The sequence below is a fragment of the Mastacembelus armatus genome, chromosome 6 (genome assembly GCF_900324485.2).
Source record: "Mastacembelus armatus chromosome 6, fMasArm1.2, whole genome shotgun sequence".
Lineage (NCBI taxonomy): Eukaryota > Metazoa > Chordata > Actinopteri > Synbranchiformes > Mastacembelidae > Mastacembelus > Mastacembelus armatus.
In genome coordinates, this window is record NC_046638.1 from 2,509,264 (window position 1) to 2,636,525 (window position 127,262).

Consider the following 127,262-nt stretch of genomic DNA (forward strand, 5'->3'; position numbering starts at 1 on the left):
AAATACATGTCCTTGTCTTGGAATCTAATGACATTAAACTTCTGATATTTGGCTTTTCCCCTGTGAAAACACTACAATACTTACTGACACATAAAATGTTCTCTTATGCCCTTGCAATTATGAACAGGAAGTTTCATCACTCTCCAAAGAAATAATTTCCTATGAGGTGGAAGAAACACACAACAGTTTGGATTCACACTGTGTGTCTGTGTGTTGATTCAGAGAGCCTAGAGTTTGTTGAAGGTTATGGAGAAGTTAAACGTTTGGTATGTAGTTCTGATGGCTGAAGTTAAGGTTTAGGTAAAGGCTCAGGGAATAAAATTGTATAGGGTAGTTTTGTGTGTGGCACAGGCAGGAGTTTGAGAAGAGAAAGAGAAAAAAGCAGGAGAAGAGGAGGAGATCCTAGACAGGACTGTAAATATCACACCCTTCTTACCACCCGGTCTGTGGAAACAAACATACTACACATACTCCAGCTTTACAGGGTTTAGCCTCAGACCAGATGCAGCTACTCACTGATCTTTGGAAGGTTGGATGAGGTCTATGATGACTTTTGTTATAGGGAACAATACAGAATACAGATGTCCGCTCATTTTCTTATCAGAGATTCACTGTCACTCATCCCTCTACTCCATCTGCTCTGCTTTCATACACCTTTTTATTACTTTTTCCACTAATTATGTGTTTGCTTCTTCACCCTACCTTTTGAAGTGCAGGTGTTTAATACTGTTGCCAGGAAAGGATTGTGGTGTATATTCTTTGAAATGCACACCAAACAGCCGACGACAGGCAGGCAGAGCCAGGTGAGCATGACTGAAAGAAGTAATACTGTCGGTACAGACTGCAAAGATGTAAATAATAATAATAGCCAACTATCTTCCACTGCTCTCACTGGAAAAAAATATGATGTCAAATGTTATTCTCTGCTCATACATCTGTGAGGCATTTTGATATGATATTGTGATATTGTTATGGCCTAAACACGTGATGATCTTTATTCCTGTGGGTTGGAACTGGTTCTGATTGCACACAAAAAAATGCCACAGTTCAACAGCAGCTGATCTTGGATCAGCCTGTATAAAGGTGCTCTGCTCATTTCATTTAGCACAATGCAAAACCTCTTTACTGCTGTATTTACAAATACACAGCAATAATGAAACATTTTCAGTGTTTAATATATTTTGTCAATAACCTTCTGCAGCAGCGTTATCACATCATGTTCCTGTGGCTTTTACAGTGTTTTAATAAACAGAGAAGTTTATTTGCATATTTGTGCAAAAGCTCTGACGTCATGTAGGATTAGAGCTAATTTCATTGACATGCTCACTAGCTTGTAAACGCTGACATCACCTATCTGGCTTACTATCTTTCATAAAACTGCATTATTAAGTTAACAAGCTTGACTGAAAACCAGAATATAAAGTCATAGTACAAACAAAGTCAACGTTATTTGTGTCACTGATTCTATGTTGAAGCCATATTATCCCTGTTAAAACCCCACAGCCCGTCCCAGGGCCGGAAAATGTATTTCCAAAGATCACTGACCTAATCTGAACAAAGTCTGACAAACTATATATTATTTGAAAGTAGAAAAACCTCATGATTCAGGATTAAATGATCACAGCGGCAACAGCTCCTTGATGTTTAACAAGAGGTTTTACAAACACAACAATTAATTCTTACCTTTGCTGACAGGCACAGGATCCACACATGGACTGATGTTGACGTGTTGTACATCAGTTTTTTCGTAAGTGTCCAGGGAACAAGATGCCTCCAAATTTTTAGTCCAAAAAAGTGTATTATCCTTGAGAAAAAAACCCCATCATCCTTCACTTTTTAGTCCTCATTAAAAGGTTTTAATTCCGTTTGTTCTCCGGTTGTTTTCGCTGTTTATTTACCACAAACAGACAAACACATTCTGCAGACTAAAATAATATCACAACCAAACTGTCCATCAGGGTTCAGGCCTTCATCAATACCAAAACCAATGGCAGTCACCACTCACAGGTAAAACCCACCCACTGTCTAATGACAGTAAAACCAGCCAGTCATATTGTTTATCAATAATGATTGACACATGTTGTAGCCAATGAAATAACGTTTCCAACGCTACACTTTGCTAAAGGGTAAATCCCCCGCGTTCTGAACGAACCGTTGCCTTGACAGCGCGGCGCAGCGTGCTGGTGACGGAGGAGTCATATTTCACTTGCAAACGGCATGACGTCACCCATAGAAACGTCAGTTTTTTTACAGAAAACAATGCAGAAAGTTCAATTTTAGCTCCTTTGTGACAGAATTTGGACCCGTATCGGTCCACAACTGTGACTCTCAGTCCATTTGTCCATTTGTCCATTTGTTTCTACTCAAAAACACCAAAAAATGAGGCGAGGTTAAAGTCAAAATGTTTATTATGTCTACAGTTTGTACAGTATGTTAGTACAATAAACTAGAAGGTGTTTCCAATGACACCAAGCTCATCAATTTAACCCTTAAAATGTAAGTACGACAGCTCCTTTAATCTGGACATGCATGTTTCAGGCTATAGCTCACAGGATATCAGGGTGGTCAGTAGACCCCCTTTACTGTCAATGTCTCCACCACCTCTCTGGCTCTATACCCTCCTTGTGTACCCCTCTATGTCAAGCCAGCCTAAACCCTTACAGAGAAAAAAAGACATGAGTATAAAAAAAGAACCAGCAGTGAACTTTTATGACCATACAAGGCAGCCTCACATTCCTGCCTCAGACATTTACAGGCTCTTAAACTCTGTTCCTGGTGCTTGCCAAAACTCTAGAGAGGAATTCTTATCTTGGCTCTTTGGTGGGAGCTATGGGAGCATGATGAGTGGTGGAATTAAGGACAAGTGTACGTAAAAGGTTAATGAGAAAAAAAATAAAGGTGAAGATAAAATGATGTGAAATATACGTAGGGGAGCGTAAGTCTGGAATATTGAGCTTCCTCCTAAAGGACTACTGATGGTTTGGATTCAGTGGAACCATGCTGTGTGTCAATGAATAAACAGGAGAACATGGTTTCTGATTCCAACCTGTTCTGGATGAATTAACAGTGTTATAAATACAACTTTGAGCATTTACTGAGTGGTGCTTATCATCCAGACAAGACTGATAAACACCTCGCAACTCAAAACTCCCACACTTAGAATCGAACTGCATGTTTTTGTGACTTGCCTATGAAAAATTACGTTTATTTCAGATGGAACAGATGCTTGTAATGCCACAGTGGGTATGGGGCGATAGTGTTCTGTGAGAAACATCATTTTATCCAGAAAATTGTACCTTTTCCACAGATCCATCAAAGGGTCTAGGTTTCTTATACGAGGTCAGTAGTTAGAGAGAGAGATTGAGCTGTCGTCTTAAACTCCTGCACACCTTTACACACATACACGTACTATTCAGCACCAAAGTGCTGTTCCACGTCAGGAGTTCAGTCTGTGTGTGTGTGTGTGTGTGTGTGTGGATGATTTTTCCACTGCTCTGCTCCACAGCAGTGGAATCCCCTCATTGAAACCAGATGTAAAAAAAAAAAAAGACAAATCCAGTGGGGTTTTGTGTGTGAGACACACACATAGGAAAGCATTTGTGTTCGATTGACATTCATGTACACACAAATCTTTGATGAAACACATGGACATCAGTTTGCATACACTTTAACTGACTATAAGGTTATGATGTTATTTAAGGTTGAATTTGACACAGAGCAGATTTTTACGTCTTCCTACCAGTGGTGCATTCACACAGGTGTTTTAGACAGCTTCTCAGGACTGTGTGTGTGTGTGTGTGTGCAGATTGTGTTTAATTGACATCTCTTCCACTCTCCTGTTGCACCTGTTAAGGCAGGACAGTTTACACCACTGTCGTTTGTTCAGTTCTTTGAGCTCATGTATTTGACAGCGCAGGGCTGCAGAGTCTAACTAGCTGGGATAACTGAAAACACCTGTGTGGCCATGCAGAGCTTTTCAGTGCAACAGTCAGAGGTATCATCCTGCCTGGTATCTATCCGCCTTCCAGAGAATTTAACTGTTTCTTTCCCCGACAAGTCGTCACTCAGTAAAAACACAGAGCTATGCAGACCCGATGAGTTTTAAAACCTTTTAGCACATTGTTTTGTGTCTGTTAAACTAATAATAGAGGAGGCTTGTGTATGTTTTTCCTGTAAAATCATACAAAGTAGAGCCTCAGAGCCAAACTAGTGTGTTTATTGTTATAGTAGACAGTTAAATCTTTCACATGAGAACCTTGACTGAAACTAAATGATTGTTCAGGGAAAAGAAAATAACATCATGGAAATAAAGGAAGCACAGAATTCCAACCTGATGCGATGACCACATAATGGTCAGCCATGGCCGGATTCACTCAGCTGACGAGGTTGTTGACCATTAATGCAGTGGCTGTTTAGCTCTGTGGGAAATGAATGAACTTCTAATGACATGACTTCAACTAGGCAGGATGCTCAACTATAACAAAAATACATTTATTTTAAGAGTATATGCAATTTTTCTCTCGCACAGTCAGAACTGTGAGCACAAGGCAAACTTAGGTACTAACGGAAGGAACTTGCAGTTACCGTCCAACTTGGATGTGTCGAGCACATGTGACTTTAATTTTAGTTTACTAAAGTCCTTGTCCCAGAAAGTCACTGCTGCATCATAGTAGGTGCATTTTGTGCATATGCTTGTTGTTATTTACAGTCACCGAGTCATATTTGTTTTTGGTTTGCAGGATGTCTCCGTTCTTCCTGCCAGTCACTTCTCACTTTACTTCTGGTATGAACATAATATGCACTTGTGATGTTGCTGGATACTTGGTTTATTCTGAGCAAACTTTGAACTGAGACCAAGAAGTATGTGTACTCCATGTGGTTGGAATGAATCATGCACATGAAGCAATGACTCATTCAGGAGACGGTACTACTCAACAGTAAAATTAAAAACTCTACAGTGACATTTAGCATTTACTCTTAACAAAATGGCTACACATATGAAAGTCAAGCTGATGTGGATATATAAAATATATCTAGTCCTCTACGATGAAGCATGTCATCTAATCCAGATAGCATATGACCCTCATCTCGTCATGCTGTGACCTTGAGTGCTGATCAGTGAGAATTTTTCCAGCTTCCAGCATAGAAAAGAGGAAGAGTGTGGTTAACAATGGCAGGAAAAGGAAACTTGTAACGTGAAGTAGTGTCTACGTCAGTGACAGTGTGGTGTTGCTAGGGGAATTATGTGCACACACAGGCAATGCAGTCTTATTTTTGACAGCATAAAACATGTGGATGTTGTGCAGGTTAGTTTTACCATTATGATGATGTGTTGTTGCAATAGTAACCTGTAGTAACCCTGTAAAGGTATTCTTTTAGACATGTACTACAGTACTCGTAATACTTTTTGTAATACTGCGACTATTATTAAATTTAATTGAAACATTTTTTTTCTCATTTGAAAAGGATAATACTGTTCTGAAAAAGTATTTGACGACAGCTGTAAACACGGCCTGCAGCTGTGCCAGGATATCCACCTGAAACAAATAACACCAGCTGTAAAACAAAGTCATCAGCTGTTACATTTAACATGAAATGCAAACAGTAACCAGGAAGCAAAGAGCAATATGAAGCAGGCTTAGGTCAATAAAAGACTCCCATGACTCCACACAGAGCTCGCTTAGGAATATTGACGAGAATCAGTCATCACTTCTGTCTCAAAGTTCTTTCAGAGATGCTATGGAGATCAGAGACATCTGTGACGTTCTCAAACCCTGTAGGACTGTCCTCTTCTTAAAGAAATACAAAGGTCCTGGTGCACATGTGCATTAATGTATCTGGACCTGGCTAAAGACAAAAATAGTGTCCGACCATTTGAACTGTCAACTTTTCCCAAAGGTTGAGTTCAGGTTACTGTTACTGTCTATCCTTGCACTGAGTTCTAAAATCTACTGTGTCATCTGCTCATATACTAAACTTTAGCCTGGCATGTTCAGGATGTTAACACGGCATGTTAGCATCTCATGTACATATTGATTCCTACGTGCACTGCTGAGGCTGACAGGAACTTTAATAATAATAATAAAGTAATAATAAAATAATAATTGCAGCATTATCCTGTCGTGTGTCCTGTCACAAATCGAAGTGTTTCCTTGTAGAGTCTGTTCTGCTGTAGAGCCCAGAGAGACAGTGATTATAAATAAAAGTGAGTTGACATTAGCTGCTGCAGGGCTGAATAGAAAAACTGGCAGTGACTGAGTGATCTCCAACCACCGATCTGCTCTTCCAGAAGTAAACACAATCAAGATGTCTGGGCCCGTTTGAGTTGCTGTGACATCGGCTTCCTGGCGACTGGTACAGTTTGGATTCCTCAGTAATGGTGGCTGACTAATTAATGAATGCTAACAAATACCGTCCATTGTTTCCAGTGAAGTATTTCATGAACTGGGACATCATTATGCAGCTCAGGTTGCTAGTTACCCTTTGTGAGTTTTTGAAATGTGAGCTATAAGCTGCGTATTTATGTTGTTCTGAAAATACATCTACACAATTGAACCCCCTCAATCAGGAGGAAATGTTTTGATGGGATTATGGTCTGAAGAGACTCAACAATCCTCCAGCTTCCTGACTTCTTTCTCAAACCCTCTGGTGAACAAGCAGGTTTCTATAATTTTCTAGCAGCAGCTCCACCTATCAGTTCTGGTTGTTGAACAATGCTGTGCAGTAAATTACACACTGCTACAAGAGCTGATGTAAACAAAGGGCTGTGGCTGCATTAGTGTATAAGAGACCAGAGGAAGGTTGTGTCCAGTACACCTGCTGCTACTATTTGTTGTATCAGTGGGAGGACTGGTTTTTTAGTGATCTGACCATCAGATGATTGAAGAGCATTGTCAAGCGTCCTGCACTGTACTGGGAAAGACTCGAGCCACACATGCACACAGCTGAACATGATTGCTCCTGCTGACTAAATCTTTAATGCCAGGCCTCCTCTGTAAAGTCACTGCATAAAAATGAATCGCTCCCGCTCACTGCCTTCTCCCGTTCTGGACAAACGTGGGTGGTGAGTTATCTCAGTTACAGAGAACTGGCACTTATACCAGCTGTGGTCCATAGATCAGCTTCTGTGACACTTCATTGTTAGTATGAAGCTTGCACCTCAACCTGCTGTCTGTGGAATCTGAAAACCTGTTTGTGTTTTAAAATCCAAGGCTAAGAAGACTGTTTCATCTTGTATTAGTCTCACCCCTCCTGCATCATTCCCTGTGTTCCTCTGTATGTCTGGTCAGTTCTTATCATAGTGATAAAAAATAATCCACTTTGCCCGTTGCATGCCTGAACTGCTTGCTCACACTGTTTCTGTTGCTAGAGGAATGTTACCAGGGTGCTCTGACTCTTTGTTTGCTTCTCCAGGCAGCTGAAGCATATTCATAAGTTAAATATATAAACTTGCTTTGATTTTGCAAGAACTGAAGGATGTTAGAGCAGATGGTCTTCAGGTGGTCCACTCCTGGAGAACAACTCCACCACAGGATGATCTTTGTGATGGAGTGGAGGCTCTGTTCAAGTCAACTTTTGATGAAAAGTCCAGAGACAAATGAAACACAATGTAAATTCTTGTAATAAACTGCACCACAATGCAAATTCACATGTGAAACAAATTACATGCAAATTCCAACAGGCATACACAGGAAGAAGACCCCACCCCGCTCTCCAATGCTTTCTCATGTATCCTACTCTTTACTCAGGTAGGATAGTAGGGACGTTCTCGTATCAACCCAAATTTAAAGCCAAGCATGTCCCGTGACTGATGAACTGGAAAATACAAGAATTTTGGCCATAAGATTAGAAAAAGGACACAGGGCCATGTTGCAGAGGGCTTACAGCTGGGTGATCCTGGAGCTGGCCAGGCAAATTGGTCATATCAGATCTGGTGGGCTTGTGGCTGAAAGAGGGGAAATAGCAGCCCAGCTTTGGGCTAACTGCCATTTAGGACAATGGAGGCCCTCGGAGATAGCGCTTCCTTGAATTGTGCACAGTTTCCACTTAGTGAATGAAAACACGAACCCCTCAGAGTTGGTTTTTCCATCATGGCTGGCCGGCTACAGAGTTCCCATCAGAGTGTAGCAGCTTATACGTAAGAGAGCGACATGAGACCTCTGGGATTTAGTGATACCGGTAATTAAAGGTAGAACCTGTGTGTTGGAGTTCAAGTAAAGGCTAGGAGTCATTAATAAGGGTCACTTTCAAATGATCGTTAAATGGAAAGGAGGCTTCATTAATCTTCCTATTTACAGTCAAACTCTCTGTTGTGGAAAAGCTCCACAAAAGAAGGTCTCAGACCAGTGACCTGCAGCAGGTACATAGGAGCTAACAGGAGACTGAGAGATGCCAGTCAAGCTGTCTCTACACACTGTTCTGAGAAAAGCTCTATTTAAGCACAAGTAGAAAACAGCTGTAGCTGTGTGTGTGTGTGTGTGTGTGTGTGGACCATGGCTGCATAGGGCTGTAAATGGCTATAACAAACCTTACTACACTATAGTGTAGAACAATTTATAGCTCAGTTAAATGTATATGAAGAAATGCAAATGACAAAAATAAAACTAGTGACAACAAACTTTAATGATTTACAGTGTTTACTCTCATCAGGGACCCAGTGATTCAAGCAAACATCTTATATAATGAAGCATTTGTGATTGGTTTGTGTAGATTCTTTTCCTTTCATTTATGGTAACTATAGTTTTATTTTGATTGTAATCATTTTTAAATATGTAAAGTGGACCCGGGCTAACAGGGATCAAATCCAAAATACGGAAAGAAACCCCTGTAGGATCAAATGCAATCTAATACAGCAGCCAAATATCATGTTAGAGTGCACTGGACAGGCGTTTACAGTGTTACTGAACTGGATTAAACTGCATAACAGTATTAATGCAATCTCACAGCCCTACAACTATGTGCATTGTTTATACACATTAACATCCACAAGGTGGATTATATTAGAGCACATCACATGCTTGTCCATACACCACCACCTAATTGCAGGGCTGTCTGGGTAGTCGTGGTCTGATAAGTGACTGTGGATGGTGCAGAAACATTTTCACATTAATTTGTTCCCTTAAAATTCTGGGAAAATACTGTTATATTCCACTGAACAATGCATCAACTACACAGGGCTGCTTGTATCCAAATGTATCACGATTCTTTCAGTCAAAGCACTTAGAATATGCTGGTTGATTTCAGGTTAATCTGGAGCAAAGTGCACTGGAAGCAAATCAACCCAAAACCTGCAAATACTGCCCATCATCTTGCTACGTAGAAGAAAAACACATTTTAATATGAGGGAAGCATGAAACAAAAAAAACAGCACATTCAATTAGACACCAGCAGTGCTGACACCATTAACAGACACGTTTAACCAAACTAATCTCATTGCTTAGAAAAAGTAGAGTAAGAAAAGCAAAAAAAAAAAAAAAAAAATGTTAAGGCAGAGGACAAACTGGTTGGTGGAACTTTGGGCGTCACTGAGACAGATTTATCAATAGATCAATAGCAGCAGATCAATAGATATCTTTCTTAGATGGGAAAAAGGGCCCAGTGTGAATGGACTCACTATTAGAAACTGTACATCTCTATATTAGTGGTTTCAGGCACCCTGTTCTATATAAAGACACCTGCAGCTGTGCCAGTGTTAGTTTTCCCTGCTCAGGTTCTGTTATTTACTGAACCTGTCCCGGTTTCACAGGTGGTTGTGGAGAAGATGGAGGGTCGTGCTTTGGCCCTCTAGGCCATGGTTTTCTTCTTGCACTCCACGGAGCAGAAGAGGAAGCCCTGCACCGCCATGAATCTCTGGCCAATCAGGCACTTGGAACAGCCGGAGCACTTGAAGCACTGCGGCTCGGCGTGCCAGTGGTACTCGCCGTATGAAACCCTCTGGGCCTCGGGGTCCACCACATTCTGGCAGGCTGAGCATTTCTGGGAGGAGGGAGGATGCAATGACGTCAGGTTAAACAGCCGTCTTTTTACTTTACAAAAATAATATTCACTACATGAGAAAAGTATGAACTTTGCTTGGTATCGGTGGAATCCCTACCTTTTAAACACTTAATGGAAACAAACAGGTGTTAGCATTTACAGTGAACACAGGCTTTGCAGCAGATTATGTTGGATAAAGCATGTAAGCCCTTGCTTTTATCAACATTCCTTCTCCTATCAGTTTTATATCATTCTGTTGGAACACCCTGTGTCAGAAACTTGTACCACCACACCTGATGAGCTGCAACAGCCCTAAGAATAAGTCAAGGGAGACCCAGGAGGAGGGTGAGATAAGGATTCGAATACAAATTCTGGTTAGGATATCATACTATTTTATTAACACTGATGACTTTAGTTCTGGCAGGCCCAACACTGTACATTTGTGCACAGGCATCACTGAACAACAATATACTAATTTGCATTGCTGTAGTTTCGGATATTACTATTAGTTCGGGTTTCCAGAGTCTCATTTCAAATCCTGTTTTTATTAAAGACAAAATGTAAACACGGTCAGATCAGGACTGTATTTCTCTACGACTAGGGCTTTGACCTTCATTCATTCAAATGTCTGCACTCACTGATCTTAATTGTGGTTTGGACAACAGCTTCCAAAACACAAATAAAACAATTTCAACTATTTAAACAAACAGAGGCTCAGACAAAGAAAGTCTGTCTCACCGCAGCGTAGTTCTTCATGTAGCACGGCTTGCAGATAGGCTTTTCATTCTCCATGACATACGTCTCTCCGGCCAGGATGCAGTCGCAGTCGAAACAGCAGAAGTGCTTCAGATGCCAGTTCTGGCCCTCGGCCTGAGTGTACTCATTACTGAAGATCAGCTGTGGAAACACAAGCATTAAAACATGAGACTCGATGGTGACAGCAAATGTACAGCTATGGAGAAGAACTACCATAAGTCACACCGATGAACGTGAAAAGATTTTTTTTTTTTTAACGTTAAGAAAATGATATCGGTTCCCACCTCATCACAGCCTGCACAGCGTGGCTTCTCACTGTCTCCATAGTGGCGTCCGCAGTACATCTTGCCTTTCTTACAGAAGTAGATCATGTCCACCAGCAGTTCGTTACAGGTGCAGCACACAAAGCACGCTGGGTGCCACATTTTGTCGTAGCCAGCCCGCTCAGCGTAGATGGCCGGCTCGCCCACACGCATAGGCTGCTGGCAGTGATGGCATGACTTGGAAGAAGACAAGAAATAAAAAAAGGGTCACTATGGTGGTGGATTTTGTGATTTGTTCAAAAAAAAAAACTGACATATAATAATGTTTGCAATTAATTGTATAGGTGTCAAAAAGTGAAAATAGCCATTGTAAGATCCCAGTGCTCAGGGACAATGTGCACCAATAATTACAGATATACAGCGAACGATTATTACTTTACTTCCACTATTTTTCAGTAGGTTTACACAAGACATAATATCCTTTGAGCCCATTTCAGTGAGGCACTGTGGGTTTTGATCAGACTAAAGGGTCATTATATAAGGAAACATTTAAACCTTTCACTTTAGAGCTCAGTTTTAGCAGAGAACAGTAGAGAATGACATGTTTTACTGCTAAAAATGAGTGGAATTCCCCTTTAAGGCCCAGAGGCAGAGCCACTGTGACCTGACCCTGGTGTTTCTAAGAACAATGAGATGCCTGGGTGAAGGTAGAGATAAGTACATTTAAAAACAAGTTGTGAAGGATAAGGCTGAGAGAGTCAAGAAAAAGAACAAAGAACAACAAATTAAGAACATGAAAAAGAGACAGAGTTTGTAACAGAGCAGAAGAAAAGATGGAAAAACGAAATAATTCAAACTTCAGAATGACCGCTCTTACAAAAAACATTCATGCGTCATGAAACCAGGAACAGATATTAAGAGTTTTTACAGCAGGAAGTAACTAACTGCACATGGTAATGATGAGTCACGGCCCACAGTGCATTATAATTAAATCACTGCTAATGATCCTGAACAGGGACGACTGAGTCAGAGTTGGTCTTATGGCTCCATCTAGTGTCCTGTGAAGGAACCTCCCTGTCCCCTGTTTATTGTCTCTGTCTGAGCATTAGAAACATCCCACAGTGGCTGTTGCTCAAGGACACTCCAGCAGACTGACTCATCCTGTTACCTACTACACTGTAGCTCTGCACCATATTTTCATGGTTAATAGTACACACTTGCACTTGATACTACAGTAGTAGTACAAGTATAAGTAAATGTCCTTTTTAATATTTTGATAAGAATTACAAAAGGCTGGTCTGGTCTGGATGCCAACAGCATGTAGGTACAGGAAGGACAGACTGAGAAATAGACAGAAACCAGAATATAGACGTCTTACAAAGTTCTGTTGTGGTGTTCCAGTTTGCTGAGTTCCAGGGACGCCCATGGCTCCAGCTGTGGCAGCAGTACCCATGGCTCCTCCAGAAGGCCCAAATCCAGCTGATGGTCCAGTCCCAGACCCCAAAGTTGCTCCACTTTCCCCTGCTCCAGGTCCAAAGCCAGCACTGACTCTAGCCCCAGCCAGAGGCCCAGCACCAGGGCCTCTAGCACCTGGCCCTGAACCACCTCCAGCACCAGTTCCAGCCCCAGCCACCCCAACTCCTGGTCTAAACTCAGCCCCTCCAGCTCCCCCACCAGACCCAGCTCCACCACTAGCCCCTGGTGCAACTCCAGCCCCAACACCGCCAGTTCCACCCTGCCCTCCTGCCCGAACCAGGGCCATCTCTTCAGGCAGCATAACGTCTCCGACCCCCAGGGCTTCATCCTTGTACTTGCGGACGTACTGCTGCATTTGCTTGACCTCAGCAGGGCTCAGATCATGGCACTTGGACGGGTCCTGGTCATGCTCGGGCAGCTGGCGAGCCATCTGCTGCCGTCGGTACGCAGCTCCCTCTGTACCGGCCACTGGACGCTTCTCTGGTGGGAGCAGCTCGATATAACGCACTGCCTGGAAGTCGAAACAGACGAAACAGTTTAGTTCAGACGCAGACGATGAGAGGAGCACAGAGGGGGAGGGCAAAACATGGCTCCCACTGATACAGTACTAGACTAAACAATGATACATGCTGGAGGTTTTAAGCAGTGACAACTTCCCATCACCTTGTTTTGTCAGACCAAGACTCCAAAACTAACACAGTCAGTGGCATCAGACAGTAAAAAGCCATAAATCACCTCAGTTAAGTGATGTGTTTTAGCTTTTTAGATTGTGGAAATAATTAATCAATGACTAAAAGTAGCTATGGGCTTTGACGGTCACTCTAGTACGAGTTTAAGCACTTACCAGATACTTATTGGCTACGGGTGGTGCCCACTCATACGTGACAGACTTCTTTGGCACATCTTTGGGGACAGGCACCACAGTGGCCGATGTGGCGCTGGCAGTGATCGGCACTTTGTTCGCATTAAAAGGGGGGGCAGTGGCCGGTACAGGCTGAGGATGAGCCTGAGGCTGAGCGCTGCTCTGTGCTGAACCCGCAGAGGCCGCAGCAGGCTGTACGGACCCAGCTGTGGCCGGGGGGGGGGTGACCGTGGAGGAGGCGCTGGGTGGTATTACGGAAGCGGTGGTAGGGCTGGGCAGAGTGATGGTCACCATGTTGCCCTGGTAGCTGGGGATGCCGTCAGTCTTCAGCTTGGCGATGAGGCCTGTGTATTTAGTGTCCTCAAACAGCTTCCCCACCTTCTTGTTCTCCTCCGAGTTCATGGACACATTGTGTTCTGTGAGGCCACATTTGCAGTTCCGGCAGATCTTTCTGCAGACAAGGACAGGAAAACATTTAGGACTCACATTGTTCTAGTCTCAACACCTTTTAAATCAGAAAGAGGGAAATATTATATATATAATTATTATTATATATTAACATCACATTATGATTTATTGATGGTACATGTCATAAAGACGATGCAAAAGAGTGTGAGAACTGATTTAAGGAAACTTATTACATGTCATGTTGCTTTGGAAATATATTTCATTGCTTTCCTTCTGAAACGTTTCATTTTAAAACAATCAGCTGTAACAACACTAACAACTATCTGCTCTGTTCTCATGTCTCAACACAACTTGCTTCATATTTGCAGAATAACTACGACATGATTTATGACAGATATGCTTGAGCATGCCCACAGACTCAAAGCATGATGGGAATAGCAAGCTCTGGAATACCTGTTTAATATGTACAGCAGTGATAACAGCCTTTACACTCTGTAAAAGGTTTTGGGTTAAGCTGCTCCAGGAAAGGCACTTTCCTATTTCTGAAGTATGGATCACCTGAAAACTAATCAAGTCTCACCTCAAAATCCTTACTTTTTATTCCTAACTGCTAGAGTTAGGAAAAGCTTTGGTGGAAATCGATGCATTTAGAGCCAAGTACTGTAGATCCCTACAGGTCCAGCAGGCCACAGTACGTAAGGCTGCTGTCTGTAACAACACAACATTCCTGGCGTGTTGTGGAGACATAGTTTGGAGGGAAAGGTGGCACGGTGGGGCAGTGGTTAGCACTGTGGCCTCACAGCAAGAAGGTTGTGGCAATGGATGGATGGGTGGATGGTTTGGAGGGCCAGTCTCAGCCTCCAGTTACCGTTATTTTGTTGGATTAGGGCGAGAAGCGCCGCTGGAAGCTCCAGCTCCCACTAGCAGCACTAATCAGATCTGAAGTCATGACTGCTCTGATATTTTCACCATTGGCATCACCTTTGTTCCCACTAAGCCAAAGGGACATGACCACGGAGAGGAGCTGTGCTCAGGAACAGCATTAGGCCGTGACCCCCGCTGCTATTACACTATTTTCAATTAAACACAGAGGAAAGTGATGTTATTGACCAACCTGGGTCCATGAACACACATTTCTTCTTTGATTATTAAGAATAATAAGACTAAGAATAAGAAGGCAGCTCCCCAGTAGAACCAGTGATTTTACTGTTAGTAAAATATCTTCACCTCAGGCCTCAGTGCTTTGTTAGAGTCTCTCTTTAAATAACCAGTGAAACAATATTTTCCCTGTCAGTTTTACTATACAAACCTCCAGAAATGCAGTTCGAAGCCTTCGCACTTGTCCTTGCATTTCAGACATGCCGCTCCAGCACCAAACTCGTGGCCGAGGGTCATCTGTAAACAGAGCACAAGGCAGAGATTACAAGTGCTATCAGAGTTTATTTTGATTGCTTAGCCAGTGAAAGGAAATGCTGAGCTTCCTTAGGGATGTACCGCACGGCTGGGGGGAAGAATACGATTAAACCGTGATACTAAACTTTGCAGGATGAATTCAGATTTTTAAGGGCTTTGACTTTGGTGGAATTTGAGCGAAATGTTCTCATGCTGTGCAACAGAGTTCAAGAACAGACTGGGAACTCTGCAGGACTCAAGGGACCAGCCCAGACTCTTTGATAAGGATTCCCAGAAGCAATTACTCTGTAACTCTGTAAGATGAAACTGGCTCAGAAGTAAAAGTGATGGTATTTACGAGGAACTAGACCGGCATCACCAAGAGTCAAACATCTGAGGCAGGAAGGAAGAACAAACAGCAGCGTCATTCTCACGTCATCCTCTCAGTGAAGAAACACTTTTAAAACCATTATCATGTCACATTTTCTTTTTGCCTGGTGGTAGCAGGATCATGCTGTGGGGGAGACTGTTCAGACTTTAGGGAGGGGTGAAAACCTGCTCTAAAGGGCACATGCAGCTCACATGCAGCTCACATGCAGCTCCTCTTTCTAGCTGCTTCAGTTAAATCCCAAACAGAATTTCATTCTCTCAGCTGCTTTGGCTCAGGACTCGGCTGCTCTTCTCTCCTTAACATCTGCATCCTTTTCTCTGGCTTCAGTGTCAAACAACGTTCACGTCCACCTTCTGCCATTGCCACGGTTTATGACCATATATGGTCAACCATTCAGTGAAGCTGTAAGCCTCATGGTAACCAGCAGGCACCCCTGTTGTCAGAGACGATTTGAACCCAAAAGACACTCAGCACTGAAGAACGTAGTGAGTGACTGCTGTTCTTAACGACGGGGCCAATAATTCAGCTTTCATTAAAACTTGGAGAGTCTTTAGGTTTTTCTCCCGTGGGAGCCACTGCAGAGCACAAGGCTGAAGTTCAACTACATGATTTCATCAGGGAGGCTGCACATACAACTCAAAACATGTATTTTACTTTTCTAGGCAGCATAAACATCATTGTAGGAGTAAATGTTTAGCTCGGTTTACTTGATTAGTGCACTGGATCTCGCTTGTAAACTCGATGACTCTTCAACTTCAGATCACACAGAACGGTCATTTTAAAGCGCTCTGGGTGAGGGCATTGGGATTTAGGGTGAACCATGCTAGGTGTTGATTATTTTAGGATGTTTAAATATTCGAGATAGTGTGGACGAGAGGACAACTGCTTTAGGTCACTCAGTGTGTGAGTGTGTGTGTGTGTGTGTGTGTGTCTTTCCTATGAACATAATTTCACCATCTGGACTAGCAGCTGGAGTTGACTAAGCCTGCAGGGTGATTCATTGTGGCGACAGCAGTCCACAAAGAGGCTTCTCAGACACAAAGTATACGGCTCAGAGTCCAGTGAGACACATTCATGAGTCACTTTGCAGCAGCAGAGCTGAGAGGTAGGTCACCACGTATGAAGCCATTTTAATTCCAGCTGGCCACCTGCGCTCAGACCACAACATGACAGCACTTCAACCACCCGAGACACAAGTTTCTAATTTAAAAAAAAAAAAAAAGTTAATTATTAAATGAGTTTTCTTTGTATCTGTGGAATGTCTGAAGTATTAGATTTTATTAATGTGGTGCAGTAAAATGTCTGTGTGCAATAATTTAGTTTATTTCAGTCCACTTCTTTTTCTCCTCTTAAGAAGCACTTTCCTGATTCACACTGCTGCTCAACTTTAGTTTCATTTCACCACATTATCATAAAATACACTTCCTCTTCTAAAGTATCTGGGTGGAGTGACGATTGCAGAATATAATCAAAAACAACGTTTTGGTTCAACCTCCTTGCTGTTGTTTTGGAGGAGCTTGGTATTTTAACATTTGTCTAATGTGTCAGTGACTTGTCTAATTTGGAACAACAGATATTTTGCCTTTGGCGGCTTCAAACACCATTCAGCTGTTTAGAGAAGAAACCAACACCCAGTGAATTTGGAGCCTCAGAGAAAGATCAGCAGAAACAACTGCAGCCATCATGACAAATGAATACCTCAGCTGTCTGTTCAGAGGGATGGATGAGCTTAATTGATCATAATAACACCTAAAAACAAAGACTATTTTTGCAGACTGCTGGTGCTACAGCAGCCTCTGACTGACTGATCTGCTGCAGCAGTCACCAAAGACTTATCCCCTCCAGGGATTTACAGCAGATGTCAGACTGGGTCTGTCTGGGTCATCCAGCTGCTCAGACCTATTTTCCAGCAGCAACTTATTCTCTACATAAAGAGGTTTCCTGTGCATTAATCCCTGCAAGTGAATTTGTTGACTTCCTGCCAGCATACATTTCTCACTGACCAGCAACCAGCAGCACAGTGAGGATAGGACAATGCCCCCGGCCACAGGATACCTTTCACTGGCCGGTAAGTTCCTTCACTTGGGCAGACAACAAGCTCTTCTGTTGAAGATCCTGCTCCATTCAAAGTGTCTAAGTGCCAAAAAAAACAATAACACACATTTGCACACAGGCTCCATCCTGTGCTTCACCTCACAGACATTTGAGGCAGAAATCCCTGTTTGGTATGAATTACGTTGCAAACAGGCTGACGGTTGGAGCACACGTCTACTGAGGGACAAGATTTGACATGAATTAGTTATTTTAAACACATTTATGGTTGAGTTAGTGATACCAATCATCAGTATTTATTATCGCAGGTCTACGCAAGGACCCAATGCCTCAACAACACCTACAGGTCAAATGACCCCCCAGCTAAAAGGCCCCAGGCCAACAAAAAGCAACCTCTTACCACTATAGTCTGCAGTTTCACTCCAGGTCACTCTTCTTTTGAGATGAATTTTACTTTGAGCTGCACCGAAGTCTGCGTTAAAACTGTTTCAACAATGTGCAACTGTCTATTTGCAGGAAAGTTTAGGAGTTTAAAATTTAACAGAGAGCAAATTAAAGCAATTTTCAAAATAAAATGAGTTATATGGATTTACTATGTCACAGGAAGACAAAGCAGACACGTAGGCAGGAAACCTGAACATCTATCTAAACTAAATATCTGTAAATGTCATCTGAGTCAGTGAAAATCACAAAGCACTGTATAACGTCTGACCAAATCCCATTAGAAGCTCTTAATTTGAAAGCCTCTTTCTTTGCACATGAAGAGAATATACAGTTTAGGCCTAATCTCTAATTAAGAGCAGCTCTGTAATTCGGCAGCTGTGTAATTTCAGCAGTTATTTTGGGGTAAATTAACTTTCACAACTGGAATTTAAAACCATTTTATTGTCAAGGTGGTTTCTGAGCTCCCAAATAAAACTTCTGCCAAAACACAGCCCACTGATAGAAAAACACGAGTATTGTCTAAACCAGGACTCTTCGTTTGCTGTTTTTCTAAACAGCTGATAAAAAAAAGTTTAGGTCTTATGGGTCTGTGAGGACAAACTGTGGTTTTATTTACCAAACAGCTTCTTATTTATAAAACTGTGATTCTGATGTAACTAATAGAAACACAAAGAAAGTGAGTCTGAAACACTTTGGAAATAAAACAAGAAAATAAAAGCAAAAAAATAAATAAATAAAATCCTGTGTCTGACTTCACCTGCCCCGGCTCGACGCACCTTTCCAGGGCGTTCCCGGTCAGTCCGACGCACGGAGCTTACCTTCTTCACTTCCTTCTCTATCTCCATTTCTGTGTCTGTCGGCGCCAAATGTCGATGAGGCGAAGAGAAGAGCTTCTCCTGGAACAGCTGTCAAAAACACAAGCGAACAGAAAAGGGAACAAACAGACGAAACTGTCCGATTCACTCCCTGCTTTCTCTTCGGAGGTCCTGCGCCGCACACGCGTCAAGTGCCGCAGAATCAATGCGCGGTTTCCGGTCAGAGATTTAAAAATAAAAGCACGGTGCACAGTTAGCTTGATTGTCTATTCTTGGCCATAGAAACGAATCTAAAAGATCTATCAATCATGTCAGGCAAGATTCAAAATGTAAAAACTAAAAGGTTTGAGCCACAAAATGCTGACATTGAAATAAAACACACCTTTCTTATCGTGCCAGAAAGAGATGAAAACACTTTTATATTTGTTGTCGGCTAATATACATATCAAACTGTTGCAAAACAACTGAAAACCACATAATAGATGCCACATTTACAGAATACACGTTATGATTCTTATTTGGATTTGCATTTTCTGGTATTATTGTGAAAATAAGATTGCCTGACTTCCGGAGAAATCCCCGTTTCTTCTTTCCAGCTTGATGCGGCTTTTACTTTGGAGGTTCCCTACACTTTTCAATGATGGTCGTGGGAGGCTTCCGGGTTGATTGAACTTCAGGTCAACCAATAGGAAGAGAACAGGGGGGCACTAGAGCACGGGACGACCAATCAGAGAGCGGGAGGGGCGTGTCTCGTGGTAACAAAGGACACTATAGTGTTATGACAAATTCAACCTGCTGTAGACTGATAGATTTGTATTGTATTTGTAATGTATTGATTAGTTTTGAAAGGCTGGTAGTAGAAATGTGTAGTTGTTTTTGTGTGTAACCCAAACCACACACCACAGCTGGTTTGTTTTGAGAGCTGCTGTTTCTGTCACAGTGACAGGAAACTGGTGGTTAGGAGCTTCCTCCTTTCAAAACAAACAGCTCTGTCACAACCTGTCCAATACTGTTACCTCTCCAAGAACTGGGGTGTTGAGTGTGTGTACTGGTTTTCAGCACTATTGCTTCCCCCCCTGATGTCTGATCCATTCTCTCTGGTATGAACATCTGTAACACAGCATTTTCTTTTAGAGTCTATAAACTCGCAGACAGCTGTTTCCACCCATTTCCAGAGATGCTGTCATTTCTTACACAATATCCTCATTAAATTCAGCCTCATTGTGTGAGTTTAAAGAAACGCCGCCCTCACCTCGTTTGACTCTGAGCAGGACTACGTGGGCCGAGAAAATGGACGAGTCAGGAGGTATTTTAAAGCTAGAAAACCATGCAGTCATTGACAACAGTGACATTGTGGCTGAATATAACCCACTTTATCAGCTTAAACCATAAAATGTGACTGCAACAGCAGGAGTGCACAGACTGCAGACACTTTGGGTTTACATCAGACGCCTGTACAGGTAGTTCAAAACTTAAATGTTAAGTTTTTAAAGAAAAGTCAGGTCTCTGGCTGTAATCCTGTTTATACAAATCACAGAATCACAAGCTCCTCTAAAGGAAAAAACAGAACAAACGGTGCCTTTGTCTCCGTGCACTGATGTAGAAATGATGATTGGGGTTTTAACTTGTCAGTGCTGGCTCTAGACTTTAGGTGGCAGCCTAGGCCTAATCTAAAGATAAACCTCACACAACCCACATCAGAAGAAAATAAAAGCAGGCATCACTCATTGAAACAACTTAAACCACTATAAAACAACCTAAATATACAGGTTTATACCTGAACAATAAATTGTGCTTCTTCTCTGACAGACAATGGGGCAACAAAATGCCCCCATGGGTCATTTTTGCTGTGCACCCACTCAGCTCTGACAGACTGTGCTCTCATTATTAGTAGTAGCTGGTTATTGTAAGCTGGAACATTTATTCAGACATTTTCACTGCGTATCAGCAGCGACACAAAGACCTTTACCCCTGCATGGTCATATTATATCCACCATCATTTTTGCAGTTGCTTTAATAATTTTTCACCACATTAACTACACTAGTTGAGTTGTTATATAATATGATCATTAGGATAATCACATTTTCCTTCTGTCACAACCACATTTCACATATTACCTAGAAAACAGTGTCTAATTTATTCAGTGCATATCACATGATGTATAAATAGAACTAACGTCAATCCCGCCCATCCCATGCAACAGTCGAGCTGTGACTAAGTTTTAGCAGAGAATTATTCGTCACACTAAGGAAGTTAAACATTCACAAATGCTGTTTCACTGTGACACAAACAGAATTTAGAGAAGATGCCTGTTTTAGGAGCCCAAGTGACGCCTTCAGAGATGCGTAAACTGAGCAGGTAGGAGCCTTGTGCCTTGTTCAGGGGACATTTCAGGAGGACACATGGAAGTGGACCAATATTCTGTTTGCTTTACTATAAGTCCCTGTGAATCAGAAACCCTCCAGCAGGTGTTTTCCACACACCGGCCTCTGCTTTGGCTTCTTTCTTTACTTTACCTGAGCAATATCCTTATCAGCTGGGTTGCATAAGACAGACCTGCAGGTTCTGGGAGAGAGGTGGTCTCGGTGAGTAATGTCAAGGATCTTTACTGTTATGTGAACTGGTTTAAGTGATTACATGTGCAAATGTGTGGTGAACAGGTTGAGACTGTGAGTTAAAGGGTTTCAGACATCACATTTGTCGGTAGTTTTTACATTGTGACATCTCAGGTTGTTCAACATCTGGGACCTGTAGCGTTGTCAGTGCACGTATCCCAGCTGCAGGATGGAGGCTGCTTCCTGGTGAGCAGTGAGACTGAAAATAGAATCAATGCTACTGGAATAAAATGCAGTGTTTCAACATGAAGTGTGATAAACTGAAAGTAAAAATGAAACAATGTGGAGAGAGCAAATAAAAGCAGCATTGACTACTGAGAACATTTCTACAGATAATGTTTGAGATCATTTCTTAGCTAAGAGCAGTGACTTCATGGAGCCTCCCTCACAGCAACAAGACTCTGAAGCTCCAGTCTTCATGCTATGCTAAGCTAACCCGCTGCTGGCTGTAACTTCAGCCGGCAGCAGTCTTCAGCTGAAGAAGTGAAATCAGTCAAGTTCCCAAAAACATTGCAATTTTCCTTTAATAGGAAATATCACTGCACCAAGAAGTGCCTGTATTAGACATGTACAATGTGCAGAAGCCTCTTTGGTGCTATGGAGTGAAATTTTATAAAGGAATGAAGGATCAGTTTCTACCACTGAAAGGACATTAATTAATGAAATTAAACACTTTCTGTTCCCAGCTAGTCAGATCATTTCTGTTCACCTAGTTATAAACTGCACATGTTTGAGGACCTCATCCTCCTGCCTGTGAGGCTGAGAAGATTTGATAGAACAAATGATTAAAGAATTAAGAAAAAAATGTAGGTTAATTCAACGTGAGGTCCAGCTGGTGCATTGCAGAACCTATTACCAATGGACACTTTGCCTATGGAAATGAAGAGATAAACCTTCCTTTACCACCTTCTTTGTAAACTGAACACAACTTCAGTATGTCAAAACATGTAAGTGCATGGTGCAATGTTCGGTGTGATAGTCCCAGGCCGCTCTGGGAAAAGGACCAGCTGCTGACGTACACTCACCTTAAGCAAGGTTGTGGTTTGGACACGTGACCTGAGCCATAAATGCCTGTGTTCACCTCCCAGGTTCAGACTGCTGGTCATGATGAGGGGCCTGCTCGCATTCGCCGCGTTGTTTGTGGCCGTTCTTGGCAAGGAGACGTTTGAGGGGTAAGTGCTCTGGCCGAGGCCTCTCACTGCTGCTGATCTGTTCATGGTTCATAAGAGCGAAATAGTAATGATTCAATATGGAGAGCCTATAACGCTTCTCTGTTTGATGGCCCTTATTTAACTGAATGCATGAACTTGGTCTTTCCAATATGAACTGGTTCAGATGGCTGACGGGTTAATATCACCTTAAACGTCTACTGAAGAAGCTTTAAGGGGATTAATATTTATTATTATTTGCTGCAAGTGATGCACTGACATGTATATTTTGTCATTCACAGGAAGTTTATCTATAACTACACTTTTGCATCATTGCATCATAATATTCTAGTCATTAGTTATTATTTTAGGTGGTTACACCTAAAATAAGTCTACACCCCCATCAGACACGTCTGATTCACTTTAGTCATATCTTATCTAAATAATGAATCATTTTGCACATATAGAACTTTATTTCTGGTTTAAAGATAAAAATCAAAATGCTTTGTTCTGACAACTACAACATAAACTCTTAATGAGATCAAGACTATAAATAACCGTCTGCATAGGTGCAACCACAGTATGTTGCTTCAACAGATGTGTGCCAACTTCTCTTTTGGTTTGAGAGCCTGAGTTGAGCAAAAAAAGTTGTAAAATATGATGGTTCTCTTTTTTGCAGGCATCAGGTTCTCCGCATTATTCCTAAGGATGATGTCCAGTTGTCTCTGGTCAAGGATCTGGAGGACATAATCGAGTTTGAGGTCATAAATTTAATAAAAAAATATTTTTTGTAATAATTTAAAAGACAATTGAAAATGTGTTGAATGAACTGAAATGTACATATACTGTATATGCATGTAAATGTGTGTGTATGTGGTTTTTAGTTGGACTTCTGGAGAGGCGTGACCCATGTGTCTGTTCCTGTGGATGTCAGAGTTCCTTTCCACAGTCTGCAGTCTGTCAAAATTTACCTGGAGGTTCAGGACATCGAGTACTCCATCATGGTCGAAGATCTGCAGGTATGAGTCCTGCAAACAGCCTGAAACAGTGAATAAATAAATTTACTTCTGTCGGTCTTTGGGCTGATTTTACACCTGATTGGTTCTTTGTGACGTCATTGGTGTTCAGGTGATGCTGGATGAGGAGGAGCTGGAGTCTGCCGCTCGTGTTGCCGAGCCCAGAAACACTGACAGCTTTGACTACGCCAAGTACCACCCCATCAATGAGGTCAGTGCTAACACTCACACGGTGATTATTTGCCTTTATCAAATAGAATCGACATGATGTTAGTATTAATCTTAGGACTCTGGTTTAGATCTACAGCTTCCAGGACATGCTGGTGGCTGAGAATCCCAACCTGGTCAGCAAGATAGTGATCGGTCAGAGCTACGAGGGCCGTCCCCTCAACGTGCTCAAGGTAAATCAAAACATAAAGAACTAAAGAACTGAATGGCCCTAAACCAACCACATGAATGTGTTTGACATTCAGCTGAAACAGACTTTTGATAGGATGAAGAGATCTTCCTGCTCTAACTCATCTCTCAGATTGGGGAAACCTATATGAAGTGATATATTATCTTCAGTCATTTATTCTTTATTTACGTGTTCCTTTTCTTTCCCTTGTCTTAGTTCAGCACTGGTGGAACCAACCGTCCTGCCATCTGGATCGACACTGGAATCCACTCCAGAGAGTGGGTCACTCAGGCCAGCGGCACCTGGTTCGCCAAGAAGGTGACAATTATTACAGTTTTCTGTCTCTGCAGCTTCTGCCCACTGACCTGCTGCACTGAATCCTGTGTCCCCTTTCATTTCTGTCCTCAGATTGTGACTGATTACGGCCGTGACCCCGCACTGACTGCCATCCTCAACAACATGGACATCTACCTGGAGATTGTGACCAACCCTGACGGCTACTATTTCACCCACAACAGTGTAGGGGTCCCACAGCAGAACATTTTCAGCTAAATGCAAAAATAATTTTGCCATGCCACATTCAGTTTTCAATCGGTTGATATTAATTCATATCAGTTTCTAGACTCTCTTATAGTGACACTTTTTAGGATCTCAACATTTCCATGAACCTCTGTCTTTAGGTACTGCAAATATTTTATGATGTATGTTCAAGTAGATCAAATATGGTGGCATGTTAGAAGCACCCACTCTACACAGAAAGGACAAATATTAAGATGCACAATCAAATCTTAAGAACCAACTTTTAGGAGTTACTCTGATGTTTTCAGAACCGTATGTGGCGTAAGACCAGGAAGCCCAATCCTGGCTCTTCCTGCATTGGAGTCGATCCCAACAGGAACTGGGATGCTGGTTTTGGCGGTAACATCTTTCCAAACCTACTATAAAATATAATCATCTTTTTGCTGTTTTGGCTATTACTGTATTCTTATTTTAATGCTTTCAATACGTTTGGTGATCTCAATCATTTTAATTAGGAACCTGTTTAAATGCAATGATGTTTTCTTGTGTAGGACCTGGTGCCAGCAATAACCCCTGCACAGAGACCTACCATGGACCCCGTGCTCACTCTGAGCCTGAGGTCAAGGCCATTGTAGACTTTGTGAAGTCCCATGGAAACATTAAGGCCTTCATCTCCATCCATTCCTACTCCCAGATGCTCCTGTACCCTTATGGCTACACCACAACTGCAGTCAAGGACCAGCCCGAGCTGGTAAGAGACACTTGACATTGACTTTTTTTTGATGTCTTCATTCAGAACTATAATTATTCAAGATCAAACTGGGGGTGGAACTGTTCTCTGGGCTCTACTGGTTTTGTCCCTCAACAGATTTGCTTTTGATGCAAGAAAATGCAACAGAAATATGAGAAATGAATCAAAATTCATGTGAAACTATAAAAATGTCTCTCTACAGCACAGTCTGGCTAAGAAGGCTATCACTGACCTGGCTTCACTCTATGGTACTCGCTACAGATATGGCAGCATCATCAGCACCATCTGTAAGTTTCAGATATTAAGTATTAATCATAATTTAACAGCCACATGAAAACCTGCAGTAGCTGAACAACATCTGCTTCAATTATAGACCAGGCCAGTGGCGGCACCATTGACTGGACCTACAACCAGGGCATCAAGTACTCCTACACCTTCGAGCTGAGGGACACCGGCCGCTACGGCTTCATCCTGCCGGCCAATCAGATCCTCCCCACCGCCAGGGAGACCTGGCTGGCTCTGATGGCCATCATGGATCACACATTCAAGAACCCATATTAAAAAAAAATGTATGAATAAAAAGTGTTGACTGGCTATTATTGGCAAATGTGACCTTTAAGATCATCTTTAGACACACACACACCCCTGTCTGCATTATCTTTACATCTTACAAGAGTGTAATTATAGAAGCACATGAAGTTTAACCTTGTTATTATAGTCCTAAGATTTTCATTACTGTTTTTTCCACTTTTATCTGTTTGTGACCAGCACAAATTAAAATGTGGCAACAGGGTTCTGTCGTATTAGCAGAGCCCCTCTCTATAAGACAAGGTTAACATTAACTAGAAGTTATAGAAAATAAAAATCTACATAAAATGTTTTTTTAATTCCATCAGTTTTTACTGTTTCTCTTTCTGTCTTAGACAACAAACAATCATACACTTTATTTATACATATTCATTTACAAACAAAACCATACGCTCAATGAAAACCACATAAGCCTGACGGTGACAACACAAGGCTGCAGAGATGTTAAAATGTTAAATGCACTTCATAGACTGTGAGTGTATCAAGGAAAAATTGAGCAAGCACAATGAAAGTCACTAAAGAGCGAAAGCAATACTGTTTTTTCACCTTTACAAATGCATCATGGGACCTGGCCTGAACTGAAATGTGTTGAGAGTTTTGACGACATGCTCGCTTCCTTCCTTTAATGACACTGTTTTGTGTTGTGCACATCTATACTGTCTGTACTTGTGTGAAGGCCTCGACTAATCACTTAGTGTGATCAAACTGTTCTGCACAACACCCAGCTCAAAAAGGTCACATTCACATTAGTGTATAAGAGGAGGCAAAAGTTGCAAGGAAGTCAAGGAAACAATAATCAGACATCAGAACAATATGAAGCACATGACAAAAATACAGCACAAGTTTTTTCTTAACTCAACAAAATGGATCAAACTCTGTAATATAACTTGTACCTATATTACACCTCAGGTAATACCGATATTCCCAGCATGTCCTTCCTGTCAAATCAGCATTAAGTGATTCTGTATGCAGCCATAAAATGGCAATTCTTAGGAGTGCCTTTATTTTGGTGGCTGCCATACTGATGTACTGAACATGATCTTTCTCATAATGATAAATTACAACTTTGACAAATCCCCCGTACGTGCATTTCTGAAAAACAGAGAAGTGTGTATGAAATAGTAACTTGAGTGCAAAGAAACAGTTCAGGTTCACGGGTGAGGCACTGTGCAAACATTCAAAAGTACACCATTTATTAAATATTTAAAGAATGCAGTAGAGTTAAAATACTACAGTCTGACATAAATCTTCTGTGGTGACAATGCACGTGCAGTATTTAACTATTCACTAAAATGTCTCTGCTGAGTTCCTTCATATTTTTTCTTTTTCAAGTTTTATGTTGGCTGTTGTCCAGATATCACAGACTTAAGAGTTTAATCATTCATTTGCTGCTGTTATGTTCCTGCTTATTACTTTCCAAAGGTGAGTGTAGTTTCCAAACCTGGTAAACACATAGCTTAAGAGTAATTAGTATTCAACATCTGTGCCAGAGTTTGAGTAAAACCAAGCTCCATTTTGAATAGAGCAACCAATTCTTAAACAGTGTTAGTCAGGTAGACAAAATTAGGACTTCTGGAAAACAAGGTGGTTGTGGGTGCCAGAAACACACGAGAGAAAAAAACAAAACAAAAAAAAACTGTGTGTACACAAGCTCCTGTAATTAGGTCCCTGTCCACCTCTGACTTTACAGCAGCAGAATGTACAGTAATGGAGTGGGGGTCATAGGACTGGACTGGAAACAGTGGACTCATATCGGAGGCATGTATGTCTGTGTGTATCTGTGTGCTTGAGGAGAGTGGGGTTATTTCCAGGGTCTACTGCTCTGCACCCTGGCGCTGTCCCTCCCACCTATAGAGGAACTCTGTCGACTCCGAGCGCTGGACGCTTTAGACTGGGAGCTGACAGTTGACATGCGGCTGGACATGAGGCCTGCAGTGAACACATGTGAACAATACTGAGGTTTACTGCAGTGATGAGACAGAAAAAAATCATTTGTCAGAGTAGCTTTCTTTAGGTTTGGATTCCTGATTTTGATAACAGAATTTTACATTCATTTATTAGCAAATGACAAGGCATTGGTTTCTGAGTTTCTGAGAGGGCAGTCTTACTGTTCGTGTTGTTTGGGATAAGAATCTGCTCAAGCTGTTCCTGGATCTTGGTCAGTTCATCTGATGTAAACCGCCACCTCTTCTCTGCTGCCTGCAATGGCTGCTGCTGCACAGAGCTCCTCTTTGCTTTCAGCGATGTGGGAGAGGACAGGCAAGAGGTCGGGATGGAGCCTGTCGTCATCCCTTCTGGAAATTTCTGAGCGATTACTCTAAGACCTGGGAGAGGACAGCACACTGGGGCATGGCTCTTTTCAGTCACTGAATCTGCACCAGTTCTAGTTTCAACATTGTCATATATGTGAGTGGCTTAGACAGCTCCAGTAATACCAGTGTTTACCTCCAGAGAGCATGAACAGATTCTCAAATCCTCGTTCACACATAACGGTCGCTGTCTGGCTGGCTATTCTTTCATCCTCATCATACACAATGATGATCTTCCCTGCTGCATTTTTCTACACAGAGTGTGAGTTAAGTTCAGGCAAGTCAACAGTCAGTTGTAACTGCATTTAAAAAAAATCTTCGATAGTGTTTTTGTTACATGCAATGCAATGTTAATGCTTTAGGTGGAGGGGCATATAGTTTGTTAAGGATACATATTCCAGAACTTCTTTGGTGTAGGGGTTCATTGTTCGAGACAGCATGGCAATGGGGAAACTGTGTGCTGTGGGAAGGAAAGTGGAGAAAAACAAAAACAAGGATGATAAAGATATTCTGTAAGCCATGAAAAGTTTGGTGATCCAGCTTCATATTGTCACTACCTACCACTGATGATGTGACAGTGGTCGTACTGGTCGCGGTCTCGAACGTCCAGCAGCAGGTAGGGGCAGTCAGGGTAAGGCCTGTCATCTGGTCCAGGGTTGGACACCGACACTTTGTCCTCCTTCTGATTGTTCCGTTCGAGGTTCAGCTCTCCCACACCACTGATAACACTGGTAAAGGACAGAGGCTTAGATTACTTAGTTTGATGTCTTTCCTTTCCTTGTTTTTTTATACAAATAAGCTGTAATGCAATTTCTATTTTGTCCAGGTTTGCCAACAATAAACCATTTGTTACAGTCCTTAATGTTGTGTTTTTATTAGACAATATTTCCTCAAGATGTATGTTTTTTAAAAGATGCCTACCAGCCACTGACACACCTGGCATTGATGGTGGAAACACGATATTTACGTCTATATATTTTTTTTTTATTCACACTCTTTGAGCATGAGCACTGATTCAGTACTGATTATGTTTCATAAAGCAGAGAGGGGCTAATCTGGAAGGTTTCAGATGAGCTAATGTTTAACAAGATTCATTGCAGAAGTGTCACTGGAGAAAATGTGACTGTGGTAATGAGCTAAACTAAGCTGTATGGGAGAAAGACAACATTTTTCCCTTGCGTAGGTAAGTTTGCCCCAGTGACCTAAAAGCTGTCATTAGAGAGGCCCAGTCTCTGGCCCCCCAGAGAAGCACCAGATAAAATTACACTTTTGAGCTTCCCGTTCAAGCTGGAGGGTGGAGGGGACGCTAACAACAGATTGAGGGAGGTTATTGTGCACTATACAAAAGGGTGGTGTACACACGCAGATGTCTCAAAGGACAAAAAGTGGATGTGCAGTATGCTGGGTACAAGCACAGATATGGTGAGTGTAGGGTTACAGGTGTTTGTGTGATTAGGGATTCTGACTTTGGATCCTAGGTGTGACTGAAGCTGAGTGTGAGACTCTGTGTGTGAGTCACACTATGCAGGTGTTTATATTATATACAGAATGCTGATAAAAAATAAATAAATAAATATGAACCTGCTGGCTCACTGGGGCCTTCCTGTGTCAGCCCTGAGAGACCAGGGTGTACCTCACCTCTTACCCAGTGTCAGATGGGAATGGCTCAAGTCCTCCTCTAATCTTCTATAGTATAAAGGTTAGAACTAATGCAGCTAATGTATGGACAGATGGATGACCCTTTAACACGTATCAATGATTTCACTAAGTCACTAATTATATGCAGCTACAGTACCTTAAGAGTGTGGACCTGGCAGAGTTGCAGATTTCCCTGGTGTCACCTGCGTCATGGCGATCTGAAAGAGGTAACGCCTGTGGGGAGCCGTTGGTGTGATCAGACAGACCCTCTAGGTCTCCAATAGACACCACCGACAAATTGTCTACAAATGAATAGGAGTGGGAAATCAACAGGCAACCACCCACTATTAAAGACTTAAATCCATTTAAAACCTTACATGCATTTTCCAGCACAAGCAATGTTAGTGACCTTGATTAAATTTGTTTTAAAATGTTGGAGTCATTTGATTTAAAGGTGGAGATAAAGTTTCACAGCGTTAAATGAAGAAATAATTCTGCCAGCTGTTACCTTCCAAGCCGTGTGATTCATCATCATTCTCACTTTCATTTAGATCTGACACGGAAGCTACCTGAAGTATCTGGTGTGAAAAACAAGTTCAGAAATTAAAGATGGTTGTACTAAGAAGAAAAGAAAATGCTTTGGAAAGAGAATGGTATCACTGGAGTCGGTAATGAAGATAAAGCAAACTCAGTGACTTCAGAGCTGCCTGTCCAATACTATTTGTAAAAAGGATTCTTTTAATTATTAAGCATTGTGAACAGATCAGGTTTTCTCAATTAATTCATTCCATTACCTCCAAATATCGACCATGCAAAACCTTCTGGCTGGACTTTCCATTAACTCCAACATAAATCTAACAGGATGTTACTGTATTGAAAAGAAATAAACACTGACACTTACCAACTGTGCAAATGTTGTCACTTTTAATCGCTTGAATATTTCGTCTTTTCGATACTTGTAATCTAAAATAGTAGGGGGAAAAAACAAATATAAGAACTGCTATAACTTTAGATAATAACTTTGTACCTTGAATCAAAAGGTCTAACCACTTGTCTAACAAATCAATTAGTTCATGTGAAAATTACTGAATTACCTGGGTCTTTCAGGTCTGCTTTTTCATCATCTCCTTCTAAGGCTTCATTATAAACCTCAACTCTCCCTGTGTGTTCCATGCTTCCTCCCAAACACAACTCCATTACTACACAGCTCAGACTCAGTTTTAAAATATCAGTGGGACCTTATTAGCTCACAGACGAAGAGGAATCTCTCATTAACAAATGTTAATGTGGGAAAACATTTTGATGATATATTAAAATGACTGTCTTTATCCACATGCTTCAGTGAAGTATCATAAACAGCACCTTTTGCCTACTGAACCTTATTTATGGATTTCCATCCCGTCTATCCATAAATAATCTACTGCTCATAATTTCAGGATCATAGAAAATGTTTGCAATTATGACAATTTCACAATGTTTAGCCCATTAAAATTAAATTTGTGCTTAGAAAGTGCTTAAAGTAAAAATCACAAAAGACATAACAACATAAAGAAATGAACAGATTTACAGATTCAATTCCTTTTTTAACCCAAGTTACTCACTTCTTTTAATGTCCTCCAGTCTTTCCAGATATTTTGTAAGGCTGCACCCTATCAATTAAAATATAACAGGAACACAATGAAAAAAACAAACATCTATAAACATCATTACGGTAAACAAGGATAATGTAACGTTACATAAACAAAATACCTGTGTCCAAACGCGTTTTGACATGTTGATACTTTGCGTTTTTCGGTATCTTCTTCTTCATATACTAGCAGGCAAAGACAGAAAGGTCATTAGGTTGTTTAGGAAAACAGGTAACTCACTCAGGTAAGGTCGCAGGTGTACTGTTGACATGGTAACTCAATGGTCACAGCTAACTAGCTAGCTAGCTACAATAGCCACGCCTGGTATTGTTGAACCACAATTTATGAACAACGCGGGATATAGCCTGTAACACAACATTAGCAGTTAGTAAGTAAATAAAATAAGTAAAGCTGTTATTTAACTAACATTACCTCGACATTGCCAATGCCCCGAGTGAGCGACATCTTTTCAAACCGAAATGCCAAACAGTAATTTCCAAGTTGAACAACGTCGCTGCTAATTCGTCCGTGCCTTCACACGGACCAATCAGAGACGCCGATACTGCGCCGCTTCTCTCCCCGAGCAGTCACCAATGAAATGTCTCGCCGTTGCTAAGCAGCAGAGGACGCTCCGCCTTAACGATATGTCGCATTCACGTCCGAGAGAAATAATCTAATATTTTGTTTACAAAGTTTGCTATTTTGGGTATAGTGCTGCTAATATTCCTGCTTCGTCGGTAGCACCACAGAGGTGTTCATCTTTAATCATTCTCCGTAACCAAGCACTGTTACTAAATATCCTTCTTTTGTTTTCTTTTTCTTGTTTTTATTTGAATATGCCTCGTGCTCTTTGTAAATGAATGTCGAGTTCTCCTTCTTAGGTTGGTATGCAAACCTATGATTAATTTGACGTATCGCAAAACTTTATCGATAGGTTACTATTTTATTTACAAGTTAAACACTTGCGATTTTCCCCCCTTAGTTCCCCCCTTAGGTAATTTTCTCTTACCGTGACGTTCGTGAACGCGGCACCAAACTCTTCGTCAAGACAAAACACAGGTGGTTTGATGTTTGTTTGATATTTAGCAGTAAACAGGAGAAAAACGCAAAACTCTGACCTGTTTATTCAGAACTCAAAGTTGTTAAAACACTGACAGCGAACAGAACCCCGCATCATCTGGGCTCGACAGGTCGGGTCTGAGACGGATGAGGAAGGCGGACTGTTTGACAGTCATGGACGGACAGAGGAGCGGGTCGGTTCGGGTTTCCCTCAGACCACATTAGCGCTGGAAGACCACAGATGTGTGCGATGGCCTCTGTCATGGTGAGTGTATCTGTTTTAACGCTAATGAACTAACGTGTGTTAGTGCAGCTGAGTCGAGTTTGATAGCTCTGCTAAGAGGATTTGCTGACTGGGACTGTCACACACCCTTGGGTGCTCGATGTCAACTCGTCTCAGTAAAGTTTTCTGGCTTGTTGCTGAATGGTTCTTCAGCCTAAAGAGATTTTTCATCACAGTTTCCATATTGTTACTGTTATTGCTGCTGTTTTTTTTTATCACTTGTGGTTTTTATGCCATTTGCACATCTGTTACTTTTGCACATAAGCCAATATTGCACACTTTCTTTGCACATACAGGGAAACATGTTCTTCTTACTGTGCATATGACAATAAACGCTTTGAGCATCATGTCTCTCTAAAGCTCCAAGGAGCTCCTGCCTCGCCCTCCACAATCAGCAGCACACCTGCCTACACCTGGGTCTGCAGAGATCTTTCAGTGACACCAGCTGTCTTTGCAGGGTCCCCTAACGATGCATAGAAGCACCCTCTGACAGGAAAAGGGAAATGTGGGGTTTCCTGACTGTGAGCTCTGTGTTGCAGGAGGATCCTACCTTAGAGAGACACTTCAAAGGACACAAAGATGCCGTGACCTGTGCAGACTTCAGTCCAAACCGCAAACAGCTGGGTAACTTCTGCATCACTACAAACTTGACAAACTCACAGATGCATTTTCAGACTGTAGACAGTTTGCTGAAGTTTCACTTAATCATGCTTATATCTAAGATGCATGTACATGTGTGTGTTTATAGCAAGCACAAACCTTACTCACATCCAGCCTTTTATTCTACAGTACCAGTAGTAAATCTTTGCAGTTCTCCAGTTGTTCTTTAGATTTTAATGTTCAAAGTTTATTATACAATTCTGGACCGAACTTCATCTGTCCATCTTTTGTCTCCCTCTAGCCTCAGGGTCAGTGGATAAGAGCCTTATGATATGGAATCTGGCTCCCAAGGCGAGGGCTTTCCGCTTTATTGGCCACCAAGACGTCATCACTGGTGTGCAGTTTTCCCCCTTTGGCAAACTGGTGGCCACTTCCTCGAAGGACAGAACGGTCCGACTGTGGACACCTTCCATGTAAGGCTCCATGTTTACTTTTGGCACTTTATTCAGGGGCTTTATTCAGTAAATATACATTTATCCATCCATCCATTATCTGTACCTGCATGGTACATATACATGCAGATTGGATTTTATTTATGTTTAATTTGTTGTTGTGTGTCCGTCACAGGAAAGGAGAATCGACAGTGTTCAAAGCCCACACAGCCGCCGTACGCAGCGTCGCCTTCTCCCATGATGGCCAGAGACTGGTGACAGCGTCTGATGACAAGTCAGTCAAAGTATGGAGTGTTCACCGGCAGTGCTTCGTCTACTCCCTCAGCCAGCACACGAACTGGGTGCGCTGTGCCAGGTACTGTTACACTGTCAGGACCCTTCAGTGTTGATGTGTGTGTATATGTTTTATATAGATGAAAATAAACGATTTGTCTTGTCTGCTGAAGGACAGACACTATTTTTATGTGAATAATTCTACTAACATAGAGAATGAATGTGCACCTTTTCCTATAACATAGCTGGTAAGTAACTGTTTGCACTAAGCTGCGTTTTTCTTTCTTTTTTGTTTTTTTTTTTTTTTTGCAGGTTTTCTCCAGATGGGCGCCTCATAGCTTCCTGTGGGGACGACCGTTCAGTCCGCCTTTGGGACACGTCCACTAAACACTGCATCAACTGTTTCACTGATTATGGAGAGTACGTCCCAAAGACAACCTGCTTGAGATCCATCAGTTTGGATTTTGTTTTAATTATGTCAAAAACCAGTTCAGGGAATGTGACGAGAAGGGGGTCCCCCACAAAGGTTATAGTTAAACTAGTAGAATTATTAAAACTCAAGTGAACCCTAAGCTAAAGAAGAAGATGCAGAGTGAATTTTAGTTGTTAACTGGGGAAACCAAGCGACTGCACGGCCCAATGATTATAGTCTGGAGGTTCCAGGTGAACCACATTAACTGATGACCCTCCCAAGTCAGTCCCAGGGCAAAGGGAGGCCAATCACAATGGCTTTACATATGCACTGCTGTCTGTTTATGTAATTTTATCAAATTATCCTTTGCATCATCTCTGAATATTATGTTTTCTATTTTGTTGTGCAAGAAACTCTTTCTCCTACAGATGGCACTGCTGTTTATTGTTTCCATACTTGATTGGTAATTTGCTGCAGGTCAATATCTTTGTTTTTGTTTTGTTTTTTTTCTTCCAGGTCAGCAACATTTGTTGATTTCAATTCAAGTGGCACCTGTATTGCATCCTCAGGAGCTGACAGTACCCTGAAAATTTGGGATCTACGGACCAACAAGCTGATCCAGCATTATCAAGGTACATCAGAAAGAGTTAAAATAATCCTGTTTAAAAAGCAAGTAACTGATGTAAAATATAGAAAATTATGATGGTAAGAAATTTATTTACCCACTTTTCTGTAGAGCACCAGGGTTTAAAATTGCTGTTAATTTTTTTATTTGTGTGTGTGCTTTATTTTTATATGTGTTTTTTTTTGTTTTATTCAGTCCACAGTGCAAGAATCAATAGCTTTTCCTTCCACCCGTCCAACAACTACCTGATCAGTGGCTCCAGTGACAGCACTGTTAAGATCCTGGACCTGCTGGAGGGACGCCTCATCTACACCCTCCATGGGCACAAGGTGATGCTGCAGCACTGCTCAGGTTACCCACAGACATGGGACACTATGAGACACTCTAGACAGTCTCAGAACCATTATTCCAGTTCTAGTATTTATCTCTATATATATATGTTAGTAACAATATGTATATAATATTAGCCCTTGTTGGTGTTTGTCATGCCATGTTTCTGCTTTTGCTTTGTTAATTCAGGGTGCTGTAATCACGGTAGCTTTTTCCAGGGGTGGGGATCTCTTTGCCTCAGGTGGAGCTGACAGTCAGGTTAGTGTTTCATGACAACGTAATGACCCTGGTCCTCATATCCTCAGATTCCCAGTAGATTGTAACTTGAAAATGTTAGAAAGGTGGGTCACAGGAGTTCTGCTGCTGCCATGGTCTCCTAGGTGCTGATGTGGAGGACAAACTTTGATACCAAACCTTACCAGGATGTCCTACAACAGCACAGCCGGAGGGCCACCCCTGATCCCCCACCCCACCTGGCCGACATCCATCCCAGAGGACCACACCTTCATCACTCCCAGCCCACAACCGTTCAGGTCAGTTCAGTTTTACTTCATATGCAAAGCGTTTTATAATAGTGTCATAATCTAACATCTGTATGTTTAGTAAATTCTAAACGAGATGAATGAAGAGGTGTGTTGAAAAGCTAAAATGGGAGCAGGTATTTGACTTTGGTCCTCTCCACAGATCAGTCCATCGGTGGCAGACACTCAGTCCAGTGACCCACGTGTCATAGAGCTGGGCCAAGCTGTTCATAGCACCATGGTAAGCTGACATCCTAAACCAGCCTTCACATCTGAATGCTCCAAATATAAACATCAAAATATTTACTACATTGGTCTGAATGGTTAAAGGATGAGGTCACAACATATAACCAGTGGCAAAACTGGAATGAAAAGTTTGTGCCTGTACAAATTCGTCTGTTATTTAGGTTTATGGGACACAACAGATTCGAGGTTGTTCTTCCAGTATGGGGGGGGGGGGGGGAATACCTTTGTCACCATCAGGTGGCAGTGCAGGCCATTGTTTATTTTTGCCACAGTGCTGCAGCACACAAACCTGGTTTGGACAGCAGTCCATTCAGTAGCTAGAGGTGCTGCCCAGCAGAAAGAAACGTGATAAAATATTGGATTTATTCATCTTAAGACGTGGTTGTGGCTTAAAAATGATGTTTCCCTGTAGCTGCAGTTCAGTGTGAAATTCTTGATCCAAGTTGAAATGTTGAAAATTTAGGTATTTAGTCTGAAATACTCCTAAAAATGTTGATGTTTTTGTAATATAACAAATTCAAAGTATAGTTTATTAGACTTCTTATGTTAGGTGTGATTTTGTGAGTACTGTCAGATAAACTTACAGTTGGCCTTTGTCAGAGCAGTACTTATTCCTTCAGGATACTTTCCATTACAAGCCTGTTCCAGCTGCCCTCTGGAGTTTTGTTTTGATCCCACAACCTTGTAAACACAAGTATCTTATTCTGGTCTGTAGTTTTTATTTGCTCAGGGCCCGTCTACAATGGCAAACCATTGACCTGACCTTGAACTTGAGTAGGAAGTTCACATTTTTGTTACAAGGTAAAATCCTGTGTTTGAATTATTGTCGTCTGCTTACTACACAAATGCTGATCCTGGATAAACTGGGTAGAAACATGGCTTTGCTGTAGGTGGGGTCGTATTAGAAACACATCATGCTTTAAGAGAGGTGAGGATAACTGGTTTAGATATAAGGTGTGTGGTGAAATATCCACTGCTGTGTTAAAGACCAGAGAGTTTCACATCAATCATTTGCTCTTGGTTGCTGTAAACTACATTGTTGTGTTTGTTTCTACTAAAACATGTCAGGCTTGACGTTTTGTGTCTAGCCTGAATCTTAGATCCATTAAAATGCATTGATTTAAACCATCACCTGTGCATCACATGCAACAGGCCTTTAGTCTGGTCTGTGAGTAGCGGCAGTAGGATCCACAGCTCGTCCCACTTTACAGCAGCCCAGAAAGGTAAATAAATAATACGGTGCTTTATCCTTTCTTCCATCACAGCTTAGTGAATGTGAACTGAGTTTCAAACAAAAAGCTTTAAACCTCTGTTCACTTAAACAGTGAATTATAAAACAATTATTACCATGAATCACAATGAAAGTGATTATGCATGCTTATGAGCATGTCCTCATGTTCACTCATGTCTTTTCATAAGCAGGTGAATATTTCATTTGGAGAGATTTGGAGATGGTTTCATTTAGGGCTGAGTGACTAAAATGAGAAGATGTTTCTGTAAACTGTGGCGTGATGTTTGAAGAAAAGGGGACTTGATACACTTGAGCTATAAAAGGTGCTTTTTAATGATCATCTGTCTTTTGATTGTCGAAAAAGTAGCATGTTGAAAAACTGAGCCTGTGTGTGTAACAGCTCTTACAGCAGCAGTATTACATTTTCTTTAGCATGCTGTCCTAGTTTTCTTAGTGTCTCTTTTCCTGCTGTTGGTTTCTGTGTGGAAAGAAAGCCATGAATGGACCAAGCCAAGTGGAAGTCATTTAGACTAAGGATGGCCAAGTCAGATAAGTGGTTTTGGTTCAAGAGTCGGGTAAACACACAACTGAACAGCCATTCATGACTTACAATGTTCTGACGTTAATAAATAACTGTGAATGGTGAATGGGTAAAGTACAGCACTCGGTTTAACCTGCCTGGAGTATCAGACTTATGGTAAACTGTTACATTTAGAAAAGTCATTGAAATGATAGTTTAACGTAAATATCGACAAAGTATGTTTGCCTGCTCCTAGATGCCAGTCGAAATAGCTAATGTGCTGTACATGTTTTTTTTCTTAAGAAGAGCTGTCTGGCATTCAGGAAGTGACACATTTTGCATGTCTAGCAGTCTCGTCTTACTAATAAGAGATTAAAGATCTACTTTACATGTTGATACCTGCTGTGGCTAAACAGACTTAAAATAGTGACACCCACAGAAACTAGAACTTCCTTTAACAGAACAACCAAGGAGATGTTTCGCTTTGCTTCAGTCACAAGAGATACCAGGGACTTTGCAGTGTTAAATAACAAAGATGGGCATAAAATAGACGCTGAGCAGTCTGCAGGGGAAGTGTTATTCCATGTGTTTTCTGGTGCTCGTGTTGCTGTCCCCTGTATGCATGTCCTCCTCATCTATCATCTAAAACATAGTTTCTTGTTGACCTGATTTGGCCTTGGACTGCGGTGGGGTCTCTCTCGGATTTGGCGCCTGCTCCCTCTCGTCCCCTCACCCTTCTTCTTCCTCCTCCTCCTGTTTCTCCTCTTCTTCCTTCTCAATGTTGCTAACAGAGCCCGTCTGTGCTGCCTGCGTGAATTGCCCGGGCATGCCTGAATGGAAATGCCTGTGAGAGATCAGAGTGAAGAACGATGGAAAGGGATAGAAATCAGAGAGATGGGGAAAGAGCAGAAATCCACGTGCCGGTGCTGCGGTCTCCTGGGGGCCCTGAACAGGGAGCTGAAGCCCCATCTCTAATAATAGAACAACTGGAGTTTTGCGTTCCTGCTTAACTCGCTGCACCCTGGTGTCACACGCATTTCAATACATATACATCAGTGCTATCCTAGCAAGATAACTGCTGGTCCTTTACTGGTTATTTACTGTTATTGCGTCTGATAAATGCATTGAAATTAAATGTGTTAAATTTAAAACATAAACACACACATTTCCTGACTCATTCGTGCACGTCCATCTTTCTTCTTCCTCGCCTCCTCTACCTTGTCGTAGCCAGCGCGTCTATGTAGGTGTGTCAGTGTCCATGTGAGTGACTGGCCGAGCCTGATATGTGTTTACATGTCAGTGGATATCCGAATTTGCCAAATTATGTGTGTCCGTACATGAGTCAATGGATATTGTGTGTGAGTGTGTGAGTGTGTGAGTGTGTGAGTGTGTGAGTGTGTGAGTGTGTGAGTGTGTGAGTGTGTGAGTGTGTGAGTGTGTGAGTGTGTGTGTGTGGGTCTTTCCTGTTTAGATCTGTTCGGAGCAGGGAGCCCCCAGTGCTGCTCCTCCTGTCAGCTCTCATCAACTGATTTCCATCACTGAGAAACTCTCCTTCCCTCTTGTCTTCCCCTCTGGTCATTCCCTCCTCCTTCCACAGTTGTTGATGTTCTCAGAGTGCTTTCCCTTCCGCCCAGCGCCTGTGTTTCCCCTCCATTGCCCTAATGGACCCAAGTGTAGGAGGAAACACAGCAGCAGAGAGAAGGGGTGAGAGGGAAGGGACAGGAGATGCTAATAGCCTCAGGTGGGTACGTGGGTGGCTGGATGAGGAGGTTCCTGCTGCCATCAGTGACCTTCATGTCCTTAATTCAGGGTCATCTCTGCTTATGATTTATGCATTATATGTCTTTTTCTTTTGACTTCAGTGGTACTAAGCTTTGGTCCCTTCATTATAATTATGGTTCTGTAGCCAGGTTTAAAAATAATCTGCTGTGAAAGTAGAAAGTGTTTTTTCCCTTATTTAAGCCAATTTTTGCCAAAGATGGCAGCACCATGAAACACATCAGCTGATGATAATCGAATCTTTAGTTTTTGAATGACAAATGTACAATACAAACAGGTTACTGTAAATAAAATACTCTGCATGATGCCTGTAGCTGTTCTCATGGCGTTGCCATGGGGAGTTGTTTATAAGCATTTTACACGTGAGCACAGAAATGAAGACTTTCATTCAGGATGTTTGTGTGAACAGGGAGCTGACGTCAGTAACAACATGATGACACTGATGTGGCATCAGCTGTGGTTTTCCTCCCCTTTCTCTCCTTCTCTTTCTTTTTGCCTTAGACATTAGGCTCATTAAGCCAGAGGCCCTAGCAGAGCCCAGTGCTCCTGAATGGAGCGTTATCACCAAACACTATGTCATTTCAGAGCAGAGAGGCCTGGGGTGGTGCCCTCGTTCTCCGTTGACATCCCAGAGCTTTGATAGACACCAGTAGCTATGAAGTGACGTATCTCCTCTACGCGAACAGTGTCCATCAGTGTTCTAGACCACTGACCCCTGTTGTGCTTTCCCCTTGTCCTCTACCTTGGACAACAGAGCGAGCATAAATACAAATTTTCTTAAATTTGTAATGCTAGCAATGTGACACGTACTAGACGTTGTTCTGCTCTTTGTGTTAGATTTCAGGGAGCCAGAGAGATCATTGAGGGTCCTTTAGATTGGGTCTGAGCAAAAATGATGAGGTTTATTTAGCCACAATTCTCCAGCACCTGGTTAATTAGGGGTAGGGTTAAAGGGTGAAGTGGGGTTAAAATTGTGTTTTTAGTAATACTGAGAACTAAACAGTCCTCACAGCTTTAGCAGTGTGTGTGTGTGTGTGTGTGTGTGTGTGTGTGTGTGTGTGTTTAAAAGGTAGCAGAAGGTTAGATTTGGTTACTTGTGCCATCTCCCATGTCCCTGCAGACGATAGCTGTGACGCCAGTTTTACCAGACAAGGTGTCCTCTACCGGGAATCCTTCTGTGACAGACCTCTATGTTCCTTTTACATAGAACACACACACACACACTCATCCTGTGTGAGTGTGTGTGTGTGTTGCAAATGTATTAGCTCTGCCCTTCGTTTTTTAATGGCGTAAATCAGGTGCACCTATCAACTGTGAATAAGGCAATGCAGGTTTGAGATGTGTGTGTGTATGTGTGTGTGTGTGTGTGTGCGTGTGTGTGTGTGTGTCTACATTTACACAGTTTACCCTGCCCTCAACCCTCTCTAGCTCCATGTGGACGGGAAGTCCAGGATATTGGATGGCCTGGAGGTTTAGATACCAGATTTTAGTGCTGTAGAGGAGAACACGAGTGACAAGCCACGACGGAAACGAGCTAAAGATAGTAACAGCTCGGGGGGTGGGGGGTTCAACTTCCAGCAGGACACGGGCTCCCACAGGCTGCATAACACCCTCACACACACACACACACACACACACTTTTAACCCGCTTGTGTATATGTGTCCAAAGCACAGTGGAGCACATTCATTCATAACGTATCCTCTCATACGCCATTGAGAATCGCACTGGCACTCTCTTTCATACCTAAATCCACATACTGCAGACCTAAACTGATACCTATGCAGACATACAAATGACTTCATATCCATCTACCTTTGCAGGCCTGTGCAGCCTTTTACACCTTGTTGTCCTGGTAGGAAGACCTAAACTCAGAAATGTTCACCTTGAATAATATGTTCAAAGTTTTTTGGGTATTTAAACACTGCACAGTGACTTATTTATAGATTAGGGGGACGTTGTCACTCTGACAGCTATTACACCCTTTGCCTTGGCTTCTTGTTTGGTTCACAATTATGTTTATAGGTAATGTGCCTGGCTCTGAAATGTGAGCTCGTTGCTTTCCTCCATGTTTTTTGATGCTGAATGACGACGAGGGAGGACTGAGATGTTAAATAAACCACATGAATTCTGATCCGACTATTCTGACCGTGGTCTCACAGTCACACATCAGATAGGAATTGGGTTTTGGCTCCCACTGTGCATCTGGGGAAAGATGATATGATAAATTGTTTAGGTCACGTGTTTAGTGGATTTATGTATTTGATTAAATGTATAAATAATGAAAGGAATCAATAGCTTGACTGCAAAGGAAACCTATTACTGAATGTTGGAGTGTTCAAGGACATCCCTGAATTCCTCTTGTTTTGTTCTGAATGAATGTGTAGCAGGGACACATGGAGACATGTGACAGGATGGCTGATATTTATTTATTTTTTTTTGGGTACAGCTTTTGAGCATGATATAAAGAACAAATTTAGGTCAGTGACTTCAAGCAGTATTGAGCTGTTTACTTCTGCTCCTGTCACTCCTTGCATGTCACCTCCGCTATCCTTCCACATTGGACTAACCCAGCTCTCTGAATATGTTCTGTCAAGGATACAGCTTGTATCCCCGGGACCTCTTTTGGGAATGTGCTGACAGTTGGTCCATGCAAGAGGCTAAAAATAGCCAGGCAGGTCTATTACAGGTACCAGGGACACCTGAAAGGCAAATGATGACGCGTTCGCTTCCCTGCCCACTGTTATCTCTGCACAGAGTAGTGGGGGATGCTTGGTTAAGAGATGAAAATAGAGTTTGGATGAGACTAGGAGGCACATACACGGGATCTGATTATGTTGTAGTCATCTCGCCTATAGGATCCTGGCAAGAAGAGAGAAAGAGAAAAGACGCCCACTCTTCCTGCCCCCCCCCCGTGGTCGACTCATGTTTTTCTATGATTCTCAACATACTCAGAGAATCTGTGTTCTCCTCATGCAAAGATTGTCTGGATTGGTTTACTTGCTTCTTCCTTCTCCTCCAGTGAAGGTTGTTTAAGCTGATGAACGGATGTAAGGTTAATGTGCAGGTTGATATATGACATGAATCCCACATAATTCTCACCATAGCACCCCAGGTTACTACATCTTTAATTGTGTTTCCCAGTATTTTGTCCTCACATGAACGTCCAAGTTGATGGTCAAGTTATGGCTGTTTTTCACTGTATGTTTGCATGATCATTTCAGTCACAGTTTCATTAGATGCTTTAGGTTGTTTATTTGGATTGGTAAAAACTAAAAGTCAGTTGTAGATATGAATATGTTGAAAAATGAACCAGCACTGGCTAATGTATTAAAACCAGATAACTGCATGCAATGTATTTAAATTTGTCTAACTGTGGTGGACAACTGCAGCAAAGGGAAACTAGTGTGTGTGTGTGTGTGTGTGTGTGTGTGTGTGTGTGTGTGTGTGTGTGTGTGTGTGTGTGTGTGTCTGTGTGTGTGTGCAAATAACAGTCTCGCTTAATATCTGGCAGTGTTGCTCATTGATGCTATTTTCTCCCCAAGTGGAGGCAGAGAGGACGCAGCCCGGTGAACTGCGTAGGCAGATCAGACGCCTCATGGCTCAGCTGCCGCTTGGGCTTATTTCTGTACAGCTCATCTGGGCTCTCAGAAAAACAAATTATTGATTTTTTTTCTGAGCTTTTTTTTTTTTTTTTTTTTTTTTTTTTTTTTGTGCTTTCTTTATTTCTCCCATTGAGAAGCATCTACCTGCAGACCTTGAGTGATTGCGGTAAAGGTTAGCTAAGACAGGACTATAATTTCAGTGGACTTGCAGCACATTTAGAAATGGACGTTTTTAGCTGTGTAGTGGGTTGTTTGCTATAGGCAGTAGCACAGGTTCATTTTTCTGTGTTTGCGTTGTTTGTGGAATTGTTCATCTATGGATTTTACTGCCAGGGCTAGTTATATGAAACCTCCAAATCCATATTTTATGCTGAAGAACAATGTCCTTGAGCAAGTTGTCTTTTGTGTGTCTCTAAAAGGATCAGTACGTTTGTTTTCTTGGCAGACATGGTATGTGTGAGTCCTTGTACTTGTGTCTGCGTACTCATACGTATGTCTGTGAAGGGAGGATTACTTGGAAAAGGTTAGGAAAGAGATCCATATCATGTGAGTTGCAAAAGCAACAGGGTCATGGTTTCTCTCCGGAGCTGCTTGTGTAACTCAACGCTGCTTCAGTCCCAGGTTAAACCCCCCTCTGTTTCTGGTGAGCTCATACTCCACCTGTTAGGAAGTCATTCATCCCCCCTTTTCCCCCAGAGAGGCATAACTGGATCCCGTATTTCTAGCCACAGCCACACTGATGGATGCCTTTAATGGGCTTTTATTGTTTGATGTATCCACTCTCTTTCTTTCCTAAATATGATCTGCTCTCTTTAATCTCTATCTGGTCATCTCTTGCATTTCTACATCATTTTCTCAATCTGGCTAAAGAATGGTCTGGTCTCTGACCTATAGTTGCATAAGCAAGCTTACCTTCCACTCCTGTTACTGTTTAATGACTGGCTAGACAAAATCCACATTAAAAATAGTAAACAACTTGTTCTACAAGTTCCAGACTTCATTGAAAGCCCGACATTACCACTGTCACACTGCATCTTAATCAGTACTTGATGAATCATTTACAAAAACTGATTATGACTGCCTACTAAAGCCTGCAGAACACCAGACCACATTCTAATGGGCTTCTATGGTCTAGGGTCTCATTAGAGCCTCGCATATTTTGCTTGATCTATATTCTTTACATAGGCACCAGTGGGCTGCTGCTACATTGTGGGGTTGAGTCCTGTCCAGCAACATCCTCCTACACTCTCTATTGTTCATGCAAGGTACACATTACATGCTATGCACATAAGTACACATCATCAGTCATGAACACAGTATTATATTAACCAGCTGCTTGCTGGAATTTACATGAACTTGAAGTTGAGGATTATAGTAAGATTGCGGCCGCACACAGAGCTTAACACTGTTTGGCTGTTTGGTTTTGGATATTACTGATACCTTTTGGATCTTTTGAGAAGGTCTTAATCAGATATGGGCTTAACCAGCCAAAAAATGCAGATTTAAATCCAAAAGATGTGATTACGGTCTCTATAAGGCAGATCCAGAGAACTAAAGCTTTCTGTTTCATTGTTGTTGTTGTTTTTTGTTTGATTGTTCGTCAAGGTTTGGGTCTAAGGTTCTTGCTTAAAGATGCTTAAGGGTTTTGCAGTGGCTGTAAATCTTGAATGTGTGGGAACATGGGTAAGGTTAGGTCACTAACATGGTCTCAGAGGGAGATCAGCACTGGCCTAGAGCTCCCATTGTCTTACAATGGGACAATTAGCAATAAGCAGTGGGGCTATTCTGAATGGCCAGTGAGTTTCCCACAGGTGCTTTGCAGTCCTCTTGGTATTAGCGTAAGTGCTGAAGCTGATTAGCAGGCATTTGTGTGGCAATGCAGTGCAATCCAGTTTCCTCTTGTGGACACCCATCTGTTTTGGCAGTTTCCTGTGAGAGCCACTGCCTTTGAAATGTTGTAATATTTATGTGACGATGTTTCTAGCGTTTTGCATCTTGTGCTTAATAATTTCTCCTGTGACAGCACAGCTTCAGAGCCATTCAGGTGTTTTTGTACTTTCCACCTCTCTGCAGGTCGGCTTTCTCCGAGGTAGATGAATGTGATTCATTCTTATGTTTGGATACTTATAATTAAACAGAAGTCTATTTTAAATACATAAAACACAGTGTAAGCAAAGTGTGGCTTCTTTTTTGTCGTGAGTTGTTTCTCTTTTATGTACCTTCCATTCAGAAGAATCATTTAACTCGTCAATGGTGGTGTTGCAGTTGGCTGCTTATTCAATTCAGTTCAATTCAATTTATTTTTCTAGCTCCAAATCACAATACAGTCCTGTCAAGGCACTTTACATAGATGTTTCATACGTTACTGTAAGAACCTTAAATTAAGTTTCTAAAAATGCTTTTAATTTTTCTCTAACATTCGTATCACATTGAAGAATCTGTACCAGGAGTCCATTAAAAACACAGTTGGTGAGGACAATAGATTTGAAGCTAAAGTTCTATCAAAGAGAACGATTTCCAACATGACGTCTAAGACTACATAATCATTTGCATAATCTTTATAGCAAGAATATAAAGATGCGGATTAACAAGGGTTCTTGAAGTGTATCTGTGATGTTGTCACGTTTATTAAAGAGAGACGGTTGTGTAGACATAAGTCTGAACATCCTCCCTGTGACCCACTATGGTTCTCTGCATGAACAAGTCCATATCAGGTCCCCTTGTGACCGGCTATATTTGAACACTTGTGAGCGTAATGAAAGGAAGTCACCCATTTATTTCCCTCTATACAGTTAGTTATTCTTAGGAATTCCCTTTGTTTCTCTGATGAATCAGTCTTCAAACTTCAAAAAGCCTTGGTCTGAACTGACAGCCATAGTCCTTGTCAAGAAGCATCCAGTAATCTTGTACCCACAACATAAGCCGTGTTTGGAAAAGCTCATATGAGTCTGGTCAACAACGAGCGAAGCTCCTGCATCTGGCATGGATCATCTGCATTTTCTTTTTATTCCTGTGGTTTCATGCTGTGTGTTCTTATCAAAACTGTTGAAATATTGACTCCTTCAGCAGATTGTCTGTGAAGAGCATCTGATATTTGGTTCCTATACTGTACCTACAGACAGCGACACTAGAATGCTGCTTTATGCACTTTTTAATTGGCCTAGTAGGTTTTTGGTCTTTTAACACTTTTTAACAAAATTTAATGACTGAATCCAGGAGAAAATTCAGGTCACACTAAGTTTAAATGCACATTTTGAGAACTTGAGTTGGGAATGGTTGGAGATTTGGGTCTGTAAAGTTTAGTGAGACACTTTACTTATACGCCATTTATCAAAAAGTCTGCACCCAGAACGAATCAACGGACAGGAAACTCCTTGTCTTCGAACGCCTCACTCCTCCTGTCTATGGTCTGAAACAGTAGGACTCTGCTGCCTCCATGAGTGACCAGCACAATAGCCTTGGTGTTCGGTAGTGCTCAGGAGGAAACACTTGATAATCTGTTGATCCACCTGTTTCAGAACAGAGTAGGCTTGAAGGCTTGTTTGACGTTAACCTCTGACCCTTGTGGAGGTGGTACAATGAAAATGAGAAGGGCTCTACTGTTTGAAATGTTTTCCTTGTCTCTCACATGTTTCCTCTGGTTCTCAGAAGTTTTCCCAGTTGGACCTCTCCTACCTCTGGAGTCTTTCAACTCCTCTGGAAAGTCTTCTCTAAGTCTGTATTATGCATTTGTCCCTCCTTAATATAACAGTAGAATACAATATATTATAGATTTCCAGTCGGTAAATTAGCTTTTGTGTAAATACAAAGACAACAGTGTGCCTGAGTACAGCTGAAATAGCTTTTTTAGGCCTCATTGGACCTTCTTGAGGGAGTAGATGCAATGTGATTCTTAAACATCCCCACAAACCCAGATTGTTTGGTGGTAAGTGGGTTGATTGTATAACATGTGTAAACAATCAGATTTATTGTCGTTAAATGCAGCAAAGCATAGTCTGAATTTCTTAATTTGTGTATGGGGCTAATGAGGAAAGTGCATGTGAAGGATTGCTCTCCAGCAGTAAGTTATACTGAAGCTACTTCAGAAGTTAAGGGCCAAGCTAATCAGGATAACTTGATCCTATGTGCAATGTGAGTTGTGCATTAGGTAAAAGTAAAGGCCTGGCATAGTCTTATGATTTGTTATATGTTTTAACTGGGCCATGGCTGAAACTGGCACAAAAAAAGGCAAACCCTGAGAGGTCGGATGTCCTTTTGTTCTAAACTTGAAAGCAGAAAGGGACGAGGTATTTTAGCAGTATACACAGAATCTGATTCAACAATCCCTTGAAGAAGTGGGTGAGTGTAGAAATGTCACAGGGGTTACCCAATAACCACCTATTTTCTCAACACCAGTCTGAATGGTGGCAGTGTTTCACCACTAAAGGCCCGGGATGAACATGGCTTATGCCTTTTGGATTGATCAGATGTGGATTGATCCCTTCACACTATATTTTTAATCTTTGATTAAAATTAAATCTGAGCTGTAAATAAACCCAGTGCACTTTGCAAGGTATATTAACATAACTTCCAATATATAGACCCCAAAATAGTATTATGTTTATATTTTCACTGTGCCTTATTTTTTCATGAGTAATAGGTTTCACACTCACTCACTCTCCACATGGTACCTCCTGTTCTCAGGAAATCTATCATGGTCCTCATACATCCCATTGTTTGATGTCTAAGGTCTTAGCTGCAGATGTCAGCCTCATTTAGCTCTTCCAGCTGTGGTTTACTCTGACCCCTTAATGCTCAGTGACCAGATTAGGACGTTCAATATCAGTCCCCCCCCCTCTCAAACGCTGTAATTGTAATGTTCTGCCATTTTTTTACGATGGCATAATGTGTGAAAAAGTCCCCCACTTTATATTTGCAGAGTTGCCCTTGGTAATGTTTCATTTTCATGTGGAAGATGTCAAAAATCAGTTGAGCATTGCTTCTCCATCCGTGTTAAGACATCATTGAACTGGGACTTTGAAAGCCAAAAAGCTATTCAAACAGGTAGATGAGCACAAGGATTGAATTTACATGTCTGAGTAGACCGAGAGTTGTAGAAAAGAGTGGACGGCTCAGATGTGCAGCACATGTACAGTTTTGCTGTCATGACTTTCCACCGCTCTGATGCACAGTCATTATATCGAGCAGCTTCACAAAAACAAAAGCTAAATCTAACATCAATAGGTGGTTCACAGCTGTGAAGATGCACACAGGCCTAAACACTGAAATATATGGACAGGAAAACCTGCTTGCTGTTTGTCTCTCTGATAAAGAGCTGAGAGACAGCTCGGCGCTATAGGACCCATGATGACAGACCACAAAGCCCACCTGTGGCTCCCTGTGCCTGGAGCAGCTCACTCTGCTCCCTCCTGCCTGTACTGTGAAGGGCAGAGGCACAGCGTGATCTCCAACTTCCCACCTCTCCAACTGCCAATCACACAGCCCAACAACGCTCTACCCCCCCACTCCACCACACCCCTCCACCCTTGCGGTGCTCTGTTCCTGTGATGCTGCTCAGTGGTGCCCGTGCTCAGTGCTTCCTGTCTGAGGGCCTCTCTATCCCATTTAGTTTGCCTTTCATGCCATTCATTTTGCCACCTAATATCCATGTTTCCCACAGGTTGGCATTGATTGTTATTGTTTTTTTTTTGTTTTTTGTTTTTTTGGATGATTCAGGTCATTTCAGTTAGGAAGTCTGATATGTAATTTGTAGATATACAGTATGAAGATAGCTTTCACTTAACTGTACCGCAGCATGAACTATTACACTGTAATCTAATGCTGCTTGAGTGCTAGTGAAGTAGAACACACTAATTGCTAACAGTGCTAATTAAATCAGGGTACTTCCTCAACATAATGTTTACACAAGTGCTTGTGGGCAAGATGGCAAGACTTGTTTATCAAAATGATTGCAGAGCCTCATTTAGCTCTGCCCAGTGCTGAGTCATGTGACTGGCTGGGTATTTTATGTTTACTATACTGCTTTCATTATACCTTTAACTGTATTAAACCTTCCCGGCCACTCCTGCTCTAACCTATAATCTTCTCCATCTGCTGTAGACAAACAAACACACCTAGGCCTCTAAATTCCTCAGTCTGAACACACGAGCAATCGCTAATGCAAACGTGTGACAACATCTTAGCTTCCAGTGGCGCAATGTGCACGAAAGAAAAGCACGTTAAAAAGAATGAGGAAAGCTCATTGTTGGAGGAAGGAGTCACAGTCGGCGATGTTATCCAAACTACAAACTACTGATGGACTGGGAGGCCGCATCACATACAGTAGTCATGATATATTTCCTTTACATCTGAAGTTTGATTATACTGAAGTGAACCATCTGTCTTAATAGGGAATATGTATGTGCAGAGGCTAAGTTAAATGTTCCAGACCATCACCATGAGCATGTTGAGCTGTGGCCGTGCACCTGGCGCGCTCTCTCTCTCTCTCTCTCTCTCTCTCTCTCTCTCTCTCTCTCTCTCTCTCTTGTTCAATGCCTCTTTTTCACTGATTGTAATACTGTCATTGTATCAACACAACATTTAGACTTAAGTGTGGTCTATGAGCCATGATATTTCTTCCCTATGCGTTAAGCCTCTTTTTCATTGCTATGGTTTTTGATTGCAGTCAGCATGTGTATGTGTGGGTTGGAATGTCCACTAAAATGTGAATAATGTGGGTAAATCTTACTAAGGGGCTTTAAAATGGGCTAATCCCATGCAAAGCCACAATGACGCTTATTCACTTCCTCACTGTGAAAGGATTCGCCTCCACTTGAGACTTTGGTGGGAAAGAGACTGAAGAAAAACCTCTGGTTGGGATATAAGTTGTTGAACTTCTCAGCAAAAGCCTACTTTCCTCTCTACAAAGAGGTTTTTCTCAGGAAGCTCAATGCATTTCAGTAATTTATAAGAATACTATACCAAAGCTACAGGTGCAAATCAACACTGACGCTGTTCAGATTGGTTTAATGTAATGTGAGTTTCCTGTCTGTCCTTTACTTTTAGCTAATGCCTCACGTAATATCCGAATAATCCTCGGTCCTTTTCACTCGATCCTGAAACCACTCCGACTTTGTTTTATGATTTTATGAACATAACCTTTAAGTAGTGCTGCCTTTAAAAACATGGGCTGACCAGTTGTGAAAATGCCAAGAAGCTGACGGTGGAAATCGAAACTTAAAAGTGCAGGGTAGTGAATCACACACAGGCATTTTGCAACTTTCTAAAAATTGTTTTGCTTTGTTGCTATGACAGTAACCAACAGACACTGATTATCTGCATTGTCTTCCCCTTTTTGTGTCTGCGCTGTTCGGTCGGGGGCGTCGTATGTGGGTGATTACCAACTGGGGACTGTGGGACGTTTTCTGGGGAACACACAAAATCAGATAACCATTTGCCACGTAACAGAAAAAAGTGGAAGTACAAAGGGGACGTAAAGTACCAGAGAGAGGGAGCTATGAAACAAGAGGAACCATAGTTGCTGACTGACTCATAGGATGTACAAGAGCCAAAGAAAGAACGAAAGAAAGGAACCGAAAGTTACAGGAAGGGGTGGAAGAAAATGTTTTCTGGTGTCTGGCTTGATGATCTAAGTTGTTAGGCTTCATTTAGTTTTGTTAAATGTGCGTGCGCCTTAAGTCGTCCTGTTACCTCCTGTTTTGCTCTGTATGAGGTTGTTTTGGCAGAAAGGTCATTCTTAAATCTTATCCATATGTACAACATTGATTCAATCTGTCCACTAACAAGTGAACTTGCAGAGCCAAGTTCCATGTTAAAGTCCCCATGACAGTAAACATCCTGAAGAAGTGTCCTTGAGCAAAAAACTGATTATTTCAGGGGCAGTGCTCTGCTTATGACCCTAACCTCTGATCCCTCTGAGGGGCAGTTATAAGAGAGGATCTCCTGTTTCAAAATGACTATGTAGGTGCAGAACATTTCATCAGTAAGGAAGAGCTAAGGAGAACTAGCAATTGTTTTTTTACTTAATGACAGAAATGCACAAAAGAATTTTAGTTCCTGAGTTTCGTCGTTGTGGCTCCTGGAGCTGTGTTTTTAACATCCTATTGACAGCAGTGCAAAGCAAAGAATATACTACATATGCAATAAGACTGCAATAGCATTACAATTATAGATTTATTTTTGTGTGTGATATGGTCCTTCAGGTTTAAATTCATTTCATGTCATTCAAGCACACAACAGTGTATTTAACATGTACTTTTCACCTGGATGCCTGAAGTCCTTGGACTGTGTTCATGTATAACTTTTAAATGAAGGCTGGATGTGACAAAACATTTGGATTTGTCAGCCTGGGTAGATTTTGAGGCCAGTATTTTATGTCAAGGTCCTATTATCCTGAGTTATAATTTGTAGTGTATTTGAGGTAGTGTGGTGCTAAATTCACAGCCAACAATCTGACATTAAATGAGGTGGTGTCCCACTACCAGACCTAAATGAAATCAGATTTTGAAATACAGGTGTATTAGAGCCAGAATCAATTCCTCAGGGTCATGGCAATAGCTCAATGTAACAGGTGAATGGGAGTATGTAAATAAAAAAAAAAAAAACCAACAAACTGGTTTAGGTTAAACACATTACACAGTGGCTCTATAGCTCACATCATAGTAAACCTCAATTAATGGGCAAAGACTGGACATGTTTATGTCCCGAGTGTGAATGTGTATGATTGTGTGTTATGTGTGCATCCAGTTTATTTGCTATTTAAGCATTTGCAGAGGGAAAAGGTAACTAAGAATCTTTGAATTTAATAACCGGTCTAATCTCCTTTGGTAGCAATAACCCCAAACAATGCAGATCACCTCAGATCAGACCTGCACAATGTTCAGGAAGAATTTTGCACCAGTGTTCATTGCAGAGCTGCTTCAGCTCAGCCGTATTCTGGTGTGAGCGGCTTACTTGAGGTAATTCCACAGCATCTCGGTTGGGTTCAGGCCTGGGCTCTGACTGGGTCACTTTAAAAGATAGATTTTCTTTGTTTGAAGTTGTTCTGCAGTGGATTTACTTCACTGTTTTGGGTCATTGTCCTGCTGCATCACTCTGAATTCAGCTGAGCCTCAGCTGGCAGACAGCTACCCTGACCATATCCTCTATTCTTCTTTTCCTTTCTGTGCTGTGCTCCAGTGATAAACTTAGGGATTTATTTTCCTCTTGATAATGACAAGGCCCAGAGGCATAAAGGCAACCCCTAAACGTAGAAGAAGAAAAGTAACATAAATAAATAAATAAATAAATGAGCTGGCGCAAAGATGGTTTTCATTCTAGAAGGAAATTATGATGTGGGTTCACCCCCCAAAGCTCTTAGCAAATAAGTAGGTGAGAACCCAAAATCTTTGGGTTCTATCAAGGTGTAAAACAAGTCTGTCACAAAACCAAAAGCTGAAGTATCTGAAGTAGATGGTTACTGGTTAGCTTAGCATATGGTTAGCATGCTAATTAGCACCCATGAAATATTGGAACCATGAAATGTGGAAGGAATATATGAACACAGAGCTGTGTAAAGCTGTAATAATCATTTAGGCACCATGCGGGAGGGACATAACCCTCTCAGAGGAAGTCAAATTTAATTTCCTGCCCCTGGCTGGTCTGGCAATGCCATGTTAATAGCTTCCTGCTCTCGTGCATTATAACCACACTCCCCCACATGCTTGTTTATTTCTGCCATAGCCTGCCTGACTAACCTGCATGGCTGACCTTTTCTGAGTGCTCAGTTACGTGCAAACACACGTTCACACAAACTCATAATTTATAACTATTTATGTTGCAATTAAAGACCAGATACTAAAAACTCTTGAACTGTTCATAGTTTTTCTTTCTTTTGGGTGAATGTGCAGTTTAAATGAAGGCGAACATGAAGTTATTAACCATACCAAGCACTTTCCAGATCTGCTTTGTAGTACAGGTTTGAATTTCTGTAGTTATTGTCATTGTGGACTTGCATTTTTATAGCGGATCAAATAATTTTATAGAAATAGAGACATTCATCTTTGTTGTGGTGTACAAAATTAAATGGTTTACAGTTAAACTGGAAATTTTTAAAACCAGTTGCAACACCAAAAAGGCATCCTGTGTAGGCATGATGGCTAACAATAACAATGATGAATGTTTTTTTTTCTTCTGTCACATAAAGGAAATTTTTAAATATGCTTTGCTTCATCATCTCTGCATGTCACTGCTTTTCTTGACCTGTCACCACCACCATCACTAACTGGATTAATATGTTCCTGAACTAAACAAGCCCTGTGACCGGTCCAGGGTGTACGCCACCTCTCACTCAATGTCAGCTGCAATTGCCTCCCATTTCAACCCAAGGCTTTCCATTTTCAAAGCACTGAAGTGTGATACCAAGATGTCATTATAGACGTCCTTTTATGATAAACATGGTGACGTCCTTAACATCCATCTGTATTTCCCGTGACATAACTAACACGGCAACATTGCTGATTTTTATGGGAGCTGCTGGAAGTTTACCTTTTGCGACCCATGCCGATGACTCATCTTTGGCACGATTTGTTTATGTAAGTGGATGGAGTGTCCTTTTAGGAACGGACACAGGGACACCAGGTCATGGGGAGACACTTTTTCTCAAAGGCAAGTGGGCTGAACTAATTGCATTTACACCTGGCTGACTGTAACTGACATCTGATTACAGATTAACTAGACCGCCTGCACATATGCTCTGTCAGGTTTGATCTCAATTCATTTGCACTCTGTACTTTGGACAGTTCAGTTGTTTAACTTTACATTGGTTTGACTGTTACATAGTGTATGGTGTTACCATAGGGCTGCATCTGTCAGTGAACCAGTTTCATACGTGTGCACTCCTTGTTTGGACATTTGCAGCCAAAGCTCACCTTGAGGGGATGAATTGAATATGTCCTCAGACCAGAAGCTGGAAATGAAGAGAGGCTGGAATAGTTGTTGAGGTCTGGTGGTCCCAAAACAATTCACTTCATGGTCAACAAAGCCTGGTTCCTGATTGTTCCGCTGCAACTGCATGACCAGATTTAATGATCACCGCATCATTTTTTCCTTTGGATGTTTTCATCCAAAGCATTCTACTGTCAACATGGCATGAGTGGAACCTGTAACCGAGTGTTTTACTTAAGCCACACAGACTGAAAGCACAGACCCACTTCACTTACAACAACTGATACATGACCTACAACATCTACATAACACCAGGTCAGCAATATAATTAGTATTATAGTTTGGGCTTTTAAGCAGCTTCTTTGACCACTGTCTGAATTATCTACCACTATCACTTTCTGGTCTTTGTCTGTATGTATAGACTCTTATGCATGTTCTCTCCTCCTGCTGCATCACTTCATAGAGGGTAGCTCATAGCAGAACACCACGATGGGTCAGAGCAGCTTTAAAGACCTGAGAACTTTGTTATAAAGTAAATATGTGATTAAAACCCAGCACTGTGTCTGCTCCAAACGTTCTGGGCTCATATAGTCTGGTGTTGAGTCATGAATGAGATGTGTGTGTGTGGTTGGGATAGAAGTGCAATTTCATGGGGATGTATTTCTTTGTCTGTACTAGAGCTGTTTGTTGCTGATTAGCGTTTTCAGATGGTCCCATCTGTCCACACGTTCAACATTTCCCTGAATGAAATGGGAAAGTTCTTGCTCTTGGGTATGTGCGATAAGATTGATTGGAGGGATGATGTTGGACCTCACTCTCTCTCTCTCTACCTCTTCCTCTCTGTGAGCCGAGCAGTGCCAGGTGATGAGTCATCTTCAGTCTTGGTGAAATTCAGCGACAGACACTTATTCTTCTTGCACAAATGGGTCAGAGGGTTGAGATCACCTTCACACTAATATTCTTTGTTTCTCCTCTTTGTCTTTTCTCTTTCAATTGCCCACCCAAACTGTCTGCTGCCTCACTCAGATCCTTTATTGTTTCTCTGTCTCTCTCTGTAGCTTTCACTTTCTAAACTGCATTACAGTTCAGCCCTACACCTCCAGTCGCACACATTAACTCTGGCTCATACATCATGTTTACTTTGAACAAAGACACAATACGGCATTAGCTTGTATTAGCCAAGACACATCGTGTGCTACTGCAAAACCATGACTCTACACCTACTTTCCACAGGTCAGAGTCGGTTAGTTGAACATTAGGAACATACCTGCTAAACATGTTCTAGTGTGAATAGAAATGGATTGATATCTGTTGCTGGGTATGTGGTTTCAAATACCAAAAATACTACATAATTAATGTCATGCATAATAATAATAATAATAATAATATAGATTATTTTATGTTAGGATATTGCACATAATTCTCCATCCATTATAAAATAAAACTGCCTCCCTTCCTCAGCCTCGCCACTTCTGGCTGCAGCTGTCAGTGTTCACACATTTTCAGGAATACTTCTTGTCTGCCATCAGAATTGAATTCACACCTTCCTCCCAGAAGTGTAATTCATACTGCAGATACTGGCCTCTTGTTAAATCAAACCTCAAAGCGAGGAGCATTTGTTAGGACTGAATGACTGCGGCACTGCATTCATTCAAAAGATTTTTATTTATTTACACACTGTGTGTGTCTCTTTTGGCTTGGACATGGAATATTTCTCATATGTGGGAATGAATACACAGTATACAGGTTCCTCTAGATGACATACATTTTCTTCTGCAGGTGCATGGCTATATATTAGTGTATTTCTTTGCACAACTGCATGCTTCTATGTGTGATTGTGAGTGCGATAGTGTTATTTTGAGAGAAACATGCTCGTTTTTGTGTGTGTGTGTGTGTCCTTTCAGGTGTTTGTGTGACTGTGAGCCTCGGTATGTGCTTCTGTTTACTTATGTGCAATGTGTGTTCTTGTACTTTTTTTAAGTTATTCGCCGTGTATGTTGTAATGTTCTTTCAAATTGCTTAAACAGCATTTTGCTTGTTTGTGTGCATGCATGAGTGTAAACCAGAGCTAGAGATGTCAGGCTCGGCTGCTGTTGAGCCAAGGCCGAATGGTGCTGCTGTTTTAATTGGCCTATGGTCAGAGTGTTTATAGTCCCCCTTTGTGTGTCTGGTGCGGTCACAAAACACACTGTATTTAATGGCAATCCGCCACCGAGCAGGATATTTTCGTCTGAGTGTGTGGGTGGCTGCTGTGCGGATGTTGGAGACAGACAGATAGAGGAGAGACAAGGAGTGTGAGAGAAAAAAAAAAAGAGGATGTATCTACTTCCTCAAAACCACATGAGCCTCCTCTCAGCTTCCTGCTTGTCTTTCAGCTCAGGCTTAAAAAAAAAAAACAACAACAACAAAAAAAACAAACATCAGTGCTGCCGCACCACTGACAAAGATCCTGTTAGATCAGATTGGTGGTTCCAGCTAAATTATACTTACATTGTGTCTGTCTGTAGTGTGTGAGCATGTGCTTGCCTGTTTTGGTGTGTCAGTGTGTGTGTGGGTGTGAACATCCTTAACTGTGTTTTGCTTGAAGAGTTACAATGCCAGGGTGCGGGTGTGGACACAGCACCTGGGCACATGGCAATTAGGTGTGACAGGGATGAATGGAAAATGAATCCTCTGATGTGGTGTCTTGGCAGGACCTACAGAGAACAGAGGCTTCAGATCTCTTGCCAGTTCCACCTGTAAACTGACTTCCCGTTGAAGGTTAAAGTTCAGAGGCGGGGGAGGAGGATCATGTGTGTTCTCATTAACCCTCAGGAAGCAGGTTTTTTTTTTTTTTTTTTTTTTTAAAGACAGTTAAATATAATTGGACTGCAGGTAGCTTTCAGTGTTCAGCCTGTTCAGTCGGTGGTAGTTTCACCTAATGGATGTTTTTGAAGATTACGCAAACATCAAGAGATTTTAATTGGAACAAATTGGTGTTGTGGAGAGGTGTGGTGCATATTTTGTACTGTTATGTATATTTTGATTTTCTGTGCTCTGTAGCCACAATGTGCATCCTACCGCCCTCAAGGTCAGAACCCTGGCAAAGTTTACGTGAGGTAGAATCTCACTTCTCTTCTTGAGGAGCTGGATCAAGTGCAGGAGCCAGAGGGAAACCTAGTAGATATAGTTGGGTTCACCTGCACAATCCCTAGTGGATGTTTTGAAAGAGCTGAGTGTGGCATCTGATTGACTTTATAAAGAATTAGTCAAATGCCCCCCCCCCCCCCCCCCCCCCCCCCCCACACACACACACACACATCGATGGCGGTACAGCCAATTGTATTTTTTTTTGATGCAGTGCCACCTTTGGCCTTAACACCAGCTCGGACTGTCTGACTTTCGAGGGGGCTGCCTCTGTGGGGCTGTGCTGAGTAGGTCTGTGCCTGCTGTTAATAATCAAGGAAAGAATGAAAGAATTCTGGAGACTGACTCCAGCTGTGTGAGTTGTTTGGGTGTGTGGTGGGAGTTGCTCAGTGAGTAAGTGTGTGTGTGTGTGTGTGTGTCCGTCTTTTGGTACATATGGCAGCCAGTAGTACGCGTGTGTACGTGCCACCGCTAATGTTTGCTTGACGTGCATGTGCGTTAGTGTCCAGGGGGCAACAGTGTGCTTGCGTGTACATGTGTGTCTGTCCGCAAAAATAGGAAAGTGAAACCAGGGCGGAGGGTCAGGGCCAGCTAATGCCTGCTTTGATTTTTAACAAGGATTTCCTCCTTTCCTGCAGCCTGCTTTATTAACAGCATTACATGGCATCCTGTGACCAGGAAACGCTGCCTTTTCATCACAGGACCATATCAGTACCACACCAACCCTCTAATACAGGAAAGGAGTGGAGAAGTTACATGACTGGGACATTTGCTTTTGTTATTCTGTGTTGTTTTCTTTTTTTAACTGTAGTGTTATAATGAGTTGATGTTTCGAGCTTATGCAATTAAGGTCAAAGGTAGATGACAACAGTTAACAGTGCCCACACACTGCACCTACTCACCAATGTCCTGATTGATTGATTGATTCGCTCACACATAGTGTATAAGATGATTTTGGTTTTTTTCGTTCCAGTTCATTCTCATTCCTCCCATGTCCTCACAGATAAAGCCATACGCTGCTGTGTCGCCGTGACATACTGGGTAAAGGGCACAGGAGGAAGTTGAGCAGTGGTTTATTTACCATGCTCTTCACAGATGGAGCTTGGCGGTTGCTAATAGTCTGTTTCCTCTGTGCACCACAGTGTAGGACTAAGTGAACCACCCACAGACCTGTTTAGACTGGCTGACTGAAGAGCACACCCCACTCTGCTGAGGAGAACTCACTGAAACTGCTAGTTGGAATCTGTTTTTGTGTGGAATACACCTTTTAATGTCCAAACATTGCTCAGCTTGTTTCCTGCTGATGATAACAAGTATCACCAACAAACACCTGTGAGTTGCTGCAGTAGTTTCCACTGCTATCACTCAGCGCTGGATGCGTCTTTGTTGTAAGAGGCTGTTACATTCATCATTTTTATTTGAACACATCCATTAACCCCATATCACATAGATTATTATATGTGTCATTTTTTTTTATTGGATTTGTGTGGTCACGTTCTTAAGTGGTGCTTTTAATATTTGTCATATTATGGTCGACATGTAAACACAGCCAGTGCTTGGCATCCTGAGGGCCGGCAGCTCAGTGTGAACACTAAGCATCACGAAGCTTGAGAGCCCATCTGGCCTCTCCAGTGAGCAGCCTGTTCTGACCACTTTATCAGGCAATGCACCCCCTCCTGGTTTACGTTTTACTTCAATATTTTGATTTTTTTTTTTTTTGTTTTATTAAAATTTGAATTCTAAACATTTTGTCAGAATCGGTTGAAAAGTTGTCTATGCAGTTTTTCTTTACTATGTACGCAGCTGAAACAAGTGAAGTACAGGTTTAAACAGACATTTGCTCAGATCATAAGGAGGATGTTCAGTGTTAACTAATAAACATTGGGCTTTTTTTTTTTTTTTTTTTCTGAGGATGAGTCTTCAGGTGGAGCAGACAGGGAGCGATGGGAGGTGCACCATCAGAGAGGCCCTTCAATTAAGATCAAACAAGTGAGGGTCACAGCTAATTCTGGTGCTCATGTTAATCATGTTTTTGATCAACCAGCTGTGATTTGATTTAGAAATGAAGGAGGGAGGCTATTTTTGATCTCTTGTGTGCACATCACAGCCACTGTTAACATTTTAACATGGGTTTCTGTTTTGATGACATTGCCAACTTAGGTAAATCTGCTGCAGTTGTGAAATCTCAACATGCTATCAACAGTATTACTGAAGAATAATCACGGTTACTTGAAATACTCTAGTTTTTCATCAGTACTGCAGTTTTCCTTCCACCAGTAGCCCTTATGACCAGGCAGCCTTTCACCATTCATCGTGCACTGAGGCTCCGTGTCCAGCAGAACACAATGATATGCAACAGTGCTCCATTCTCGATAGCACATCGAAACAACATGGACATTGTTACTTCACTATCAGCTCTGGCGGCACCGTCACGTCACTCCCACCGTCCTCTTATTATCAGAGCAGCTAGTTTCTGCGCCGCTCTGCTCTGCCACCCACTCATCTCCCGTCAGACAGAAAACCTCGGCATCGCCACATTTCTGCCACAGCTGCCTACGTCTACAGTGATCCATGACCCCTGATGTTATACAGAGCTTAGTAAAAATGGTTTTATCTCACAAATGGCCATGATAATTATGAGGTACTCGTTCTAGATGTGATGCTTTAGCTCCTTGAAAGTATTCTAATTAATGCTTTCTTTGCAGTGCTGGAACAGTGTCTGCACAGAGCTTCGGTGTAATTTGCTGGAAGTAATGGGGGGTTAGTCAGTACGTTTGATTAGGTGAAATATCATCATTGTAGATCTGAGTGTCCTTATGATTTAACTAGCATCTGTAAATAGCTATCAGTTAACCCGCCACTTTTATGTGCTTATGTTTTGAATATTATCCAAGAGGATTTTACATTTATTGCATAATCCTCAATATTTGTCCTGTAATCACATGGTATACTTCCTGTGAATCCTCCTCTCTGCTGCAGGGATCATGAGTTTCTTCTTAAAATCTTGTGTGTGTGTGTGTGTGTGTGTGTGTGTGTGTGTGTGTGTGTGTGTGTGTGTGTGTGTGTGTGTGTGTGTGTGTGTGTATTCATTGACACTCAGGCCAACCTTGGTACCCTGTCAACTTCCTAGTAAGTGTGTGGGGGGGGGGGGGGGGGGGGAGGAATGGAGGCCTGGATTTGCTGAGCCTGAATGAGCTGAGCAGATGCTGGCCAGATGTGGTGAAACATGACGGTGGGTGCAGGGATAAAAAGAGAAGAAAATGAAAAGAGAAACAAGCAAAGATAGCAGAGGAGACTCCTGCTGTACACTCCTCCTCCCCTCCTGCCTCCCTCCATGCTCTCTTTGAAGTGAGGACAGTGCTCAGGAAGCCAGCCGGAATCGATTGCTCCATGCATTAGGCCAGGAATGTGTGACACCCTCCTCCTCTTCCTTCCTCCTCCATCCTCCTGACACATCCTTCATTCCCCACCCCAACACTCTTCTGCTCATCTTCATAAACTCCATGCACCCCCCTACCTGCTTCCAGCTTTCACACAAGACACTGCTATTGTTTTGGCCCAACTTTACTTCACTTGCTGTGGATTATCAGCATAGACGGAGGACAGTTGTTCCATGTGGCACTGTTTGCAGTGTGCAGTGTAAGTGCAGATGGCTTGGGTGGTGCTGAAATGCTCAATTGATCATTTATTCTAAAGAACTGATTAATGTGATGCAACAAAAATTACACATATTTACACATTTCAGCTTCTCGTGTGGATTTTCTCTGTTTAGCATCATTTTAAATGAAATATTCTTGTACTTTGGACTGTTGGCTAAAGCAAACAATCTGGGAATTTATTATTCCTATAATATATTTATTATTATTATTTGGGTTGCTTTGCACTCAGTTACTTATTTCATTTTATCAATAGATCTGTGCATTTCCAGTCAGTGAAACTTCTGAATTTGATTATTTACAGTTTTCCTTGAAGACATTTACAGCTCGAAGTGACTGTTGTGCATGTGTGAAACCGTTTAAATGTGAAGTCATGCTTCGTCTTCTCTCCCCAGATAAATGATGAATGAAAAAAATGTGTCCCTGGCAACACTGAACATAATGTTCCCTCTTTTTTTTTTTTTTTTTGTGTCAGTCTCTCTTACCATTTTTCTTTGCTTGTGAAATGGAAAATCATTTCATTGAGACCACTCTCAATGACAGTAACTGTCAAACGAATGTGAAGTGAATGTAGGTTTTCTCTGTTACAGTGCAAATAACCTTGTGAACTTGTCTTTAAGCAGAAAGTTAGTCGGTCACAGAGTCTTACATTAAGTCCATAATCCAGCAGTGAGTCATCCACCTCCCTCAGTCTGCCAAGTCACAACAGGCTCAAGGCCTGCTCCACTGACAGAACAATGAGATGGGAAGGATGTTGGCTAACCTGCACAGCAATATGTATTATGTTTCGCTACTACATGTTAGTCAAGCTAATTAATACTCCTGTTCTTTTTTTCTCTCTCCTGCTCTTATTCCTCAGGCAGGGCGGTGAAGCCGTGTAGTGTTGGGGATCCATTTATGTACATTTGTATGTATCATAATTTTTGGCAATTGAAACTTTAAACTCGAAACTTCAACTTTTAACACATTAAACTATTTGCAGCTAAAGTGCACATACTCGACCTTTCTTCAAAAACAGCCTCCCTGTTCTGATTTTCCCTCAGTCTTTGCTTCCTGTACGTTTTCAGTAGGTCGTTGAAGCAGGCGCCTTTAATGGGGTGTTATTTTCAGAGCCCATTGTTGTCAGTGACATGCCCTCAATTAAATGTCAGGTGTCACAATGCTGATTTGATTTAATGTGGGTTTCATGTACGATACAATGCATTTGATGAGGGCGAAACTCATAGCAGACCTCAAGTCAAAGACGTAACACCCACACTGACATCAGTCAGCTGAGGACCAGTCTGTCTTTCTCTGGCTTTCATCTCCAGCTCTTAAAGGGTCAGACGCGCTCGACACCCACGCAGGCCGCCGCCAACAGTCACCTCTCCAACGGTTTGCCGGCGTGTCAGATCGCCAGTTCAAGAGTGGAAGAATGGACCGGTGTTGATAGTGCTGGTAGGACGGGTTCAACTGCTGAGGCTGGCGGGGGGAGGAGAGGAAGGAGAGAGGATGAGGAAGAGGAGCGAGGGCAGACGCACCCCCTGGAAGTTCTCTCAGGTCACCCGTCGAGCGTGGACTCCATCCTGAGGCACATTGTTCAACAGCTGGATATTCTCACACAGGTCAGTTGACAGTAAAGGTCCAAACTGTCAAATCGCCAGATTGGTAATGTGTGAAGCCCCTGAACAAACAACATGAAAATGAATATGAAAGTGTGTAATGCAGGTAAACACATTAGATGAATAGTCCTACAGAGTTGAATCCCAGTATCAAATTACTTCCACAGATCAAAAAATGGCATCTCATGAATTTATCAGCAGCACACAAATGTGTGCAAATGAAAGTCCCACTGTGAATCATGTTCACAGTTCGAGTTTTCATTGTTACCAAAAATTAGGCTCCAGAAAACACATTTCCTGTTGTTTGTCTGTCCAGAAGAAATATTTGGTGCATTTTCTGCTCCCAGCCTTTAAAACGGTGACAAAAGGTGAAATGGGAGATCATGTTAATTAATTTAGCTCTTAAATTATTTTCCCATGATGGCGACAGGATTGATTTGAAGGCGCTCAGAGTGATCTTTGCTGATCTCTGCTTCTGTGGTTACTCTGTGACTGATTTGTTGTTACTGCGCTCTCCCAACAAACAAACCTCCTCGCTTCACGTAGACGGTTTCTGTGCTGGAGGAGCGTCTCACCCTGACCGAGGACAAGCTGAAGGAGTGTCTCGTCCACCAATCCCAGATTCTTAAGGATGTGAGATCGTCAGGAGAGAGGAGGAGGAGGACGGACAGCGACGAGGCAGATGGATCACCTGTCCATTTCACTGGAGGACAACCTCACCCTCAGCTGTAGGGCTTCCAAGATTTCTGGACATGGGTGTGTGTGTGTGTGTGTGTGTGTGTGTGTACGTATGTGATACTAGATGTCCACCCTGGTGGTCTTTCTCAGGGGTCGTGGGTTAATCAGACTTTACATGGGTATTGAAGGGTTTTTTTTTTTTTTTTGCATGGCTGCATGTGTGTGTGTGTGTGTGTGTGTAATACAAATATGTTTTCTGTTCATCTTTCTTCACCTCCTAAGGATATCCAGCTGCACAGCCAAGCACACATTCCGTGTGTGTGTGTGTGTGTGTGTGTGTGTGTGTGTGTGTGTTGATGCGGGAAGTTGCATCCAATCCAGACAGCTGCAGCTATGAAAACAGACAGTGCTTGTCTGCTGTTTTGTGTGCGTGTGTGTGTGTGTTTGTGTGTGTGTGTGTGCGTGTGTTCATTCATGTTTACATGTGTAAATGTGTGTGCGTTTTAGCAGTTGATTCTTTCTGCAGTAACATTTTCAGTGTAATCTGTATCTTTGCATAATGCCATATCATTTTAAAACCCATTTCCTCAAATGCATCTTCTTATGTGAGTTTAATTTATGTTAATGAACGATATACTATGTTACACAGTGTTTTTGATGTTGTCTGTAGTTCTCTGTGGACAACGGATGATATTTGCTATGATTTGTCTGCAAAACTGAAATGTCTATTATCTGAATTTGGACCCTGATTAATTTTTTTTTTTAATCAAAGTGAAATTACAGACTTGATTCGTCATTTTAAGTCCACTACATAGGACTCTGAATCTCTCAAGACCTTTAAGTGCCCGATTATGTCACCTTAAGATGTACCTAAACATATTTAAATTGATCTGGTCAACCCATTGAATTCCAATACTGGGATTTTTTTTTAAATAATGTGAAAAGCTGAGGAGGATAAACATTAAAAAATTGTGGAAAGTGTGGAAAGTGTCTATATTTGAACTCTTTGGATGCATTTTTTTGTACTTCGAGCTGTGTGTTTCCACACTTAATGCTAACAAGCAAAACTGTTTTTGTTTTTTCTTGTAATTGTGCTCATATGATACATGTCTCAGCAGCTCCTGTCCCCACCAGTGACTGTGAGATGTTTTGGCAAGCTCTCGCCCAGTTTGGACACTTTAGCTGTTTGTGCTTTAGTTGGGTTTTCCAGCGGTGGAGAGGTGCTGAGCGATGCGGCCAGTTTGGGAGGAAGCAGTAAAAAAGCCACAGAAAGGGGGAGCTCTCCGCTGGCTGCTGTTAGTCTCCCACATCCTCTGCTTCCCCTCTGGTTTTACTGCTTTCCCTCGTCATGCATCGTTCCTGTCGCCCACAGCGGAGGGGACATGGCTGCAGTGGTGGAAGACCTGGTGTTTCATGTGACATTACAAAGACAAAATGCAACTGTAGACATGAAGTTACAAAAGCAAACACTAAGCTGGAAAGAAAAGTTTAAAGCACCTGTTTCCACTTATGTTGTAATTTGCACGGCCCTTCCTGTACTTGAATCAATGTGATTGAATATCATCAAACAAGAGTCTGTTAAAATCTTTAATTTTGGTTTGAAAGTTGCAGACCTTTAAGCCAGAGATTAAAGGCTTTATTACTGACAGTGGGGAGTTGACAGGAAATGGTTGAGAGAAAGAGATGAAGCAAAGATCCATGTCTGGATTCGACCCCGGGCCTGTTGCTGCTCAGAGTTGGTGCATTACCCCTAAACCACAGAAACACCCAGACTGGAGTTTTTACACCAGGTCATTACAGCTATTGGTGAAATATTTATATATTTAGGTTAGTTCTTGTCTTTGTTTTCTGAAGGCACTGAATCCCAAGTTCCCCCGTCAGTTGAGTGTGTGTGTGTGTGTGTGTGTTTAAGGGTGAATGAACAAATAGTGTAAAAGCGCTTTGAGTGCACTTGAGTGTAGAAATGTGCTCTACAAGCATTAGACCATTTTCCACGTAAATTCTTCTTCACCTGTTGAATTGTGAATTTTCACTAACTAGTTTGTTGTAGAACATTTGAACTCTGCAACTCACAAACCAGTTCCCATTGTTTCCATATTGCGTAATGTCAAAAGCTCTGCAACGAACGAGTGTCACTGTAAAACTGAGATTGTTTTGGCAACTGCTGTTTCCAAGTCCAGGAAATGACTTGTCATCTCAACCGCTGAGCCAACACAGATGAGAAGACACTTAATGAAATAAAAACTAAAGGACATTTAAACATTTATGGTTCCACGACAACTGAGCAAACTTGATTTGCTGATGCAGACAGTGTGATATGCTCAAGAGCTCCTGGATAAGCCAGTGGAGATTCTTGCACCATGAATTGATGAGTTGTGTTTGCTTTGTTCCTGTAAATCCTAACATCATCCTTAACCCCAAAGCAACTCCTTAATATGCGACAAACCGGCCAAGATGATCTCACTTTGCAGAAATGTCCCCTGAAGGCCTTAAACTCTTATCACTGTGGAAACACAGAAACACACAAACAAACCCAGATGCAAAATCTTCTGTGTAGAAAAGCAGCAGAGAGTCAGATGCAAACGGTTAACGACCACTTTCCACCGTCATGTCCACTTAAGTGGATGCAGGCCATCATTTTTTTTTTTTTTTTTTTTTAACAATGCACACACCAGTCCATTGTAAACCCTTTTGTGTGTGTGTGTGTGTGTTGTGAACATGATCCCATAACCTGATCATGGCCTCTGGAGGAGGGGCTTCCTGTTGATACCGGGGAAGAAGCTCCTGCAGCTTATTGACTTGCCACTGGGCAAACTCATGGTCACAGCTGTGTTTGTATTTATGTGTTTGTCCTTGACTTTATTGCCTGTGGACGTATTTGTGGAGGCCATGTTCTGTTGTCTGATATTGTTAGATGATCAGATATCAGTTATCTGCTGGTCTTTGTCCACGGCTGCTGTGATGGATGCTCATAAAAGACATTTGAATTTCTTTAGATGTTTTTTGTTTATTTAACTTACACAAGAATATTATCTCTTCTTTGTTTTGTTTATTTGAGAGTGTAGTTTAGTAGGTCAGAGAAGTCACCTCCTTGTTAAGACTTGGTAAGTCAAGAACATTTTATCAGTCTGTGTTTCAAGAGGAAAATGTCCCACAGGGGTCTAGATGTTTTGAGATTTTTCCACTTTGACCTTGAGTAGAAAATGAATCGGACTTAATCTCAACCAAAATCTGTCTTTCTGCTTTTAGCAAGCTGATGACTGGCCACAAAGTTCTGTGCTATAATCCTACCCCACAAGGTGCAGTTGCTGCCTCATATAAGGCGAAAGGTAAACATTATCTTTAGCTCCCAACTGAAGAGGCAGACCCTCTTCTTCTCCTCCTCTTCCTTCTCTTCTCTTTCCTGCTGCTTCCTGCCTATCTCTGAAAAACAGGAGGATTATCTTTTTTTGGAAATTCCCTCTTAAACCCCTTCAGGGGATGAGGCACTAAATGGGGGCCAGGGACAAAGGAGGATGAAGTGAGAAGAGAAAGAAGAAGAGGAAGACGACAGGCAGGAGGACGGGAGAACCCTTCACCCACGCCTATTGAGTTTCAGTTGAGTATCGCTGTGAACTCAGGATATGGCCTTAACAATAATTGATTGTAGTTTATCTAATGTGCCTATTCAAACACAGTGACACCTGTTCAAATAGGTGGAGAAGGGGGCAGGTAAACAGTGAAATATGCTCACTGTTAAACTAGTAGCTCCTCTGCTTTTTATCTGTCTGTTCCGACTTTTCCTTTGCCAGAAAGTTGCCACCTGTTTGCCAGAAGGGTTTAACAACCTGCGTCAGTTGTTTTGCTCATAAAAGAAACAGGTTTTCATTTTTACAAGACTGGCAGTTTAAGTTCTCACTGCTGCTGATCTTGTAACAAAAGCTCTGTTTTCCCACCATGGGACAAGTGGTGGGACATTAATATGTCTCTCAATGCAAATTGGAACAGTTGAAGCAGTATTTTAAGACTGAAACTGACTTAATGTGCAAAGAGAAACAGAGAAATGTCTGCTTCACATTTCCCACTGCGACCTGTGTGCAACATCCGCGCACTTTGCCGCTAATTTAAAGTTTACCTTCACATATTCAGTTAGACTTTAGCTTGTGTTAAGTCTTCTTCACTGCTGTGGTCCCCTCTTGGAAGAGCTGAGAGCTGATATTTTGGGCCCGTGACCTCCCATCACCTCCTAAAACAAAGCTATTCCTAAAATCCTGTTGTCACTTTGTCACTGTGTGGCACTGAGTGTAGATGAATGAAAACAGGTTTTAAACAACTGTATCAGGCTGCAACATAACAAAAGTGAAAAAAGTGAAGGTTGGTCTTAACACTGTATGTCTACGTGTTTCCTTGTCACTTCCCACTGCTGCCTCCTGTCTGTGGCCAGTTCAGTGCCCATGTTTTGAACATTTTGGAGGCGTAAAGCGATAACGTAGTATATGTAAGAGTACATCATTTTGCAGTTTTGGGAATAGTGACCTGTATTAGCAACATGTCAGGATTATGCAGTATACGCTCTACATCTTCCCCACAATAACTGCTGAAATAACAATGCACAGTGAAGCCAGGCAGAGCACACACAAGTAGAGGAAACCGTTTAAATACAGTCCTGAGCAGCAAGAGCTTGCTGCAGCACAGCATGCTGGGACATCTTTGCAGACTGGTCTTAGCTTAAACACTCGTGGTTTGTTTTTACAGGGCTTAGCGTGTTGAAAGCTATCTCCGGTGGAAAGGGGGGAGGTGGCAGTGGATTAAAAAAAAGTGAGGGGAAAGAGAGAGCAGGCACAGGAGAAAAAAAAAGCTGACTTCCGCACAGGGAAGGTTCAAAGGGACCTCCGCTTCTACATGATCTGTTTGTTGTCATTTGATCCCCGAGTTGATTTTCTCCCCCTCTCTCTCTCTCTTTCAGGCTTCCTGTTCATCTCTCTCACTTGCAGGAAACAGAGGGATGCTTGTACACAAGGCCTCCGACAACAGGTTCACCCGTATCCCTTCCTTTGTGGGCCAATAAAAGGTTAATTGTTTCTCCTCAAGCTTCCTGTATTCAGGACACAGTGTACTGAACCATAAATACTTTCATTTCCATGACATATAAGCAGCTAATGTTCATACAGTCCAGTAAGCCCCGACAGCAGAGGGTGTTTGGCAGGTTTGGCCATTATCTGGGAGAAACTATTTACCTGTGTCTGCACTGATTGGCTCTTCTGCATCGTTTTGGTTAAGATTTCAACATGACTGCACTGACCATGAAAGGTTTTCTATGTCAGCAAACACCTTGTACCACAAACACAGCAAACAGTAACTACTTGATAAGCCTTGATTTGCATAAGCTAAAGATGAGACCCAGCAAGCTCTGATGTGGCGTTTTGCAGGTCAAACGACATGTAATTTACATGTTCTCACAAAGCAAATGAGCACAGACTGGAATATACTGTGTCCTCAGTACAGCTGTAAGTCAGCAGAAATCATCAGAAGGGGGGCGTCTAATGTGGATTCACCTTTTTGTGGTATGATGGACACAGTTTTCTTAGAGTTGGTGAAAACAGAAGATGAAGGTGCACCCATCTATTTTATTTAAAGTTGAAAATACAACCACAGTTACAGTTGGATTTGTTTAGTGAAGAGCTGGGGGACATTTGGATGTTATAGCAGACATGACTGCCCTATAAATCATTCTGAGTCTGTGCTGTGTAAAAATGCTGCCTGGATAATGTGAGCTAAGTGAACAGTGAGTGGAGGTATTATTGAAGATACAACAATCAGTTCAGTGTTGAGTTTTGAAAATTTAAAACTAAGATAAACTTTATTAATCCCTGAGGGGAAATTCAGGCAGCAAATTAAACTGAGTTAACTCTAGAGACTTTATTTGAGACTGGACTGTCCAACAACTTGACTTGATACATTCAAGCAGAGTTATTAGATTCTCAAGTTTTTTTTTCTTTCAGTAAACTACAACTGTAAGACAGTAAATAGATCAGAGGCTGACAGGACCACGTGTATTTTAAGGACTGGGTCTTAGTTATGGAAAAAACAGTATCAGACATTGTGATGTTCAGCAGGCAGATCTGAAACACTTGCAGATCAACTTGAATTCTGCCTACAAAGACTTACAGTTTGACTGAGCTTCTTCCCACAAAACTAAAACAAAACTTTTTAAAAAAAACGACGCACAAATGCCTGCGACTCCTTTCCCAGAAATAAATGCTGCCAGGCTCCTGACATGGATCAGTTTTCATTTGTTTTAGCTGGTTCCCTTTTCCTCTGAAATAAGGGACAAAACGTGGGAACAGGCTGTCTCCGTTCCTCAGATAAGGAAGCGGTGCACTTCCTGGCATCCTGGCGGTGTTATTGGTGCATGGCCACATGGGTCAAAGGTCACTCTGGTGGATCACACATCCTTCCTGCCTGGCCGTCCAAAACCTGTTTGGTGAGTAGGCCTGCTGCTGCCTCCGGTCTGCACTTTATGAGCTCCCCATTGTTAAGGCTGCCACCTATTCATAATTAAAACCTTTAACTTAAAGATTATAAAAACACTGTGTCTGTTCGTTGAAGCAGCATCCAGTGACCGATAGTGGACTGACAATAGTGACTTTGGACCAGCTCATACCGGCCGACTTTTGTGTGGGAGAGACCGTGTCTGTGTTTTGGCCTCAGTACATGAGGAGCACAGATTTATGGGAAGTGTTATCTGCATTGTGGGTGGTAGCTCTGACTGACACATCCTATTCACCCTTCACACACACACACACACACACACACACACACACACACACACAGACTGTACCTGATTTAACATTTACCAAATCTTCCATTTCAGTGCACATATAATGACCAAACTAATGTACATTACAATGCAAACTAAACTAAAAGCACCTCTGTGCTTTTCTTCTGTATTGTTTGCTGCAGTTTTTGTGTTTTTATAATGTCTGCCAGTGTTTTCTGCAGCAGCCTGTACCTGTCACTTTACCTCCAACATGCCCACTAACGTCAGTGAGTGGCTGAGGTAAGTTTCATTTTCTCCCCCATCTCCTCACTCTACAGTGTAGGAATGGAAATGAACAGGAAGTGAATCGGTTTTTCGTAAAGGACGTGTTTGAAATGGACGGACTGTACTGCAGGATGACTCTTCACAGGCCTAACTGAACATCGGGTAAGGGGTAAGCACTGGAAACTGAACTTTATAGGTGACAAGTGGCCAACTTTTAACAAACAAACCTAAGGATTTTAATTTCAAAGAGCAATATAAAGACTTCTGGTCATCTTCACTGGCTTACTTTACTTTGTATGCTTTTACTTTGACTTGAAAATTAGACCTACAGAAATATTACAGTCTGATTAAACTTGTGAATTTAGAACAAAAATGAACTGTAGATGCAGCCACATAATTACTGGGGTACTTTCTCCCAGTTGGCAGAAGTGATAAGAAGCTTATCCGATCAGGTAAAGATCCTCACAGGCTTGATAATCTCATGTAGGCCTTTAGTCAGACGTTTGAGTTTTAGTCTGAAAAAGACCCTGATTTAACTATACAGACCTAAATTTCACACCTGGCTGGTGATACGATGAGACTAGTTCAGTCTAAAACTATAATATATAATCGTACCATCAAAAACAGACCACTTACACATTGTCTTCAGCTGTGATTGACAGATGGCACAACAGGTCCTGGAAGTGTGACTCTCTCGGTCTGAGTAACTGGGTCACTTGATCATCTCTGTCCCTCTGTCTCTTTGCTTTCTCATGTCCCTTCCTCTCGCCAAGCCTCCATGTGGCTGTTCTGTCATGTGTTTGGCTCCAGATTCCAGGATCCTCTCCTGGTTAATAGTTTTTCTCTAAGCCTGCTTTCACAGCCGGTCCCTGAGGAGGGCACGGGATCGCACACCCTTAACCTGTGTGTGGGGGAATCAGAAGTTCAATCATTAAGTGTGAGACATCTGCAGAAAATGAGATGTGTTTGCAACTTCTCCTACATTTGCAAACAAGTGCTGGCAGATTAGTGGGAAAACAAAAACAGGGAGCAGGAGAAGAGGGAAGTAGTTGTGAATTCAGTACCACACAGTGCCTGTGATGGGCTTTTATTGTGGAGGTCCACCAAAGGCAGACCTCTGTTATTAACCTGATAATGTTTCAGCCATTTGGATATTGAATTTAAGTATCTTATAGGGCACAGCAAACATGTCAGTAATGTTATAATGTGCCTTATGTGCAGATTTCAAGATCATTACACAGTGATGAACATGATATATACTGTGTAGGCCGGTCGTCTGAAGTTGGTGGAGTTTCTGAATGGCTGCTGCACTTTAGTTTTTCTGCTCTAGTACTTTCAGTAGTACATTAAGCCACAGTCCTCTACTCAGCATTTTTGGGCTTCTGGGTCAACTCCCATAATGCACCTCTGATATAGCATGCTTACCAGAACATGAACCGTCCTCACCGCTCGTTTTCTGCCTTCTCTCATCCCTCCATCCTCCTTAACTTCACTGATTGGATTGACAGGACACCTGCTGCCTTTCACTCTGCTGTTTGTCAACTGCTTTTACCTACCGTCCTTCCCTGCTGTTCTCTAAAGCTGCTCTACTCGCTTTGGCCTCCTATCACACTCTTGTTCTAACTCCAGTGACGTGGTATCATGAATACAAGGTTGAATTGTAATTTAATTTGTACATTCTGGGCTCTTTCTATGTGGAGTCTTCATGTTGTCCCCGTGTCTGTGTGGGTTTCCTCCTTCCACAGTCCAAACACATGCAGGTTAGATTGACTGAGGACCCTAAATTACCTGTAGGTGTGAATGTTTGTCTGTGTCAGACCTGTGATAGACTGCTGATCCGTCCGTGGTGTACCCCACCTCTCCCCAGTGCGCTTGTGGAAAGGTTTATGTGGGTGTGGATTCCACAATTAAAATGACAAAAGGAGCCCAAACCATGGGTGCACCATCTGTAATGTGCACGCTGAGTGTGGACAGTGTGAAATGCATTTAATCTTGATTCTAAAACTGCAATCTTCTGCTGGATTGTTAGTGATACCGTGTCCTATTTGGCCTTTTTTCACACTTCAGTATAGAAAATCACCAAAATCTAAAAAAAAAACAAAACACAAATCATCTACACGAAAACAGAGCTGTAAATCTCAGATTTACCATTTCCCCAAATCTTTCTGCTCCTTCTGCTTTAACATGATTTAGGATGGCAGTTGTGTGATCAAGAACATTTTAATAAGCAGTGCTTTGGTGTCACAGACACAGCTAACCTCTTCTTGTCTCCTCTGTGCTTTGTTGACCTTTCATGGAAAGTCTCCGTTCCCTCCTAAACAACATCACCTTCACCCCACATCAATCTCCTGTCTGGGTCAGTCATTTTGAATGACCTGGTGGATCATTTGCTCCTTGTTTATAGGTAACTGCACCTTGTCTTTTCTTTTTTTTAATAAATCTAAAACTGTGCCTGGATTGTCTGTGGATACAGAGCCTGACATATCTTATCGTGCTGTACTGTCCAAAAACTATTAGAAACCTACCTGGCAGACATAGTTTATTTTCACTCCAGAAATATTCATATATATATTCATATATTTATATTTATTCATGTATATTTATTCACCACTGAAAATAGTCCTTAACTAATGCACTACAAACATTTGTTAAAAACTACAGTACCCAATGACCCAAAAATGTCTTCAAACACAACAAGAGTCCCCCAAGTCCCATCGGTTCTCTTTTGCATAATCCCCACCAGGTGTTGGTGAACTCAGGCCCCACATTTCCCTGCCCCACGTTCTTGGCGTTCTCCTCCTTCATCCCCTTCATCATCCCTCCAGTCCCAGAATCTGACGTCGCCTGTTCACCAGAAAGGACAAACACTTTGTATCTGGCAACCGCTGTTGTTGTTCCCTCTCTTCTGGCTCCCTGCCCTCCAGGTCCACCCTGCTTACCCTCCCTTCTTCACTCCTTCCACCCTCCCCACTCTTGAGTCCGGATGTCCTCGGTCCATCTGTCAGCGTGTCTATCGCCCAGACTGGAGAAAGGGAGGGGAGGGAAAGAGAGGAAGGAGCTGACAGACAAGAGAAAGTGAGACGAGCAACCAGAGGCCTCAGATGCAATAGCCTGTGCTGTCAAAAGTGCTCCTATCTGCTTCCTGTATAGATTAGCAGGAATTTATATTCACTCAAGATGTGACACCCTATGTCAGGTGACTTAAATACAGGAAACGGCACAGCCGGCTCGGTCATGGCTTCGTCTGCCGCATAAGACCCTGAACTTTGAAGTTGACTTTCATCTGGTGGTTCTCTGCACTTTGTAGACCTGAATACTTTTGCAAAGAGCTTTTGCATAACGCCATGTTTTAGTGAAATACTGATCTTCAGCGGGGAAGATGAGTGTCTTCCACTGTTTTTCCCTTCTGAGCCCTTGATTTCACGGATCATCAATCCTGACCTGTGTAACTCAATAGGAACCCTTTGTTCTTTACATCAAAGAGGTCCCGCTGGACCAGAGATCAATCAACAACTGGTAGCGCAAAGCGAATTCCATCCATTTGGAAAGCCTTCGCACCATGACTAAAGGAGTGGTATCTCTCTTTGGTGGAGTGATTGATTTGATTAGGTCTCTTCCTAAGTATTTCCTCTTAATAAGTCATCCATATAGACTATATCCTTCATGACCTGACTAACGTTTCCACATTGGTCTGGTTTTCCAGAAACATATTTAGTCTTTGATAATGTTTTGCGTAACATCAACACAACTGATTTCCTTCATCACAAAACTGCTTCAGTTCAAACTCAAAAATGGCGTCAAAGCAGAAGCAGAAACATTCATAACTACGTATTTGAAGCAAAACCAGGGTTGTGCCTAGAAGAGACACACTGAGGAGTAAATAGGAGAACCAAGTGTGTGGGGCCAGTTCCTCCCTGTGTTTGATCTAATGAAAGCCTTTTTGTTGCGTTGAATCGTGAACCTCCGGTCCTGTCATACCTACAGCGCCTCGCCACGTCTCACCAAGGTCTGTCCCTCTTTGCTAAACAGACTGTGACCTCCAAGACCTTGCGGGCGGTCTTCCTGAACAGAGGAGGGAAATGGAAAAGAAGCCTGTGTTGTGGCTAAGTCATGATCAGGCGCCAGGAAGGCAGGAAGTCAATTTTTCACATAAACACTAAAGATTCAGCACTTTTGAAGCAAGTCACAGAACTGTTTGTTCACATGAAGCACGTAAACAGACAGCACGGTGATAAGCATGTAGCAGTGACTACACAGCAGTTCCTATGGGCTGTACGCACTGCGAGTACCCAGCCAAGCCCACGACTCGTACACACACAAACAAAAAATTGAACATTTTAATATTATATCGTGATATTTTCGGCACTTTTAACTGGATTGGACCTTGCTGCCACATTCTGATAGCCTTAGAGAGAAACTATTTATCCTCATTAATGGTACAGACTCATTTTTGCTTTTTATTGTGCCCAGTTAAGGCTGAACCGACGCAGCTTTTATAGTGGCTGAGGAGAATAGGCCCAAGTGCTCCAAGTAGCAGTGAATGAACATTAGGCAGCATCGTCCATCCTTAACCAGGGTCACGGGGATCTGCTGGAGCCTAATGCAGCAGCATCATCCAGGTAAATAAAAACACAGCCAGCTGCATCTCTGAGCGCCTCACTATGACATCCCATCAGCCCTCACTCCGCCTTACTTTGCTCTCTCTGCCCGTGGCAGCGTCACATAGTCCATACAGTCATCTCTGGCTGTGGTACGGTAGCCCCCACCCGTCCTGCCCCAGCAGCTTACTGTAAGTATGCTGAGCAGTCAAAGGGCCAGCCAGCGATCAGCCAGCGATCAGCCAGCGATCAGCCAGCCGTGGGACGGTGTTGTTTGATCTTCAGGGAGGCACCGACAGTGCTGAGCCTTCCTCGGCTGAATTGCTTTCTGCTTAAGTGGCATTAGCAGCACAGGGGATTGTTTAAGACAGCACAACCATGCACGAGACCTGTGGGCAGCTGGCCTTATGCAGGGCTGATGGGATTGAAGGAGCCAGGGAGTGCTGGCTACGATGGGAGTCAGGTTGGCTGGCAAGTTGTGGTTTTCCACCATTGCCAACTATGGCTGGGTTCAAATGCCACATATCACCAGTGAAGGGGGGGGGGGTGCTGAAGAGGTGTTTAGCTTTTCAGCCACAGTGGGAACAGAAATGTGTGTGTGTATTGGAAGACGTATGAAGTTAAGGCCACTTGTGTCCTTGGATTGCTGAATACTGACGTACGAATGACTATAAAGGGGCTGTTTATGGAGTGGAAGGAATGCTCTGGAGCACTATGAGCTAAATATACATAATGGCAATGATGGCTGGTTTGTTTTATAGGACTGCGCTTCTATTAGTGTGTTTGCTTCCACGTGCCGACCTGTCTGATGTGTGACGCAGCTCAGTGCGGCGACAGTTGGTGGTCCAGGTTGCAGAGCAGTGACAGTGGTAATCGCTGCATCTCGGGCAGTTGGCTAACGGCTCTGGACTCTTAGCGTAAGGTGGCCATCTGCTCACCGTCGTCGTGTGTCACTGTCACAGCTGCTGGAGTAAGAAAATCTGCTGTCAGTTCACCACAGCTTCTCTGCTCTCTGCTTATGACAAAGACACTGAGCTTATGTGTCGGTCATTTGACCAAAGTAAGTAGGTACCTGAATGCACCTTGTTGCAGTTTGTTAGTGCGGCATAGATTCATTTCGTACCTGTTGACCACATGCTGCAAAAAAAAAAAAAGATTATGTCTAAACCTTATTGATGGGTTTTATTATCCCAGTGCAAAATGCAGACAGGCTTAAACTTTTACTTTAAATCTGGGATCTTAAATGTTCTGTTGGAGTAAGATGTGGCTGACAACTACACTTCAACAATCATGTTTTTAGAATAAATAAAACAACATATTAACTGTCTCATATCTACAGTATATTGACCTGTGTGACCAAAATTCATTTACATTCACATTGAAAATGTTCTAGCTTAGTGAGGACATGTGTATTAAGAAGAGTACAAAACATCAGTCAACTGGAAAATATAGTGAAACTTCCCACATGGCATGTCAGAGGACTTCACATCTTTTGTACCGGGACGTCCTTCAGCAGGTTGTTCCAAAGGGAAAATGTTGGATTAGCTTTTGTCTTTGATCTCACCTTTGGAGCAGTTAAAGGGGGACCACAGAGCAAGTTAAACACTCTCTCCACTCTCTTCAAAACCCAACTTATTGTTTGTATTCACAAGTGTGTAAGACTCCTTGCTTTGTGTCCTCCAGAGTTCCTCGAAGCCCATTTCTTCCCCACCGCCCACTGGGTCAAAGGTCTTCCCTCGTGCTAATTGTTCCATAGGGGATGGAGTGGAGAGGCCTGTTCCCCTGGACCCACTCCAGACATCTGAACAATAGTGAACCACTGCCTGTGTGTGTGTGTGTGTGATTGCATGACAGCTTGGGTGGTCCATTGCTACACTACACTGGGGGGTAGTGGGTTCAAGTGAAGCAGAGTCAGTTCTTGTTTTGTGCTATAGAACAGACCCCCTACCTTTTTCTAACATTTGCAGAGCACCCAAACCCTCCAGAGACCCATGTCAAGGACACTCTGTATGTAAATGGACCTTGGAGTTTGCTGAATACGACCAGAACCAACACATCTATATAACAATCATGAATATGATTGTCAGGAAGTCGGAAAGTTAAATCTGTCTTTGATTTAAAGTTTGACACGTCTGAGGTTTGCATGATGGATAAAACATTTAGCTACAGTTTACTGCCAGAACTACACACAGATAAACATCAGCCTGTTTTTATACTGAATCTTCTGTAGCTTTTCTTTTTTATTCCACCCGAAACATCAAACATGTCAACTTTAGCAGGATGCAGGTGGTGATTGTGTTAATGGAAAACTCAACAGGAACAGAGGTGAGACATTCTTGTTAGCAGTTTTCTGTGAAGGACGTTGTTACTGTATGTTGTTTATGCTAAAACAACGTCCCGGTTAAAAAAGCAATAGTCTCTCATATGGGACAATAATTAACACGATAGAGTTTCCACCATGGAGTCAGACCTAAGATGGACACTAGAACATACAGCTCACACAGTTAGATCAGGACTATATCTCTATTTAATGTAATAATGCAGTCTTCACTGGGCCACAGTTGTTAGATTTCTCATAAAAGGGTAAGGATATCGAAGAGTAATTAAACTGCTGACCAAACTTATTGTGCATGTGATAACTGGCCAACCAGCAAATCTAGGATTCCCTGGTTCCTGAGTTCATTAGCATGTGTCTGCTTATGCTGCATGATAACCTCTGCTCTTAGAAGTAAAGAGCTGATCTAGAACAGTAATTAATCAGAAAGATAAGTTGTTTCTCACACTGAATAAACAGGCTCCAGAGAAACACCAGACCTAAATTTGCTGATAATACCCAACCAATAAATCTACCAGAGGAGGACCTTTGACCTTTTAATCTTTTTATTAAGAAAATATTTTAATGAGGACAATTTGAATACGTCTGACAGCACAGCAATTGTGACATTCACCCAAGACTGTTTGTTTGTTTGTTGGAGCAATTGTAAACTCTGACTTCTTGTCAAATTTACATATGAACACATCCAAACCCGTTCATCCCTCACGCAGGGTTTCCTCCCCTGATTTGTCCCACCAACCACATGCTCATAGTAATAACTGCAACAGCAGCGTAAATACAGGGGCCTCCTTGCTTATGGTCACACAACAACCAGCAAATCAACAACAAACAACCATATAATGGCCTTCATCCTGCTCACCATCCCATCATACCCGGCTCTGGGGAGTCATTACCCACACTGCTTCAGGGCCTCCTTCCTTTCCCAGTGTTTACCACATTCCTCCCATACTTTAGCTCTGCTTGCATGGGAAGCTCCAGACCATGCAAAGATATCTGTGTGTCTGTGTGTGGGTCTGAAACAGCTGGAGCGAGGGCTCTTGCCTGAACTTGTAGATCTCAGCTCATTTCCTGATCTGTGGTTGGTGTCCTTTGGTGGCTGAGGGGAGGCCACGCGGCGCCAGAACGCAGCAAAGCTCCGGCCTCGTTATCTGCCGTCACACAGTTTGTTGTCTTCTGTTCTGACTCAGTAGGCACCTATTTGTCCTAATGGACAGCTACTCATAGATCATCAGTGTAGACTAGAGGTGGGCCGTGTACATAAGTTGCTGTTTGCATGAGCGGGCTAAACGGTAGCTCTCCTAAAACATCATGTGAGTGTAAATGTTATTTAAAATGTGAAATCATCAGTTTAAGCAGAGCCCCACCTCCAGATGACCTCCTCCTTCAACACATTATTTTGTCTTGATGATTTTCTATAAGGCGTGACGTTTCTTTGGGGTGTTGTGTTTATATTAAAAACTAAACTTGCTGCTTTACTGGACAGTAAACATCAGGCGCCTCATCATTTGAGCAAAGATGAAAGAACAGTTATATTGCATACTGCAGCCTCCCATAATGCTTTAACAGTGGTTATGTGATAAAATACAAGGATTACCGACCTCAAAATAGCGTAAGGACTCAGCAATTCCATTACAATGATGAGTGTTGTTGGATTAATTTTCTTGCCTCAAAAACACAAACAGGAAGTTATAAAAACACTAAACTGCACTGATGTTGAATAATACAGAAACCATTTGGATGATGCGTTGGTGCCTGCGGGGGATTGGGCAATGTGCCGTTTAACTCCGCTGTTCCTGTGTTGAATCTTTTTCCTGGGTGTTTTTCAGGAAAGGATGAGACAAATTCAATTACTTCACATGGTGGTTAAGGTCAGATGATGCTAAGTGCCGCGGCTTCTGCCTTGTTTATACTGCAGTTTGGATTACAGTGACACAGTGACCCTTTGTGTAGTGGAGGGCTTGAGAGTGGACACACCCCGTCGTCTGGCTGTAATGCATCTTGTTGTCTCAGTAGCAGCTGCTAGACAGTATTTGTTGATTATGCACAGGAGGTGCTACCTGTGAAAAGTCCAGTATTCTGGTGGATAAAGCTTGTTTGTATTGAGAGAAAGCTTTGTCTTGCTAACATTATCACAGAAAGCAAAGGATCCATTTCAGATAAAGACTAGTAGAAGCCAGATAGTGTCAGTACAAGCTGAACTCTGTAAAATATGGATTTTGTGTTTCCAGTGCTTCTTTATGAATGGCTGCCTCTTCTGTCCAGTGCTCGTGCTGTTACATTTACCATGTATTCTCAGGTAAAAGTTGATATAAAATACCTGAGTCCAGATCTGACAGAGAACTCTGAAACTGAGCACTTTCTGCAGATGTTTCACATTAAAAGCCTCCCAGGAAATGGACAGAGGATGCTCTTTAAGGAGATCTGTGATCAGGGTGTGATGTTGTTGGACTGATGCAAATGAAGCAGTGGGAATGTAAATTATCCTGAACATGTCAAGACAGGAAGATGTGTCCCAGTTTGAATTAACAGCAAATCAAAGTGAAACCACATCAAAAAACAAGGGGCTTCTTACAAAAATCACAGTCTGTCTCTAATATAATCCTGTTTTACATGGTTCACACTGGTTCACTCTGTAGTTCAGGTAAAGACTTTAGGCTGAAATAAGTCACTGATGACACATAAATCACACTGTATTGAAATCCATGTTTTTGCATACAAAATAAAAGCATAATCAGAGAGAAAGGCCAGGGCAGGTCTGGGCAGTAGGTCTGTTTCACCGATCCACTGATGTCTATATATGTCTGTACAGCTGTTTAGAAATTGAAACGTGTCCTCTTTTTTTCCGAGTGGCCATGGAATGTGTGTGACGCTTTTCTAAGAGAAACAAAGTGGATCCATTCAGGAGACATGGCCTTTTTTAGGCAACAGATTCTCTGCTGTCCTGTCCCTTGTTTTCTGCTTCTTTCTTTCTCGGTTTTGCTTCCTCTTGAAACGGGATCACAAAAAATGGATAGAAATCCAACCAAAAGCACAAACACTGCTACTACACACGTACAGGACAAGACCCACTTGTCTCAGCTCAGCATTGTGAAACCCTCTCCATCCCCTCCCCATCAGTGTTTCCTGTTTTCCTCATGCTTGTACTCGTCTGTTTCCAGCGGGTCTGTTTGTTTGTGGACCTGCTCTCGAAGTACGCCCTTCAGTCTGACACTTCCTGTTTCCATTAGACTACAGAAGTTGAAAGTGCGGGTCAGCAGGGCTTTCTGTTCACTTGAGCCAGCAGCAAAACACCTTAACTTTTCCATCACCTGCTCACGGAAAACACAGACGTGCATGTAGAGTGGTGGTGGCAATGCTACATACGATACTTAAACACTGTGGAAATGACTTGGAAATTTCACTCCACAGATGCTACAAACATACAGTGCTAATAATGTTCTGTTTATTAAAAAGATCATCATTCATATTATAAACATCCATCTCTTTTACGACAACTGAAATATGAGGTTAAAATGTGTGTTGGAAAACTGTTCCTGTTGCGTTTGAGTCTAATTTCTGATAAAAACAGTTAATGCTGTAATGTGTAACCAACAATTGCTGCAGTTTTGAATTGGTATCTCTAAAATCTAATATCTGAAATCTAGAAAATCCAGTTTCACCATAATAACATGCTGTTTGTTTTAGAGAGCACTAATCTGCTGCAGTGTGAGCTATCAGTGGTTTTTGTGTCTGTTTTTTCTAGAAGCAGAATTACAGATGTGTGAGAGAAATGCATCCTTTAACGCTGAATGTTAAACTGGCCTGAAAGCAGCAGAAAAACCTCTGGAATATATCTAATTAATTTGTTTCTAAAATGCTTTTGGTGTGTAAATGACAGTCAGAACTGAAGTCAGATATCATTATATATGCAGACGATGTGGATGTATCTATTTTCTTTCAAGAACTCAGATTTTTGTTTCTGTCTATTTTCTTTTAGAACTTCCTGCAGCAAACAGAGCTGAAGACGGACCTGATGGGAAAGTTTAATTACAGTGCAAAACCAGCTGCAGCTGAGGTAAAGATATGTCAAGGCAGCGTCCTCTACAACACATGAACCTGCTGACATGCTGATTAATTTTATATTAGGCTTAACTTCAAAAGCGAAGTGACAGAGACATGAGCCAAAGGCAGAAAGAGGTGGGCACCCAGGGGAGGGGAAATCCCCTCTGTGGGTCTTTCTCTCACACACTCACATACAGATACATACACAGCATGTGAGTGTGACACTTAATTGAAGCTGAGCAAACCATCTACATAATCCTCAGTCCCCTCATGTCTGTTTTAACACACAAAGATACTGAAGCAGGACAACAGCGAGTGGATGCAAAGCAGAGACGCAGTGATGGAGCTGTTGATAACACTGGAGCCACCATTGTCTTCCCAGAGCACAGACCAGGGTGTGTGTCTGTGTGTGTCTGGAGCTGTCACGAAACAGCTGCCAGGGAACCTCCCTGGAAATCAAAGTGTGTGTCCTTCTTAGTTTCTATATCGCTCTGACAGTGCAGGTAACAAACATCATCCACACAGGCGGAATAAAAATCATATCAAGTTTTTTTTAAAAACTTGCAATAAACCAACATTAAGAAATGTAGAACACAGATCAATATGAGCTGACATTATGAGCTATATTATAAATTTACTCTAAATGTAACAGGCAGAAAAAACATAGAGACGTGCGACTGGTTGGTTTTCTGCATCTCGTGTCTACAGGTGCATGTCTTTGTATGTGGACCCCCCCACCCCAAGGTGATGTAGGTGTAAATGTAAAGCTCGTTGACTGTGAACGGGCTGTGGAGGCAGCATCTGTCTGAGCAGCAGAGACAAGATCTCACTGAGGGGCTGAAATCTCTAAATGTGTAGAAACAGATGCAAGGTTTCGGTGTGGAGAGCTTTCTTTATCATTTCCACATCAGTTTCTAAAATTTTGTCATTCATACTGAAACTGCACATTTGTTTTTCCTCTTCTTCACTGGCAGTTGGCAGCGAAACAACACATCCGTAACTACTGCAGCAGGAGTGAGGTTGTATAGATGGTTGTTGTGTTTCCCTTAAGTCTGCTGGCATTAGAAACATACTCTTTTTTTTTTTTTTTTTTTTTTTTTTGCAACCAATTTTACATGAACCTCTTTGGTAGAAAAGCCAAATAGTTCCTGTGGTAAACTTTTTATTAGAGCGAGTTCATTATTGTGGCTATTCAATCGGCTTTAAAAGTAAAAAAGGAAGATTTGGGGTCATTCTCTAAAAGATTTTGGTAGATGGTATTTATCACCAGAACAAAGTCAATCATTACCAGCTCCAGTCCACAGTTTTGTGAAGCTGCATCACCCTCACAAAACCCACAGCAGTCAGTTCTGTAGTGCTAAAAGCCTGAGGACAGCGTTGTCAAGAGAACAGTGTGTACCGAATGAGTTGTTGTTATCATTGCGTGCTGTTTAGCTGTCGGTTTGTTTATGTGTTGCTCCGGTGCCCTGCTCCTCTGCAGATTGAATCAGAGTGATAAGGGAAGGAAGCATGTGGTTGTTATCTGTGAACTGGAGCCTGTCAGCTGCTAATCTCAACCTGTGCTGCAGCTGAAGTCCTTCATCATCACTAACGTCTTCCTGGCTTCATGTCTTTTGGCTTTCACTTTATGGTAGTACAGTATACGCTGACGACGGTGTCTTTAAAAAATCAGCCAATAATAGTTTCCATTCCAGTGTATCAGTAAGGATCTAATCTGGTTGTATTATCTGAAGAGTGATATAACCTGCCAATCATGTCCCTCCCACGTTGCGATCTGTGCTCAATTAGATCTGCAGAATTGGCTTTTTGAGTTTGAAAAAACCTGCTGCGTCTGTGTATTGTATGGGCTCTGTTTTTCTGTTGTCAAGGAAGAAGTCCTCTGCAGCTTAGATTGATCTGTCCCCATTCTCATCACAGCGATCTCTGCATGAATTTACACCTGCACTGACGAGTTGTTTCCATCTAGACTGGACCCAAAAGAATTTCCAAACAACTTCGTTGGCTGTTATGTTGTCAAAACGTGACTCCAGGTTTTTAAGATTCGATTGTTTGTTTTGCTGGTGTGTATGGTCACCTCTGTATCACTGCTCAGACTAAATGTCCAATTCCTCTTTCAAGCACAGACATAAGCAGACTTCCTGTGCATCATGTGCTAACTTTAGTATATTGCAACAGACACTCTGTTATTGTGTCTATTGCCCTGTCGTTCTCACACAATAAATGCCATGATAAGCCATGCTCACTTCCTGAGTATGTGTCATGTGCATATATCATCACACACACACACATGCACACACACACAGACAGGTCTAGCTCCAGACCTGATTAGTGCATGTGGTGCTTCTTTGTTTGAGGACAAAGGATTTCCCCGTCTAAGACGAGCAGCCGGTGGCAAAGAAACAAGGAGGGGGACAAGATTAGCTGCTGAATGAGAAGAGGGTGGGGATGGAGGTGTGGGTGGGTGGCAGCAAAAGATGGAGGTAGAGAAAAAAAAGAAAACGGCTCCAACCTGACTTTGGGATCTTCAAGTCGGACACTGCTTACAAGCATTTTTCCTAGAATCAGAAATTCTGATTAGTTTTGCTGACCATTGAAGGTCCAGACACTTAGAGACTCTATTAATCAGCAGGTATTAACCAGAGGTAAAATGAAACTATCACTGACCTCTAAACTGCTTTTGGTCATCTGCTAATTGCACCTCATTGTACCTGCTCATCTTCGATCATTTAATGTGGAAATGTGAACTGATTGAAATGTAAATGTAGAGAGGATGGGGAAAGGGGAAGGATGGGATGTGACAATGAAAAGGTGAAACTTCCAAGAAATGGGGCCCTCAAGGGAAAAAAAACAGAGTAAACAGCAAAGAAAAGCCAAAACAGATCAACAACAAACTGGACATGCACAACAACACAGTCAGGAGAACAGGAAGTAAACAGAGAGAAGCAGAGACAGAGGGAAAGTCTGGGGATTTCCAGGACAAGATTACTGAGAAATTGGGTCCAAACGAAACAGCAGTGAGTGTGTGAACAGATGATGGATGGTCTGACATTAATATATTATTTAGTGACCTGAAACCTGACATGGACCCTCCTCACGATCTGAATGTCAGTGCTGTGATCAATGACGTATTTCTGCACCAGGGCAAAGTGCAAACTTTATTAATGAACTTAGTTTAAGAGTTTTGGTAATGTGTATGACCGCTGATCTGATCCATGGGGTAAAAAGTGATCCATCCACACTGAACCTGCTAAATCTGAAAATACACAGTTTCCATTGTGGCCTTTATGAAGTTAGCACATTTCCCCCTCAAAACTGTGGAAAGTCTGAGAATTAGCAAAGAATCCGTGTGTATGTGATTTCTCATTTCGACCAGTCGCACATGTGCTTATGCACATTTTTCACCCAATGTCTTAGCAACAGAACTTCGATCAGGCTCATCAGAGCAAGTCTCAAAATGTTCCAGCAAAGCAGTGACGAGAAGCGTTTCCACCACAAGTTCAGCCGAACTGCAGGTTGCCGACATAGTTACCATGTACATGCACGGAGACTGACTGCAGAGACAAAGAGAGAGGTGAAATCGAAACAGAACGGGTGAGAGAAGAAGGAAAAGAGGGGCCCAGTGGCAAAGCAGAAGAATAGGGTGAGCAGCAGGGAGGAGGCAGTGGACGTGCGGTGGGGGTGAGGGGTGGGGGGTGCTTGGTGGTGAAAGAGAGCAGAATTAATTTAAAAGTGAATAGAAACAGCTTGGCTCCTTTTAGAGGGACTTCTGTCATGCTAGAGGGAGGTGGGAGTGATGTTAACGCCACACTCTGCACACTTCATACGCTAACACAATGCAGAGATGCAACACACGCACAGACTTGCACGTACTGAGAAAAGAAAAAAAAAAGACGGGCTGCTGGGTGGGAGTCGTCTGCGTATAGTGTGTGTTTCAGGAAAAAAAGTCCGAGCATATTTAAAAATGTCGTCTCTATGAATTCAAAATCATCTACATGATATAGTTATAATACAGATCATGCTCTGCCTTCCTGTGAGCTAAGACTGAACGGCTGTAATGGTGTTTCAGAGGATGTTGTCAGTTTATTGATAAACTCCTCCTGCACACGGACGCTGTCTCGTTACAGAGCTGTTGTTCTCAGGTCCGAGGTGTGAGATGGACAGGACGCAGCAGAGATAAGGCCCCTGTCAAAACACGTCTATATTTGGACAGAAACACTCCTAGAAGAAATCCACACTGTGTTTGGCTGGATGTGTTTGCACGGGATTAAACTGTGCTCTCAGTGAGAAGGCACATGTGCAGCTGCTTTACTTTTCAAATCAGCTTCCACTATACTAGTAACAAAAACTCCAGGTTTACTATTCAAATTGTCCTGTAGGGACAGAACATGCAGCTTGTAGTGCAGTAGTTTGATGCAGTTATTTGTGTGATGCTAATAATATGTGGTTTGATGGTAAATGCTAATGTATTCTAAATGTAGAAAGAGCTAACTTTAAAGCAATCTAACAATAAACTATTTGAGTTTTTTTGTTTCATGCTGCTGTTCTTTCAGGGCAAACATCAGCTGTTCCCCACTTCCCCTTTTTCCATCCAAATTCTAGATCTGGTCTGGAAAACAAGGTCTAATAGACTTAAACATACTTTATTTTTAGTCAGAGGTGTTTAGTTGTTCTTACAGTCTGGAGCTAATTAGACCTCTCGAGTCTGGAAATGAAACATTAAATCAACAGGTCATCAATTTAAGGCCTTTGTGTGCACTGACAGGCTCTTATTGTGATAAAAACAGAACTTCTTTTGTTTACAGGGCAAATGCGTTAAGTTTAGGTGTGGAGGCCGTTAACAGGAAGCAATCAGCGGCCCTGATGACCCTGTAAGGACCGAGGTTCAGTCTCTGTCTGCGTTTAAAAGGGCGTGAAGGACGTGACTGATGAGAGATAATCCCAACAGCTCGTGTCCTTATAATAAAATAACCACAGAAATCCTGGGTTATTATAGCAATAGTATATGTGGGGACATTAAAACATACTGTAGAGGCCTGGGCTACATGTCAGAGGGAAATTTCAGGGTAAGATTTGTGCAGCAGCACCGCAGGGACAGAAAGTGAGTGTGCTTGATCCAGCGAGTGTAGTTAGTGTGAGAAAGAGACGATGGTGACATATTGATTCTCCAGCACCCACACAAACGAACCTCTTTAGTCCAGTGAAGGCTGCACGGACAGAAATAACTCCAGTGTCAGAGCAGTAATATTCAGCTCTGCTGCTTCCAGCTGAACAGCAACACCTGAAAAACCTGCAATGAACAGGACCTGGTTGTTGTTTTTATCTGCGGTATGTAAAATGCATTATGACTATGGAAAGGTTTCTGTTTCATCATCGAGTATGAAGTTTTCCTTTGTGCTGAAAAAATCATTCTAATAGTTGATTATAGCATTTCCAGAAAAAAACTGCAACGTGCTGTGTTAGATACTGTCATTACAGCAGCAGCTTGGATGGGCCTCTAGTGCGCAGGGACGCATGGAAGACAAACTATCCAGCCTGTTGTAAAATGCGTTTATTATATGCCCGTGTCTCTTATGTGACTCCTCTCCCTCCCGCCCTCTCTTCCTTCCTTCTCGCTGCAGTTCTTCTGTTTGTTTGCACTCACTTGATCCGGAGCGGAAATTCCTCTCCGTTTTTGTGAATGACAAACTCATTAACAATTCATCAACACTCCATCCGGCCCCCGTTTCCAAGACGACCGCCGCTGGGCCTGCTCTGATTGGCTGCCCGACATAATGTATCCAATGAGACGCCTCCTGTTTGTAGCCATTCAGCAGCCTGGCGCCGCAGAGGGAGCATAGAGCCAGAGTCTGCAGAGCCTCGATTCAGACAGACAGAGGGGGAGCAGGCGGCGTTTGCAGGCACAAACACAGGCACAACACCCGCACGGTTCACATCCGCAGAATCCGCCACTATCACACCTTCCTACTCTCGATCTGCGAAACACATCCGCCAGCGGTTGAAGAGCCTTTGCGCTTGGAGCCTTGGAGTTAGTGTGTACAAGGACGGAGGAAGCGCCAGCGTCGTCGCAGGGCCAGTGTGAGTCATTGATAAATACCACGGGCTCTCCGGTCAGATACATGAATGAGCGCCAGTGTAGGCAGCCCGCAGTTGGAAGATCTGTGAAGAGACCGCGTTTCTATTGATCCGTCTCGTCCCCACAAGGCGCAAGGGACAGTGAAGGACCCGGAGTGAGAATATATTCGTCTGATCGAGCATTTCCACTTCTCTCTTTTTGTTTTCTTGCACAGTTGCTCTCCGAGCAGCGGAGCGGACTGAAAAAGAAGTCCCAGGCAGACTCTTGCCTGCGTGCAGCCAGGAAGCTCTCCGCTTTTCCAAAAGCCCTTTTTACTCCTGCTTATAAATGCTTGACAAGCTCAAGCCCGTCGTCCAGCTCGACTCGGTAATGGCGATCAGTAAGACGGTGGGCTGGCTCCGGGAGCAGCTGGAGACGCACAGGGACGGCCTGCTTGTGATGGACTGCCGGGCCCAGGAGCTCTACGAATCTTCGCATGTCGAGACGGCCATCAACGTGGCCATACCGAGCCTCATGCTCCGCCGGCTCAAGAAGGGCAACCTGCCCGTGCGCTCCCTGCTCTCCAACGGAGAGGACCGGGAGAGGTTTGTGCGTCGGTGCAAGACCGACACCATCGTGTTGTACGACGAGTACAGCCGTGAGTGGAACGAGAACGTGGACGGGGGCTCGGTGTTGGGTTTGCTGCTGAGGAGGATGAAGGATGAAGGCTACAAGGCCTATTATCTGGAGGGTGAGTTGCGGTTCATTCACACTTTAGGGCCCCGCTGTTCATTCACACCGGCTGATGTGTGTTTATTTTCTCGCCCTTTGCGCAGTAGCTGTCACCTTATATCTGCAGCTTAGAAGTCCCAGTCTGTCTGACGGACATTGAGCCTAGATGGATATATAAACATATATATATATATATATATATATATATATATATATTTATAAATGCATCTGAACTGATGTGTCACTACATTTGTTTTCTTTTCCAGGTGGCTTCAGTAAATTCCAGGCCGAGTATCCAGCCCTGTGCGAAACCAACTTGGATGGTTCGCCCAACAGCAGCTCTCCCACCGCGCAGGTGCTGGGGCTCGGCGGGCTGCGGATCAGCTCCGACTCTTCCGACATCGAGTCGGACATAGACCGGGACCCGAGCAGCGCCACGGACTCTGACGGCAGCCCCCTGTCCAACCCGCAGCCCTCCTTCCCGGTGGAGATCTTGCCGCACCTCTACCTGGGCTGCGCGAAGGACTCCACCAACCTGGACGTGCTGGAGGAGTACGGCATCAAGTACATCCTCAATGTGACTCCCAATCTGCCCAACCTCTTTGAGAACGCAGGAGAGTTTAAGTACAAGCAGATTCCTATCTCGGATCACTGGAGCCAGAACCTTTCTCAGTTCTTCCCCGAGGCCATCAGCTTCATCGGTAAGTAATCCTGCAGAAATGAAAGCACACTGCAGCTTCTCCTGCTGCCAGCTGCTACACCTTTTCATTCTCAAATAATAATCACTTTTTCTAGTAATTCATGTTTTTCAGTAGTTTATCTGTAAAATGTTGACACATTGTGGAAAAAGCCAAAAAAAAAAAAAAAAAGTGCCTGTTTTGTCAGACCAAGTTCACAAAGACGTATAAAAAGAAAACCTGGAACCAGGTCATCCAGGATATAATGGTATTAATGTGATATGTGTCTTATCAGTACCAGGAAGTTCTTAGGCTCTTGTCGTGCACTTGAGATTAGATGAGGTGTTCCTAGCTGTGGTCTTATCAGTCAATCAGAGTGGGCAGATTAAGGCCATTGTGTGGGGGCAGAGAAAGACAAGTCTGCCTCTAATGGTGCACAGGCTAAAATGCACTGTGTACAAATGATTGGACTTCAATGGAAGACATCCTGGCCTATCTCTTGTCCCGGGGCTTGTGTAATTGCAGCACAAAGGGCAATGTTGAAACAGGAGAATGGGTAGAGTGAATGAGGGGAGGGAGGTAATTCGAGCGCAACAGGAAGGAAGTGGCATTGAAAGTAATCTAGGACATGGCACTGCCCCCCCTCCTTCCACCCTCCACATTACAAAAGGAGCCATTTACAGGCCCTGTTGACATCCTGTTCGCCTTGACAGTGTGCCCTCATGACTCCTACGTTTACACGCCCAAATGGCACCATTGTCGGAGGAACCCTAGCGAGCGGAAGAATGGTTTAATAGACCGTAATAGTCAATTTCCCAGCTGGCTACTCGAGGCCAAAAAACGGAAGAATGTTGGCTCTGTTTGTGTGTGCTACTGCTGCAGCCCCTGTTTGTTGACTGACACGCCGGGGAGATGCTCAGGATAATAACTTCCTCTGCTCTCCCTCCCTGGATACGCTCCAACTTCAAGCACAGCTTGACTTAAATGTCACAGATGTTTATCACAAATTCTGTTCAGTCTGTGTCGAGGGGGGCTGTACTTTTCAACACTAGTGGAAGGAACAGCCTCTTAAAAAAAGTTCCTTAGATAAAGTGTTTTTTTTTTTTTGTCTTAAAATACTAATTGGATGAATGTTAAGAGTTTTGGGATTTTGGGGTTGAGCTTTTATAGACCAAGCAATTCAACGAATGAGGTTTAATCACAGCTCTGAAACATGTTTTATTTTCTGTTGTGTGTTCTGAAAAGGCTCTAAAACATTTCCACCCTTTTCTCTTTCAGATGAAGCTCGAGGCCAGAAGTGCGGAGTCCTGGTCCACTGCCTGGCCGGCATCAGCCGCTCCGTGACAGTGACGGTGGCCTACCTGATGCAGAAGCTCAACCTGTCCATGAACGACGCCTACGACATTGTCAAGATGAAGAAGTCCAACATCTCCCCCAACTTCAACTTCATGGGCCAGCTCCTGGACTTTGAGCGTACACTGGGCCTGAAAAGCCCCTGTGACAATCGCATGGCTGCACCGAGCCAACAGCTCTACTTCACCACCCCGACCAATCACAACGTCTTCCAGCTGGACCCCCTAGAGTCCACATGAGGGCAACTGCCACCACCACTCTACTTGCTGGAGGTTTCGTGGGCCTCCTGTTTGAAAAGTTGCAAAAAGTTTCTCTTTTTTCCGTCATCTGCCGTGCAATCGGGCTCTTGACATTATTGATACAGCTGGTTTGAGGCGACAGCTGCTGAGCGTGGTTACTGGAGGGCCAAAGCTGCCTGGCCAGGACGCAGCTGCTGCTTACTAAATGAGGAGGGACAGAACAGAAGGCGACAGGCCTTTAAAGAGCGCAGATACTTTCTACAATCTTAGATCAATGTGAGACTCCTGAGGTCTTTTCTCTCTTTCTGTCATTGTGTCTGAGGAAACTTAAAAGTGATTTGTCAGACAGCTGTACGTTATGCTTCAAAGTTCTTAGGCTGGTGTGCCAAAGAGACGTGATTGTTCGGACTGGACAGATCTAAAAATGAAAATCTTTTCTATGTTTGTTTTTGGGGTCCAGTACTGGTTCCCCCAAGACGTCAGGGTGCACTGTCTCCTTTGTCTTCTGTGAAGACATGCCTGTGCGGGGCTGAAAGCACCCCAGCTTTAGATGGCACACAATATACCGGACTGGATTTTACATTCGTGGAGTCTTTTTTTTGAAACATTAATACATTGTGTATACAGTATATCTTAATATAAAAGACAAATACAGTAAAAGCCTTGCTCTAGTATATACCCTTTGCACCAAATGGGTACTGAAGATTCTCTTTGTTTCATATTCTACTTTTATGTAAGCAAACAAACTGAATATTGATCAGTATGTTTAAGTTGATTATGCCAAAAATCAAGTAGGCTTTCCAAGAGTTGTGCAAAAATATGTACATGTGTAAGATATTTGATAATTGCTTTATGTGTGAATTCAGCCGACAGGCCTTGTTTTTGCACCCACCCTTTCACAAATCAAAGTCAGCTCGGTTGTTTCGCCTTACATCTGTGTTCAGAAGGTTTTTATTACTCATTAGCCTTCAGAGAAATTCACACATTTTCTACAGCATCCCAGACATTCGTTCTTTTCAAAGCAGTTTTAAACGTGGCACCGTATATATGATGGCGTACGCACTTGGAGCGGCCAGCTCTGTTGTCTGGATCTCTGAAGGGTAATGGAAGTGATCCTGATCTGTGCACAAGAGTTAAAACAGTCTCCGACGTGGACAGTTCACCTTGCTTCTTCAGGGAAAACTTTGTGAAATGCATTTTCTATGTGTCAAGATGAGAGTGAGAAAGAATCCAGAGCTTCAGTGAGTTGAGTTGCTCCACTCCAGAGCGAAGGCTTCTTTCCAGACAAAGTTATCTCGGTGATCTCTGCCACCCTCTCCACACTCCTCTTACGAATGTAAAGAAAAGATAAGTTATTAATAAAATGCTATTTTGTCTATATTTTCCACTTCTCATGTCTGATTTTTCCATTAACCAGCTTGCTGGTGTTTTGTCTGTGTCCACAGTAACACGTTTATGTAAGCGTCTTCTCACCCGCCATACAGTTCGGTGTTAACCAGCAGGCCAAGTCACGACAACAAAAACAATCACCATGAATCATGGGGCTGTTCACAAAGCTCTCACTATTCATGAATTACAGCACTACACACTTCTCCCACTTTACTTTCCAGTTCAGAATTAGCATGTCCTGTCACATGATGCTTGTGTAACAAAACACTGTGTACACCGCTCTCCATGACAATGATTCACAAACTTCAAAATGCTACTCAACAGGTTCAAGTGATTCCAGTCATGCTGTAAACAGCCCGACTGGTTTTTCCAGGTGCCGCTGTGCAATGAGGGCCGTGAGTTCACCAAGCATTCCTTTGGGCATCTCCTGAAAGCAGGGCCTCTGCTACAATCCGTGGAGTGCACCCAGAAATGGTGTTAGTTGATAGGGAGTGCAGTAGCATGTACCTGTTAAGACCTGGAGGCCTAGGAGAAGGGAGGAGGAGCGCTGTGTTCTCACACGTGCAGCAACTCGCTTCTCAGCTCAGCACAGATGTGTCTGATCTGCACCGACGTCCCCACACAGGCTGATTAACAGAATAAAGGATGTTACATCTGTGTGATGTGGGAAGAGAGAAAAGCAAACAATTCATCTCCGTACATCGCATTTACAGTTATAATGCAGCAATTTCAAAGAGCTTGTGTTGTCTGAGTGTGCAGCATGTATGTGCTTGCCTTGGAGTGTCGTCCTCAAGCTGAAGATCATTTTGCATAGTTCAACACAAGCAGCAGCATGAACATGTGAGCAGCAAAGAGTCCTCACATGTATTCCAGGTGGACAATACCTTTTTTCTCTTTTTCAGCATCTACTTATATTTCCCTTCAAGAGTATCGAAAATTAAAAATAAAATATCTAAAAATCTGGCAGGCAGGAAGTTAAGATGTCTTCTACAAAAACATCTAAAAGTAAAACTAAAAAGCAAATAAACAGTTTAAAAAAAACATTTAAATATCGAATAAATACGCAATTACAGGACAAAATAAGTGCAAAGTCTCTCTGATGTAGCCTTTGTAGGTATAGACCGGAAATCCAATCTGGCATGCATTTGAACAAAGCAAGTGAATCATTGGCCAAGTAACAAAGAACTGAACCTGCACACTCATGTCCTGACGTAAATGATTTATAAAAAGACTCCTGCAGTAGGTGCCAGCACTCTCCCCTTTGCCCACTTTCCAGTTCAGGTGATATTTTTCCGTTTCCTGGGTAATGATTTCATAATAGTAGACTCCTACAATCCAAGTGTAACAGCAAAGCACACGCAGTAACGAGCAGTGTTTGCTCCAACTCACTCAAATCTTACATGCTACATTGCCCACAAGGGTTTGTGTGACCAGAGGCAAAAAAAAAAGGAAGTAGGCAGTAGAAATTCCAAGTATACAGTGCTGTGTACATTGGTATTTAGTACAATTGCTCTTTCTGTGGGATGTTAAAGTAATATTTATTAGCATCACCACTCATTCTTTGTTTTCTTTCTGCTGCACAGGGTCATTGGGTTTGTAGGCTGGAAGAGTTAATGATCAGCGTAGCACAGGATTAGTCCAGAAACACTGTACAGACACAGACTGATAACATTCCTACCTAACACTAATCTGGGTACGGGTACACCTAGACCAGAACCAGTCAAATGTGTGTGTTATAGTTGCTGTGTCTGTGTTAGCCAGTTGCTTAACTACTGCATCCAAGGCCAAAGTTGTCCATATTTTATTTACCTGTGCCATCTCTGCAGCTGCCTGGCCATTGTCATAAAAAAAAAAAAACAGTACCTGATTTAAAGAATTGTATACTTGGATTAAATGATCTATTATATTAAGTAAGTCTTAAGTTCCTCTAATGAGCAGCTAATGCATTTACTGGACAAGAAGCCTCTACAAACAGTTCCAGTATCAGCTGAAACTTAAGAATGGTACGGCAGCAGAGGTGTCCTGTGAAGTTCAATGTCCTGCTCTTGGACACTGTGACAGCCTGAGAAGCTTTTGTTGTTACAATGGGCTGTGGTGATGTCATGGCAGGACCATGACTGACAGACAGGGCTATGCGTAGGGTATGCGTGACACGCTGAGCACCTCGGGGGCTCTCATGGCCGTTCTTCCTGTCTGCAGCTTGGTCATTCATGGCTTTAGAGCCAAGGATTAAAGGGCACAGGAAACTACCACTGCTAATTTTAGGCAGGCATGTAGATGGGCTTGGCAGACCCCATCAGCACCTTCATCACCACGGCATGATGGCTGTGACAGGGCAGGCCATACAGGGATCTGGAAACACGTATGGCTGGGTCACGGCGAGGGCTGCCAGGGAGGTCGGCATGTGGACATGTGGCAGGATGACTGATAGGTGTGGAGTTAAATGTACAGTTGTGAGGGGAGAGTGAGCAGGCCTTGAGACCAGAAATAGCACCGCAGTAAAAAACACAAGGGTCTGCACTGGTTTGGATGTTCGACAGGATTAAAGTCAAGTGTTGAGGCTCATCAGGTGACGATACAAACTTCAGGCAAAGCAGCAAATGACTCTGGTGGACTGGTTAGTGACAGATATGCTGTATATCTGAAATAAGTAATGCGTTATTTTATTTTTTATTAGTAACCACACTTATGCACCGTGCTGCATCATCATCACTGTGTGTAAACTCAACTTCTACCTCTATTATCAGCAGTGGGACTTGCAGAAACATTGATAGAAGTTTTTTTCCTCCTACACACATTTTTTTTTTTTAGAGTAGAGTAAAATAAAATAGCCAGTTACAAGTGAGATCCTGATATCACCATGTTGAGTATTGAATAATAACAACCCAACTGCTATTTTGGCTGGAGAATGAGATTGTTCAGTTTTTGTAGCAGAAATGGCTCACGACTCCAGGTGCTTGCTAATAACGCCGTCCTCCAGTTGGAGCACAGCTACGTTGCCAGTGCGTGGGGAGTTTTTGTTCCAAACAGAGCACAGGCCAGAAAGTAACTTCTCAAAGTCTGAACTCAGCACCTGGACAAGAAACTGTTGAGTTGCTGGCACTGATCAAATGTCCAGTCAAAGACTTCTCTTATTTTGTGTACGCGGCATCAAAACCAAAGCTTACTCCCAATTATATGCTGCAAAGTAACATGCAAATGTATGAAAAAGGCCATATCTGCTTTATGATTGGATATGGACATGATATCCAGCTGCAGGCTCAGCGTGGAGCACCACTGCCCCAGTTCCCACTGGCTTTTTGGCCATGAAAAAATCAAGCTAAGAGGTTTCAGGGCTAAATTTGGCGCGCCTGCTAATCCTCTGCTAATGATTCCTGTCCCTCTTACCCTCAAGCGACAGCGTGTTGACAGCAGCCTCCACCCCCTGCATCTCTCCTTCTTCCATCCATCCTTCCATCAGCTCCCCCAGCACCCAGCACCCAGCACCACCCGCCCACCCTCCAAATCCCCCACCCACCTGTCTCATGTCACATTGCTTCCTTCTCATCCACTCCAGCAATTTCCTGTTGCCCTCACAGATCCTGTTACAAGTTCCAAAATTGCAAAGGCAGACACACACACATACACACTGGCTACCAGCTCATTCGCAAGACACATACACAAAACACACACACACACACACACACACACACATGCACACTCCCTCTTGCATGCCAGCCATGCTATCAGTTCCACTGCCAATCCTCACAATCTCATCTCTTACACCATCATGCTTTCCTACTCTCGCTCTTTCCTGTGTATGGTGCACTCTCTCTCTCTCTCTCTCTCTCTCTCTCTCTCTCTCTCTCTCTCTCTCTCTCTCTCTCAAACCAGATTATTAATCCAGCTCTGAGAGCAGGCTGTGACCAAAACCTCATCGGAAGCAACAGATGGAACAGCTCACAAAAAAAAAAGAAAACAACCCCCACCCCGCCCCTCCTTTCAAAACCCCCCCAACAAACTAAAAACAACAAAAACCTCCCAAACACTTCCTGTCAGTGGATTTGCACCGATACAAACACACACTCCCTCTCTTTCTCGCTCAAACACTGCCAGCCCATAACACCTCTCCCGAATAGTTATGATAACGTGAGGGCTGGCCTCTGCCCATATGTTGTTAACCTTCACAGTGATCCTGTTTGTGTTCAAAGGTGCAAATGAAGGTTAACATTAGAAAGTGTGTGTGTGTGTGTGTGTGTGTGTGTGTGTGTGTGTGTGTGTGTGAAACCACCTCCCTGAAAAAACATGGCACTTTTTATTTTAAGAGGTTTTGAGGTGTTTTTAAAAGTGAGACTCGGTTGCAGTTAGAGACACACAAGGGGTGTGTTGGTGTGAGAGTGAGGGATGAGGTGTGTGTGTGTGTGTGTGTGTGTGTGTGTGTCAGAGAAGTTGAAAAGATTTGTGAGCTGGCAGGTTGTAAATTTTCTTCTAATAGGTCAGCAGGCAGTTTGCTAATTAAAAAGCATATCATTTCTTTGCACAGCTGAGAGCCGTGTGCATGCGTCAGCGTGCGTGACAGCCCTGCCTCGCTTTATTAATTCATGGGTTTATCCAAAATTGCATCCCTGTTCATCCATAATGTATCAATGCCATGAATAGATCAACCTCTCCAACACAGAAGGTGTGTAACAATGGAGTCAGCTGATTACAGGGTTTGATTCATACAGGGATGAATACACTCGAGATATTTTTAACAAAACAGAAAAAAAGATCCTCATTTGTGCTTTTGAAAAAATGAATGCTCTTCACCATTTATAGCTCTATTTTTGAGTTTTGTGCAAAATGCAGACACAGCACAGGGTCATACTAACATACATGTACTGTAACTTCTGTTTTATGTCGTATTAGCTGCTCTTCAAATTGGCTGTACTTCATCATTTCTCTGTATTTGGGATTGTGTTTTATATTGTTTGTTGTTTGTACAGGCTTTTTAATGTGACCCTGATGTTATTATGAAGAGAGATAAATGGTCACAGTGCCTTTTTTTTTCTCATGTCGTTTCTGTAGCTCCACACACCTTTAATTCATTTATTATGTCTTGTGCAACTTCAATATATGTATTTACATTTTATTTCAATTTCAGCAGCGTCATGAAGGCCTCTAGCCAAAATGCTCAGGTTTCAGCGTGTTTGTAGTACACTTTATGACACAAAGTGTTCTTCCCTCTTCATCAGATAAAAAAATGACATTCATGTTTCTACAGTACAATATCATGGCTTGTAAAAGATAAAATTGCTGTAAATGGGTTCAAACATGCAAAAATATGACTGAAAAATTTAGTATATAAATTCCCTTATCTCTTATCACTATGAGACTAAACCAAGGATTCAAAAGGAACAAATGTGGAACATGGTTAAATTAATTGGTTCCAGATCCTGTCATGCTTCACCCCTCCACCTTTCTTCAGGTTTTTGCTCGTGTACGTCACCTGATCTCCCCAGCACCCTGTCTCACCTGTTCTCTATTTGCCAATCAACCTGCCCAGAGCCTCTGTGCTGTTTGTGCTTCAGTATTTCAGCCTGTTCTGAGCCTTGTTAACAGGCTGACAGATGTTGCTTGACTGAAACCTGTGCCTGGTATGCTACCTGCCAATTTCTTGCCTTCAGATTTTTACTTATTTTTTCTGCTTAAGGTACATGTGACTGGCTAACTGCTGCTGAGGTCTAGTCCAACGTGGCCGTGTTTGTTTGGATCCAGAGCCAGTTTTCATCATTCAGGACAAGCCAGTGTTGATTTGGACCAAATTATTATTAGTTGAACTGTTTCTCTGTATGTTAAGAGATAATTAGTGATGTCTAACACTAGATGGAGGTCCACAGGTCAACCATGAGACACCAAGAGACGTATCTGTTGTTGCTGAAATAAACGTACACTTCTGCTCACAGCCTGGTGTCATGTCACGGCCTCTCGGAGAACCCCGCTGTCACTCTCAGATATCATCACACACAAACCTCCTGTGGCTGTGTTTGTTTGACGGCTCACTCTGAGTGAACTCTCAAAACCTGCTCCAGTTTTTCCTCTGATCTGTTTTCTCTGTTCTTGTACCTGTGCATTCACAGTGCAGTCTAAAGCTTTTGGGATAAGCAGACATTCTTCACTCAAACTGAAACATTTTCAAGTTGCAGTGTTTCAACACAGTTGTTGCAAATTCATCTCGTGTTCATTCATAACCAACCAAGTCTTTTCAAACTATCTTCTCTGTCGTCTTCTGCTCGTAAACACCCTGTGTAGGTTCCAGATTAAATAAATTCCAACATGGTGTCTGATTTCAGGGAAGGCTGGAAGAAAATGTGGTTTTCTGAGGAGACCCCACCCTCAGCAGCTGGCTCTGTGGAACTGGAGATAGGTGAGAGCAAAGGTGAAATGGGCTGTGTAACCTGTGCTTAATAAAAGCAGTAAGATTTTTGCTTTGTCTCCTCAACCATGTTGGAAATGTTGTATTTTTAATGGCTGTATCCGTAACAGTTGCCTGAATGAGTTTAATAAAATAAGTCTTGGCAAGTGTGTTCATAAGCTGTGTGCTTCAGACTGTTTGCATTTTGTGTATGTGTGTAAGAAAATGTCTGTGTGGAAGTGATTAGATGTTTCCTGTTCCCCCAGGACTGAAGTACCTGCGTCTGGCCCTGCGCAAAGACAGTTACTTGGTCTTAGTCCAACGCGGTCAGCCGGAGCATGGACCCAGGGCAGCTCTGTTCAAGTACAGTCTTTTGAAAAAGAATTTGGACTAAAACATGGGTGCACTTTGTTCTATGGATTCTAACGAACAAAACGATATGCGACACTCCATGTTTGAGTACACGTATGAAGTAACACGACAGAAAGGTAAGAACCAGCCTGCTGTACTGTATTTGTACTGTTGTTAAATATTAAGAAACTGTAGTCGCTGTGGTTATTCAATCCTAAATTGCTTTATACCATTTGAATCGTGAGACTTTAAGCTTTTATTAGATATAAAATTTGTTAGACTGTATTCAAATTTATCCGACGATCTTTGGTGAAATATCTGGACATACTTTGGACTAACTTTGGGACCGGATCTGGTCCTGGGGCACCTAAAAGGTTAGAAAATGGCCGGCCTTGCCAGACATGAAGAACAACCTTTTCAGGTGCAGGAGAGGACTAAAACATTACTACCATTTCAGAGGAAGGCTAAGAGGAGGACACAGGTTAAATTTATGTCACAAAAAGAAATTAAAATCACATGACCTGAATTCCAGGTTCTGATGAATTTGGGATGTCTCACAGTTTTTTTTAAAAGTAAAGAGAACAGTAAGAAGATTGATCTAATCCCTTACCAAGGCAGGTCCTTAAAAAGGAAGTTCATCTAGACAAATAATAAAAATATATAAAAACACAAAGACCATATCCTTATCTATCATAGAAATATATAGCTCTGTATGGAGGGTGGGATCTCTCAATATACAGCAGCTCAGTTTTGAATTCTAGTACATGTAAGTGTTTTGATGTGTGCACATCTGTGAAGCAACGTGAATTATTAAATGTGTCTCTGTATTGGACTGTGAATAGACCACCAGGACCCAGTAAACTCAGAAGAAATAGTCCCCCTGCTCCCACCTGGACCGAGGAGAGCCACAGGAGGAGGAGGCACACATGGATCAGCTAAAAGACAATGTCAGCTCAACATTCAAGTAAGGAAAATCTGCAAAGACTGGGGGAAATGATCAAGCTGAAATTCATACAGTGGTTATAACACTGAAGGATATAAATCTTAATCTTCAAATTTAAAGTCCCATTCCTTGATGTTTAAGGTTAAAATTTGGCATTTGCTCAGAGAGTATTAAGATTAGAGGAAATCCACTGGGTCATTATGGATAAATAAGGTATTGGCCCGGTATATTAACTGGGGTAGAAGCTTGTTCTGAGTCAAGATAAAGGTTTGGCATCCACCATAAAGTTTATAGAGATCAGGAAAGTCTTTCAAGATGATCATTTGGTTAAGCTCAGAATCTAGTTCCTTGATTAGGGTTAAGTATCTGGTCATCTGAAATTAACCCCACCCACATGTTGTGGTTAAGAAAAAGGTTTGATCTGGGTGCTCTCAGTTTACCAGATGACCTTATAAATACTGAAACTAGAACAACCATTTATAGTTTTGTTTCCTCCTTCTTGTGTGTTGCAGTTTCTTTTCTTGTGAAAACTGTCTCCATGTCACATGGGATTCGTTCCATTGGTCCTTCTGTGGACATAATTTAAAGGGCAGTTTTGTCATAAATGTTTTCATAATCACTGTTCTGCACTTTACTCAGACTAAACCTTGCCAATCAAAGAGTTTGTGTTGCTGTCAATACGAATGCAGTTTAAACGGTTTTACTGGTTAAATGAGACTGGACTCCAGGCAGATGGCACTTTAAGAAAAGAAGCTGACCATTAGCAAACTCAAGCTTCACATCAGCACTGTAGACAATAAATCTATATTTGGCAGCTGCTGTTGACTTGGGTGTGGAGTGGAGAATGTAAAAGCATGTATAACTATGGGAGAAGTTATTTTACGGTTCTACTTTTACTGTTTAGCGAATGCTTTATAAATGGTTCTTGAGGTGAGAAATAACTTGGGTGCAAAGGCACTGCAGCTGCTGCCAAAATCAACAAAAGGTGGAATCTAAACTCGTTCCTGAAAGGCTGTGAAGCTTGTGACAAAAGTAGTTGCAATGTTCAGATTGCTGGGTTTCTTTTTTTCTGACAACATTGCAGATGTGCCCTCAGATTTCTCAGATCCTCACCTCTACACCATCAAACCTACCGAAATGTCACCTGACGAGCTGTCGGTGACAATAATAGTTGGACCATTCGTATATTGGAATTGCCTCTTTATAAGCTGGTGGATATGCTTAGATGTCTTCATGACACCCACTTACCAATCCCTTCAGCACCCTCATCGCCCATCTCCCACTGTGATCCCTGTGTGAATCAGTTGGATTTGCAGGGGGCTGATATAGTTGGCTGTCAAAAGCAGCACGTGCTAATGTGAACTGTCCCAGATGCAGGCGAACGGATAACGGAAACCATCCAATTATCATGGTCTGTATCATAACAGGCTTTTACTATTATATGCATCTGTGCAGTATGGGGTTGTTGTAAGAGCGTGTGTTTGATTGGAAAATTATTGTTTCAAATTCTGAGTCCAGAAGACTTCGGCTCTTTTTGTTGTATTATCACATCCAAACCAAGCAAACTGAACATAGTCAGTCAACAAGCAAGATGAGGGTGTACTTTTATGGTCCAGTGGACATGCCCTGTGATGGACTGGGGACCTGTCCAGGGTGGACCCCTTCCTTTTACCCAAAGAGAGCTGGAATAGACTCCAGCAGATCCCTGGGACCCTGGTTAGGAATAAGTGGGTCTAGATAATGGATGGAAGGATTCATGCACCAGAGTCAGGCTGACACCTGACACCAGGTGCTGGACACAAGTGACGCTATGCTAAAAGTGTAAATGAGAAAGGAGGGCAACAGACAACACAGGGAAAAAAAATAATCAGGATCAGTTAAGTGGGTCTGATAGCAGGTCTGACTGTGTAGGCGTGATGTGATGTTTGCTTGCCTTGTTTCTCTCATATTGTCATTTTTATAACAGCCTTTAAATGATGATGACTATTTATACTCCTCTTGAGTTGGCTGCGTGGGCTCAATAGAGACAGCGCTGATGATTCATGGCCGTTACAGACTGCCTTTTGTCAACCACCGCTTCTCTATCCTGCAGCTCCCATCTCTTTCTTTGCTTCTCTGTTCATATCTCTCATCTCTTTTCTCCTACAGAGCAATAATAGAAAGATCACTGCAGTCACTTCAGGTAGAAGCTGGGTGGGCGGAAGGACTTGTTGATTCAAGGTTTATGAAGGAGCCAAAGATAGTTTTTGAGGGAACGGTTTCATAAGTGTACAGTCTGACTCACGGTGAATGGAAAGGAAACAGGCTAAGGTGCAGTGTTTGCTTTTTTTTTTTTTTTTTTTTTTTAAATCTGGGTAGAAGGCCGACGAGTTGGGTCACGCTTCGTTGGTTTGAACTTATTTAAAGACGGGACAAGACAAGCTCTTTCATATTCTGACCGTAAGCTTTTCTTAATGTAATTAACTCAAAGAATTAAACATTTGCACCATGCATTTACATCTCGATAAATATATGAGAACCAAACTATCATACACCATTCAACAGAGTCAATACTTGTCTGCTTTTAACACAAGTGCGTGAAATATATTGGGTTAATTCAGGCTGTGAAGGATCCACCAGCTGAAGCCTTCGTTTCATGAGAGTGGTGATAATTAAGTCTTATTTACTTGTGCTTTCATTATTTACCTGCACATGTTGTGTCTTTCTGGCTGAGAATTCAGGTAAAACATCTAGAAATTTAAGTCTGAACATAATCAAGAAAGAAGTGTGTGTGTGTGTGTGTACGTGCAATTTTCCTCCTCGTCTCCTGCCCTTGTATTAGTGAAACTATAATAACATGCTAGTCAAGTGCTCCCTTCTGTTTTGTGCTGTTTCCCATCATCAGTGTCCGCCCACAGCAGGTTGTTGGCATGTTGAGGAACAGGAAGTGGAAGTGGGTGATTAAGACAGATCCAGGCCTTTCCTGCCCAGTGTTTCCACCACAGGTATGACTAATAGTGCTGACACAACTGTGCTACTTCAGTGACAGAGCAGGGGGAAGAGAGCTAATAAGGGAGACAGTGGGAGGAAACAGCACTTCATCCCTTCACCATCCCAGCACACTTCAACTATTGGCTGATAAACAGAATACTTCACAGGATCACTGACATCTACCAAAATAGACACCGTATGTGACACACACACTGTACATGATGCTCCTGTGAAGGTAATCCTATCATGCTGCAGCTGTAACTGGTCACCTCTGGGTGTTTTTTGTTGGTAGTAATAACACTGTGCTCCTGGTCCGTTGCTCTCTATGCTTACAGTTTGACTAATTACTATTGCATGTCTCTTCTTGTGCAGTGAGGGATTATTACCAACACTCTACCCTTCAAATAATAATGGTTGGGATAATAGTAGACCCAGTAGACGAGTAGATTTTGCATCAGCGATGTTGGAGACTAAATAGCTTCTGTGTGGATTGTTCTGTTGATGTAAACACCATGGGGCAGTCAGCAGGTAGACTGACAAAAATCAATCAATACTTTCTGACTTTCATTTAGTTTTTCTGTCTTTAGTGGTCCCTTGTTTGAGCAGCCACACTTTATAGTTTTGTACAAGAGAAATGATAAATGTCCAATGACAGACTTGTTCTTGAACCATGCTTCTGTTTGAATCTTGTTAATTAATCGTGCTTGGTATTATATTAATCATTTTTTTTCTTTTTTCTATCCTCTTTGAATCACTATTGTGAGACCAGTGGTTGACAGATAAATACACATCATATTCAACCATTAGCAGGCAGCAGCTTAAAATGGGGGGAAAAAAGACACCAGGGCAGAGACAGAGTCCGTCCTTGATCTGAATGAACCTTTGCTTGCTGTCTTTGAATGAGATGAGCACGGTAAAAGGAAGCTTTTTAGTAGCTTTTCATTCTCAGAAGGAATGTATAGGTCAGCTGTACTCCAAAGCACCAATATGCAGGTTTTTATTGCTCTATACTGAGCTGCTGACTCCTTCCCCTTTAGCTTTCAAAGACTTAAATGAGAAACACACTTCTCTATGAAAAGCTACAGTGTTGGTTCCCTCAAATGTGTTTGAGTAGACTCTCTGTAACACAGTGGTCTCATCATCATAAGATTTATCAGTGGGCTTCTTTTAAAATAATCAGTCGGTGTAATCGGTGACTAGCCACGACTAGAACAATATGTCAGTCATTCAGATCAAAACAGTCATGACATGAGTTATTGCCTTTTTTATACAATTGAGTATTTTGTATATAGAAGACCTACTGTACTGTATGATCACTGCTGCTTTGTGACATTTCTTTAGGGTTTTTGAGGGTCTCAGGACAGAAAATGTGATAACTGACTTGGAGACAATAAATATAGAAAAGGGGAAGTGGCTTTAAAAAAACAATATACTTAGAATTTAAACAAGACATGGATAGTTTTACAAAGTATGATAGGATGACATTTTTCTCATTAGGTGGACTTAATTTGTTAAAAAAACATCACCAGCTGCTTCTAAGATCTTCACACCTAAAGAAAAAAACTGAGTTTTAACAGCTACCAAGGCACGCTGACTTTCTTTCCTTCTGTTTATGTCTAAAAATAACTAAGGCAAAGATATTGATTCCTTTTATGGTATTTACCCAGTTCATATACTTTCTTCACACTGCATAAATAAATGTCCAATTATTCATTTAGTCCATAGATGTATCTGTCTCTGTAGTGCCCATTAATTCTATTGCACGTTTGTCTTCCAGATACTGGAAACAACTCTGCATAGGTTCACAAAGACAGCTGTTCCTTCCCTTATTTTCCTTTACCAGCATTCAGTAAAACACCTTGAAATGTGGTATTCCTCTTGTCCTCACTCTTGAAAAGGGCTTTGTGCACATAAACACAGCAGCCATCCTCTCATTAGAGTTGAGGAGGAAGTCCATTAACGAACGGCAGGGGCCACGCCGGATGGCAGAGCCCTGGCACTTGATGAAAGGTGGAGGCTCAGGAGCCGACAGAGGCTTGTAAATATTTTAGTATGCCTTATGTAATGTTTTCCCTGGGTGTGCCACCTCCCCTATACATGCTAAACACTTAACTTTACGCCTCGCCTCTTTTCATAATGTCTGATCATTGATTCCTGAAGGAGGAAGGTCAGAGGTCAGTGTCAGATGCACAGCTGGAGATGGCTGAAGGTTCAGTGTCTGGACCATGTCAGCAGGGTGGATGGATGTTCAGCAATACAGACTCTAAAGAATAATTCCACCCAGTTAAACCATAAGCAGTTTTCTGTCTTTTCTTAAAGTGTATTATTGTTATCATTAGGTTTAATGCATTAACGCATTTATATGCCCCAAAATAGCATTTCCTTATTTAGTTCTCCTTGCGTTTAAGTTCCACTTATATTATATATAATCTAAATATTAATGTTAATACATGCCCACATGCTGCAAATATTGTTCTATCATGTTAGAAAAGCTATTTCTGGGGTTTATAGGTGTAAATAAAATAACTTTATATGTTATATATAGAAAGTTACTGCTCTTCGAGGCCTTTGTGCCCCTTAGACATGCTTGACGTCCAGCTATCTGGTTTGTTTAATTAGGTTTTATATATAGATAAAGCTGAGTGTCATCTGCATAACAATGATAATTAATACACTGCTTTCTAATATCATTGCCTAAGGGAAACATTTATAAGGTGAAGAGAAATGGTCCTAGCACAGAGCCTTGTGGAACTCCATAATTAACGTTCGTGTGCGTGGAAGTTTCATCATGAACATGACCAAACTGGAATCTATTTGATAAATAAGATTTAATTATTTAGCAGCACTAAGAGGCCAAATAGAGAGATGAGTCCATTGTCTGAGGCTAAGAGAAGATTGATGGTGACTTTTAACAGTGCTGTTTCTGTACTATGATGTGCTGTAAATCCTGACTGAAAATCTTCAGATACTTCATTCCTGGTCATAGTCACCCAGGCCTGACCTTTTCTAACTAGGAACAAATTATTATAACATTTAATAAATGCACAAAAGCAAAGAACCACCTGATGTTAGGCAGAGGGCAGTGGCTTGTTGCAACTCTCTGAGTACCTGAGTGCTACAGAGCCTTCCACAAATCGTGGTTTCTCACCAAAATGTGCTGTTAAATGCATAAAAGCACAGTGCTTCCAAATCCGTGACGACCTGGCACTTTTCACAGGACAGAAAATGTCAACTTCTGAAATTTAGTTGATTATAACTGGTAAAAGTAATGACAGTATTTATACATATATTTTACCATCTGTTACACCTACATTTACTTATGAAATTCCTGTGCTGGATGTAATCAGACAGGCAGACGGGCACCGGACTTTCAGCAGAAATGAAACTCTATAACCTCTGACCTGCTGTTTTTCTTTGTAACTGGGGCAAAGTCTGCCACAGCCCTCTGACTGAGCTTCGGTCTGTTGGACTAACACTTAGGTGAAAGGTAAGAAGGGGAAATGTCCTGCAATCAATATCCTCTCTGTGTCGATGACTCACCCCTTCTGTCGGAATCCAGACATGTTAGACCAAGGCTGGATTTAAGCAGATCTAGCGAACTGCTGCCTTATTATGCTGATGGAAAGAGGATTTTGGTAACACACACTAGGAAGGACATAAGCAGATTTTCTCTCTGCACACTTTAAATGTCACAATGAACACTTCCTGAGAAATTGGGTCCCTGGATATAGACAAGACCATTTTGACTTGTTTTACATCTCTTCATAGTCGCTTTGTACCTACATTTACCTGTTTTGTTTTTGTTGTTTCAAATTTTTCATATTTTGGTTTTCACTTTGCAGCATTTGGGATTGTTTTCACATTGTTTTTATTCAGTGTCTGTTCTTAGTGGTTTTGTATCTCCTTGTAGCTGTCTTTCATCCATGTCTTACAGTCCCTTCTCTAGGGCCCCCTGAACCCTTGGGCCCCTGGGCCTACAACTTTATTTTTGAATAAATTAGTCCAAAGTTTTAGGAAATATGGTCAACACCACTCTCATATCTGTGTTAGGTATGAGGCCTGAGCCAGGCAGTCATTAGCATAGCATAGAGATTAGAATCAAAGTAATACTGTAAAAAAAAAACAAAAAAAAACCTACAAACCCCACAGAGGCTCACTAATTAACATGTGGCATCTCATCTGTTTAATTGAGTCTGTCTAACAAACATCTGGTTAATATCAAACCGAGAATAGTGAGTCAGACATCGTAGCAGCCATATGATGCTATAATAAATATCCAGTAAAAAGGAAGCAAGTGGGTCGACCCATCTGTTACTCCAGGAAAGAGCACCGGCTCAGATATCATGTGTCTGGTTTATTCACAGCTGGTGATTGAGACTTCTTACTTATATGTACATGACACCCCCCCCCCCCCCAACACCTCCCATACAGGTACAGACTGTCTAGTTTTTCTCATGATAAAATTATCGTGGGAGGAAAATTGCAAAGACAGAAGTTAAGCTAGTGTCATGACAACAGACAAAGAAATAAACCATAATCCAGCTTCTTACTGGTAAGGTGTGTGTGTGCGCATCTGTGTTTGCTCATACTTGCACACAATTGTACAGATGATTCCCATGAAATCCTAGATGGCAGGTTGGTGTATTACTTCCTTCCTTCTCACACAGAAGAACAAACATGCAGAGACACATAAGCTGTGGACACACAGTCACTGAGATGGGACGCACACACCGGTTGTACAGCTGAACCTACATTTATATGAGCAGGAGACACACACAGAACAGTTCATTTTATGATTTTTATTACTGTCAGTCGCAACTGACTCTCTCTCTCTCTCACACACACACACACACACACACACAAAGTGAGTGCCACCTGCCTGGCCCTGACCCCTCTACTCCTGTTTTACAATGCACGAGAAGTGTTAGATCGCCTTGGCCCCTCGTTCAACTCGGCCGAATTGATTCTAAGGAGTGAGTCGGAGGATGACAGGCAAGCCGGCAGACTGATGGGCAAACAGAGTTCAGCTTCCATGGTGGTTTTCTTCTGGTCAAGGTGAAGTAGCTGGTTAGTGAAGTAACAGACACATTAACCTGCTGTAACCACTTTATGTATTTAGAACAGAAAAATGCTGTTCAAAGTCGTACATTAGTTACAGTCTTTAGAGCGATACTACACCTAAAATCAGTTTATTTAGGAAGAAGCTTGTATTTTCCTTCCTCACAGCTAAACAGCTGTGGTTAACTGGAATTCATTTAAGTACCAACAGATTTCAAAATGGACATGTTGTCTTGGCAGATAAAAGTATCAAAACATCCAGAGAAACTTCTCAAAGCACTCCTGCAACACAAGCCCCTTCTCTGCTGTTCACCCAAACAGTCTTATTTCCCTGCCAAAGCAGTATCACAACATTTCTGTTATAATAAAATGAATCACTAAGTAATAGAGTGAGGTATAATGTGTTGTGATTGGCCAGAATTTAAGGATTGTTGAGAAAACTGTTGTTTTACTTTGGTTTGACTTATGCAGGTAGTTCATACATCCATTTCATGCTTACAGACAGTAGGTTGGGATCCAGGGCCTGCAAACCAACACACATTCATTTAACTTTTAGCTTGTGTTCAAACCTTTTTTTAAATTTTATTTTTTTGTGTGTGCTGAGCAAAATGTGTCATAAACGCTGAGTTTTGAAAACAGTCGTATATTGAAAGTTGCATCACTTGCTTGTCCAGATTCTTAAGGCTTTTTGGATTTTTCTCCAGATTTAAATCAGGAAAACCTTTCTAACGTTAGGCTGCACTTTCTGGCTAAGTTTTTTTATTTCTTCATTCAGCCCTGATGCACTGATGCATCCTGCTGAGTAAATGCTTCAGCAAGGGTAAAATATGTAATAAAGTAGTTTTATATTCTTTTCTTTTTACAGTGAATGTGTAGGACCGCTTTCTAGCATGTAGGAGCAGGGCAGAAAAGAATCTGGGGTAACACCTGTTCAAGTAATCCAGGACTACACCCACAGCTTCCCAGAAATGCTAAAATATCATCCCACACTTTTCTCTCTTTTTTCCCACTCGTCTCCTCCTCTGCCCCGTTCAACCCCACGGGCTGGGAAACGGAGAGCCGAGAGCGACAGCTGCACTTTAACTGCCCTGGGAGGGGGCATCATCAGGGCGGGTCCACTACAGAAAGGGGCAAAGAGAAGGAAATAAGGAACTGAAAATAAATTCTTTCCGAACAAGACGGAGGAGGGGAAAGTGAATGAGTCAAAAGGTCACAGAGGTTTCACCTCACCTGCGAAGTCAGCCCAGCTAAGAGTGTGAGGAATGGGCAGGAGCCTGCAAATGTTTCAACACCTTTTACATTCAGTCTGATCAAACATCACTGTTGTCTTAGATTCTATGGAAAAATACAGATTATATATGTGAAACAAAGCAGTGTCATACGTGGCCTTTTGTCACCTTTAGTCTTCTATCTTTTCTCCTCCAAAAATGTCATTCTGTAATTTGTGAGACATAGAGCCAGAGGTTTTTCTTATCTATGGTGAAACCACAAATACCTGCACAGTAATGTCAACACAAGAAAATCTGAGTTACAGCACCAAAGGAATTAAATCCTGACTTTACTGCCATACTTTACTGGCAACGCATCTTTGCAGTTTTGGAAGTACTCTGTTTAGTCAAGTATTTTACTTTACTCTACTGTAAGTGGCTACTCCACTACATGTGGACTAGGTGTACTGTGTGTAACCCTGCATGCCATCGATCTGCACAAAGGCCTTATGGGGCCCCAAAGAGGGTGGGACTATAGAGAATGGATGAAAGCAAGGAGGACGGAAAAGTGGGAGTGTAACAGATCCCCTCCCCCTACAAAAAAACCCTCCAATGAAGGGCTGATTTCATGCTGAGTGAAAAGCAGAGAGGACAGAGCAGGGAAACACTTTGAATCGACGAGCGTGTGAAAGTGTGCTTCCATGTTCTGTGAGTTTGTGAAACCCTGAGTGTGTGGGAGTAACTGGAAGTGTTGGACTGAGCCACTGAAAGGTGTCAAATGCTTTTGTGTGAAACAGAGGAGGGATTAGTGGCAAGACAATGCAGGGCAGTAATCCCTGCTTTTCCATTCCTTCCTCCTTCTATCTTCCAATGTCTGCTCCTTTTCGTGGTGCTGTTGTTTCTGCATGTACAACTGTGAGAGAAGGCTAAGTCCCAATGAGAGAGAGTGACTTACTGAAGAAGGTTATCAGAGAGACGGGGGCATTTAGGAACGAAACGATAACACATATGTGGTCCTGACAATTTAACTTGCTATTTAGAGTGTTGACCTATATTTTTGTCATGTGACAGTGGCAGACCCTCGTCAGTGTCCATTAAAATTTTCAAGCAAGAAAAATCCCCAGCAGACAGCCACGAAATTAAAAGGCTGCTTGTTTAGTCTGCCATATCCACAATTGCACAAACTGACTGTGGTTTCTTCTGGTCTCTGCAAACAAAGTCTCCAGTATGACAACAACAGACCAAATCCAAGCAAGAACATCAGAGCACCAGCTGCAACTTTTTAAATTACTCATATGACTAGTTGTTTTTCCATCCCCTGGTTAATCTGCACCAGTTGATTGAGGCTTGGGTGGTGCGCTCGTTAAGCCAAAGTGCAACACAGCCATGCACAGTTAGGGGTTCATTTGGAAAGTAATATGAAATACTGACAGTCTCAAAGTCTACGTTGCTGCCAGAGGCCTTCCATCAGCACTGAGGTAACACTGGAGTGCTGATAACACTAGCAGGTCAGTTTGGAAAACTGAGGCGGTTAGATTAAAGGTCAGGGGCTTCCTGCAGGCTGTGAGGGTGTGTTTGTCCTGTGGTCCATTCATTCTACTGCTGGTGGGGTCAGCCTGGGTCACGGTGGGGTTAGAGGTCAACGTTTGAGTTGACAAAAGAAAAGAATTTAAATGGGGAAGATGGGCAGACAAGACATGGTGACTGCTCTGTCATGGCTCACAGGAGCTGAATACAGTCTGGTCTCTTTAAGTCTATGTGACAGGTTTATAAATGTTCACAGTCTTTAACTAAACAGGGTGTCAGTGAAACACCAGTAGTCTTGAAGGTTTGCACTTGAGGAAATACAAATATTCTAGGAGTCCATTCATTTCGTTCTTACTGGGAGTTGGAATTGAATTTCAATCTCAGATATTTTGGACAGTTTCCTTCTAAGAAATATGGCTTCGAATAGCTGCAGCAGTTTTGTTGTGTCTTGTTTGTAGCCACTGCACATTAGTCACCAGGGTTTTGTTCAGGTTTATGTAAGTGTGCAGTGGTAACACCCTGGTTTGCTACTGATATTGTCTCTTTCATTAAGCTCCTGGTAAGGCAGCGTTTCTTTAAACTATATATCCTATTATCATGCTCAGTGTTGCTAATATATTTAACCCTTTTATTCAAAAACGGCTCCAGTCACATCTGAGACAGTGACCAGGACAGTTTTCATGGGTTAACAGGTTTTTGTCCAACTGAACTTTACAGTATTTTTCTCAGCCTGACTTTTACTGGTTAGACTTGACATGTGTTCAGTGAGCCACAGCAAACACACATTTAGTTTACAGCTGTAACAAGTGTGAGTGTGAAATACAGCAGAACGTTTTCAAAATGTTAATAAATGGATCCACACGTTGATGGATCTACAAACTGGATCCACACGCTGATGGATCCACACGCTGATGGATCTACAAACTGATGGATCCACACGCTGATGGATCCACACGCTGATGGATCTACAAACTGATGGATCCACACGCTGATGGATCCACACGCTGATGGATCTACAAACTGGATCCACACGCTGATGGATCCACACGCTGATGGATCCACACGCTGATGGATCTACAAACTGGATCCACACGCTGATGGATCCACACACTGATGGATCCACACGCTGATGGATCCACACGCTGATGGATCTACAAACTGGATCCACACGCTGATGGATCCACACGCTGATGGATCCACACGCTGATGGATCTACAAACTGGATCCACACGCTGATGGATCCACACGCTGATGGATCCACACGCTGATGGATCCACACGCTGATGGATCTACAAACTGGATCCACACGCTGATGGATCCACACGCTGATGGATCCACACGCTGATGGATCCACGCGCTAATGGATCTACACGCTGATGGATCTACAAACTGGATCTACACGCTGATGGATCTACAAACTGGATCCACACGCTGATGGATCTACAAACTGGATCCACACGCTGATGGATACCAATGGATAATGCTTGATCTTGTACTAAGATCAAGTATTTATTCAAATAATGCACAACACAGTTTATCACCCAGTGATTTTGAACTGTGGCTAAACTTTTGAGGCGTGGCAGTATGTAACTTTAGCGAACAGAGGGAGCAGGGATGAGGAGAAAGAGTAGATGAAAGACCAGTTCTAGGTGCAAGAAAGTGTGGAGTGCAGGTGGACAGCTTGATGGCATGCTGCTGAGAGGTCTGCCATATTTGGGGTTCACAGCAGAGGCAGCAGGTAGAAGTGTTGGTGAGTGTAGGACACACTGATGTGCATCCACAGGTAAACTGTCAAAATTTACCTCTAAACCAGAATACTTCCAAAAAGTGGATAAATCAGAAATGGCATCTTGTGGACATATTCCTGCGGCAGTTTTTCTTTCTAAAACATTCTTCCTGCTTGGTGTCTATAAACTCAAACCCAGTCACCTTTTTTTTTTTTTGGGAGCAATATGTACTTTTTGTTCAAATTCACTTGTTCTATTCAGAAAAGCAAAACAAAATAAAAAAAAACACCCACATATAAAAAGGTGTAAGTCAAGTAGACCATCAGCTCTTCAGCGGAGCTCGATGTACTCCAGCGTGGCTCCACAAAACCCACACTGGGAAACAAAGTCACAACATTAAATGAACACAACACCCCCCCAACCCCAGATCAGACCTCCAGTGCTTTACATACTGTACGTGCCACTTCTACTTCACTCCCACATCGTCACATGTGAGGTGTCTCTTTGTCTCCTCTGTTCTTTTCATGCTTCAGTTTGAAGTATGAAAATTTGACTCTGGTGTCAACGGTGTGTTCTGGCCTGTGAGGCGAGGACACTGTCAGTTCACACTTGGCCAAAGAGAGGCCGAATTCTTTCTCTTTCTCTTATAAAATAAAAAAATCAAGCACTTTTAACATGTGACTAACTAGATCAAGACAGAATGACTTTTCTTTTTCTAATAAAAAGTGAATTTGCATTTTTTTCTCAAACATGTTGACTTATGATTAAATTACATACAGTCTGAGTGCTGTTATTATCACAAGCTGATTTTCCCTGCAGCAGAAAATACTCACATGTTTCTAAATGTAGATTGCGTAGAGTGTACTTCACTGTAGTAGTGCAGTAAGTGCAGTACACTGTGGTACTGAGGCAAACAAACTCTGAGTCATCTGTACTCAGCAATTGTGACTTCAAACTTCGGCTTTTTAGTGAAACCCTGTGATGTAATGACCTCCCTGTGACCCCAGAGGAAGATGATGTGGAACCGAACCAATTCAGATGTTATCACGCCATTCAATGCCCTGCTATCACTGGCTATTGGGCCGTAATTATAGCTCAGGCCATCCTGTCCCACCTACTGGGAGTTTCAGCTGGTGGAACCATGTGACGAATGACGCCATAAACAAACCACATGCTCAGCACTGAGGTGTGAAGCAGCACACCTGGGTGACACTGAAGAATAGTTAACCTGCATGTGGACACCAGAAACTCTCCTTACACAGTGTTTTTACTACTCCACTACTATTTACTTTATTCATTTGGGATTGTTATACTATTAATTTTAAATGTTCTTTAAATGTGTAATTGTTGCATAAATTGTTAATTATATGCTGGCATGCTCTATGGAAGCTTGTCTATAAATGCTGTACTATTAAATATGTATGTTGAATTCAAGCAGCTATGACTGTCAGCTGACCTCAGTGACCTGAACTCAGTTTGACATCTCAGCCTATCGCCAGTGTTTCGCCGTTGAAAAACATCTTTACATGCATCTCTGTGCAAAAATCTACATGAAGAGTTCTGGAGTAGCAGCAGAGATGGCACACATCCACTCACATGCAAACAAGACCCTGGCTGACCTGAACTTGATCCTGTTCTCTGTAGCTACAACAAACCAGAGGAATAATGAGGAATGAAGCTCTACTTTACTGCCACCCTGAGAGGAAGTCACTAAACGAGAGCGAGGCAGGGGAGCAGTAAAGCCAGAGGCTGTCTCTCTGTTTACAACAAGAAAGGGAGGAACAGCACACTAGATGCCTGATATTTGAGTGGTAGACTAATGCTTTCTGATTTGGAAAAACATGTCGTCCCCCCCCCCCCCCCCGCCCGGTGCATTCATGCTTTAAAAGTGACTGCACGCCTGAAAACCTTAGCTCTTTAGCATTGTCTTAAAAACTAATTACAGCACAACAAAACACTTTATTTAAAGGGGCCAGTAACATTAAATCATTTTACTTATAAATCCTGCAATCACATATCCTCCAAATATACTACACCTTAAATAACAAAATACATTTTGACCTTATCTCCTTTGGTGACAAGTGGTTTTTGCTGTTTTTCCTGTGAACCATCAACTGCTCTTAATGTGGAGGTGTGTTCTTTGGGTACTGTGTGCTTTTTACTGTTCCTTTTGTGAGCTAGCGAGAGGAATAAGGCTTCAGATGTTTCGGGTCAATAAAAAGCCAAGAGCCGACAGATACTTAAAGAAAAGGGAATGGGGGCTGGTTCAGGAAGTGCCAGTGCTATGTTAGCGTGCTGTTCTCTTTCCGATTATGGCTGCAGTGGTAGGCTGGTAATGAAGTAGCTGTGGCACAGCAGATGGGAGACCGGCTAATGGTGGATAACTGCGGGGGACGACTTCAAAAGAGCTGCTGAGGAGTGTTGAGTAGTGTGGTGTGGAGGCTGTGCTGAGAGAGAGAAGGGGGGAGGCTCCACTCTGGGCTTTTATGGCCAAACCAGAATGTTTGTGTAGCCGGGTTTGTTTAGTCTGGTCAGATAACAAGGAGCATTTACAATGGCCCTGTCAGAACAAGGTCTGTCTGATGTACAGTCGGGCAGAGACAATGTGAGGAGAAGTCATTTATGTCAAGATAAAACATGCAGGTTTTCATGTGTCCAGCACCCATTTGTCTTACTACACTGTGAGATAGATCTCTAATTCATAAAACAGAGACTGTAGAGGCTGCATGGGGATGGATGTGGGGGGGGGGGAGACATAGAGCGCAGGCAAAACATACTAATATATGATCACGCTAAAGGTTATTTATTAGAAAAGAAGCTGCCTTTTTTACACATTTAACAACATTAACATAGTTTTCATGGTTCTAGTCCAGTATTCACTCTTTTTTTTTTCCCCAACTCTTGTTCTCCACCGTCTCGTGAGGGAAATATCTGACTATTTAGCTGCTCAATGCTCCATTTGTTCATCAGATACTTGCTAACTTTGTCTCCTGTTCAACACACACAGCCTGTGTCCTGCCTGAGCAGCACCTATACTATACTGCAGTCACTTTACATCATTCTCATAATCTTAGTTTGAAACACAACCTGAAATATCACTGTGAGGATTTAGAGGATTACTCTCATTATTCTCTGCTTGTACGTTTATGTGGTTTACATAAGCATAGTGAGTGAGACAGAGCATGCACACACACAAGGGCAGACACACTCTAATGCATCCACTTAACATAAAACAAACACTCTGCTTCCTCTGCTTCTCTCTCTCTTCCTGACACACACACACACACACACACACACACACACACACACACACACACACACACACACACACACACACACTCTGAGCCAGGCGAAGCAGGACAGTTGCTGAGGTAATGGTCCTTGGAGAGAGACAGCCGTGTTCTCCCCTGAGCTCCTCCTGCATTATTGAAAGGCCAGTTCATTCATGTCAACAGGAACTTCCTGCCTGCCTGAGCAAGTGTAACGGATACACACAAGGACCTGTGCGCCAGCACTCTCAGTAACTGGAGAATGCCAAGGCCCGGCTAAGAGGAGTCGCCACATCCGCCGCGGCGGGCGGACTGGGTTGGGTGTACGTGGGTTGCGTAAGCCACTGGGACCTGAGACGGACAGCGGCAACAATAGGGTGTCTGAAATTTTCTCTGCTGTGATTAGAGTTCAGGAAGCCGAGAAAACTGAAAGGGTTTAGCTCACAGGACTTTTCAGGGAGTTTGTGAATGTATAGTTGGTGGCGCTCTATTCAGTAAACAGAGCTGTGAAGAGGGATTACATACTTTCAGTAAAACTGAATAGTTTAGTGCAACCCACAACCTGAAACCTAAGACTCTGCAGAATCAAGCCAAACAAACCCAAACCTACTTCTGAAGGATATGAGAGTCGATATCTTGTCACTGGTAGACTTCACTTTGCATCATCTTTAGTGACTAACTTACTTAAACTCCATGTTTTTATTTAGAATTGCACCAGATATGCAGTCGGTGTGCTCTTTGTCGTGAGTACACGTTTTAAGGCATTCATTTTTTATGTGGATTTGCTGTTCCAGCTGTTATGTCACAGCTGGAGATACTGCACAGATACGTGCCGGGTGGCTCTTACTTTAGCGTGATAGCATGCTAATAATCATGCATGCATGCGATTATTTGATCACTGCCTTCTCCCAGCGCTGACATGTTGTCAGTGTGTCCTCAATCAGAAGCGTCTTCATGTTTGGCGCTGAGCTCGTGGTGCTCTGGCCTCGCTCTCCCAGCTCGAACTGCCTGCCCTCAAAGGATGTCATGAGATGCTGAGAGGAAGCCAAATTTAACCACAATAGTTCACATGACTGCTGAACAAACACTGCCATTCAGGGACGAGTATCAATAAAGCACATAATGTTTTCACTGTGGATGTGGATCTTGCATATTGTGCTGTCATGTGCATTTCTAAAAAACAATGTTTGAGTCGTATCACAGAATAAACGGCCTGCTCAGCCACGTTTGCATGGAAACCTTGAGATTTCTGATCAAAATAATAGAAAGAAGAAAAGCTCCCTCGAGCCTGTCTGCAGAACTGTGTCGCCCAGGCGTTAAAAGCTGACATTCTTGTTCCTCATGAGCTGCCATAAAGCTTTATTTACTTGACCTCTTAGCCAGGGGTCACATGCCTGGCCCTTGAAGTGGAATTCCCAGCAGTCCTTTCATGTACGCATTCCTGCGTATCCTGGTCAACACTGAAAAGTTTGACCTCTTCCCAACAGGAAGTTCAAAAGGTTGACATGGGCTGGGAGGTGGAACCTTCTCATACACACCTGATAAGCAGCAGATTGAAGATTCGTCGCTCAGGGAAGGTGACCTTTGAACTATCAGAGACCAACTGAACTGCAGCAGCAAACGCATCTTTACTGGTTTGGATTAAAATGAATGAAGTGCAGAAACTCATCAGGGACGCAATCATAAACCCAGAGTTCAGTTACAGTTGAGGAGCATTGTGGTTTGGTTTGGTTTGGTTTGGTTTGGTTTGGTTTGGTTTGGTTTGGTGTTGGCACAAAGACAGCTTGTTTAGCCCACATGGTCAGGGTTAGGACAAGATCACGGTTTGGGTTAGGTTCACAAGATGTTCTGTGGAGCTTGGACTTCTCCCTGTCTGCATGTGCACTAGTGACTTCACCCAGTGTGTTTGCCCTCCACTGACCACAGCTGCCCTGCGCACACAGGTCCTGCCAGGAGGTAATTTATTTTCTAAATTAAGAATTTATGTGCACAAATTAGCCCAAAAGTAATTTGATGGGGTAAATGATTAATTTATGTGTATAAATGATTAACGGAAAGACTTTTGCCCTCAATAGCAGACCTGCTGTGTTATTATCACAAACTGGCAGATGAAAATGGCTGTCGCAGCCCATGAATACTATTACAACATGGTCATATAACAGGTTCACATTTAATATCTGGGGCACGAATCTTCACTTGACAGTCGAAAGCTGTCCAGTAACATTACACACTGCCTCCCTGCATCCTTGTGCTGCGATAAATCACAAGACGGTTTCACCATTTCCACACTAGAAATGATTTTTCTTAGTTTTTTTTTAGACTGAGGTAAATGTCACTTAGAGATCATTGCATTTTGACTAGAAGTCTATTTCTGTGCTGCCTTCACTTTTTCAGCCTCTATTCCAGACAAGGTGAAATGCAAAATGATGTTATACACCTGAAGTCAAATATATCTGACTCAACTTGGTATCACTGCTGAGTGGAAGCAGAGGCTTATGAGGGACTAAAATATTGTTTTTACCTGTGCTCTGCTGCAAACTGGGATATTATGCAATTTCTATAATGCAGCTATGTAATATGTTATGTAATATATTAACCATTTTAGTAGTAGAAATGTTTATGTATTTTTTTTGCCAGACAAAGTTTTTGGGACTGCAGAAATGCTTTACTTTCATGTATCCAGTCATATCATATATATCTCTTTAATATTTTTAGATTCCTTGTTAAATGCATATACTTTCTCACCATCGACTCTATAGTCCAAACTTACTTATCAAGGGAGACTGATGGGTTTGAGTGGGCAAAAATCAAATTCTGTTTTTTTTTTAGAACCTCATTCAAGTAAGTGCCAGTGAACCTGATTCTGGTTCAGCAAATCTTAGATACATCAGGTTGAAGCTGTTTGCAAACCAGCATGTTAGCCACTCAACTCATGACACCATGTGGCTGCAACATGCAACTGTTTTACAGGTGTTTCTCATTCAGCAGTGAGAAGCACGACAGAGCCAAGGGATGCTCCTCCACTCCTGCACTGCAAGTTTTTGTCTGTGTGTGTGTGTGTGTGTGTGTGTGTGTGTGTGTGTGTGGTTAAGGGGTTACCTGTTGCGTTATATCAACGGGTGTCTTCAGAAAGACAACAATGTATGTGTAGAGTTGTAGTACTGTACAACTGTGATGGAAGAAAGCTTGTGAAAGGCTACAGGTCTCATGTGTAGAGTCCTTGCAATAGTTCTCACACAGCTTCCAGACCATTACAGCACGACGTCTATGCAATGACCCGACTCCTTCACCTGTTGTGCATGTTACCTCTGTCTGTCCATATTCCCCCGCACTGCTGCAGATATCTTTACTTTACGCAGCAGGTAGCTCCAGAGAAACAACCTGAATGCTCAGAAGATGTAAAAAAAAAAAAAAACACGCTTGCTTGATGCTTCATGGCAAAATATGCTTCACTGCTGTTTTTTGTATATTTAATATTGTGTCTTTTACTGTTTTCAGCTCAGAAATAGATATTCCCTTTCTTCTGTTCTTGTATTTGTCTCCAGCTGTGGCCAGCTGCTGCGCATTTAAAACATAAAACATTATTGTCAATGGATGACAGATGCACTGGTAACTTGATATTGTGCAATTTATATCACGCATGCATGCCATCCTCTGTAGTCCTTGTTTTTTTTTTTGTTTTTTTGACTCGTTTATTTTTTTTCTGACCTCTTGATCTTAATTTCACCCTGTCAGAGGATAGGATAGGATATTCACACCTGTCCTCTAATATTGTTGTAAGATGCAGACTTTGATGTCTAAATCACAGTGCAGTAAATCTTGAGTAGCACCGGCAGTTGATGCCACATTACAGTAACTGAACAACAGGCTGGTATGGATGTGACCGCCTCATAACAGAACCCACCCACTGCAGCCGACAGTCTCTTGCACTCTAATTATAGTGTCTGTAAACCAGGATTTGACTGTGATCTTAGGGAGCTTTGGAGTGATGAATCATATCAAATTTGGAGGAAGCACAATGGAAAAACAATTTAAAGATGGAAGAACTGAATCACTGCACACACAACTGTGCAGGTCAGGTGAATCACTTCCTTTATTATGTGCCCATAATCACCCTTATTCAGTTATGTTGTGCAAACACTGTGTGTGACCTGCAGGTTGTAACGTTGCTCAATGAGGGTGAGTCATGGTGGAGTCACACCCAACGAAGCCACTAAAAACACTGCAGTGTCAACACTGTTGTTACTTTTATCAAATTATTGTCTCTTTAACAGGAAAAAGGAAATGGAAAGGAAAAAGGAAAGACATTTCTTTGTTGGAAAGAAAACGTCTTATATAGTGTAAAACCTGAAAAGCTCATATGAGCACAATATTAAATTTCAGGACTCCTAGTGATGCCTCTCAAAAAATGATCACCCAACGCTGCAGCTCTCATCAGCCTTATGGAGGAGTTCAGCTCCTTTCAGCTCCTTTCAGCTTCTTTCAGCTCGTTGTTTTGGCTTTACAGAACATTTACTGTCTGGTTCAGTCTCAGCTTTTCCAGGTGCAGGAGGAAGCAGATTTTAGTTGTGATAACCCATCTACCCACCCCCCTACCTACATAGTCAAGACCAGAACAAATAACAACAAAGTGACATTACATCCAAATGTTGTCGACAAGGCTGTGATGGGTTTTTGTTGTAAAAATATCTAAATACGTCAAAAGGGAATGCAGCCCCAAGGACTATGCATTTTCTCATAGCTGAGGAAGCTGCACATGATCTCTGCAGAGTCCACAGATTTATTTAAGGGTTTCAGATGCTCACAGGCCAATTTCATGAAAGGTTGAATTAATTGCCATGAAGGCCACAGACACCTCAGAGACACTGGCTGGCTCTTTAGAATAATGAACCAGGATTCTAGCTTTTGTGATGTGTTCTGCACTGTCAGCACTAGTCCGACTGCATCTGTGGGTTTTTGGCCTATTTGGCAGGCCAGCCATCCTGATGTCTTTACAGGCAGGTTGCTCACTCTGTCTCTTTTTCACCTCTACCCTTTTGGTTTGGTTTTTATTTTTGTCTTCACAGTGCCAACACTTGCTGGAAGCTAGAGCTGCGGCCACTTCCTGTCATAGACTTTTACTTTGGTGCATTTCTGCTCCTCTCCTTCATTTCAGACTCGGTTCAAGGGAAGCTCTATACGGGTGAACGGAGTGAGCCTTGTTTGGGGCAATGACAAAATGTGTGTTTTCAGAGTGGGGTACGACAACCAATGTCCATGCTGGTACACCTGTTAGTACTCTGGCCTTGTTTTTATATATGTATATGGTCAACTTACTTATTGTCCTTCACCTGAGCCCAGCTGCTCAGGTGGTTCTTCATTCTAGTTACACTTCTAGACATAGATTAATGCATTTAAATTGAATTACAGATGAGAAAAGTGCGAAAAAACAGCTTCTATTATTAAGTGGAACTGTAAGAGGTTCTGGGAAATGTTAATTGCTGTCTTGCAGCGTTAGATTAGATCAGTGGCACTCGTGTTTTTTCTTAATGGTAAATATTAATCTGCTGCGAGAATCTTGTTAGCTTCATGCTTAATCTTGGAGCAGTGAAAGGTTCATTTCACAGCATATTTGCTGTAGAAATTCAGTAGTCTAACCGTCATATTGAGGAGATAAGGTTGTTATGAGTGAACAGCATCAGTGTAGAGCTGGAAACACCAGTGACATGGGCTGCTCCAGAGGACTCTCCTGAACGATGTCATCTAAAGGAGCTCATACATAATTTAGCCTCCAGGCTCACAGTGAGGTCAGGTCTGCAGTGCCCTGCTCCAACAACTATTTGTAAAAAAGAAAAGAATATCTCATGAGTTTTTGATGATCTGGTGCTTTGGTGAGGCCCAAGGTGCTGAGGCAACATGCTGGTCTGGCTTTTGAGCAGCTTTCCAGCTGCTCTGATGCACCTGAATACAAAAGTAGGACTAGGACGTGAACATGTTTCAGCTTCACATGGTATCATGAATCTAAGGTTAGATTTCAAAATGTGCTTCCTGTCTGAGTCAACACTGGGCGTTTCCTGCTATCAAATGTTGTCCTTCGGGAACAATGTAAAAACTTCCTGCTACCTTTTGTCAGATAATTTCCACACACACTCTATAAGCACCTGGATTTGTCCATCTGTTTTATTCAGATTCATCCTTTATTTCTGTAAATCATTTTTAATTCAAAGGCTCCATGTTTATATACTGACATCACAGGATTGGATTTTTGTTACTCCTCAGTATATCAAGACACTGTATAATAATGCATGTCACCAGACTGATCATGGAAACTGGTTAAAGAAAGAAATTAGTGGTGTGGAAAGGATGGAGGACCAGGAAAGGATAGAGGGAAATTAGAGCACATAGGAGTGGCTCTGTATGAGGGAGATATGAGTAATTGTGAGAAATGAGAAGGGTTTTCAGGCCATGACAGACGCTGGAATGACTGTGCAGACCAAGAGTCAAGAGACTGGATTAATGTAGTTAGGCAATGGCAAAATTTGGCTTAATCACCATAAACTATGATGAATAAAGCATTATTCTTAGGAATTGATTCCATTAATAGGAATTTGGAGATAACAGGGTGCTACACATTGTGCCTGCTACACATATTAGTATCATTTATTATTCTGTGAACAGATTTGTTGGTGATTATCGTGGCTTTTGAGCTGAATCGTGACAGAGCGTTATCAGGTTTAAGTGTTTGCTGATGAGAAGCTGCACCACTTTGAGCTCTGCAGAGAAACACTTTTGCTCTTTGGTGTGACATGAGATTGGAAGTGGGCGGAGTTTGTTTTTATTGTTTGTTTGCTTTTCATTTCTTTTTAAGGAAACCGCCTTCTCCGTACCACATGAAAGATGGTGAAGCCATGAGAAGACACCATGAGAGCACAGCTCCTACATGGGTCATCATTTAGATTAATGCTCACAGCTGTTTGATTGTAGTGCAGAAAAACTGTGTCGGGACTTTATCAGAATAAACTACAGTGTGTTTGTCACCAGTGCAAAGGGTGCTATAAGAAACTAAACACAAAATCCTTATTTTGAAAAATGATGCAGCAAGTGAGAGCTTTGTTAGAGACCACAGGTAAATAGGACTTTGTGTTAGTTTAGTTTCCCCTCGGACACTAAATGTGCACAGGAACCTGAGCTCTGCTCGATGCACATGGGCGTCAAAAGGTCCGACGCAAGTTGTTTGTATCAGACTGAATCCTGTGCCATATGCAAGTTTGGCTTTAGACCTGCTAGTCTTCACCTATGGTATCACATAAGTGTCAGTGTGTCTGCAGGACTGGGTTTTTGAAGAGGACATAGTGGGAGGCTTACAAAACGTTGTTTTGTGGGCGCTTGCTGTCAGGCAATAGGAAGGAATCTCAGACTGGGTTATGCAATATGTTAGTCATCATGAAATGATTCATCTCTTGGTTCGCTCTCTCTCCATCTCGTCTCTCCTTCTTTTCATCCCCATCAAACTACTGTGCCTGAACTAACCTACTCTTAAACTCCCTTTCTCTCTCATCTTGCTTTCTCAGGGGACTCGGAATGAGACACAGACCTTTGTATCTTTTACAGAAGGTGGAAAATATATTCTGTGTCAACAGAGAAGTAAGAAGAGTCAAGTCACGAATGTGATTTGAAACTGTGTCAAAGTTTCAGGGATGTCAGGAGTTATTACAGAGAATAGCAGCCCAAGTCACAGAACTATGTAAAGCACATGTACCTCAATATAATGGTAAACTAAAATAAATGGTAGTATTTTTGTTTCTTATGCAATATTCCATTTTACACTGCTGTACCCAGACCTCTGAATAACCACCCCCATCTCTACTTTTGACACTGATTTAAAAGGCTTGTTGTTGCTCTCAAGACACTGTGCAGATCAGGGCCTTTGTGGGGAGGACTATCTAAAATGGGTGGCATCATCAAAGTGTGGCAAACTCCAGCATAAGAGTTAAGTAAGTCAGGTCTAATCCAAGCAGACTACCAGTCATCCATCCATCCATCCATCCATCCATCCATCATCTATACCCCCTTAGTCCTAACCAGGGTCCCAGGGACCTACTGGAGCCCATCCCAGCTCTCTTTGGGTGAAAGGCAGGGGTCCACCCTGGACAGGTCACCAGTCCATCACAGGGCCACATAGAGACAAACAACCTCACACACTCACACTCACTCCTATGGGCAATTTAGAGTCACCAATCAACCTGACATACATGTTTTTGGACTGTGGGAGGAAACCAGAGGACCTGGAGAAAACCCACACAAGCACAGGGAGAACATGCAGACTCCACACAGAAAGACCCCTGATGGGTTTCAAACCAGGAACCTTCTTGCTGTGAGGCAACAGTGCTAACCACTAAACCACCATGCTGCCCACTACCAGTCATATATTTCTAAATATATATCACTGTAAAAACTGCATATAACCAAATACAAATTCAGTTGTAATTTGCACATTTTCTCTTGCGGTATTTGCACAAATTTGTTGGGTAGTAATTTAGCCGCTGTACTATCAACATACAACATACTGTGTACTGGCTTTCCCTGTCTGTGTTTGTCCCTGACTTTCATTCAGGTCAGGGTCACCTGAAGAGAAGTTTGCCTGCTGAAGCAATTACAGAAGGGTATGAAAATGAAGAGTAAGACCAGGCTACTGGAAAAAACAAAGCTTCAGCACCGACAAATAGGCTAAAGTTACATATCCAGAGGCTGACGCAAAAAATGAAATGCTCTGTTCCCCACCGAACCATCCAACGTGTACTCCCAGCTTCAAAGTGGCAAATGGTCTTATACTTGTATAGCACTTTTCTGCAGTCAGGTACACTCAGTGCTTTTACTCTATTTGTCCATTCACCCATTTGAGCACAGGATTACTCACACACACACTGATGGACCAGCCACCAGGGGCAGCTTGGGGTTCAGTACCTTGCCAACATGTCAGAGGACACTTTGACATGTCGACTATAGAACCTCTGGTTCATGGTCAACCTGCTCTACCTCCTGAGCCACAGCAGCCCCACCCCAGTAACTCAGTAAAAGCACCAAATGCAGAAGCTGAACGGTACCGGAAGAACATGCAGGAGAAAATGAGTAGGATCAATAACCTGTGACTGCAGGACCTGAAAGCAGACCACAGAGATTGCCCAGAGTAAGACACAGTCACCAGCTGCTGGGCTCCCACCCAGATTGGTCACATGGTTCCAGTTCGCTTATTTTGTTGCTCCTTCGCCTAAACGGAAATCAATTTGTTCTGCCATGATGAAGGATGACCCAAAACTGTTGTTTCTGTTGTGAGGAACAAGGAGGCTCTCTGGAGGAGCAATAACTGAGGAGGGAAGGAGCAAGCAGCAAGCATCATGCACACTTTTGAACATAAAGCCCATTTCATTCAAAAGTGTCCACACATCACAATGCTTTCCCTTTCCTGGCCTTATTACTGCACAGCAATGAAGCACACTGTGTGCTTTTTCAGTCGTCTGAAGGTGTTAGTACACTGTTCCCACACACACTCGACTCTCTTCACACCACCCACGATTTGTCACACTGTATGTCACCTTAAGTGAATGCACATGATTCTCTCGCTGTGCCTCCTTTCACCTGAATCCAAGGTGCAGTAACTGTGCAAAGCTAGACTCCTTTGTGCGTTTTGTCCAGGGACATATAGCACTTCAGATCCATATGAGTGTATGTGGTTGTTTTAGTCCAAATGGATGCATCCCCCCCCTTCAGCTCTGTAACCGTTCACAGAAATTACCGTCATCATCAGCAAAAGACATAAATCACGTCCTAGCTGTGATCCCATGGAGACTGTTCCAGCAGTAGGAGAATGGGGTTAGTGCAGTCTGCTGTTTCAGTCGCTTGTCCCTCTATATATTTGTCCTCTATCCTCACCCTCTGTCACCTGAACTCACCTCCTGTCTCCCATCCCCTCTCTCTCCTTCTTTCCCTCTCCCTTGCTTACGTAACGGGCTGATCACGGCTGTCCACTTGGCTGACGGGGGATCTGAATGAAGAGGAAATTGTGAATGAATAAGCAACCATTCTTAATCTTCTCTCTCTCTCTCTCTTTCCCTCACTCTCTCTCTGCATCTCTCTCTCAATCCACGTGACTCCCCGTAACATCTGTTAGATTTTCTGCATTTTCTCCCCCGGCATGTCATTTCTGCCCTCCTCTCACCCTTTTTTACCTCGTGTCTTTTACCATCACCCTGCTGCTCAGTAATACAGCAGCGAGGGAGCTTAAGTGTGGTAATCCTAAAGCACAGTGTGCATGCAAGTGAATGTTTGTGTGTGCACATGTACGACTGCTGTTTCAAGTTCCTTTATATCGAGACAACAGCAGTGACTTATGACCGTCCGTCATGCAGCCCCTTCCCTTCATCAGCACCATCATCGTTACCATCATCACTCCATTTTTTGGATTTTTGGGGGCGAGGGGCCACAGCTTGGCCAGTGGTGAGGTCATGGGATAGTTTCAGTGCTCGCTCTGGAAAACAGCAGCTGGATGAAAGCGGTGGGAGGGAGAAAGAGAGAGAGAGAGAAGACGAGAGAGCCTGGGTGGGAGGGGAAAACAAGCCATCGTCAAGCCAAAATATACTGTGTGCTCATTCAGAAAAACTCACAGTGACACATAGATGAAACAGGAGAAGAAGGTTTATAGCAACTGGAAGCTCCACATACATGTGCAAGAGCCTGAACTGTTTTTTTATTGTATTTGTATGAATGATATTGCTTCTGATGCTTACATGCAATAATGTACTGAGTAAGATAACCTCAGTGTAAACTGGGTCAGTAGGACTCATTGTGGCCTGAGGTCATTTGATTTGACCACTGGCATGGTCAAACACACACACACACACACACACACACACACACACACACGTGCAGGGGTTGATATTGTGAGGACAGTCACTGTCTGTTAGGTAAATTCTTTTACCAAATAGACTCAGAGGACGAACTTCGGTAAGATTATATAGAAGTTTTACTTGCAAGGAGTAACAGTCACACAGCACCTTGGTACAGCATGAGGATCACTGGCTCTTAGCTGGGCAGCACATCATTTTAATACTATGATACAAACAGTCATGTGATAAAGGAAGAAAGAGGAGGCAGTTTCCCATGAAACTGCAAAACATCTGGGTTTCGATACTAAGTGTCTTATCAGAAAGTGAAGGTCAGAACAAACTGACCTTAGGAAGAGACAAGAGGTAACAGGCCCTACTCAACAGTGTTTTTGACTTACATTAAAGTAAAGTGGATTAACAAACCTGAGGGTAACATTTTAATTTCTCGAACACTGTCCTAATACATTCTCAAGCCAATTGTGAAAGCCCCTAAATTCATTCATCTGGGAATTGAACCAAGCCAAGGAAAGACCAAACAACTTGTAAATTTTAGTTTCATGGCTTTCCATAAACACTAACAATACCAGTTGTGTGTGTGTGTGTGTGTGTGTGTGTGTGTGTGTGTGTGTGTGTGTGTGTGTGTGTGTGTGTGTGTGTGTGTGTGTGTGTGTGTGTGTGTGTGTGTGTGTGTGTGTGTGTGTGAAAGAGAACTGGTATTACTTGATGTGGGGCAATAAATCTGTTCACATGGAAACGCTGTGGGTCAGTCCCTACAATTTAGAGTTTAGTTTAGGTTTAGGGTTAGGGTGGGGCGAGTAGTGGTTAAGGTTAACCATATTAGAGTTAGGGAAAGTCTCCGGTGAATGAATGTAAGTCTGTCCCTGAAGTGTGATGTGTCTATGTGTGTACGTGTACCTGTGTCTTCATGAGAAACAGTTTGAGCTTGTTTTTAATGATGCTAATCTTAGAATTAGGTGTCGGTCAAAGTTAGAATGAGATTTTTTTCATTGTGATGGTTAGGGTGTCAGTGAAAGTCCTCGCAAAGATAGAAGTATGTGTGTGTGTGTGTGTGAGCACATCTCAGTACTAATGGAAGCCAGTGACATGCACACATGCATGCGTGCACATCCTCAATACTAATTGTCACACACAGACACATGAGTACCAAAACA

The 127,262-nt window shown here is 42.4% G+C and overlaps 5 protein-coding genes across 6 annotated transcripts; 3 read left to right on the forward strand and 2 right to left on the reverse strand.

The window, feature by feature from the left end:
* Positions 1 to 8,603: 8,603 nt before the first annotated feature.
* tes (testis derived transcript (3 LIM domains)) lies at positions 8,604 to 19,026 on the reverse strand. The gene is made up of 7 exons (XM_026311790.1): positions 18,838 to 19,026; positions 15,050 to 15,135; positions 13,315 to 13,783; positions 12,373 to 12,981; positions 11,016 to 11,231; positions 10,714 to 10,872; positions 8,604 to 9,975 (listed from the first exon to the last, which is right to left on the reverse strand). Exons 1-7 carry the CDS (start codon positions 18,862 to 18,864, stop codon positions 9,784 to 9,786), a joined length of 1,758 nt encoding a protein of 585 aa, XP_026167575.1. The 5' UTR covers positions 18,865 to 19,026; the 3' UTR covers positions 8,604 to 9,783.
* Positions 19,027 to 22,538: 3,512 nt separating this feature from the next.
* Positions 22,539 to 25,875, forward strand: cpa5 (carboxypeptidase A5). The gene is made up of 11 exons (XM_026311532.1): positions 22,539 to 22,622; positions 23,278 to 23,359; positions 23,483 to 23,617; positions 23,727 to 23,825; positions 23,914 to 24,015; positions 24,228 to 24,329; positions 24,420 to 24,530; positions 24,839 to 24,929; positions 25,082 to 25,281; positions 25,484 to 25,568; positions 25,655 to 25,875. Exons 1-11 carry the CDS (start codon positions 22,555 to 22,557, stop codon positions 25,840 to 25,842), a joined length of 1,263 nt encoding a protein of 420 aa, XP_026167317.1. The 5' UTR covers positions 22,539 to 22,554; the 3' UTR covers positions 25,843 to 25,875.
* Positions 25,876 to 26,165: 290 nt separating this feature from the next.
* Positions 26,166 to 31,970, reverse strand: cep41 (centrosomal protein 41). The gene is made up of 11 exons (XM_026311533.1): positions 31,877 to 31,970; positions 31,566 to 31,629; positions 31,418 to 31,465; positions 30,718 to 30,779; positions 30,325 to 30,394; positions 29,974 to 30,118; positions 28,740 to 28,906; positions 28,571 to 28,638; positions 28,315 to 28,429; positions 27,978 to 28,193; positions 26,166 to 27,798 (listed from the first exon to the last, which is right to left on the reverse strand). The coding sequence occupies exons 1-11, from the start codon at positions 31,907 to 31,909 to the stop codon at positions 27,671 to 27,673; spliced, it is 1,116 nt and encodes a 371-aa protein (XP_026167318.1). The 5' UTR covers positions 31,910 to 31,970; the 3' UTR covers positions 26,166 to 27,670.
* A 513-nt stretch (positions 31,971 to 32,483) lies between these two features.
* poc1b (POC1 centriolar protein B) lies at positions 32,484 to 64,344 on the forward strand. 2 transcript variants are annotated; one of them, XM_026312452.1, is made up of 12 exons: positions 32,484 to 32,768; positions 33,244 to 33,410; positions 33,688 to 33,859; positions 34,014 to 34,193; positions 34,424 to 34,531; positions 35,040 to 35,155; positions 35,344 to 35,477; positions 35,668 to 35,736; positions 35,859 to 36,011; positions 36,163 to 36,240; positions 62,394 to 62,687; positions 63,231 to 64,344. In XM_026312452.1, exons 2-12 carry the CDS (start codon positions 33,290 to 33,292, stop codon positions 63,414 to 63,416), a joined length of 1,611 nt encoding a protein of 536 aa, XP_026168237.1. In that variant the 5' UTR covers positions 32,484 to 32,768; positions 33,244 to 33,289; the 3' UTR covers positions 63,417 to 64,344. The 2 variants fall into 2 exon arrangements, with proteins under 2 accessions (XP_026168237.1, XP_026168238.1); XM_026312453.1 differs by having other exon boundaries at positions 33,326 to 33,410.
* A 22,803-nt stretch (positions 64,345 to 87,147) lies between these two features.
* dusp6 (dual specificity phosphatase 6) lies at positions 87,148 to 91,793 on the forward strand. Its single transcript, XM_026311750.2, has 3 exons — positions 87,148 to 88,163; positions 88,411 to 88,845; positions 90,100 to 91,793. The coding sequence occupies exons 1-3, from the start codon at positions 87,761 to 87,763 to the stop codon at positions 90,411 to 90,413; spliced, it is 1,152 nt and encodes a 383-aa protein (XP_026167535.1). The 5' UTR covers positions 87,148 to 87,760; the 3' UTR covers positions 90,414 to 91,793.
* Positions 91,794 to 127,262: the final 35,469 nt, after the last annotated feature.

Bases quoted from the DNA above. Each gene is read 5' to 3' on its own strand.
- cpa5 (XM_026311532.1), top strand. From the start codon at position 22,555: ATGATGAGGGGCCTGCTCGCATTCGCCGCGTTGTTTGTGGCCGTTCTT. The intron at 23,360-23,482 runs GTCATAAATTTA...TGTGGTTTTTAG, and splicing joins AGGACATAATCGAGTTTGAG to TTGGACTTCTGGAGAGGCGT. The intron at 23,618-23,726 runs GTATGAGTCCTG...ATTGGTGTTCAG, and splicing joins TCATGGTCGAAGATCTGCAG to GTGATGCTGGATGAGGAGGA.
- dusp6 (XM_026311750.2), top strand. From the start codon at position 87,761: ATGCTTGACAAGCTCAAGCCCGTCGTCCAGCTCGACTCGGTAATGGCG. The intron at 88,164-88,410 runs GTGAGTTGCGGT...TTTCTTTTCCAG, and splicing joins CAAGGCCTATTATCTGGAGG to GTGGCTTCAGTAAATTCCAG. The intron at 88,846-90,099 runs GTAAGTAATCCT...TTTCTCTTTCAG, and splicing joins CGAGGCCATCAGCTTCATCG to ATGAAGCTCGAGGCCAGAAG.
- poc1b (XM_026312452.1), top strand. From the start codon at position 33,290: ATGTGGGGTTTCCTGACTGTGAGCTCTGTGTTGCAGGAGGATCCTACC. The intron at 34,532-35,039 runs GTACGTCCCAAA...TTTTTCTTCCAG, and splicing joins TGTTTCACTGATTATGGAGA to GTCAGCAACATTTGTTGATT. The intron at 62,688-63,230 runs GTCAGTTGACAG...CGCTTCACGTAG, and splicing joins AGCTGGATATTCTCACACAG to ACGGTTTCTGTGCTGGAGGA.
- cep41 (XM_026311533.1), bottom strand. From the start codon at position 31,909: ATGTCGCTCACTCGGGGCATTGGCAATGTCGAG. The intron at 28,907-29,973 runs GTACTGTAGCTG...GTCCTTTACCAG, and splicing joins GCCAGGTCCACACTCTTAAG to TGTTATCAGTGGTGTGGGAG. The intron at 28,194-28,314 runs GTAAACACTGGT...GTCCTCTCCCAG, and splicing joins TCTGTTCATGCTCTCTGGAG to GTCTTAGAGTAATCGCTCAG.
- tes (XM_026311790.1), bottom strand. From the start codon at position 18,864: ATGGAGATAGAGAAGGAAGTGAAGAAG. The intron at 13,784-15,049 runs GTTTGTATAGTA...CCTTGTCTGCAG, and splicing joins TTCGAACTGCATTTCTGGAG to AAAGATCTGCCGGAACTGCA. The intron at 9,976-10,713 runs GTGAGACAGACT...CCCTCCTCCCAG, and splicing joins ACATGAAGAACTACGCTGCG to AAATGCTCAGCCTGCCAGAA.